The sequence below is a fragment of the Lolium rigidum genome, chromosome 3, assembly GCF_022539505.1.
Source record: "Lolium rigidum isolate FL_2022 chromosome 3, APGP_CSIRO_Lrig_0.1, whole genome shotgun sequence".
NCBI classification, from domain to species: Eukaryota; Viridiplantae; Streptophyta; class Magnoliopsida; order Poales; family Poaceae; genus Lolium; species Lolium rigidum.
The window spans coordinates 123,965,355-124,109,533 of NC_061510.1; the positions used below are offsets into that span (position 1 = coordinate 123,965,355).

The following is a 144,179-nucleotide window of genomic DNA, read 5'->3' on the forward strand; positions in this document are numbered from 1 at the left end:
ATCCAGCCTACCGGTCTTATGCCGTTCATATCCCTTGTAAGCCGTGGGGGCCGAACATGAACCCTCTCGCACTCACCGCCCTTGTCGACCGGTGGAGGCCGGAGACTCACACCTTCCACTTGAGGGCCGGCGAGATGGCCCCTACTCTCCGTGATGTTTCCATGATCCTTGGACTACCTATTCAGGGCGAGCCACCGTGTATGAACACAGCTTCCGATGGGTGGCGCGGACGGATGGAGGACCTTATTGGCGGTGGCTCCTCCGGCGCCAGCAAATCCAAAGCAGAGAGTTCCCGCCGGCGCGTCTTTCTCTTGGATCATGACTAACTTTGCACAATGCCCGGAAGGGGCCAACGAGGACACTCGGAGGACGTACGCCCGCGTGTACTTATGGTACATGATTTCGAGGACTCTCTTTCCTGACAGTGGGGGGAAGCTGGCCCATTGGTGCTGGCTGAAGGCGCTTACTGTGTTGGACAACCGGTGGAGTTGGGGAACAGCGGCACTTGCCTACCTGTACCGGCAGGTGATGACTTGTTCTATGTACTATTTTCCTATAGTAGTGTGCTAGACAAAGTAGTAACCAAATGTCTTATGTACGCAGTTGGACGAAGCTTGTCGCGTATGCTGACTACATCTTGGACGACTCCATCGAGTTCGATGAGGTTGCGCAAAGCCAGCACGACACCTATGCTCGCAGAGGGAGATCGACTTCTATTGCTTCCGAGCTGAACTTCGTGGTAATGGATTCTCTCACTAAATAGTACATCATCTAGATTGCCATGTGCTCGCTTAAATTGTGTATGCTATGTTTGTCACAAGCGGTCGGAGATCCAAAAACAGCTGACGAGTGCGAGATTATATGGGACCAGAGCGGGAGAGAAGAAAAGCCTGTCGGACCATTGCGGCATTTCATTAAGGTATGATCACCAACTTTGAATGTACGCTATTATGTTCTGGTGGCTTTGTAACCATGAGTTCCATGACGCGTAACACCGCACGAAAGATGCGGCGGTTAGCGAACTTGCTAGGTTGCCGCGAAGGCGAAATCCCTACATCCTCCTCTTCTGAAGGACCGCAGGTATGGACTATTTTGTTGCTGTCAAACATGTTCTTACTAATTTCAACTTTTGTAATCTCATGTGTTCATGTTTGTGAAGATTCCTCCTGACGACGACTTGATTCTGAGTCAAAACATACCTCCAAAGCATACCTCCAAGCAAGCCCCACGGTCAGCTTACCAGTTGAAGCCAAGGGGCAATGCTCCAAAACGGTACACTCCGGAAGATTATGTCAACCGAGGAAAGAAGGTTGTCATTGAGGAGGATGAGGGGCCGGTGCGGAGATCATCTTTGTCGAGGATGAGGAACGACGAGCCATTCTCTTCAGAGGAGGAGGAGCAGGAGGAGCAGCAGGAGCAGCAGGAACAAGAGCCACGGCAGCGGACGAAGATGATGGCCGTCCGGAAGCAGCCCGTGAGGACGACACGTCGAGGACGACACTAGGATGTGCTCCGTGTTGTTGTGAACTGTATCTTCATAAGTATCGAATTGTGAACCCTATGTCATTTCGAACAATGTTTGTAATGCTACTTGTTGTTTGAATTTACTTGCTACGATGTAGACTACATCTTCCGAGATTGCTACTTGTTGTGTATGTTCCGAGATTGGTACTTGCTGTGTCCAATGAAAACTGTTGGAGTTTGGTAGGATTTTTCAGGTTTTTAACACAAGTCAATGTGTGGCGCCCTTCACGGTGGCGCCACACTGCACTGTGTGGCGCCCACGGCATCGGCGCCACACATGCCAACTTATATCCAGTATTGGGTCGAAAACATCCAGGGGCTCCAGACGATAAGTCCTTAGCCGTTTTGGCGATGCTCTTTGTGTGGCGCCCGCGGCATCGGCGCCACACATGCTAGTGTGGCGCCCGTGGCATCGGCGCCACACATAGAGCCTCGCAAAAACGGCTAAGTCCCAGACGAATTGTCTCACAGTATGTTTGGGCAATTGTAAGGGCATGTGTGGCGCCGTTGGGAGGGTCGCCACACATGCTGCCACGTCGGATCGGTGGACCAGCTCAGCGTCGAGGGCGCCACGTCGGCTGGGTGTGTGGCGCCGGCAGGAGGGGCGCCACACTGGCATGTGTGGGGCGCCACACAAAAGGATTAGATGGGTGAAATAGTTTCACCGGAGGGTCAGTCTGTGCTTTTCTTTCACTTTTGGGTTATTTTTGTGCAAATCGCCGAAATATAGGTCAAAATATCTAGACAAACACGTGTGCACAGCACAACACAGCTAAAAACTCTATAAACATGGAACAGAAACTTGACTAACCAGCTACGAAACAGAAGGACTTGACACTCAAAACATTTTCCTGTCCGAAGTCTGAACACCCACGCGGCCATGTGTAAACCGAAAGAAATGCGTGTGATGCTACGACTTCTACTACTTCTGGTTACTCAGATAATCGGTAGAACCATCGTATTCCACGCGCATACCTTCATTATTGGCGGCATCTCGAACACGCGTTTCGTTTCAACGCACAGGTTCTAGGTGTGTTTACTCTGCCCGGTGGTCATGGAGTCGCGGCAGTTGGTGTGTGTTGCCTTTTGCGCGTGCATCTCCAAATAAATTATGTTTCCAATCGCTATTCTTGCGTTGCCAATAATTGCATTAAAAAGAAGTGTTAGGCTAATCATGTGTTTCCTGTCGGCTGTAGCGGAGCAAAACAGACAGTCTGATCACGTTTTATAGTTTGACTTTCCGTTTTATAGTAGTTCACTCAATATCTGTTTCTGATTTTGTTTTCGAGGAAAGAAATATATCAATATTATGAAGATACCAATTGCGTCTAGTTTTTGCAACAACGCAATACCTCAATAACATTATAAATGTACACCGCCAAAGAAAAAAGAAGAAGCTAAAAAAAGCCCGCTATAGTGTTTGAGTCTTTGTAGCAACATCACAGACACCACCAAGACAACCTAAAGACTTCTCAAGAAAAAATAGACAACACCTAAAGTCTAAATTCACCAAAAGCGATGTCTTCAAGAAGGAATCACTGCACAAATGTCGCCGTTGCTCGACCGTAGATCTTATGTTTTCACCCTGAAGAAAGTTCCCGCTTTCAAAACAATTCCTTCAACAAAACTGTTGACAGGCACAACCAATTGAGAGACCTTCGATTTTCATCCAAAAATGTAAGACTTTTTGAACTTCACCTATGTTGTCGCCCCCACTTGCATACCGCTCCTTCGAATTCCGCAACACCAAACAAATTCAACATCGCCACAAAGACTCAAACCATCATTACTGATCCTCACATCTCTGCTTCCATCTCACATCTCTGCTTCCATGACATTCTCCATCTCTAACATCACCATGTGACGAGAAGATGTTCCATCATGGAAATAGGCGCTCTGCGCTCGGGGGCTTTCCCCGGCCGACGAGCCACAAGGAGAAGGGTTTTGTCGCTGCACGGTGGGATACTATATGGATTCTTAAAGCTTTATGCGATGAGGCGCTTCAGGTCCTTCAGGAGAGTGGTTTATCGTGCCAGAGCTTGAAACTTGTGTAGTCATTTCAATGTTGTGTTGTCAAATTTATATATTTAGACAAAATTTTCATTATTTTCTACACTACACTAATTTTGCTTAAATAGCCCAAAATCTGTGTAGTCAGCGACTACACAGATAACATGTAGCCACAGCGTCTTTGTTCCAGCAGTCGTTCCGGTGACGACAGGGTAAGATCCGAGGGACTTCTTTGTAAAAAAATGATGTTGGGTTTTTGTGTTGTTTTCCCTGAACACCTGTCTCTTTGGAATGTTTCGCGTGTCTTCCCACTTGTACATGTTTCCTAATTAATATATAAGATGGTGCGGTCACTCTTTAGAAAAAAAGTTTAGCAAAGCTTCGCGCCGCTCCCTCCTGCACCAAGCAGTTAGAAAAAAACATGGATACGAACGACCAAATTTCATCCGATCTAGCAGTCTGCAACCATAAGGCGTCCAAGGGAGTTCGCTAGCGAAGCCTTCTGAAACTCGACATTCAGGCCAGATTAAGGAGGATAGGCATCAAGCAAATCTTTATCTCGGCGCAAGAGAAACCCTAAGACCACCGTCTTTATTAGGCAGATCGCCGGTCGAGGAGGCCGCCACCGGCCACATACCCGTCAACGAGTCCTCCGCAGCCATCCCCCATCACCGAAGAAGACTACAACTGCCAGACGGCAAGAAGAGCTGCCGGGGGAGAGGCACAGATAAGCCGCCAGCCACCACCAAGCATGGGCACGCCACCCAGGACGTCAGATCCACGGCCATCGGGATCTCCCCACGCCGCAACCCCTGCCATGGTGAACAGGCGTGTCACGCCGCAAAACCACCGCTTGGGGCCGCCGTCCTATAGCCACCCTAGATCCCACCACGCCGGCCTCAGACCAGCCCCGCTACCGCCGTAGATCGTTGTCTCGGCGTGATCTTATTTTATTGTTGTTGGGTACTAAACTATATGGAATGCTTTTCTAAGAAAAAAAAGGAGATAATATCACTTGGATGTTTGAATTTGCAAACTACTCAATTGGATGTTTACACCAGCTGGTCGACGGCAAAATATGTAGACGCGACAAATTACTTTTAAAACCACACAAACACACAAGCACGCTACCAAGACCTCATTAGAGTTTGCATTTGACTAAACCGGAGGCAGCACATTGCTATCTTATTGGAATATTGGCAACTTCACCCCGCAAAATAAATAAATATTGGCAATTTGAACTCCCAAAGTCGGTATCCATTTCTTTGTTCTCCTCCAAACCAGCCTAATTCTCAAACCAAACTCAGTAGTGGATTTCATCCTAAGAGCCCCTTTGATTTGTAGGAACTGCATAGAAATAGTGTAAAATTTGTCCAATACATGTTGTTTGATTCATAGGAACATATCCTATAGAACTAATCCTACAGAAATCTTCTATTGTAAATCCTATAGGAAAATAACATGAGGTCATACCTCATGGAAAATTTTCTTTGCTACAATCAAACACACTTCATCTTCTTGACATGACATTTCAATCATATACTTTTCTTACTCCTGTGACTTTCCTATCCTATGAATCAAAGGAGTCCTAAATGTGTGATGTTTCTTGATGAACAAATACTTCAAGAATGAAAATTCATGACAAGGAGTAAAAAGAGAGTTAACAAGATGCTGAATGAATTGAGTATCAGATAAACTAAACCGGCCAGTCAACCATGTACACACAGAATAGTCTCTTCCAGCATGAGGTGAGTACTACTACTAACCCTGCCTTATTACATCAGTTCAAAGAATGAATGGAATCGAATTAAATTAAGTACATAAAGAATGGTGCTACTTCAAAAGAATCAAATGTTAACCCCAAGCAAAATAGTGCAAGCACACCTAAAATTTCGCCTGCGAAGTCACATATGGTAGTCTGCCTATCCTTCCCATCCCCTTGACAACACTACTGAACACTCTGTTAGAGTTACTTCCTAGCAATGGCAAGTTAAGAAGAAGCTGCGAACTTCTGCAATTGTATGATCAGAACGCTGATGTCGTCGGTAGAGCCCCTGGAAACCGCGGTCTCAACAAGCCTCCTGCACGCATCGACGCGAGAAGCCTTGTCGCTGCCGATGCAGTGAGGCCTGGCGATGTCTACGGCTTCCTGGTTATCCACCTTGTCCCACAGGCCGTCGGAGGCGAGCAACAGGAATTCGCACTCCGGGTCGACGAGGAGTGTCCTGCTGTCTGGATCGGCGACCACCCACTGCTTGAGGTGCGCGTCGCCGAGGCCTCTTGACACTGCCAGGGAGCCCTGCACCCTCCATGTTCCTCGGTAGTTCACCACGAATCCACCCTGAAAATCAGTGGCAGAGATAGCATCAGTCACATGCTCAAGTGCAGCGAATTGGAATACACAGACAAGTCACTCGGGCAAAAAATATGCAGCAAATTCAGGCATAGGACAGTGGGTTCTTACCAGGTTCTCGATCCTCTGCCTCTCGTCGTCGCGCGCGGCCCGGTGGTCGGAGGTGAGCGCCTCCGCCTTTCCTGCCCGGCTGAGGACGGCGCGGCAGTCCCCTGCGTTGGACACGGTGAGGCCGCCCTTGTGCAGCAATGCGGTGACGCAGCATGCTCCCCCGCTCTCCTCCCTCTTGAGGAACTCCTCGTCCGTCTTGATGTAACTCGTCTTCACAGCACCCTCGATTTCGGCGCTGTCACCGCCGTCCACCTGCTTCATCTCCTCTGCCATGAACTTGGGCATGTTCTCCGCGGCGAACTCCGCCGCGCTCTTCCCACCGTGGCCGTCGAAGACAGCAAACAGCGCCTGCGGGGTTGGGGAAAAACGAGGAAGTTTAGAAATGACTGAAATGTTTGAATCTACAGACTCCTAGTTATACTATTTCGCAAATATCCTGAAGACAGAGAAGATGAAGCTGTATGGAGCATACCACATCGGGGTCTCCGCCGAGCGCGACCTTGGCCACATGCCGGTCCTCCATCTCCACCCTCCTCCTGCCCCTCCCCCTGCGGCAGTAGGCGGCGAACTCATCCCCCGCCTCCTCCACCTCGTTGCTCGGATCCGACTCGACGGCGGCCACAGCGGCCGCGGCTGCAGCAGCGACCGCCGCGCCGTCCACCGGCACCAGTAGCGGCGCCGGGCGCCGCCTCTTCAGCACGGAGCCGGCGGGGGCGGCAGAGCCGGACTTCTGAGGCGTCGGGGAGGCCTCGTCGCGGATCTGGGCGCGCAGCAGCGAGAACGGGCGGAGCGGCGAGCCGGCGGCGGAGGGCGGCGGCGCGGGCGAGGAGGCGGAGTCGGGCGAGGCGGAGGCGGCCTTGCAGGAGAGCGGGCGGCGCGACGGGGAGAAGACCGGCGAGCTGGGGATGGCGACCGAGCAGGACATGGCGGGGGACGGACGCGGTCGTGGGTGCGGCTCCGCCTCCGTGCTTTTGCTTTGCTTTTTTGCTCGATCTGTGATTAGGTTTGGATTTGGTCTGGGTCTGGGGCAAACGGTCGGTTTGAACGGGGGTTATATACGAGGGAAGGCAAGTACGCGTCGCGGTGGCCGCTCCCGTGAGAACTAGACTAGCGTAGCGTAGCCCGTAGGGGCAATTCTATATTGTGAACTTGACTGGCTGGCTGTTTTTTTAATAATGTTTTGTCTGTTGCAAGGTACTGCTGGCTCAAGCTCATGCACGACCAGCGAATTTCATGGCGCAATTATAGGGCTAGATTTTGTGTTGACCAGAACTTTTATTGGCCCATGCTTTTCTTGATCATACATTTCTTATTTACAAAATGTGCATGTATCTTCTCTGGATACTTAAAGTTATGAAATCACTCGCAAAAAGATACTACTTCTCTCCGTAAAAGTACGTCACAAGTTCGTCTAAATTTAGATATATTTAGACACATTCTTTAATATATAGATAAATTTAAACAAATATTTGATAAAAAAATTTATGAACTCGGGATTATATGGTTTTGTTCAGTGGCAAATCGAAGATAAAAATATAGGGTGGGCTAAAAAACAGTTGTTCGGGGAGGACTCCAACGGGAAATCCAACAAGAAACTGATCAATTGTATTGTATCAAGCCTAGGCCTCTTCTAGGAGTCATACGGAATGGAACTTTTGCTGCCCACGACTTCGTCACGGAGATTGGGCCCTACCCCTCGCTTAGCATTTCCAACCGAATTGAGAACTTTCTTTCTTGGTTGAGAAGACTTAGGGCAGGAAGCCTCATGCTCTGACATGGATAAACCGATCACTTTATCTAAATCATAAGGATGTTGTAAGGAGGGGGAGGGGCACAGTACTGCTAGATGTATAGGGTCATACCTTTGAGGTCCAAAGCAATCAGCAACTATATAATGAGACTTACTCAAGAAAATCACTTCACAATACTTATCATGTTCTTCGAAGTTGTAAGATCCCAACAGCTTAGTGGATTGCTTGCGTGCTTTTCTCAAGTTTCCAAACGTAAAAAGAAAGTTAAACTTGAAAAAGGGCTAGACAATGGTAATAACCAAGAATACAAGACTTAGTTTCGCAAACTTAGGAGAACGGTAATCCAAAGAGACGTGGTGCATCCTGCAATGGATTTTAGAAAATTATATGCACAACTGGATTCAATAAGGCTTAGGTTGGTAAGACATCAATTTTGGCTTCATTGTAAGAGAATGGTGTTTTGGAACATGGGAGAATATACTCCCTTTTATTTTGAAATGCACCTTACGGAGATTTTGATTTTTAAAAAAATTGCACGTACAACTTCACGTGTTAAACGGCCACAAAGTCGTTTCATGAAAACTCGCCTTGTCATGTGGCGTGTGTAAAAAAGACAAAACTCAGTGTTAAAATAAGGTTTTTCACAAGAGAAATTTTCTCCTTTTTCACATAGGCCACAAAAAATATTTTTCTTTAGTGAAAATTGACGAACACACATATATTATGGAGATGTACATGTAGAATTATAAGTGAAAATTTTCGACACTTCAAAATAAAGTTTTTTGGTAGAGGGATCATATGCACCTGGGAGCCTTTTAACAGTTATTTGCTCCCCTCGCCAACGAACTTGAACCCTTTCATCATTAACCATGGTTGAGGCATAAATATAGGCTCCATGTTGAAAATGGAAGGTAGGCTTGAGTTTGACGAAGCGTACCCGATAGATTCACCCCTGATTTTATTTATGAAATACTCTTTTGTATCGAAAATTTAGTACCCAAACCCCTCCACAATAACACTCGCAACTATGCAGTCACCTCCATTTTCGTGTCGATAATTTTTTATCATTCAAGTAGGATCCGTTTCACTGTGTTTGTCGAAGAAACAAAAAAAAAGTCGATGTTGTCATTTCCCGTCACGTCGCATTGAAAAGAAAAATTCCGCCCTTACTATTGGTAGACACGGAAGCATCGAACTCGGAGTTTGAACTCTTTTTTTTTTTTTTTGAGAACACAGTACAACGCGACTCTAGTGTGCTACGAGTCGCATTGTTCTCCTAACCATCCAATACCTTGGTTCTCAGGTGCTAGTGGACTCTTTTAGATGAACTTGTGAAGAGAGATAGGAAAAAAAAAAGATAATGTTTTTGGAAAGGCAGTGTTTACGTTCTTATGTAATCACGGGCCCTTGCTTGAAAACACAGGTGAAGAGAAGAGTGGCAGTTTCACTTTCACAGGATGAGGGTAGGAGCGAACGGGCGCAGGTCAAAGATGCGTTAACCCCGTGTGCGAGTTGTGACACAGAAGTAGCAAAGCTGTGGCGAGCTGCGTACACGTGATACGTGAAAACGTCCCCTTCTTCTCGCAAGGAAGAAGGACGCGGTCTCGCTCGTAGCATCAGTTTGTTTCCCCATTGATTGTCATCTGTTCCTCTGGGCAAAACACGGGACACCGGCGCGAGCCAATGGCGATCCGCCAGGGCGAGACGCGTGGCCACGTGTCGGTCATGGCCTGGCCGGACGCGGTTCGTGCGGCCGTGTGCTGCGCGACGGTGTGGTTGGGTGGCGGTTGGGGAACGTGCCCGGAAGGGGAGTGATGCGGATCGAGAAGGAAGAGGTTGGAGCGCTGACCGAACGGCGCGCGGGTTGGACCGGACCGGACGAGACGAGACGAACGTTGAAGGCAAAAAAACTGAAAAAGTGTGACCCTATCGCATCGTATCCCCACTCGGCTAAGCAACCTTTCCCCGTCTCTCCGGTCGCGATCATCACTAGCGTTTGTTCCTTCATCAATCGAGCAACAAACTGAGCTGCGCCACCGTGTTGTCCCGCTCTCAGGTCGAGCGCGAAAGCACACCTGGTTTCATTAGTCCATCTCCAGCGGCGCGACATAAATGATCGTTTTCGTTCGCCGTGACCGGAAATACGTCTGGCACCCTCTCCAGCGGGACGACGCAAAGTGACCGGGCCGTCCGCGGAGACGCAAACCTGGCCCAAATATGCGCCTCGGATGCGTCTCTGCACACACTGCGCGGACGCCGAAAGTGTCCGCTCGTATCCGGCGGACGTTTCGTCGGGCCCGCCTGGCAGCGACCCTGCGTCGATGCGTCTTCTCAAACGCGTCAGCGACTGGCGCCGCTGCGTCGGCCGGCGATCTGCGCGCCACGTTAATGGCAATGTCTCGGCTGCCGAGCGGCCGCAGCCCACCTCCGCCAACCACGTTAATGGCGTCGCCACGCGTCCCGCAGCCACCGCATGCCTCCGGCCTATATAAAGGGGCCGCGCCTTCTTATTCCTCATCCACTCCTCCATAGAAACCCTAGCCGCCACAAAGCTCCAGCGTTCCGCCGCCTAGGTGTTCCTGCGACGCAGCCCGGCCCCGCGAGGAAGACCATGGCGGGTCCCGGTGGCCGGCGAGGCGGTCGAGGCCGCGGCCTCGGACGGCCCCGGGGACGGGGCAGGAGCCGCTGTGGTGGAGCAGCTACGGCCCCACGCTCGCCGTCGCCTGCGCCCTCTTCGTCTTCCTCCGACGTGGAGGGACGCTGCTTCGAGTTCCTCCTCCGCATCGATGACGACCCGCTCGACATCAAGCGTCTCCTGGACAAGTTCGTCGACGACGTCGAGCCGGCGCATTTGCAGCTACGTGAGGCCAGCTGCAACTTCTGCCGCTGGGCCGTGGAGGTCCTGTTCGACGGGCAGGGCAAGATGTACTTGCACATCGGGTGGGGCAAGTTCGCCCGTGACCTGGCGCTCAAGCCCGGCTGCCAGGTCACCTTCCTCTACGAGGGAGACGGTGAGATGGTCGTCAAGGTCTTTGATGACACGGCCTGCCGCAGGCACTACCACACCGGCGAATCCGAGTCGGACTCCGATAGTTAGAACGTAGAGTGTTCTTTCTTTGCAGCGAATCCGGCTACGGGCCGGACGAGCCGATAGTGGAAGGTTTACGTCCGTTCGCCTCATCGGTAGAACCAACAAGGGCACCGTCAATCCTCCCGCCGGAATTTCCAGGTTGGGTGACTAGGTGTGCCCTCGAATGTTCTTTCTTGGCGACGAACATACGGAAATCAACACAACTTGTTTCTATTTTTAAAATATTTATATTTGTGTCCACCATGGTACAAACTATGTATTAGTTTGTGTAAACCATGTTCCAAACTATGTATTAATTTGTGTAAAATAATCTTTCAATTTGTAATATTTGGAACTATGTTGAAATGAAAAGGAGAAAAAAAATACGTCGGACCGCTGGAGTCAATCCCAGACGAAAACGGATACGCGAACGAAAACATTCAGCGTCCGCTGCGCGACGCAAACGGACGCGCGCGGACACTAAAATGCGTCGCACTTAGTTTAACCTGTATCTTTTTTAATTCTGTTCTTTATCCGACTAGTTTTTTCTTTGCCAAATTGCTCGAAGCTTATGCTATTTTCAACCCCATCGTGGATGTTATGCCTGTCATACCTCTATTCTTTTTTCTATTAGCCTTTGTTTGGCAAGCTGCTGTAAGTTTTCGATGAAATGTTTAGTACTCTATCCTATCTACCAAATTGAATGGTGTTTTCATTCCAAAAAATGAAAAAAAAATGGGTAAAAGGCGAGAACTTTTATATTTTTATATTATGAACCTTCAACTCTAAAATGCAAATTCTTCTACATTGAATGGATAGCTGCATCAATAAATTTTGATCAGCCTTTCTACCCTTCTGCACCTACGTTGAGCAGGTTTAGGTACCTACACAATACCTAACAATATTTTTTATATTGATAAGAGTGCTTATTATAAATGAATTCTTCCAAATTTTTTTCAAGAATTCATTTTTGCATTTTGAACTATAAAAATAAAAAATAAACAAAATTCATCGTAGTGGATCCATGTGGTAAGGAGTCGCGCGGCTGGAGATGCCCATGGAAAGAACCGATGCGGGGTTGTCGTACCCTGGCTGTTTCGCGTTGGCGACAGTTTGACGTTGGTCCCATAATGTCAGAGTCTTGGCCACGATTCCTGTGGACGAGGCGCGCGTGGCCGGAGCGCGCGGGACCATGTAGCCGTTGGAGCTCCCAGTTGCTGTTGCTAGCCTAGGCTAGGCCGCTAGGGGCGGCAGGACAGGACCAACGCGAGGGACGGGAACCGGGGCCCGCCAGCTGGGGGCGTGGGCGTCACCAGTGCCACGTTTCGCCTTGTCTGCTTCTCCTGTTCTGGCCCTGGCCGTGTGGTGCGCGTCGTGAAGCATGCACGCCCGGCTTTGCGTGCGTTTGCTCCGGTCCAACCAACCTGCCGGGTCAGTCCAGGCGTTCAACGCCCAGACAACGGCATGGTGAGAAACGGAGAATCCGCACCAACGTACGGATCCACCGGCTCGCCGGTGCTGTGCTTCCGATTCATCAGCCACAAAAGCTTATTTCCCGTGATTTGTTTTTTGCCCCTTCATTAACGCCTGATACGAAACATTACATCCGGAGCTACAAGCTTACAACCATGCCGCAACTATAAGCCGGAGTATATACAGAAGTAGTATACTAATAAAAGGGATCAACGAAGGGAAACTGAACGAGCAATGGCCTAGAAAAATGCCACCTACATACTTACTCCACCCGGTTCGCACGAACTAGTGTACTTTTTTTAATCTTTTTTCTCTTAATGGAAATCTATTATAAGTAATTTGATTCAATTTATAGAAAAAAAAATCGTAGCATCACTTAGGCCATCTCCAGCATACAGACACAATTCCGACACCATAACTTTTTCCAATCCACCGTCGAGCCATGCTTCCTATTCAGACAGGGTGCTTCTTTCCGGCTATTTGTTTCCCCGGGACTTCTGGCTGTTGATTAACGCTATTTATTTCCCTCCGTCCAGATTTAATGGAGGTGAGTGGATGTCGTTTATGGCTAGCATCGTTCCTACTGCTCATAGTGGGAGTAACATAGCTAGTAACATCACACATTTCAAGGCAGTTTGATGACATGGCATGCCAATAAATGAAGAAAGAGAGTGAGGTGGTAACTAGCTATGTTACCATGACATCACACACCCCAAGACAAAATGAGTCTACAACATAATAAAGGACACAATGCATGACACCACATATAAGTTACTACCCACTATGAAGATAGTAACCTAGACTAGTAACATGACATGTTACTAGTCTAAGTTACTTCCCACTATGACCAGCCTCAAAAACATAGATCAGATCGGGTCGATTAAAAACATCTAGAGGTAGTACATGCCAATGGGCAGGACTTCAAGCCTACAACCATGACCCAAGCACAAGTACATAATACATCCGTTCACAAAGAAGTGGGCATTTAGTTTCAAAGTTTGTACTAAAAATGTGTTCCTCTCTTTCCAAAGAGCACTTTAGAGCTGGTTTCTTTTTTTCCCATCTTTTATCACACGGGAATAAACCTCGATAACATTTAATACATGGTCTCTTCATATTTTAAGCATATCTTGAAATAGATAGATATTGAGTCGCACATTTCCACCTTTTTAGTGCAAAGTAAACCTATCTTGTAAATCCAGGTACATATGTATTTGGTAGTTTAGGATTTGTAATCCATCTCCTACCTTATCTCTAGACGAGGCTTCTTGACTCCCAAAGGAGGTACGTGCATAAGAAAGAAAATGGATCCAGGAAGGAAAACTTAGCGAGCAATGCCCTAGAAAAATGCTACCAAAGTGCAAAAATAAGAGGGATGACTTTGAGCATCACAATAAACTTCACGTACCAATTTCCCCTTCCTCTCTCCTCGCTACAGTACCTTTGAGAGTCTTCTCTTACCCCCGGGCGCTCCTCCGACTCAACTCCGGTGGCGCCACCGTCTGGAGGAGAGAAGGAGGGGTTGCCTAGAGTGTACAGAGTAGCAGTAGGTTGTATGGCGATCTACTGGTAGTGGGCTTCATGCATGCCTGGTAGGTGGAGCGGGTTTCCGGATCTTGGCGGCCGGATCTGGAGCAGTTTAGGGTTCATCTTCTTCCTCTCGTTGCTTCTTTGGTCGGAGCAGCTCAGAGAGGAGACGAACGCATCTTCCTTGAATAAAGCCGCGGTTCGTAGCCATCTTGAAGAGTGGAGTTGTTGTGTTGTGAAATCTCCTCTGGCCGGCCGTGGAGGCGAGGGGAGGAGATGATGCTGCGAGCGGTCGACTGCTTCTTCTTGGTGGTGTCAGGGTGTCGGCGTGTGGGTGGTGTTGTGTGCGCTGGAAGCTGCGTTCCCCGGTGTTCCCAAGCGGCCGACGAATCGTCAGGCCGCTATCCATGGTGAAGGGAGCCACTCCGAGCTCGGGTGCGGAGGTGGCATGAGCTTCTTCTTTCTCCAGGCTGATGTGCCGATGTGGAGGATCTTCATCGGCCTCGGCAAAGGATCCACAGTCGGTGTCGCCCCAAGTGGCATGTTCCCTGGTGGCGGCGCAGGCTCCCGAGCCCTGAGGTATTGTGGCAACTGCGGTGGAGAAGACCAGGGATTTCATTGCGTTTTTAGTTTTATTTCCAGAGTCTTTCTTGTAAAAGTGATAGCCTTATCATGTATTTCCCTATTGCTTACAGACTGCGATGTAAATTTGTTCCCACCGCTTGATCAACGAAGCTTCCAGGGCCTTTTCCCGTTAAAAAAAAAAAAAACTTTGGGCATCGATGCAGCAAGCGGCGCCCGTATAATGTCCGCAAAGCAAGAATCACCGCAAAAGAAGTTAAGAGAAGGACTCGACTAGGAGTCCTAGGACAATGAAAAAAAATGACGGCCACGACGCGCCAAGAATGAGCGGAGCATGCACGTGCAAGGAGCCAACTGACAGACTGCAGAGCTCCAGCCCTACCTGTAATCAACGGTCAAAAGCCCATGGATTTGATTTAGTTTAATAACCGGAGAATCTCTTCTTATGCACACTCTCGGCACAGCACACGATCGAATAGCATTTCACAGGTCACGTTTTTGTTCGCTTCGAAAGATACACGCACTTACACGTAATCGCACACGGAGGAGTGGGTAAAATCCAACGATATCGATCAGTCGTCAGGAATCCAAGATGTTGAACGCATGTCAAGCTCTACTTATTCTTAAAAAAGATCGGACCTTGGACCGACCCCAACCCCCGCTACAATGCGGTTGGACGATTTTCGGAGCGACCCTTCTCGAGCCACCTCGCCGCCGCATGATCTGGCCGATCCCCTGCCTCCGCCAGCCGCTTCGGCGGCGGGAGGTTGGGGAATCGCCGGATCCCGACGTGTATATAGCGCGGTATGTCTCCTTCGTTGATGGCGTGTATTTTTTTTCTAGGGACTGTTCTGTATGATCTATGGTTCTATATCACTTGATCTTTCCCGCAAAAAAAAAGCTCTACTTATTCTTTTCTCTTTCGGGGAAATGCATGTCAATTGTCAAGCTAGGCTACGTATGCCGTTACGCCACGCCACGCCATGTCGCCATGGCAGTGGCTTGACTTTCGTCGTTTGCCTTAGCTTGCTCTGCCTTTTCCACTTGCGCACGCACGAGCTAATCTTCCGGGCCCGATCGCGCTGACTTGGACCAGAGCTAATCCGGGCTCTTCTTGGTCTACCGGTCGGTCAAGCTTTGTCCACTGGATCGTGCATGGCGATAATAACTTGGTAGTGCATCCCGCGAGCCTTTCCTTCTTTTAAGTTGACGGTGCTGACCGCCGACGAGTTGCCTACTTGTCTTAGCGTTCGGGGTCAACGGCCGACTGGCAACAGGCCTGGTGTGAGCTATGAGACTGGCACCTCAACCGATTCAGCCGCTCCTCCTTCGTCTTGGCTCGGGACTGTTTCTTGTGAATCACCGCACCTTTCGTATAGAAACTGTGGCTGGAGTTAACTACGGATTCATCTCTGGGATGCGTCCGTCTCAGTCAAATAAGAATCTCCAAGCACTTTACTTACATGTCTTTTTTTTTTGCGGGTAACACTTTACTTACATGTCAACAAGCTAAGAGCATCTCTAGTGGTTCCTCTAAATGAGGTCCTCTATATCTCCATATAGATGGCCATCTATAAAGATTCCTTTTTAGATGATCTCAGTTTTTCAGTGGTTCCTCTATATCTAGAACATCTAAATTCTCTCTCATATAATTTAGTAATATTTCAAACGGCTATATTTCAAACAACATGTCAAAATTCATTCAACACTCCTCGCTTTGCCTAAAAACCTAATGTCATCCATCTGTGAGTTGTCCATTTGTCTAGCAAAACAACATGTCAAAATTCATTCAACAATTTAGTCTACAACAACAACCTCCAAAGCCAACAATATTTATGCAAACAGCAATTTCTAAAGGAAATAGCACAGACGCTATTAGCAAAACATATTTCAGTACAGGCAATTCAATCATGTGTGTTTATCCAAAAAAATTGGTACAGAAACTAGTACATACTATAGAACTAGCAGACCATATTTTGGTACAGAGAATGGTACAGACCATATTTTGGTACAGACAAAAACCAGAGACACTGGCACCGTCAAAACGCGCGAATGGACGAGGGAGACCGCGTCCGCACCGCCGCCGCCTGCCCAGCGCCGCCGCCCCGCCCAGCGCCGCCGCCCGCCCAACGCCCGCCCCAACCCTCCCTCGATTTCGGCCAGAGCCGAAGCTCGATTTCAACCGACGCGGCCGCCGCCCGCCCAGCGCCGCCGCCTGCCTAGCGCCCGCCCCAACCCTCCCTCGATTTCAACCGCCGCGGCCGCCGCCCGCCCAGCGCCGCCGCCTGCCCAGCGCCCGCCCCAACCCTCCCTCGATTTCGTCCAGAGCCGAAGCTCGATTTCAACCGCCGCGGCCGCCGCCCGCCCGGCGCCGCCGCCGCCCGCCGCCCGCCCCAACCCTCCCTCGATTTCAACCGCCGCGGCCGCCGCCCGCCCGGCCGCCGCCGCCCGCCGGCGCCGCCCCAACCCTCCCTCGATTTCGTCCAGAGCCGAAGCTCGATTTCAACCGCCGCGGCCGCCGCCCGCCCAGCGCCCCAACCCTCCTTTTCTGCTCTCCAGATGCGCGCGGGAAGAAGAGCGCGGGCAGCAACTTTGCTTTCGATGGTCGTGGCTTCGTCCTCTATATTTGGAGGATGGAGCGAGGATATGGCAGCCCTTCTAAATTTAGAGGATGGGATAGAGAGACCACTGGGAACGTTTTTTAGCCTCACGACCCTCTAAATATGTTTGGATGGACCTTTAGAGGAACCACTAGGGATGCTCTAAGAGCGTCTCTCCCAGATAATGTAGATGCATAATAACCGTCGTTTTACATTAGTACATAAGCTTAAAAAAAACCCAGCTCCATCCGTTGATGTAGATGTAAAAACGACCTATAAGGGCATCTCCAACGCGGCGACTCATCCCGCGCCCGCGCGTCCGGATGGGTCCAGTCGGACAAAAAACTGGCCCAGCGCGCGGACCCATCCCTAAAACGGATGGCCGCGGCGTCCAGGACGACCCAAACCTGGCCCAAATCTGGGACGAGTTTGCGTGGCCGCAGACGCTGATGGCTGGCCGCTCGCGTCCGTGCCTTGTCCGCCCCTGGCCCGCGTGTCATAGACAGAAATATTTTTTCTTCATTAAAAAGTACCCATTATATTTTTTTAGTCTACTACTTTTATTCTAATATTCTAATACGTACGGGGCCGGCGGTCTCGCCGACTCGCCGTCGGGGCCGTGGATTGCACTCGACGCGGGCGGCCTGTACGCGTGAGGATTCCACTCCAGCTTATGAGCTGGGTGGCACGACGGAGGCCTTCATCCTCCTCCTTTCCGTCTGAGCGCCTCGGGCACGCTCGCGCTCCGCGTCCTCCAGCGGCACCATCCGCTTCCCGCATAGCTCCAGCTCCTGCAGGCGCGTTCCACTGCGTTGCGCGCCTCCAGGCGGACGCGGCCGGCGGCTTGGGCCTCGTGGTTCTCCTTCCGCCGGCGCATGCGCTCTTGTCGGCCGCGCTCCGCCGACGCAGCAGCCTCCCGGGCGCGCTGCTCGAGCGAGGGCATCTGGATGAGGTGACGGGTTGCTCGCATAGCGAGCAGCTCGTTCTTCTGGCCGAGGAGGTCTCCTAATCGGTGGCGGCCGGCCCGGCAGGTGGCCTCGTGCTCCTTCGTCACGCGCGTGAGGTCGGCGAGACGCTCCTCGATGGCGGCGTTGATGTTCGCCAGCGCGAGGTCCTCCTCGTCGACGGGCTCCTCCTCTGCGGCCTCGTACCAGCCGTCAGCGGTCTCGTGCCAGCCGTCTGCGGCCGCCTCCACCATATCCGAGTCCTCTTTTTCTTCGCCACCGCCTCGGCAGCGACGCGGAGCGCCTCGTCGTCGGCGACGCACCGCGCGTCCGCGCGCTCCTCCTCCTCCGTCCGCGGGAACCTGGCCCGGGCGGCGAGGGAGAGCTTGGCCCACGTGGCCTGCAGGGTGCGCGGCATGGCGATGGAGAGGGCGCCGGAGAAGGTGGAGGGGGAGAGGACGGCGGAGCGGGTGTGATACGGTCTGTGAGACCGCCGCCGTCTTTTATAGCCGGCGGCCTGGCGGGAAACTTGGGCGCGAGCGCGCACCAATGGCCTTTTCGCGCGCGCGAAAACCTTGGTGCGCGCCAGAACTTTCCCGCGCGTTCCACCGCCCACCATTGCTGTCCCGTCGAGGCCTGCCATGGCGCATCGCTGATGTCTACGTGTGTTTCTATTCTTGTAGACAGTGTTGGGCCTCCAAGAGCAGAGGTTTGTAGAACAGCAGCAAGTTTCCCTTAAGTGAATCACCCAAGATTTATCGAACTCAGGGAGGTAGAGGTCAAAGATAGTCCTCTCAAGCAACACTGCAATTAAGATACAAGAAGTCTCTTGTGTCCCCAACACACCTAATACACTTGTCAGGTGTATAGGTCCACTAGTTCGGCGAAGAGATAGTAAAACACAGGTGGTATAGATGGTGGTAATATTGCAGGAAGTAAAGATGCAGTAAAACGATGAAACAAGCGATGTTTGCGGTATTTGGAAACAAGGCCTAGGGATCATACTTTCAATAGTGGACACTCTCAACATTGATCACATAATAAATAAATAACTTCTCCTCACTTGTGCTACATATGCTCTTGTTTGATAACAAACACCATTCATTGTGTAGGGCTACAAGAGCTCCCTAAAGCCGGAGTTAACAAGCGCCACAACATTCGGCATTCATATTTAACTAACCTTAGAGCATAATAGATCTTTGCAATTTAGACCGAGTACTAACATAGCATACACATCAAAGGGGGAATTGATCACATCAATAATATCATAGTAATAATTAACTCCATAATCTACAAGAGATTATGATCATAACCTACGCCAAGTACTACACGATGCACACACTGTCACCATTACATCGTGGAGGAGGAATAGACTACTTTAATAACATCACAAGAGTAGCACATAGACTAATAGCGATACAAAGCTCATCATATGGATCTCAATCATGCAAAGCAATTCATGAGATCATTGTATTGGGGTACATGAGAGAGAGATTAACCACATAGCTACCGGTACAGCCCTTAGCCTCGGGGGAGAACTACTCCCTCCTCATCATGGGAGACAACATCGTTTATGGAGATGACGGTGGTGTCGATGGAGATGCCTTCCGGGGGCAATTCCCCGTCCCGGCGGCGTGCCGGAGCAGAGACTTCTGTCCCCCGAATATTGGCTTCGCGATGGCGGCGGCTCTGGATCTTTTCTCGTGTCGTGGCTTATCTTTTTAGGTTTTTCGAGGCGGAGACTTTATATAGGCGGAAGGGCAGCCTCGGAGGGGGCCTGGTGGGGCCACACCATATGGGGGCGCGCCCAGGGGCCAGGCCGCGCCGCCCTGTGGGGTGGGCCCCCCTGGCTCCCCTCTGGCGCCTCTCTGGCTCTCTGGAAGCTCCCGGGAAAAATAAGATCTTGGGCGTTGATTTCGTCCAATTCCGAGAATATTTCCTTTGTAGGATTTCTGGAACCAAAAACAGCAGAAAACAGGAACAGGCACTTCGGCATCTTGTTAATAGGTTAGTTCCGGAAAATGCATCAAAACGATATAAAGTGTGAACAAAACATGTAGATATTGTCATAAAACTAGCATGGAACATCAGAAATTGTAGATACGTTGGAGACGTATCAAGCATCCCCAAGCTTAGTTCCTACTCGCCCTCGAGTAGGTAAACGATAACAACAATAATTTCTGAAGTGACATGCTACCAACACATTCTTGATCAACATTATTGTAAAGCATATGAGGTGAATGGAGTGATTCAAAGCAATAGATTGCTAACAAAGAGATAATGACTAAACAAATGAATCATATAGCAAAACTTTTCATGAATAGTACTTTCAAGACAAGTATCAAAAAGACTTGCATAAGAGCTAACTCATAAAGCAATAGATTCAAAGTAAAATGCATTGAAGCAACACAAAAGATGATTAGGTTTCAGCGGTTGCTTTCAACTTGTAACATGTATATCTCATGGATATTTGTCAACATAGAGTAGTATAACAAGTGCAATAAGTAAACATGTAAGAATCAATGCACACAGTTAACATAAGTGTTTGCTTCTAAGATAGAAAGAAGTAGGTAAACTGACTCAACATAAAGTAAAAGAATGGCCCTTCGCAGAGGGAAGCATGGATTACTATTTTTATGCTAGAGCTTTTGTTTTAAAAACATAGAAACAATTTTGTCAACGGTAGTAATAATTCATATGTGCTATGCATAATACTTCCTACAAGTTGCAAGCCTCATGCATAGAATACCAATAGTGCTCGCACCTTGTCCTAATTAGCTTGGATTACATGGATTATCATTGCATAACATATGTTTCAACCAAGTGTCACAAAGGGGTGCCTCTATGCCGCCTGTATAAAGGTCCTAGGAGATCAATTGCATTTGATTTCTCGTTTTTAATAGATCTCAACTTAAGACATCCATACCGGGACAACATAGACAACAGATAATGGACTCCTCTTTTAATGCATAAGCATTCAACAACAGATAATATTCTCATAAGAGAGTGAGGTTGTATGTCCAAGCCGAAAACTTCCACCATGATACATGGCTTTGGTTAGCGGCCCAATGTTCTTCTCTAACAATATGCATACTCAAACCATTTGATCATGAAAATCACCCTTACTTCAGACAAGACGAACATGCATAACATCTCACATGATATCCAACAAAGGTAAAAAGTTGATGGCGTCCCTAGAAACATGGTTACTGATGACCCACAAGTATAGGGGGTGTATCGTAGTATCTTCGATAAGTAAGAATGTCGATCCCAACGAGGAGCAGAAGGTGTTGACAGCAGTTTCGATGAAGGATCCACTGTAGATGCTCACAAACAAGTATTCAAGGGGTTTTGATGTAATAGATGAATAAAGTACGAGTAAGTAAAATGCGAGAGAAATAATTGCAGCGAGTGGCCCAATCCTTTTTAGCACAAAGGACAAGCCGGTTTGTTTACTTATAATGACCAAACGTTCTTGAGGACACACGGGGATTTTAGTCTAGTGCTTTCGCTTCATGTGGCTAAATAATCTTCATTGTTTTGATAAGTGTTGTGTGGGTGAACCTATGCTAATGCACCGCCCTTCCTAGGACTAATACATACTTGTGATTATACCCCTTGCAAGCATCCGCAACTACAAGAAAGTAATTAAGATAAATCTAACCACGGACCTTAAACTGCGAGATCCTGCGATCCCTCTTGCATCGATATACTAACGGGGGCTCAGGTTTCTGTCACTCCGGCAACCCCGCAATTAGCAACCGAATACAAGATGCACTCCCCTAGGCCCATAAATGGTGAAGTGTCGTGTAGTCGACGTTCACACGACACCACTAGAAGAATGACACCACAACTTAAATATCATAACATTGAATATTACTCAACCATAATTCACTACTAGCATTTAGACTTCACCCATGTCCTCAAGAACTAAACGAACTACTCACGAGACATCATATGGAATACAATCAGAGGTGATATGATGATGAATAACAATCTGAACATAAACCTTGGTTCAATGGTTTCACTCAATAGCATCTATAACAAGTAGAGAATAGCGCCGGGAGAGTTTCCCCTATCAAACAATCAAGATCCAACCCAAATTGTTACGGCGGTGACGAGGTGCAGCGGTGGTGATGGCGGTGTAGATGGTGGAGATGATGATGATGATGATGGAGATGATGTCCAGCTCGATGACGATGGCGATGGCGTCGATTTCCCCCTCCGGGAGGGAATTTCCCCGGCGGATTCCTGCCCGCCGGAGAGCTCTTTTCTCTCTGGTGTCCTCCGCCCCGCAGAGGCGGCTGTAACTCTTCGTGAGGTTCCCTCTGTGGCTTAGGTTTTCGGGACGAAGGAGTACGCGAAGAAAAGGAGGCGAAAGGGGCTGTGGGGCCCCCAGACCACAAGGTGGCGCGGCCAGGCCATGGGCCGCGCCGCCCTTGGTGCAGGCCCACCTTGAGTCCCCTCTTCTCCCCCTTCGGCTCCCTCCGTCATGCTGGAAAAATAGGAATTTACGTGTAATTTCCTTCCACCGTTGATCTTCCGAAATATTGCGTTCGACGGTGCTTTTTCCAGCGGAATCCGGCTCCGGTGCTTGATCCTCCAATAATGATGAAACATGCAAAATAGATGAAATAACATGAGTATTGTGTCCCAATATGAAATATATCAATGAATAACGACAAATTATGATACAAAATAGTGATGCAAATTGGACGTATCAACTCCCCCAAGCTTAGACCTCGCTTGTCCCCAAGCGAGCTGAGCTCGATAAACAAGACCACATGTTTATGGAGTGAAGAGTCGATAAATAAAATACGGACAAGAAGCATCATATTCATTCACACAAGACATTTTAGTAAACAACTTCCTCATATAACTCATCTTGAAATAAGTAAAGAGAAATCACAAGTAAAGGTGCATGAGAAATCATAGTTGGTGATGGCAAACTTTGTTCTTGGTCAGAGAACTACTAACGGATTGTACTTCTAAGCAAAGCTTTCATATAAGAATTTTATAGCTGGGCTTTCATATTCAAGCATAACAATCTCCTCATAATCATTGATAACTTCAAAGTCATATTCATTCAGATAAAATTGGTACTAAACAAGAAAGTATAAAAGACATGATTAACTGAATCATAGCATAAATGATTGGTTCACAACAACTCAATTGCTTGCTTGAGATAGAGGGAAATAGATTTACTGACTCAACATAAAAGTAAAAGATATGCCCTTCGTAGAGGGAAGCAGGGATTAAATCATGTGCTAGAGCTTTTCAAGTTTTGAAATCATATAAAGAGCATAAAAGTAAGATTTTAAGCGGTGTTTGTTGTTGTCAACGAATGGTAGCGGGCACTCTAACCCCCTTGCCAAACGAACCTTCCAAGAGCGGCTCCCATGAGGGACGGCATCTCTACCGAGCAAGGTAGATCATCCCCTTCTCTTTTGTTTACACATGTATTTTAGTTTTATTATGGATGACACTCCCCCAACCTTGGCTTTCTCAATCCATGGCTAACCAGAATCCTCGGGTGCCTTCCAACATTCACATACCATGGAGGAGTGTCTATTGCAAAATTAAGTTGCTTACTCGATAAATCAGGGCAAAACATGTGAAGAGAATTATTAATGAAAGTTATTAATTGGGGCTGGGAACCCTGTTGCCGGCTCTTATTGCAAAATTATTGGATAAGCGGATGTGCCACTAGTCCATTGGTGAAAGTCCGCCCAACAAGATTGAAAGATAAAACACCACATACTTCCTCATGAGCTATAAAACATTGACACAAATAAGGAGTAGTATAGTTTGAATTATTTAAAGGTAGCACATGAAGTATTTACTTGGAGTGGCGCAAAATACCACATAGTAGGTAGTTATGGTGGACACAAATGGCATGGGTTTGGTCTAAGGTTATGGATGTATGAGAAGCATTCCCTCTCAATACAGGTTTTTGGCTAGCAAGGTTTGATAGCAAGCATAAAGGTTGAAGAAAACAAACAAATATACATGCGATAGAAACAATCATGCATCTTTCTCATAAGCACAAGCAATTTTAACTTCAGAATACTAAACTCATTAGCATAAAGATAATAGAGTAATATATCTACATGTATTTCCCTTTTCTATTTAAACATCAAGATGTTGTTGCTATTGACCAATGCTAAGTTTGCCAAAACCAAATAGATTTACTTAATGCTCCCAAAGTGATATCAATACCAATGTCAAGAGTGATCATATAATAGAGATTGCAAACTAAAATAAAGTGTGCAAAAAGTAAATGATAAGACTTCTCATTAATATTCCATAACGATAACTCACACCAACGGATACATAGATAACCAACTAAGAGAGATACTTCCACATTGCAAACTATTCCATATGATAACTTCCCTACTCATGATATGACACTACTTGATAATAAAAGATAAAGGTAGTGATGATGTGATACCGCGGCACTCCCCAAGCTTGGAACAAACCAAGGGATGCCAATACCGATGATGAATTACTCCTTCGGTGATGATGGTGATGGATTCCTCTCGACAAGCTTCTTAACAAGCTCCTTTAAATCTTCAATCTCATAGGTGAGGTTGCGAATCAGTTCCGAGTTGTGCTCAACGCGGCTCATAATCATGTCAGGTGGTGAATCCCAACTCCTAGAGTTGTTTCCCCATCCTTCAGCTTCAGATTTCATCTCTCCTGCAATGTTAGAACGATCTATATCCCAACCACTTGGCAACACTACCTTGGGGGGTCCTTTCAGTTTGACGATCGTAGATTAGATTTCGGTAAGGGTTGTAATTGCTTGGAGAAGATGTCCTTGGAGCTAAGAAGCGACGTGGAACTGCTCCTCCGGTAGCGATTCGTGCACTCCTCTTGGTGTTGGATGGATTTGATATCACGCCAATGCTTGCGATGGTGGCACGCTGGTGTACTCGCGGAACTTCCTCCACTTCTTCCTCATCCTCACTTGAGTCTTCTTCCTTCGATTCCGGGTCTTGAATATCTTCCTCCAAAGGTCCCTTGTCCTTGTTGTTGGAGACCATGGTGCCTCTAGATCAAAACAAATCGGCGAAAACAGCTCGAAACAAAACACGACGAGAAAACGATATACGGACCTCCAGGGGTCCGGGGGATTATATAGCAAATATTTTTACGACAAAAGGAAGGTTCCAGGCCGAAAACGAGTAGAAAAGGGGCGACGAGGGGCTGTCCCCATAGGTCGGCGCGGCCAGGGTGGGGCCCGCGCCGGCCTATGGTGACGGGCCCTCGCGCGTCTTTTCCGCTCTGATTCGATTCCGTAATTTTTTATATTTTCAAAAAACAGCAAAAATATTGTTCGGAAAGGTAAACACGGACTTTTTATTACCTGTACTGTTACCTATTCAAAGTCGAGTTCTGGCGGACTGTCAATTTGTCCTTTGATGAAAGCCTCCGGTGTTTCCACTTGAATAATATCAACATCAACATTATAAGAATCACCCGAGATATAATGCTTGAGTCTTTGTCCATTCACCACTTGTGTGGCATTGCCTTGGAGAGAGCTAATTTTAATTGCTCCTGAACGATACACCTCCTCAACAACATATGGTCCTTCCCACTTCGAGAGTAATTTCCCTGCAAAGAATCTGAGACGAGATCGATACAATAGGACTTTATCCCCAATATTAAACTCTCTTTTGATAATCCTTCTATCATGCCATTTCTTAACTTTTTATTTAAAGAGTTTAGCATTTTCATAAGCTTCACTTCTCCATTCATCTAGAGAACTTAATTGCAACAACCTCTTATTACCGGCCAGTTTCGGATCTTTATTTAGTTCTCTAACGACCCAATAAGCTTTGTGCTCTAGTTCTAAAGGTAAATGACAAGCTTTTCCATAAACCATTTTATAAGGTGACATTCCCATTGGATTTTTATAAGCAGTTCTATAAGCCCATAGTGCTTCTTTCAATTTGCTAGCCCAATTCTTTCTAGATTTATTAACAGTCTTTCCCAAAATGGATTTAATCTCTCTATTTGATAATTCTACTTGACACTAGTTTGAGGGTGATAAGCAGAAGCAATTCTATGATTAATACCATACTTAGCAAGAGTTTTTCTAAAACCTCCATGAATAAAATGAGAACCTCCATCAGTCATAATATATCTAGGTACTCCAAATCTAGGAAATATAACATCTACAAGCATTTTTATAGAGGTCTCACCATCAGCACTCTTGGTAGGTATAGCTTCTACCCATTTAGTAACATAATCAACAGCGACAAGTATATGAGTGTTACCTTCTGAAGAAGGGAAAGGACCCATGAAGTCGAATCCCCAACAATCGAATGGTTCAATAACAAGAGTATAATTCATAGGCATTTCATTGCGTCTAGAGATATTACCAACTCTTTGACATTCATCACAAGATAAAATAAATTTCCTTGCATCTTTGAAAAGTGTTGGCCAATAAAAACCTGATTGTAGAACCTTTTGCGCGGTTCTATCTCCGGCGTGATGTCCTCCATAAACACTACCATGACATTTACTCAATATCTCCTCGTTGTTCATATTCGGGAACACATCTTCGCATAATACCATCCACTCCTTCTTTATATAAGTGTGGGTCATCCCAAAAATAATGCCTCAAGTCATAAAAGAATTTCCTCCTTTGCTGAGCCGAAAAGGTTGGAGGCAAATACTTGAAACAATAAAGTTAGCATAATCCGCATACCAAGGGCTCTCTCGTGAGCTCACCTTTATTACAGCCAATTGTTCATTTGGAAAACTATCATTAACGAGAACGGGATCATAAGCAATATTTTCCAATCTAGACAAATTATCGAGCAACAGGATTATCGAGCACCTTTCCTATCTATAATATGTAAATCAAATTCTTGCAACGAAGTACCCATCTAATAAGCCTTGGCTTAGCATCTTTCTTTGTCATAAGGTATCTAATTGCGGCATGATCGGTATGAATCGTGACTTTTGAATCAACAATATAGGGTCTAAACTTGTCACAAGCAAAGACTACAGACTAGCAATTCCTTTTCGGTTGTAGCATAATTTCTTTGAGCAACATCAAGAGTTTTACTAGCATAATGAATAACATTTAATTTTTTATCTACCCGTTGTCCAAGAAAAGCGCCTACGACAAAATCACTAGCATCACACATAATTTCAAAAGGCAAATTCTAATCAGGAGGTTCGACTACAGGAGCAGTTGTTAAGGCTTTCTTTAGAGTTTCAAAAGCTTCCTTACAATCATCACCAAAAACAAAAGGTACATCTTTTTGAAGAAGATTGGTAAGAGGCTTTGAAATTTTAGAGAAATCTTTAATAAATCTCCTATAAAACCCAGCATGACCAAGAACACTATGAATACCTTTAACATCCCTCGGATAGGGCATCTTCTCAATTGCTTCAACTTTAGCTCTATCAACTTCAATACCTCTCTCGGAAATTTTATGTCCCAATACAATTCCTTCATTAACCATAAAGTGGCATTTCTCCCAATTAAGAACAAGGTTAGTTTCTTCACATCTCTCGCAAAACTTTATCGAGGTTTCGCAAGCAATTATCAAAAGAATTCCCATAGACAGAAAAATCATCCATGAACACCTCTACAATACTTTCGCAAAAACCATGAAAAATAGCAGACATGCATCTTTGAAAAGTAGCAGGAGCATTACATAATCCAAAAGGCATAGGCCTATAAGCATAAGTTACATAAGGACAAGTAAACGTGGTTTTCTCTTGATCTTTAGCTTTAACAACAATTTGTGAAAACCCGGAATAACCATCAAGAAAGCAAAAATGAGTATTTTTAGATAACCTTTCTAGCATTTGATCAATAAAGGGTAAAGGGTAATGATCTTTCTTAGTAACTTTATTAACTTTTCGAAAATCAATGCACATTCTATACCCTACAACTATTCTTTGAGGAATAAGCTCATCATTATCATTAGGCACAACGAGTCATTCCTCCTTTCTTAGGAACACAATGCACATGACTAACCCATCTACTATCGGCAATAGGATATATAATACCGAGCTTCAAGAAGTTTTAATACCTCGTTCCTTACCACCTCTTTCATCTTCGGAATTAGACGACGCCGATGTTCAACAACGAGGCTTTGCATCATCTTCCATATTGATAGCATGTTGGCAAATAGAAGGAGAAATCCCCTTCAAATCATCAAGAGTATAGCCAATAGCTCCTCGGTGTTTCTTCAATATTTCCAATAACCTTTCTTCCTCAATCTCCGAAAGCTTAGAACTAATAATAACAGGATATATTTTCTTATCATCAATATGAGCATATTTAAGATTATCAGGTAAAGGCTTTAAATCGAAAACAGGATCTTCCTTTGGTGGCGGTGTTGTACCCAAATCTTCCACCGGTAAGTCATGCTTGAGAATAGGTTGGCGAAGAAAAATTTCCTCAAGCTCATCTCTTTCTTTCCTAAAAGCTTCACTTTCACTATTCTCCAAATGTTGCTGCAAAGGATTATTAGGAACAAGAACAATAGATGCACACTTGCTCCATTTTAAAATCATTACTAGGCAAGTCGGCTTTATAAGGAGTTTTGGTAAATTTAGAAAAGTTAAATTCATAAGGTTCACCAGACAAATCTAGTCAAAATTTTCTCTTTCTTACAATCTATAATAGCTCCACAAGTATTTAGAAAAGGTCTACCAAAAATGATAGGACAATGATCACTAGCGACAGAACCAAGTACCAAAAAGTCAGCGAGGATATTTAATCTTACCACATAGAACTTCCACATCTCGAACAATACCAATTGGAGAAATAGTTTCTCTATTAGCCGGATGAATAACCACATCAATATCTTCAAGTTCACAAGAATCAATTTCGTGCATAATCTCCGTGTAAAGCTCATAAGGAATAGCACTAACACTTGCACCAATATCACATAAACCATAATAGCAATGATCACCAATTCTAACGGATAACATAGGAACACTAACTTGTTTGGGTTTATTAGGATGTGAAACAATATTAGAAGCATCTTCACGAGAAAATAATATGACCATCCTCCACATTTTCGGTCACAAGATCTTTAACTATTGCAACAGCAGGTTCAATTTTAATTTGTTCTTCAGGTTCTTTAGGTTTCTTTTCACTTTTATTAACCGCACTAGATATGACAGAGTACTCCTTCATTTTAGCAGGGAAAGGAGTTTTTTCAATATAAGCTTCAGGAATAACATTATCAACAGCTTCAATCACTACACATTTGTTTACAGATGAATCAACTTTATCTTTATACGGTTCATGATACTGATCAAAATTCTTCTTAGGCAATTCATAATGAGAGGCAAAAGCTTTATAAAGATTTGCAACAACTTGGGAATCAAGACCATATGCAGCACTCATATTACGAAATTTATCAGTATCCATAAAAGCTTCAATGCATTTATAATCATAAATTATACCTGATTCTCTATCTTTGTCGTTCTCCCATCCTTCAGTATTTTCTTGGATCCGATCAAGAAGGTCCCTTTTAAACTCTTCTTTGTTGCGTGTAAATGATCCAGAACAAGAAGTATCGAGCAAGGTCTTGTCTTGAAAAGAAAGTCTTGCATAGAAATTATCAATAATAACATTACCAGGAAGCTCATGAATGGGGCATTTGAGCATTAAAGACTTCAATCTCCCCCAAGCTTGGGCAATACTTTCTCCATCATGAGGCCAGAAATTATATATGCGGTTCCGATCTTTGTGAATTTCACTTGGAGGATAGAATTTAGAATAAAATAAAGGCACAATGTCCTCCCAATCAATAGAATCACCATTCTTCAGCAATTTATACCAATGCGCCGCTTTACCAGACAGCGATATAGTGAATAGTTTCTTCCTAACTTCATTCATAGCAATACCTGCACATTTGAATAACCCGCATAATTCATGCAAAAACAATAAATGATCACCAGGATGGACAGTTCCATCCCCTTCATAGCGGTTATCCATAACACGTTCAATAATTTTCATAGGTATTTTATATGGTATCACTTCCTCACCTGGCGCCTCATCCACTACCGTTGCAGTAGTAGTAGATTTCCCAAATAGAAATTGAAGAGAAGATCTCTCCATAATGACTTATAGCAACGAAAGCGGAAATAAAATCAGCACAAACAGTAAAGGTTTTCCTTACCAATTCCACTTACCAATAGCGCTTCACTCCCCGGCAACGGCGCCGTGAAAATAGTCTTGATGACCCACAAGTATAGGGGGTGTATCGTAGTATCTTCGATAAGTAAGAATGTCGATCCCAACGAGGAGCGAGAAGGTGTTGACGAGCGGTTTCGATGAAGGATCCACTCGTAGATGCTCACAGACAAGTATTCAAGGGGTTTTGATGTAATAGATGAATAAAGTACGAGTAAGTAAAATGCGAGAGAAATAATTGCAGCGAGTGGCCCAATCCTTTTTAGCACAAAGGACAAGCCGGTTTTTTTACTTATAATGACCAAACGTTCTTGAGGACACACGGGGATTTTAGTCTAGTGCTTTCGCTTCATGTGGCTAAATAATCTTCATTGTTTTGATAAGTGTTGTGTGGGTGAACCTATGCTAATGCACCGCCCTTCCTAGGACTAATACATACTTGTGATTATACCCCTTGCAAGCATCCGCAACTACAAGAAAGTAATTAAGATAAATCTAACCACGGCCTTAAACTGCGAGATCCTGCGATCCCTCTTGCATCGATATACTAACGGGGGCTCGGGTTTCGTCACTCCGGCAACCCCGCAATTAGCAACCGAATACAAGATGCACTCCCCTAGGCCCATAAATGGTGAAGTGTCGTGTAGTCGACGTTCACACGACACCACTAGAAGAATGACACCACAACTTAAATATCATAACATTGAATATTACTCAACCATAATTCACTACTAGCATTTAGACTTCACCCATGTCCTCAAGAACTAAACGAACTACTCACGAGACATCATATGGAATACAATCAGAGGTGATATGATGATGAATAACAATCTGAACATAAACCTTGGTTCAATGGTTTCACTCAATAGCATCTATAACAAGTAGAGAATAGCGCCGGAGAGTTTCCCCTATCAAACAATCAAGATCCAACCCAAATTGTTACAGCGGTGACGAGGTGCAGCGGTGGTGATGGCGGTGTAGATGGTGGAGATGATGATGATGATGATGGAGATGATGTCCAGCTCGATGACGATGGCGATGGCGTCGATTTCCCCCTCCGGGAGGGGAATTTCCCCGGCGGATTCCTGCCCGCCGGAGAGCTCTTTTCTCTCTGGTGTCCTCCGCCCCGCAGAGGCGGCTGTAACTCTTCGTGAGGTTCCCTCTGTGGCTTAGGTTTTCGGGACGAAGGAGTACGCGAAGAAAAGGAGGCGAAAGGGGCTGTGGGGCCCCCACACCATAGGGTGGCGCGGCCAGGCCATGGGCCGCGCCGGCCTGTGGTCTGGCCCCATCTTGAGTCCCCTCTTCTCCCCCTTCTGGCTCCCTCCGTCATCTGGAAAAATAGGAATTTACGTGTAATTTCCTTCCACTGTTGATCTTCCGAAATATTGCGTTCTGACGATGCTTTTTCCAAGCAGTAATCTCGGCTCCGGTGCTTGATCCTCCAATAATGATGAAACATGCAAAATAGATGAAATAACATGAGTATTGTGTCCCAATATGAAATATATCAATGAATAACAGCAAATTATGATACAAAATAGTGATGCAAATTGGACGTATCAGTTACTGCTCAACAAGCAACTTATAAGAACTAAGACACATAACTACATATTCATCACTACAATAGTTTTTAAGCTATTTGTCCCATGAGCTATATATTGCAAAGATAAAGGAATGAAATTTTAAAGGTAGCACTCAAGTAATTTACTTTGGAATGGCGAGAAAAATACCACATAGTAGGTAGATATGGTGGACACAAATGGCATGGGTTTTGGCTCAAGGTGTTTGGATGCACGAGAAGCATTTCCTCTCAGTACAAGGCTTTGGCTAGAAAGGTTGTTTGAAGCAAACACAAGTATGAACAGGTACAACAAAACTTACACAAGAACATATTGCAAGCATTATAAGACTCTACGCTGTCTTCCTTGTTGTTCAAACACTTTACCAGAAAAATATCTAGACTTAGAGAGACCAATCATGCAAACCAAATTTTAACAAGCTCTACGGTAGTTCTTCACTAATAGATTAAACTACATGATGCAAGAGCTTAAACATGATCTAATGAGTGCTCAAAACAATTTCCAAGTTTCAAGTTATTCCAAACCATATGAAGCATTTTCTGATTCCAACCAAATAGCAATCAACGAAGCAATTTTCAGCCTTCGCCATGAACATTAAAGCATAACTAAGAACACAAGTGTTCAAATGAAATAGCGGAGCGTGTCTCTTTCCCACATGAGCATGAATTTATTCAGAGAATGAAAATAACAAAACGAAAATAAAAGCACACAGACGCTCCAAGTAAAGTACATAAGATGTGATGGAATAAAAATATAGTTTCACTAGAAGTGACCTGATAAGTTGTTGATACGTCTCAAACGTATCTATAATTTCTTATGTTCCATGCTACTTTTATTACAATACTTGAATGTTTTATACATACTTTACAACATTATTATACATTTTTCGGCACTAACCTATTAACAAGATGTCGAAGCGCCAGTTGCTGTTTTCTGCTGTTTTTGGTTTCAGAAATCCTAGTAAGGAAATATTCTCGGAATTGGACGAAATCAACGCCCAGGGGCCTATTTTTACACGAAGCTTCCAGAAGACCGAAAGGGAGACGAAGTGGGGCCACGAGGTGGGGACACACCAGGGCGGCGCGGCCCAAGCCCTGACCGCGCCGGCCTGTTGTGTGGGCCCCTCGTGACGCCCTTTGACCTACCCTTCCGCCTACAAATAGCCTTCGTCGCGAAACCCCCTGTACCGAGAGCCACGATACGGAAAACCTTCCAGAGACGCCGCCGCCGCGAATCCCATCTCGGGGGATTCGGAGATCGCCTCCGGCACCCGCCGGAGAGGGGAATCATCACCGGAGGGGCTCTACATCATCATGCCCGCCTCCGGATTGATGCGTGAGTAGTTCATCCTTGGACTATGGGTCCATAGCAGTAGCTAGATGGTTGTCTTCTCCGCTTGTGCTATCATTGTTATAGATCTTGTGATCTGCCTAACATGATCAAGATCATCTATTTGTAATGCTACATGTTGTGTTTGGCGGGATCCGATGAATATAGAATATTATGTTAAGTTGATTATCAATCTATCATATATGTGTTGTTTATGTTCTTGCATGCTCTCCGTTGCTAGTAGAGGCTCGGCCAAGTTGATACTTGTAACTCCAAGAGGGAGTATTTATGCTCGATAGTGGGTTCATGCCTCCATTTAATCTGGGACAGTGACAGAAAGTTCTAAGGTTGTGGATGTGTTGTTGCTACTAGGGATAAAACATTGACGCTTTATCTAAGGATATTTGTGTTGATTACATTACGCACCATACTTAATGCAATTATCTGTTGTTTACAACTTAATACCGGAAGGGGTTCGGATGATAACCCGAAGGTGGATTATTTAGGCATAGATGCATGCTGGATAGCGGTCTATGTACTTTGTCGTAATGCCCTGATTAAATCACATAGTAATCATCGTTGATATGTATTGAATCTTTATTTGTCAATTGCATGCCTGTAATTTGTTCACCCAGCATGTTAGTTATCTTATTGGAAAGACACCTCTAGTGAACTGTGGACCCCGGTCCATTCTTTTACATCTGAATACATTCTACTGCAATCTCTGTTCTTTACTTTTCTTTGCAAACAAACACCATCTTCCACTCGATACATTTAATCCTTTGTTTTCAGCAAGCCGGTGAGATTGAAAACCTCACTGTTACGTTGGGGCAAAGTACTTTGATTGTGTTGTGCAGGTTCCACGTTGGCGCCGGTTTCACTGGTGTTGTGTCGCACTACATTCCTCCACCAACAACCTTCACGTGCTTCTTGGCTCCTACTGGTTCGATAACCTTGGTTTCTTTCTGAGGGAAAACTTGCTGCTTTGCGCATCACACCTTCCTCTTGGGGTTCCCAACGGACGTGTACATCTACGCGCATCAGTTGTCGATGAAGAAGGGGATGCCTTGGGCATCTGTTACTTGCCAAAACCCACCGGCGGGCAATGGTTAAGCAACACGAAGAGCCGGGAGGCTCCCAAGGCCGCTTAGTGGACCCTGGCACCTCGCGTCGTCCCGCAAGTTTTCCAGCCACGTCCTGGCGGTTGCTAGGGCGTGCCACCTGACCTAGACCCGATCAGGAAGGTGTTAGAGTGCTTTGATTGTTCCTGCATGGTAGACACGTAAACATTAAATACGAGCCCTATCGGCTCTCAGGTTGCTCCCGTGGATCGGCTCAAAGAGCCGATCGCCCCATGGTTCACGTTGGATTTGCAATGACATGGGGATCCTGCTTGGTCAAAACAAAGCTAAACCGATCTACGACAGTTTAGGATTTTCACCGCATAACCGGAACGTCCTACGTGCAGTCGGGCCTAGCAGATACGGAAGATGATGCAAACTACCCCTACAAGAGGCCTAAAAACCAACATAACATTGATTCCCGGAACATCCCTTGTAGGGACGGTAAGCAACACCTAACGCGCTACCGGATCGTCCGACCCCAGCATAAGGCCTAACTATGCGGATATTAAACTAATCCTGCGGAGCAAGGAGCAACTATAACGGATCGGATCTACTAAGTAGCGATCAAGCAAGATGCTGCCCTTACACCCATATAGGTGTAAGGGCAGCTAGGTGTCGAGGGACGGCATTGCCACGCAGATATGCACGAGAAAGCATCAATGCAAGCCCCTAAACACCTAAAGATAAGTAGTGCTGCTCGCCATCAACAACGCTTCAGCACGAAGCAGCACAAGGTAGACGAATAAACGTGTATCGCCTAGATCGCGAGATGCGATCTAGGCAGCATGATGCTTACCCGGAAGAAACCCTCGAAGGAAGGGGTGGCGATGCGCCTGGTTTGTGTTTGTTGTGAACGTGATTGTCCTCCTTTTCCGATAACCCTAGATACATATTTATAGTCCAAGGGACTGTCTAATTGAGGCGTGCACCTAACCGTGCACGGGCCAGACTCTATCTGTTAATTCTAAACACGATACGATCTACTAATATTACAGATACACGGGCAATTTAGCCCAAACTCTTAGCGCAAGGCCGCTTCAAAGATGCTCCACGTGTAATCTTCAAAGCCCATCTTCACTTACGGCCCATCTCCTGATTTGGCCAAAATCTGGTGATAACACATGCCCCCCTGGTTTTGGTAATGATAATTTCAAAACCATCTGCTTTTCCTTCGAGGGGTCATGTCGTGGCAGAGCAGAACCGTCGCAGTATTTTCTCATCATGACGACTTGCCTTCCCAACTTCTCTGCACGATTTGACAGTTTTGGCACCACGTCCTCGAAAACTGCTTAAGCATTAAATCGCTATATCCCCTTTTATTTAGCCACTTCTTGCAGTTCCCTTCTTCATCCTCCTCGAACTAGTACTTCCAAAAGCCCTCCTCTGCCACCATGTTTTCTTCCTCTTCCTCCTCATCGGGCCTTTCTGCGCAGTCCTCCCCCTTCCGCGAGCCGACGCCGGAGTGGAACCCGGAAGAGGCCCATGCGGCCAACATCCGCCGCGCCATCGAGGCCGGGGACGAGCCGAGCCACAACTTTTCCATCTGGTCAGAGGACGACCAGTCCCTGACCAACGGGGAGAGCGTCCTTCGTTGCCTCGCCAATGGGGCAGTGGAGGAGGAGAGCGACGACGACGACTTTCCCTGGGAGGGGATCACCTCCTCCGAGGAGGTGAAGGATGAGGAGGAGGAGGACGACAGCTCCTCCGACGAGCCGCCAGCCAAACGCCATTGCCCCTGGCCCGGGAACCTCAGCGACTTCGACAGCGAGGACGACGATGCTGACGAGGAGGACGAGGACAACGAGGGTCCTGTCAGCGGCCGCTACAGCAGCGATGACGAGCCGGCCGGGAGCAGCACCGACGATGGCGACGACGACGACGACGAGGGCAGCAACGGCCCCTAGATAGGATCTTAGCCTAGGGCCAGCAATAGTAGATGGGCAATGTATCCCCTAGGACATCCTTTTGAGAGCAATCAGCTCTTCATGTAAGAAATCTCGTTCATCAATGAAGAATTTCCCAATTTGATTTTGCCGATTTCCTTTATGATAATTTAGCCGATCGTCCTTCGTACTGAGTCTGCCGATTGTCAACTCGGTCAATTCTCAACGAGCCGATTTCCATGCATCGGTCCCCCATAATCCGCTTTTCCTCTTTTTTACGTCGGAGTGATCGTGAACTTGGTCAATGCTCAACCAGTCAATGTCAACGTATCGATCCCACACGATCTATCCTTCACCTTTTCGACCGACGATCTGGAGCCCTGATGGACAGTGAGGCAGGCCAATGCCTTCAAAAGAGTCTTAAAACTGCCTCTAAAACAACTTGCCGTTGAAACCGAGACCCCTGTAGTACATATATCCCCTGCTCTGTTCCTTTACAGCAACCAGATAGCCCAGAGTCCATTCTCCATCGGTGATGATGGACCTTTCTTCTGCAAGAACTCATCGCCCTTGAGAGGGATTGCGTTGCAAGACCAACCGACGACTCTCCCATCGGCTTCTAAAAAACAGAGCATCCACGAGGCCACCTGCTGCCCCAAGCCTCAGCCGAGGTGAAAACGGTGATGGGGACACGTAATTCAAACAACCAGACCCAAGCTCAATCACATCTGAGAGAGCTATCATGCAGGGCCAACCAGCCGATCGCCTTTCCTCCGTTGACGACGTGCATCGTAGCCGCCAATCCAGCAAGCTGGTTGTGGGCAGGTGTCTTCGATAGAGCTCTGAGCCTGTCGCTGAATCGTCTTGCATTTTGGAACTGATAATTTTGCAGCATCAGCACCATTCCTCAGACAAGTTGTGACGCCGAGCCAGCCGATTCCGACCAGAATCGGCTTCCTACAGCAAAGGATCATTAAGGGCAAACTGCCCCCCGAGCCTCGATCAGGGTGAGGACCACAGTGGGCCAGCCAGATGGGCTTCCATCGGCCTCCAAGTTGTAGGGCAAAATCAGCCGATCCAACCAAATCGGCTCTCCAGAGCGAAAGAAATTTCAGAGCGCGCTGTCTCCCGAGCTTTCTCAGTTCAGTTCTTGCGCCTTGCTGATCAGATCGGCTCATCCTCTTGGGAGGCTAGCACAACTGCTAGTGGGGATGTTTGATGAAGTCCTGACGCCCTTCCCAACTCTGGACGTAACATCCTCTGAAGGTAATATCTACCAAGTCGCCACTTTGACCAAGCCCTCAGGCAAAAATGCCACAGCCGATTGCTTCATCATCGGCCGTCCTCACGGTCCTAGAGGAGGTATGTTCCCTTCGTTGGGCCCATCCTTAGCCTGACTCGTATGTTTATGCTGCTCTTGTTGCTACTCAGGGTTACAATCTTCAATCTTGCAGAAAAGCATCAGCGGCTTTAAACGGGCCAAGGCAGTGTTGGACGCCACAACTGATTCTCCTGCTAGCACTGCTGCACCTGATGGCTCGCCAAGGAGGCTTCTTGAGCCGATGACCATGCATCGGCTTTTTATCCTTGAGTCGATGTCTGCGCATCGGCTGCTCCTAAAGTTTTTAGAAATTTGAAATTTTCTACGGCCGATTTACTCATGTAACGACCCCCACTTTATCAGAGAATACATCCTGAATTGCTTCAAACTCCGTATCCTCGTGTTCCATCCTTCTATGTGCCCCCCGAGCCGATTCTGTCAAGTATTTGATGGTATCGGCTCTTCGGTGCATCTGTTGGATCAACGTTGAACACAGACAAAACGCATGTTGAGGATAATTTTGGCCGATTGCGGGAATCGGCCTCCCTTTTCATTGCAATGCTTCGTAAAGGTTTAGCACTTTTTGATTTCCCACTGTAGCTACGCGGCATGCTGGAGATAAGATCCTTTGCTTTTCATTTTTTTTTGAGGGCCGATCGCAGGGATCGGCCTTGCCACGTACGTCCAATGTCTTGAACCTGCTACTCTGTTAGGCCGGTAGATAAAACCAGCCTTACCCTATTTTTCGAAGCTTCGATGCGCTCACAACCCTCTAAACTGATTCCAGAGAGCGGCTCTTGGTTATCTGCTTCCCACACGCTCATGGCAGCTAACGATATCTCGATTGAGTCATCCGCCCGAACGACTTCCACTTCATCTCCATCCCACTCGTATGATGCATTGGTGCATTGTAGACGGAATGCAACAGTTAGCATGAATCCAATCCCTTCCTAATAGGACGGCGTAATTGCTTTTGCTGTCGACGATGAAGAACGCGGTAGGTATGGTTTTCCGGCCTACAGTAAGCTCTACATTCAAAACATCATTGCTACATGCTTATGCATTTAAGAGGAGTCCATTATCTGTTGTCCATGTTGTCCCGGTATGGATGTCTAAGTTGAGAATAATCAAAAGCGAGAAATCCAAAATGCGAGCTTTCTCCTTAGACCTTTGTACAAGCGGCATGGAGGTACCCCTTTGTGACACTTGGTTGAAACATGGCATGCAAAGATCCGGTAGTCCAAGCTAAGTAGGACGAGGTGCGGGCACTATTAGTATACTATGCATGAGTCTTGCAACTTGTAAGATATAATTTACATAACTCATATGCTTTATTACTACCGTTGACAAAATTGTTTCATGTTTTCAAAATAAAAGCTCTAGCACAAATACAAGCAATCGATGCTTTCCTCTTTGAAGGACCATTCTTTTACTTTTATTGTTGAGTCAGTTTACCTATCTCCTTCCACCTAAGAAGCAAACACTTATGTGAACTCGTGCATTGATTCCTACATACTTGCATATTGCACTTGTTATATTACTTTATGTTGACAATATCCATGAGATATACATGTTATAAGTTGAAAGCAACCGCTGAAACTTAATCTTCCTTTGTGTTGCTTCAACACCTTTACTTTGATTTATTGCTTTATGAGTTAACTCTTATGCAAGACTTATTGATGCTTGTCTTGAAGTACTATTCATGAAAAGTCTTTGCCATATGATTCACTTGTTTACTCATGTCATTACTTTTGTTTTGATCGCTGCATTCATTACATATGTTTACAAATAGTATGATCAAGATTATGATGGCATGTCACTTCAGTAAATTATCTTTGTTATCGTTTTACCTCGCTCGGGACGAGCGTAACTAAGCTTGGGGATGCTGATACGTCTCCAACGTATCGATAATTTCTTATGTTCCATGCTACTTTATTGATGATACCTACATGTTTTATGCACACTTTATGTCATATTTGTGCATTTTCCGGAACTAACCTATTAACAAGATGCCGAAGAGCCAGCTTGTCGTTTTCGCTGTTTTTGGTTTCGTAAATCCTAGTAAGGAAATATTCTCGAAATTGGACGAAATCTTCGCCCGTGGTCCTATTTTTGCACGAAGCTTCCGTAAGACCGAAGAGGGAAGGAAGTGGGGCCACGAGGCGCCGACACCATAGGCCGGCGCGGCCCAGGCCCTGGCCGCGCCAACCTAGGGTGTGGGGCCCTCGTGTGGCCCCCCACGTTGCCCTTCCGCCTACTTAAAGCCTTCGTCGCGAAACCCCCAGTACCGAGAGCCACGATACGGAAAACCTTCCGCAGACGCGCCGCCGCGAATCCCATCTCGGGGATTCTAGAGATCGCCTCCGGCACCCTGCCGGAGAGGGGATTCATCTCCCGGAGGACTCTTCACCGCCATGGTCGCCTCCGGAGTGATGAGTGAGTAGTTCACCCCTGGACTATGGGTCCATAGCAGTAGCTAGATGGTCGTCTTCTCCTTGTTGTGCTTCATTGTTGGATCTTGTGAGCTGCCTAACATGATCAAGATCATCTATATGTAATTCTATATGTTGTGTTTGTCGGGATCCGATGGATAGAGAATACTATGTTATGGTGATTATCAATCTATTGTTTATGTGTTGTTTATGATCTTGCATGCTCTCCGTTATTAGTAGAGGCTCTGGCCAAGTTTGTACTCTTAACTCCAAGAGGGAGTATTTATGCTCGATAGTGGGTTCATGCCTTCATTGACACCTGGGACAAGTGATGTAAAGTTCTAAGGTTGTGATGTGCTTGTTGCCACTAGGGATAAAACATTGATTCTATGTCTAAGGATGTAGTTGTCGATTACATTACGCACCATACTTAATGCAATTGTCCGTTGCTTAGCAACTTAATGCCGAATGGGGTTCGGATGATAACCCGAAGGTGGACTTTTTAGGCATAGATGCAGTTGGATGGCGGTCTATGTACTTTGTCGTAATGCCCAATGAAATCTCACTATATTTATCATATCATGTATATGCATTGTTATGCCTTTCTCTATTTGTCAATTGCCCGACCGTAATTTGTTCACCCAACATGCTTTTATCTTATGGGAGAGACACCTCTAGTGAACTGTGGACCCCGGTCCTATTCTTTACATAGCATACAATCTACTGCAATTGTGTTTTACTGTTTTCTTGCAAACAATCATCTTCCACTCGATACGTTTAATCCTTTGTTACAGCAAGCCGGTGAGATTGACAACCTCACTGTTTCGTTGGGGCAAAGTACTTTGGTTGTGTTGTGCAGGTTCCACGTTGGCGCCGGAATCCCTGGTGTTGCGCCGCATCACATTTCGCGACCATCAACCTTCAACGTGCTTCTTGGCTCCTCCTGGTTCGATTCAACCTTGGTTTCTTTCTGAGGGAAAACTTGCCACTATGCGCATCATACCTTCCTCTTGGGGTTCCCAACGGACGTGTACATCTACGCGCATCACAGGGCACCACCTTGGTTGGTGATACCTATCTTCTTCTCCATCTGACTCCTCAAAGTCTTCTTCTTGAGATGACTCAGCTTGTCTATTATGAGGTGGGAGAGGTCCTAGACGCTCGAACACTGAAACTTCATTTGCCCTTCTCCTTTGATGTTTGCACTCTGGGCAGTTCTCGATTGTTGGCAATCGGCTCATTCCGGAGTCCCAACAATGCTTGAAGAAAGGACAGTTCCAGTGCTTATCCATGTTGTCTTGCTCCCTTGACCTCCCTCTAGCGTGAAGCTCGTACCCGTCGTTGTTTCTGTCGTGCTGACGATACCTCCTGTCCGCTGCATCTGACCGACGATATCTTTCGTCGTCTTCGTCGTAGCGCCTACGTCGGTCGTACTACTGCTCATATTTGTTGAGGAGATGCACTGAGAGTGGGCGTTGATACCGTATGCTTCTCACCTCCTCCTCGGTTAGGTATCGTCTATCATCATCCTGGGGCCGGTCGCGTGGAACGGCCTCCTCTTTGTCCTTCCCACGAGAGTGGCTGCTCTCTGCTTTGCCCGTGCTATGGCGGATCACAAGCCCTGCCATATTGACACCAAAGGAGAACCCTGGCTCCCTTATAGAGTGGCTGAGATCCACCATATTGACGCCAGGAGACGAACGTGTGCCTCCTTCGACCTTGATGCCGTGCGAACGGGTTTTCGCAAAGGAGCCGATGAGTTCGGCTTCACAGATGGCCTTCAGCTCATCGTATTTCTTCTTGTGCTCCGCAGGAAGATCCTTGTATGTGATCTATTCCTCTGCCATCTCGGATGTCGGTGTTGACGTGGATGTTGCAGAAGATGTCCCACCGGGCGTGCCAGAATGTGTTACCTGCCAAAACCCACCGGCGGGCAATGGTTAAGCAACACGAAGAGCCGGGAGGCTCCCAAGGCCGCTTAGTGGACCCCGGCACCTCGCGTCGTCCCGCAAGTCTTCCAGCCCACGTCCCGGCGGTTGCTAGGGCGTGCCACCCGACCTAGACCCGATCGGGAAGGTGTTAGAGTGCTTTGATTGTTCCCGCATGGTAGACACGTAAACATTAAATACGAGCCCTATCGGCTCTCGGTTGCCTCGTGGATCGGCTCAAAGAGCCGATCGCCCCATGGTTCACGTTGGATTTGCAATGACATGGGGATCCTGCTTGGTCAAAACAAAGCTAAACCGATCTACGACAGTTTAGGGTTTTCACCGCATAACCGGAACGTCCTACGTGCAGTCGGGCCTAGCAGATACGGAAGATGATGCAAACTACCCCTACAAGAGGCCTAAAAACCAACATAACGTTGATTCCCGGAACATCCCTTGTAGGGACGGTAAGCAACACCTAACGCGCTACCGGATCGTCCGACCCCAGCATAAGGCCTAACTATGCAGATATTAAACTAATCCCTGCGGAGCAAGGAGCAACTATAACGGATCGGATCTACTAAGTAGCGATCAAGCAAGATGCTGCCCTTACACCCATATAGGTGTAAGGGCAGCTAGGTGTCGAGGGACGGCATTGCCACGCAGATATGCACGAGAAAGCATCAATGCAAGCCCCTAAACACCTAAAGATAAGTAGTGTTGCTCGCCATCAACAACGCTTCAGCACGAGCAGCACAAGGTAGACGAATAAATGTGTACTGCCTAGATCGCGAGATGCGATCTAGGCAGCATGATGCTTACCCGGAAGAAACCCTCGAAGGAAGGGGTGGCGATGCGCCTGGTTTGTGTTTGTTGTGAACGTGATTGTCCTCCTTTTCCGATAACCCTAGATACATATTTATAGTCCAAGGGACTTTCTAATTGAGGCGTGCACCTAACCGTGCACGGGCCAGACTCTATCTGTTAATTCTAAACACGATACGATCTACTAATATTACAGATACACGGGCAATTTAGCCCAAACTCTTAGCGCAAGGCCGCTTCAAAGATGCTCCACGTGTAATCTTCAAAGCCCATCTTCACTTACGGCCCATCTCCTGATTTGGCCAAAATCTGGTGATAACAGTATCCCCAAGCTTAGATGCTTGAGTCTTCTTAAAATATGCAGGGATGAACCACGGGGGCATCCCCAAGCTTAGACTTTTCACTCTTCATGATCACATTATATCATCCTCTTCTCTTGACCCTTGAAAACTTCCTCCACACCAAACTTAAAGCAAACTCATTAGAGGGTTAGTGCATAATAAAAATTCACATGTTCAGAGGTGACATAATCATTCTTAACACTTCTGGACATTGCACAAAGCTTCTGAAAGTTAATGGAACAAAGAAACCCATTAACCATAGCAAAAGAGGCAATGCAAAATAAAAGGCAGAATCTGTCAAAAGAGAACAGTCCGTAAAGACGAATTTTCCAGAGGCACTTAACTTGCTCAAACGGAAAACTTAAAACTAATGAAAGTTGCGTACATATCTGAGGATCACGCACGTAAATTGGAAGATTTTTTTGATTCTTCTACAGAGAGATCTACGCAAATTCGTGACAGACAGCAAATCTGTTTCTGCGCAGTAATCCAAATCTAGCATCAACTTTACTATAGAGACTTTACTTGGCACAAAAACATGATAAGGAGAGGTTGCTACAGTAGTAACAACTTCCAAAACTCAACAAAACAGTAGTAAAATAAACACATGGGTTATCTCCCAAGAAGTGCTTTCTTTATAGCCATTAAGATGGGCTCAGTAATTTTAATGATACTCTCGCAAGAAATAAGAGTTGAAGCAAAAGAGAGCATCAAGAAGCAAATTCAAAACACATTTAAGCCTAACCCACTTCCTATGAAAAGGAATCTTATACACAAATAAATTCATGAAGAACAAAGTGGCAAGCATAGAAAAGCAACACAAGCGCAATTTCAAGATTCTCAACATAAAGAGGGGAAACTTAATATTATTAAGATGCATATAACCATGTTTCCCTCTCTCATAATAACTTTCAGTAGCATCATGAATAAACTCAACAATATAACTATCACATAAAGCATTCTTGTCATGAGCTACATGCATAAAATTATTACTCTCCACATAAGCATAATCAATTTTATTAATTGTAGAGGGAGCAAATTCAATAAGATAGCTATCATTATTATTCTCATCACCATAATCATCATATATAGGAGACATATTGTAATTATAATTAATTTTCTCCTCAATAGTAGGTGGACTGAAAATATCATATTCATCATTGCAAGCATCATATATAGGAGGTAAAGTATCATCAAAGTAAATTTTCTCCTCCATGCTTGGGGGACTAAAAATATCATGCTCCTCAAAACCAGCTTCCCCAAGCTTAAATTCTTCCATAGCATTAGAAATAATGGTGTTCAAAGAGTTCATGCTAGTAACGTTGCTACAACTATTTTGCAAACAAAGTTCCATGGGTTTTTTTTAATTTTCTCTTCAAACACATCATGTCCTAATTCAAGATAAAGTTCATAAAGATCTCTAATTTTTTGTTGTTTTCCATTAAGCCTAACTAGTGAAAATAAAAACAAGAAACGAAAAGATTTAATTGCAGAATCTAAAGGAGATAGCTTCGAGCACTCACACACCGGCAACAGTGCTAGGAAATAGCTTAGTAGTCGGAGGATGTGAATACCTTTTACCTTACCTCCCCGGCAACGGTGCCAGAAAATAGCTTGATGTCTACGTGTGCTTCTATTTTTGTAGACAGTGTTGGGCCTCCAAGAGCAGAGGTTTGTAGAACAGCAGGAAGTTTCCCTTAAGTGAATCACCCAAGGTTTATCGAACTCAGGGAGGTAGAGGTCAAAGATAGTCCTCTCAAGCAACCCTACAATTAAGATACAAGAAGTCTCTTGTGTCCCCAACACACCTAATACACTTGTCAGATGTATAGGTCCACTAGTTCGGCGAAGAGATAGTAAAACACAGGTGGTATAGATGGTGGTAATATTGCAGGAAGTAAAGATGCAGTAAAACAAGAAACAAGCGATGTTTGCAGTATTTGAAAACAAGGCCTAGGGATCATACTTTCACTAGTGGACACTCTCAACATTGATCACATAATAAATAAATAACTTCTCCTCACTTGTGCTACATATGCTCTTGTTTGATAACAAACACCATTCATTGTGTAGGGCTACAAGCGGAGTTAACAAGCGCCACAACATTCGGCATTCATATTTAAGTAACCTTAGAGCATAATAGATCTTTGCAATTTAGACCGATTACTAACATAGCATATACACTGTCACCAATAGCTATGAAAGGGGGAATAGATCACATCAATACTATCATAGTAATAATTAACTCCATAATCTACAAGAGATTATGATCATAACCTACGCCAAGTACTACACGATGCACACACTGTCACCATTACATCATGGAGGAGGAATAGACTACTTTAATAACATCACAAGAGTATCACATAGACTAATAGCGATACAAAGCTCATCATACGGATATCAATCATGCAAAGCAATTCATGAGATCATTGTATTGGGGTACATGAGAGAGAGAGATTAACCACATAGCTACCGGTACAGCCCTTAGCCTTGGGGGAGAACTACTCCCTCCTCATCATGGGAGACAGCAGCGTTGATGGAGATGGCGGTGGTGTCGATGGAGATGCCTTCCGCGGGCAATTCCCCGTCCCGGCGGCGTGCCAGAACAGAGACTTCTGTCCCCCGAATCTTGGCTTCGCGATGGCGGCGGCTCTGGAACTTTTCTCGTGTCGTGGCTTATCTTTTTAGGGTTTTCGAGGCGGAGACTTTATATAGGCGGAAGGGCAGCCTCGGAGGGGGCCTGGTGGGGCCACACTATAGGGAGGCGCGCCCTGGGGCCAGGCCGCGCCGCCCTATGGGGTGGGGCCCCCTGGCTCCCCTCTGGCGCCTCTCTGGCTCTCTGGAAGCTCCCGGGAAAAATAAGATCTTGGGCATTGATTTCGTCCAATTCCGAGAATATTTCCTTTGTAAGATTTCTGGAACCAGAAACAGCAGAAAACAGGAACTGGCACTTCGACATCTTGTTAATAGGTTAGTTCCAGAAAATGCATCAAAACGATATAAAGTGTGAACAAAACATGTAGGTATTGTCATAAAACTAGCATGGAACATCAGAAATTATAGATACGTTGGAGACGTATCAAGCGCCGCGCAAGGAAGACGAACCACGTGGCGTCTTTTTGGGTCGCCGTGTTGGGTGCAGCGTGCGAACCAACCGGACACGCGGACGCGGAGCATTGTCCGCGTGTCCGCTCAGCCACCCAAACGACCTAAAACGAACGGTCCAGCGTGTCCGTTTGGGTTACTCGGTTGGAGATGTCCCAACGATGCAAATTTTGCATCTCCGTAGGATGCAAATATACCACCTGGGGGTAATATATCCACACAACGCAAAAGGGTCGCGCTGAGCGTCCCCCGGGGGATCAAATCCCCGATCCCCCGGGTCGCCAACCGCCCGATACGATAGATAGTAACCGTCAGATCCGGGTCAAAGCTCCCTTGCGGGAAAAAAAATCATAGACTAAATTTGCCCTCCTCCTCCACTTCCACACACAGGAATGCCGGCGATGTCGCGAGCGTCTTGCAGCACCCCCGGTGTTATCGCATCCGACTTGCAACACCGCTACCCGCGCCGGCAGCATCTCCGCTCCAGACTTGGGGAATCATCGCCGCCGCACGTAGCTTCGACGCCAGCCTGCCGGAATCCTTGCAGCACGGCAGCGCCCCGTTTGTAGCAGACGCCGGCGCCGCTTGTAGCAGCCATTGCCGACCTATGTAGCAGTGGAAGACGCCCATGGTAGCAGCCACCGCCGCCTAAAGTAGCAACAGCCGCCGCGACATGTAGCAGAGGCCAACGTCGCATGTAGCAGACGTCGGTGTCGCTTGTAGCAGCCATTGCCGACGCCCATGGTAGCAGCCGAAGGCGCCCATGGTAGCAGCCGACGCCACCTAAAGTACCAGCAGCCACCACCGCCGCGACATGTAGCAGAGGCCGACGCCACATGTAGCAGACGCTGCCGCCCCTTGTAGCAGAAGCCACCAGCGCTCGCAGCAGCGTCTCCCGCCCCTCGCGGCTCCAGCAACGCCGGTTGCGCCCTAGGAACATCTGTGCCAACACCAGCATCAGCAGCGACATCGCCTGACTTCTCCGGCGTCCATGGCGGCTCCAAACTTGCAGCCCCTCATAGGCGTGGCCCGTGTCGCCGTAAGAGAAGACGACGAGCTCAAGCTCGCGGCGTTGGAGCCATGGCGCGCTCGGGCGCGGCGGGACGACAAGGACACAGGAGATAGAGAGCTTGGGGCGACGCGGCGCAAAGCGACTAGCCTAGCAGCGGTGGCGCATCGACACTAGGCTGCACGCGGCGGCGCATCTCCATGGTGTGTGCGTTGTGTGTATAGGAAGTGGTGATGGATAGAAAGGGCCGGCCGGATAAGAAAGAGAAAGAAGCGTCCAGAGATTGACACACGTGTGTGGGCCCCATGGAGACACGCGTTGGTGGGTGGAGGAGGAGGATCAAAACGTTGTTCCTCCGGGGAACGTCAACGTTTTCTTAAAAGAAACGGTCATGCGGGAGCTCCAACTGCTAGTTTGGACTTTTCCTAGCTTTCCCGCGTGTCCTCCTCCATCTCCGTCGCCGACGTCCGACTCCGGCACCAGCCTGAGGTGTGGATCTGTGGAGCTATCACCAGCCTGAAATCATGGGGGCCTAACCGATTTGTAACAAACCCACTACAGCCACGTCCTCCCGTAAGCCAATCCCGTAAAAACAATCACGTAGGTGTAGCATTTCTCCTCCGGCACGTTGTCACTGGGAATCGACCCGCCGCCCGCTAGTCTCTGCGGAAAATAAAATTGTGCAGCCGAGATGTTTTTTTTTTTTGAGCGGTCTGCAGCCGAGATGTGACGCAGACTAGGTCACATATTTGAGAACAGATTTTGGGCCAAGCACCATGTATATGGGCAGTCTCCAAATTGCTCGTGTTCAGTTCCCCACTAAAATAACATAATCTGGCCCAGATTCTTTAGAGGAAATGGGCCAGGCCTCCTATTTAGCACTCGAAGCCTCAAGTAGGCACTTGCCGCCTGAAGCCTCCTACACATCGGTACTGACCCATTAATACAGGTAGATTTTTTTTCCGTTTCTTTATGTAAACTCCGGAATTTGTTTTTATTTTAAAAGTAAAAATATAAAAATATTTTTAGTGAATACTAGCATAAATGATTTCACAGTTTTTAGCCTGAATTATTATTTATCTAGTTTAATTTAGTTCAAATAGTTTGCAAAATTATTCCCATGTAGTGATTAAAATGTTCATGCATTTCAAAATTGTTGTTCATGTCAAATGCTAGATGCTGAGAACGTGTCCCTAGCCCACAGATGGGTGCAAGTGCTGGGGTGCGGCATTACCATGCAATCCGAGGGAAATCACCGTGTGCAGCCAAACATTGAGGCGGGTTACAAAACACAGATGCATCTCTTTTGAGGTTTTCAGTTTGTTCTTTCGCTCAGAGTTGGTGTAATATCATTTTCCAATGAAGCCAAGAGGGACATAGTAGCGTGTCGGTGCATTTGGAGCGTTCACAATGAAAGAAGTTATTAGAATAATGACCGGTCATTTGAGCGGTGAGAGCGATGTCTCAAGTGGGAAGACTCCGTGGTTAAGCATAGGGTTAAAGCCACATCAAATGTAAATTTCAGGGAAAATTTGACCATTGTTTTTATTTTTATTTAGTAAACACTGAAGATACATTTTGATTTTTTACAGCATTGACATATCTTTTGAGATGATGATTGAAGCCAACTACAAGAGGTAAATTAACATGGTCTGATTAATGTTTCTAGTTTTGATTTTTATGTTTTCTTCAATAAAGAACTGAAACTTTCTATCCCCTTTCTTCCTCTTCAAGTTGTTCTCCTTTCCCGATTCTCTTTCACCGGAACCCTAGCTGCGGCAATCACACCGCATGCGACGGGTTACGAAAGCGTGGTTAGAAGAGGCCATAGAGAAACCTCACATCGTGGTAGCTAGCGTGGAAAGGATTTATAGATGACTAGCAAATAGAGACAATGATGCCCTAGGAGCGTTGCTACCCGTCCCAACCTAGGACGTTTGAGTAGTTTGGTGCATGAAAGTCGTTAGAGAATATTTATACAAACACACCACATGTGAAAAATTGATATGTTTTGGGGACATACACACAACACTATGCTGCATCCCATTAATTCTACATATATGAGTTTGTGTGACAGGCAAGAAACACAGATGATATTTATCCACCTGTCCCTATGTGAGGCTCGTGGCTTCTGGTAGTATGCATGTCACTGCTAAGTTGCTTCACCATTTTCGAAACGGTTTCTTCTTCCTTAGCTGAAGAGAAAACAAACATTCCATCAGATCATAGAATGAAAAGATAGATTAGTGGTAATTAAAACTGGCAATTCGAAGAGAGAGGATTACGTCGCTGCTGCGGCCGCACTTCTTCTTGCGGCAGTTGGTAGACCTGAGAGGAAGGCGCGCATAGCACCTGGTTGTATCGGGAACGAATCAATGCCGGAGAACGAATTAACTGAACCGAGACGCAAAGAAAGAAAAATCAAAACACATGTGTAGGCGTATGTACTTCACACGTACTTGCGGCAGATCATCTTCTTCTCGTTGTGGCTCATCGCGAGCTCTCGGAGGCTGGGCTCGATGAACCAGCATTGGCCGCCCCGATGGCCGCCGCGGAGGCCAAGCGCGAGGTGCAGCGTCGACTCCTTGCTGATGCCGTAGTCGGCCAGGGTCCGGCCGTCCTCCTCCTCTAGCTGCTTCCCGGCAAAGACGAGAGACGGTTGATGATTCTGATCGTCCTCGTCCTCGTCGTCAGAAGTGACGCTGATTCCTTCCTTCTCCTGGATCTGGGCCTTGACGCTGTCGATAGTGTCGCTGCTCTCGACCTCGAGAGTGAGAGTCTCCCCGGTGACGGTCTTCACGAAGATCTGCATCGTCGTGGGTCTTGATGGTGGCTGTGGACTTGTGGTAGGATGAGCGCAGGGCCGCGCCGTGGACGTACATATATAGCGATCGATCGGTGGAAACGGAAACGCGCCCGCTACGAAACAATGGAAGGATGGCTGAACCTGAACCGGAAGTCGGGAATACGTGATCGCCACGGATAGTCAGAGGAGGCAGGGGCAGGCAGGAACAAACAATGGAAGGATGGCTGAACCTGAACCGGATGGCGCAGCAGTTGAATCTATGATCGATCCGTGTAGCAGACTAGCAGTATTCAGGAGCTTCCCGTCGTACCTTGTGCTCATCCTTTTGGCCGGTATTCGCCGCCATGGGGCAGTAATTGTGCGGACGCTGGTGCTGTGGCTGGGCAGCACATCGGGGGAGCTGGGTCGCGTTCTGGGCGCCGTTCCTCCTGCAGCATCTCGGCGTCCAGGACACCATCAGCGCCTACTCCCTCGAGGGCAACATCTCAGCTTTGTTGCCCAGGTCGGCCGTCTATTTATTAGAGCAGCTCTAGTCGCGTCCTTGGAACTGCCCCAAACAACGTCGGATCGAGCTTTTGGGGAACGTGTTTCCTTTCTGCCGCGTTTGGGTGTCCCTCCCCAACCGTGCTCCCTAAGCGCCGCTCCCAAATAGAAAATTTAAATATATTACATTAAAGAGATTGTTCCCGCCGAAGTCGTCGCGATCAAAGTAGTCGCGATCGAAGTACTGGACGCGCGATCATATTACAGACCGGTGGTGCAAGCTAATAAGACGTAAATTAGAAGAAGGGGGGCGACGCCGACGGCACATTCTGAGTCGACGTAGGCCCATCGATCACGACGACCTCGTCGTGATCTGCCCGGTGTGCCTGCTCCGTCGGTGACGCCGAGGCAGATGCTGATGCCGCTGACGATGGTGTACTAGTAGACGCGTCTGCTGGTGCCTGCTCTTGCTCCGGGGCCAGGGTTGCTGCCGTTGCCTCGATCGCCGCCATTTTGGCTTCGATGTCGTCGAGGATCATGCCTTTGTAGAAGTTGTGCGCCGCCCGCGTCCGGGGAGACATTCCAGCTGTCGACGCGGTCAGCAGGGACATGTCCTCCTTCTGTTTCTTGAGCTCCATCTTCCCCTCTTGCCTCTAAAGCAGCACCGTCCACCTTTCGTCGTTCTTTTTGTCGCGGAAGAGCAGGGTCGAGGAGACCTCGGCGAGGCACTGCATGATCAACGCCTGCGTCTTCTCGGTCGAGCAGCGTCTGCCAAGGCGGCTTTGGCAGCCTTGTTGCCGACAGGGCACCCTGTCGATGTCACGAGCGGCGCATCCAGATCAATTGCATCTTTCCCCTTCAACAATGAATGACGCGTCAACCGCAATTTCTCGTTTATTTTGAGCTTGCTATAGCAATGCATCAACGTGAAAGACTTATTCCCTTCCGAGTGCTTTCGGTACATCGCCATGGCCTTATCGAACTAATCAAAGGAAGCGCAATCAGATCGTGATTACAAACTAGGCGCTAAATATTATCGTAGAAAGAGGCGTACCACGTCGCTGATGTCGCGCCGATGTCGCCTCTAGTCTCGGCCTCGTTATGGTACCCATGGAACATGTTCACCGACACCTGGATGATGGCCCAACGCGTCGACATTGCCTTTTGGCTCCTCTTCATTGTCACTTTGCGGTAATCACTGTTGACTAGCTTGCGCTCGTCGAACTCCGCCTTGATCTTCGCCCAATACTTCCCGTACTTTTGGTTGGCGCCGATGATGGAGTCATGGCTCACCGTTGACCACGACTCGAAGAGACATTCATCCTCCAGAACCGTCCACTTGGGGCCTCGTGTGCCCGAGGCCTTCCTCTTCCTTTTCTTCCTCACGCCGGCCGCGTCAACCTCCACAAGATCATCTGCATCCTCCGCGCCACCCGCGTCCTCGTCATCCTCTTCGTCGCCGCCCTCTTCGTCCTCGTCCTCGTCCTCGTCGTCCTCCACCCCCTCCTCCTCCTCCCCCTCCAACTCCTCCTGGATAGGGAGAGGGTAGCAGCGACGGGAGGGACATAGTAGCGACGGCGGAAGGGAGAAATGAATCGGCGGGATAGACGGTGAAATCTGTTAGGAGGCTACATAGGTCACAACCCATATAAATATAACAATCACCCACCATATCTCATAGGCACGTTAGATAGTGTCATTTGTACATACATGCATTTCCCTGAAGACTATTAATTTGAAGTTCTATGTAGAAAAGGAGCTACATTTAACTACAACTGAACACTAGGACTTGAATTGTTAGTCGTGTGTTAGCAAGTTACAATCAATGTTGCCATCGATATTAGGTTGTCATAGGCCTTCCCTCATGTGAAGCTTATAAGGCATACTTCTTGGCCTTTCATTAGCTTTGAAAAGATTCATCCAAATCTTACGCATTGTGACCCGCAATATCACTCTTCTAGGTTTGTTCTTTAAAGATCTTTATGTAGGACAACGAGGTATTTGCTCATACCGAGCCGCGTACAACACATTAAAATATAATCAACCTGTCTTACAGTATCTATGTGAGAGTTGCATCTGCAGCGGAGTGGAAGTGTTACATATTTCTCTCTACACAACAATTTCTTTTTGTTTTCCTAGGTCTTACTTCACGGGATCTTTGATCACATAGGTTGGGTTACCCTCTCGGGAACTCACGTGGGTTTCAACCCCATTTCCATCGATGCAATATCTATCATGTTTTTTGACAATACTTCTGTGAAAGGATCTGCTAGATTCTTTGTCGTTTAGATATGATCTGACGCTATAAGTTCAGAGGTTTTAAATTTTGGGGCCCGCTATCTAGAAGGATATGACAATTTGACACACTGTCTAGAAGGATCTGACAATTGCAACTATTTATGTAGAATAATCGAAATACTGGACATGTCAAATACGACTGTAAATAGAAAATAAGTAGAGTGCAAATAGCTAAGGCCCGGTAATTAAAAGGCTGAAATATTGGGCTTAATTCAACCACGTAATAAATTGACAAGGAAAAAAGGCCAGAACTAATGGGCTCGGTCCATGTAGACCATCGAAATGGACTGGCTGATGTTGATTCATGACCACTTGATTTCGGCACAGTTTCGACATTTCGGATTGGCGACGTAGGATGAGATGTGGCATGGCCAGATCACCGGTGATGATATTAGATACAATATCATATTTGAGATAAAAGGTACGGTAGTTGACTATGCCTTGTTTTTGACGATCCATTTTTCATCACAAAATCGCCACAATAGTGACAAAAACAGAGGGTCGTAACTCAACACAATTGTTGTAATATCAGTCTTCTCTTGACATGTTTTGAACTCTTCATGTTATTCTTAGAACCGCTCACTCTAAAATTCACAGCTTAGTTGTCACAGTTCATGAGGACAGTCGGTATTTGATAACCCACAAGTATAGGGGATCGCAACAGTCTTCGAGGGAAGTAAAACCTAAATTTATTGATTCGACACAAGGGGAGACAAAGAATACTTATAAGCCTTAACAACTGAGTTGTCAATTCAGCCGCACCTGGAAAAGCACTAGTAACAGGGGTGATGTGAAAGCAGCAGTAATATGAGAGCAATAGTAACAGTAACACAGCAGCAGTAAACGGTAACACGTGAGGCAATGGCACCAAAAAATAGTTGATACTACTTCTAATGGCATATAGGACCGAGTGAGTATTTGATGATGAAAGATGGACCGGGGTTCCCAGCTATCTACACTAGTGGTAACTCTCCAATAACAAGTGTTGGGTGAACAAATTACAGTTGGGCAATTGATAGGATTGAAATAGCATTAAGACAGAACATCCAGTTTATTAATCATGTAGGCATGTTTTCCATATATAGTCATACGTGCTCGCAATGAGAAACTTGCATAACATCTTTTGTCCTACCAGCCGGTGGCAGCCGGGCCTCAAGGGAATCTACTGGTAATTAAGGTACTCCTTTTAATAGAGCACCGGAGCAAAGCATTAACACTTGGTTAAAACATGTGATCCTCATATCTAAGACATCCCCTCCAGTTATCCCAGTTGCTGTCACTCTGTGGCCTCCAGTTATAGACATGTGCAAACAACTTGTAGATACAATCTAAGCAATAATTATAGAGTTTAAATCTAAGATCATGCCACTCGTGCACTAGTGACAAGCATTAAACACAACAAGATTGCAGCAACAATAACTTCACAAACTTTATAGATAGACTGATCATAATGTAACAATTCATCGGATCCCAACAAACACAACACCGATTACATCAGATGGATCTCAATCATGTAAGGCAACTCATGAGATCATTGTATTGAAGTACATGGGAGAGAGAGTGCCAACTAGCTACTGCTAAAACCCGTAGTCCATGGGGGAACTACTCATAGAGCATGATGGAGGCGGTGGCGTCGATGGAGAAGGCTCCGGGGGTCGATCCCCGTCCCGGCAGGGTGCCGAAACAGGAACTTCTGACCCCCGAAACTAGGTTTCGCGATGGCGGCGGCGCTCCGGGAGTCTTTCTGGAGTATGATCGATCTCTGTAGGGTTTTCGCGACGGAAGGAATATATAGGCGAAAGGGCGGCGCGAGGGGGTGCCCGAGGGGCCCACCCCATATGGCGGCGCGCCCCCCTCTTGGCCACGCCGGCCTATGGTGTGGAGGCCGTGGGCCTCCCCCTGGCTTGCCCTTCTGGCTCCGTGTGTCCCTAGGAAAAACAGGAGGTTTGCCTTTTGTTTCGTCGAATTCCGAGAATATTGCCCAAACAGCTTTTCTGGAACAAAAAATAGCAGAAAACAGGAACTGGCACATCGGCATCTTGTTAATAGGTTAGTCCCGGAAAATGCATAAAAAATGATATAAAGTGTGAACAAAACATGTAGGTATTGTCATAAAACTAGCATGGAACATAAGAAATTATAGATACGTTGGAGACGTATCAAGCAACCCCAAGCTTAGTTCCTACTCGCCCTCGAGTAGGTCAATGATAAAAAGAATAATTTCTGAAGTGACATGCTATCAAGATAATCTTGATCAACACTATTGTAAAGCATATGAGATGAATGAAGTGACCCAAAGCAATGGTCTATAGTTTGCTAACAAAAAGATAATGACTAAACAACTGAATCATATAGCAAAAACTTTTCATGAATAGTACTTTCAAGACAAGCATAAAAAAGTCTTGCATAAGAGTTAACTCATAAAGCAATAGATTCTTAATCCAAGGTTTTGAAGCAACACAAAGGAAGATTTAAGTTTCAGCAATTTCTTTCAACTTCAACATGCATATCTCATGGATAATTGTCAACACAAAGTAATATAATAAGTGCAATAATAAGTAAGCATGTAAGAATCAATGCACACAGTTGACACAAGTGTTTGCTTCTAAGATAGAAAGGAGTAGGTAAACTGACTCAACATAAAGTAAAAGAAAGACCCTTCGCAGAGGGAAGCAGGGATTAAATCATGTGCTAGAGCTTTTAAAGTTTTGAAATCATATAGAGAGCATAAAAATAAAGTTTTGAGAGGTGTTTGTTGTTGTCAACGAATGGTAGTGGGCACTCTAACCCCCTTGTCAAACAGACTTTCAAAGAGCGGCTGCCATGAAGGACGTTATCTCTACCAAGCAAGGTAGATCATCCATCTTCTCTTTTGTTTACACATGTATTTTAGTTTTATTTATAGATGACACTCCTCCCAACCTTTTGCTTTCACAAGCCATGGCTAACCGAATCCTCGGGTGCCTTCCGACATTTCACATACCATGGAGGAGTGTCTATTGCAAAATTAAGTTGCTTACTGATAAATCAGGGCAAAACATGTGAAGAGAATTATTAATGAAAGTTAATTAATTGGGGCTGGGAACCCCGTTGCCAGCTCTTTTTGCAAAATTATTGGATAAGCGGATATATAGGCCACTAGTCCATTGGTGAAAGTCTGCCCAACAAGATTGAAAGATAAAACACCACATACTTACTCATGAGCTATAAAACATTGACACAAATAAGGAGTAATAAAATTTTGAATTGTTTAAAGGTAGCACATGAAGTATTTACTTGGAATGGCAGAAAAATACCACATAGTAGGTAGTTATGGTGGACACAAATGGCATAGGTTTTGGCTCATGGTTTTGGATGCATGAGAAGCATTCCCTCTCAGTACAAGGCTTTGGCTAGCAAGGTTGTTTGAAGCAAACACAAGTATAAACCGGTACAGCAAAACTTACACAAGAACATATTGCAAGCATTATAAGACTCTACACCTGTCTTCCTTGTTGCTCAAACACTTTTACCATAAAATATCTAGACCTTAGAGAGACCAATCATGCAAACCAAATTTCACAAGCTCTACGGTAGTTCTCCACTAATAGGTTTAAACTACATGATGCAAGAGCTTAAACATGATCTACTTGAGAGCTCAAAACAATTGCCAAGTATCAAATTATTCAAGACAATATACCAATTACCACATGAAGCATTTTCTGTTTCCAACCAAATATCAATAACAATAAGTGACGCGGCTTTCAGCTTTCGCTATGAACATGAAAGTAAAACGAAGAACACAAGTGTTCAAATGAAAAAGCGGAGCGTGTCTCTCTCCCACACAAGGATTGCTAGGATCCGAATTTATTCAAACACAAACAAAAAATAAAAGCACATAGACGCTCCAAGTAAAGCACATATGATGTGAAAGAATTAAAATATAGTTTCACTAGAGATGACCTGATAAATTGTTGATGAAGAAGGGGATGCCTTGGACATCCCCAAGCTTAGACGCTTGAGTCTTATTGAAATATGCAGGGATGAACCATGGAGGCATCCCCAAGCTTAGACTTTTCACTCTTCTTGATCATATTATATCATCCTTCTCTCTTGACCCTTGAAAACTTCTGCCACACCAAACTTCTCATAAACTTCATTAGAGGGGTTAGTACTCAAAAAACTTTAATCCACTTTAGTTCTGTAGTGACACATTGCAAGAACTCAATAAAACATTAGCTACAGCTCTCCACGTCTAGAAAGCCTTACTTAAAGTCCACAAGAGACAATGTAAAAAACAGAGACAGAATCTGTCAAAACAGAACAGCCAGTAAATATGAATTTTTTCGAGGCACTTCCGTTGCTCAAATCAGAAAACTCAAAACTAATGAAAGTTGCGTACATATCTGAGGATAACGCATGAATTTTTTAAGAATGTTTCCATTTTTCTGCAGAGATAAAAGCTCAAAACCGTGACAACTAAAAATCTGTTTCTGCGCAGAAATCCTAATCTAGTATCAACTTTCTATTAGAGACTTTACTTGACACAACAATGCAAGAAAATAAAGATACAAAGGTATTGCTACAGAAGTAACAAGCACCTTGACTCAAAACAAAAAGAAAAGCAAAAATAACAGAAAATAAAAACGATGGGTTGTCTCCCATAAGTGCTTTTCTTTAACGCCTTTCAGCTAGGCGCAGAAGATTTTAATGATGCTCACATGAAAAATAGAAAATGAAGCAAAAGGAGCATCAAGAAGCAAATTCAAAACACATTTAAGCCTAACCCACTTCCTATGCATAGGAATCTTGTACACAAATAAATTCATGACGAACAAAGTGATAAGCATAGGAAGATAAAACATGAGTAACTTCAAAATTTTCAACATGTAGAGAGGTGTTTTAGTACCATGAAAATTTGTACAACCATATTTTCCTCTCTCATAATAATTTCCAGTAGCATCATGAACAAACTCAACAATATAACTATCACATACAGCATGCTTTTCATGATCTACAAACACATAATTTTTAGGGATTTCTATTTTCGTGCCCTCGGGTCGTTAGTTGTACTCAGTTTTCCCCAGCCCCTTAGTTTTTCCTCAGTTTTCCCCAAGCCTATGTCTGAAAGCCGCAGAAGGAGCTCAGACGGAAGGAATCCGTTTATTTGGACGTTCTGTGCTGGCGTGTTGCGCCGCGTCGTCTGTGGGGCCGCGTCGTGTGGGGCCGCGTCGCGTGGGGCCGCGTCGCGTGGGGCTGGTAGAAAGGGACCGCGTGGGACAGGACAAGAAGCGTTTGGTTGCACGTGAGCGAGAGCCGGGTTTTGTCTCTCTCGGCCCAAATTGGCATTTTTAAGAGCACCTTTTCCCCTCTTTCTCTCTCTGTCTTTTTCACCAAATTAGTATCAAATCTAGAGAAGCTTCTATTTCTGTCTTTCTTCAATATGGCAGCAAATCTAGTAGCAAATCTCTGGGGTTATTTATGCCTTTTGGCCCTCGTTTTTTGCCCAATATGGCAGCAAATCTAGTAGCAAATCTAGAAGCTAGTATATGATAAATTGACAACTGCATAATCAGAAAACTAAGTATAATACATAGGGAAACTGCATACAGCTGCCAAAAGCAGTCAATAACGTTGTAATATACAAGACGCACGCAATGTATGGACAACAAGAAGATTAGGATGAATGAATTTGTTCTTCATTCCTCCTCATATATTTCGTCGTCGCTCCAATCGTGCATTACCCGAAGGAAATATTCATTGAACTCCCTTTGTCTGCAGTGTGCGGCCAATACATCCTCCAAACGGTATGGCTTGAGTTCATTTCTCATACCGTAGCTTCCTATTCTATCCACACGTACTGCCCACTCATCCCGGGCCTTTGTATCATGAGAGTACTCTCTGATATAACCCAAATCCGTGTAGTAGATGCAGCCAGGTCGAAGTGTCGGGTACACTCTGGTGTCGACGGAGATACACCGGATATAATGCACGAAGAAGGCATTATCGCCAATGTTACGGACCGGATGGAGAGAGCGGCTCGAGTGTCCACACGGTAGACCAATGGTCTGCCCGCCAAAGCCACGCTGACCAACAACACAAGCAACGGATCACCATCCGACTTCACAAGGTAGAACTTCGATGTCCAAGTTCTGGAAATGAAATTAGTGTCTCCATCTTGACAAGTGTCTCGCGCGCTCGCTGCAACTCGTACATTGGTGCACACTATTCTTCCGTTTTCGGAATTGTCCACGACTAGTGCATACAGCTCACCATTGAACGGGGTAATGCAACGCGAGAGAATGGTTCTTGATCGAAAATCTTTTTTCCCAATCTTCATCTATATCCTTAGTTGGAGTGCTCTCATCGACCCAACCAATTTCCGACGGGTAATGTGCGGCAACGAAGACCATAGTCGGGGATTTGATCACAGCGACTGATTTCAGGAAAACAGATGGCATCTCGCGCCTCAAACATAGTGTTCGATTTCTTTGTGAGTGGGTTCAGAAGCCGTATCTTGTGCGGCGGGTTCTTCTGGGCAAGCACGATGACGCCACGGCAAAATCCGATGAAGTAGTATCTGGGCAAGCACGATAACATTCAGCACTAAGATGTTTAAGATTGAAAATAAAGAGGTAGATATGGAGGAAGTTGAACCTTGTTTGAACTTCCGATAGATCTATGGTGACGTAGCGTGATGTGCCGAGTTGGAGGAAGGTGAACTCAGCGACGTGTGGAAGGGCGTGGTCTAGCATGATCCATTCGTCCAGGTGCACGTCGGGCTCAGGCAAACCTGAGCGCCAATTTCTACAGACTTGCCTCATGGCAGAGTAGGTGTCGGCGTACTCCTCGTTCGCCAGCAAGCATTCGCCGATCTTGTGAAGTGGTCCATCAGCCGAGAGAGGGGCCCAGTTCACGGAGGAGCCGCGCTTGGATGCGCCGCCCTCGGAGGCGACGCGCTCGGCGGCGACGCGCTCGGCGGCGACGGGCTCGGCGGCGACTGGCTCGGCGGCGACGGGCTCGGCGGCGACTGGCTCGGCGGCGACGGGCGCGGAGGCGACGGGCGCGGAGGCGACGGGCTCGGAGGCAACGGGCTCGGAGGCGACGGCCGCCGGCGCATTCTTCTTCTCCATCGCCGGCAGGGTAGCGTGCGTACGGCGGTTGGGGTTTTTCGATTTGGAGAAGTTGATGGGACGTGAGAGGGGTGGTTTCGTGCGTGAGCGAGAATGAGACGACTGTGTGCAGAGGGAGGGATGGAGGGGCTTACGCGTCCTAAATGCGACCCGCGTCCTACGCGTCCACTATTTGCACGTCTGCACCGCGACACGCGTCAACAATGGCACGTCTTCCACTTCTGCACCGCAACACACGTCCTCGAGTCTAACCCTGGAAATTTAGATATACTCAGGTATACCCTCGAGTCATATACTAGCATTTTTTGTGTGCTCAGTTTTCTCCTTGAGTGCTAATACTGGCTAGTGCAATATACTCAGTTTTACCCTCAAATGGCTGGTCAACAGAGAGTCAACAAATGAGATTAACTAGTTAAATGAGTTATTTAATGTGCAAAAAAATCCGAAAAAGAGTGGCACTTACTCATGGAGTCTTTACCAAAAATTGCCACTTCTCAAATCATAGATAAATCATAGATAAATCAAGTTTCACCACAAATTGCCACTTCTCAAATCACCTAGTAGCTATGAAGGTGCATGGTTTTCAAAAATAAGCCCTACCCAAAACAGCTTTTCCCAAAACATACTTTGTCTGAATGAGGCCATAATTTTCACACTCGTGTAGATTTGTATTGCAAATAGTTTGAGGTAGGCCAAGATGGGTTTCATTGTACAAAACACGCATTTTCCAATTTTTAAATCTCATATTTCAATCCCTTAGTCCGTTTACTACTCACTTGCCCTTGGTTTCTTGATACTACTCAGCTTTGCCCTCTCCCTTCACACACTCTCACGGACGCCCAACATTGCCCCGATTGGTCTAGCCCATGTCACGCGGATCGTGCCCGACGACCGTTGATCGTATGATCTAACGGGCAGGATAATCCCTATCTCTCTCTCTGGTCGGGGCCACCACCCTCTCTCTCTGTCGTCGGTTAGCTTCCACCCTCTATGTATGCGAAAGGGCGGTTACCCAGTACGCTAAAGTTTGGTTTTCTGCATTATTTTTCACGAGCTAAATTATAAACTCTTTTTAGGCATTACTTTTCACGCAAAAAACGATAAACCATCACCGATTTGTTGTAGCCATTACTTTCCACGCAAAAAACGATAAACCATCACCGATTTGTTGTAGCCATTACTTTCCACGCAAAAAAATGATATACCATCACCGATTTGTTGTAGCCAATACTTTTCACGCAAAAAAATGATAAACCATCACCGATTTGTTGTAGCCATTACTTTTCACGCAAAAAAATGATACACCATCACCCATTTCTTGTAGCCATTACTTTCCACGCAAAAAATGATAAACCATCACCGATTTTGTTGTAGCCATTACTTTTCACGCAAAAAAATGATACACCATCACCCATTTCTTGTACCCATTACTTTTAACGCAAAAAACGATAAACCATCACCGATTTTGTTGTAGCCATTACTTTTCACGCAAAAATATGATACACCATCACCCATTTCTTGTACCCATTACTTTCAACGCAAAAAACGATAAGGGAAACGATAAACCATCACCAATTTTGTTGTAGCCATTACTTTTCACGCAAAAATATGATACACCATCACCCATTTCTTGTACCCATTACTTTCCACGCAAAAAACGATAAACCATCACCGATTTTGTTGTAGCCATTACTTTTCACGCAAAAAATGATAAACTATATCACGAAGTTCCATTTCCGTCAACATAGTCCGCATTAGTTTTTTTGTTGAGATATATACCCCCACAACGGTCGTCTCCTCCTTAATTTATTGTGTATAAACCCCCACAACGGTCATTTCCTCCTTATTTTATTGTGTAAACCCCTACAACGGTCATCTCTCCCTTATAAACACCCACACGGCCATCCCTTGTGTCAATAGGTTCTGCCTCTCTCTTCTTCGTTCACATACATTTTATCCATTGCCATGGCTTCCACGTCTCGGACGCGGACCGGAAGGGGAAGGGGAAGGGGAAGGGAAGGGGAAGTGGATCATCATCATTGCCACCACCACCGTCAACACCGCCATTGATCATAGAGGAGTTCTTCATCGTCGTCTATGAAGACCCTTTGGTCAAGAAGGTACGTACGCGTTCCCACATATATGATGCATGTGATTAATTATGGGCATGTTCTAAAAAACCTTTAATTTCAAGGGTTCCCTAATTTCAAACGATCGGCGCTCGATCTCTTTGCAGGAACTCCCAAAAAAATTTGCGGACTATCTTGACGGCAAGGAGCCAGCTAAGGTGTATCTCGCGAGCAGCTGATCCGCGGTCCTCGTCTCTCGGACCGTGGAGGTCCTATTTGACGGACAAGGCCGGATGTACCTCGACAAGGGCTGGGAGAAATTCGCCATCGCGCACGGTGTGGATTTCGGCTGGTTCGTACACTTCAAATATGAAGGCGATGATGTGCTCACAGGTGAAGGTGTTCGACGGAACAATGTGCAGGAGGTACTACTACTCGACGACGAAGATACCGACGATGAAAGCGACGACGACGTGAAGCCATGCATCCATCCCCTTTAGATAATTAAGGGGATTATGACCAAGAATATATATGTAGCTTCATATGCATCGATTTAGAGATCTAGCTATTTTCTATATATTATGCATGTAAAAAATAATATCGCATTTCCACTATTATTCGAGCACCACATCCTCCAAACGATGCCGATGCCGATGCTGATATCGGCATGGTCAGAACGGCTATGCTCGCCGCCACTGCTAGGTCAACGTCGGGATGCACAATGTTTAGCATAAGAGTCACTTTAGATTAAGCTGCGAAAATAGTCACCGGCCATGGGCTGAGGCGGCCCCTACAGAGCGGATCTATATTATATTCTCTAAATAAAATAGACGAGCACAGCGGAGGCCCCACAGAGCGGCAATATATAATTTTCTATAAATAAATAGACGACCCACTGGTCATTGGCTGCGGCAGCCCCATAGAGCGGCCCCATTTGTCATTGGCAGCACCGCGTATACAATCAGGAAATAAAACGGCCCACGCGTCAGCCGGTAGATGGATCCACCCGTCGAGCACGAGACGGTCGGCGAGGAACCGACCTCACGGTAACGGTAAGGCCTCCGACCTGACGGCAACCCGCGTCTTCGAGGGGTTTCAAACTAGAGGGAGGGGAAAACTGAGGAAAAACTAACGAGCTGGGGAAAACTGAGTACAACTAACGAAGCAGGGGCACGAAAATAGAAATCCCTAATTTTTATCAAGCTCAAAAATAGTGGGATCAAAACTTTCAAACCCACTTTTTAAAAATCTATAACAAGATGATTGATCATTCTCAAGAGATATGAGACTCCTAGATAAAGTCAAGACCTCTCCAATCCCATTTTCATTAGTAGTACAATTAATATTATCAAGTAACATAGGACCATCATCTAGAGCTTTATCATAAACATTTGCTAAGCAAAACTCTTTAGTACCATGCATTTCGACATCATGCACAAACAAAGCATTATCATAGGATTTATCAAAGTAGCATGGATTATCATAGATAACAGTAGCATAAATATTCTCACAAGTTTTACTCATAGGGAATATTTCAAGAGAATCCACAGGAACATAACATTCATCCTCCTTTGGTAAGCATGGAGGACAATCAAATAGTGTAAGAGATAAAGAGTTACTCTCATTAGAAGGTTGGCATGGGTAGCTAATCTATTCTTCCTACTTTTGTTCATCACTCTCCTCCTCTTTTTATCCAATGAGCTTTCAGGTTCATCAATTTCTTCTTTCACAGGTTCCTGCAAATTGTGAGTGCATTCTTGTGCATGAATGAGTCTCTCTTTATAATCAATGATATAAGGATTATTGCTGTAATGTTCTATGCAATAAAGAAGGATAGAAGAGACATAATCTTTAAGGTCCTTACAAACAATACAAGTTTCTTAATTTTTAGCCATGAAGGATTCTATCTCAGAGGCTCCCATAAATAAAACAAATTGTTCTACTTCTTCGAACCCAAGTTGAATATAGTTATTCCAATGATAGTTCATAATTAAAACTTCTTCACTAAAGCCACATTGGAATTTAAGATGTTTAGTATCCTGTTTAGAGCAACAGTTTATATCATGGCGTTTAAGCAAGATTTTAGCAATTGTATTCAATTTTTCTAACACGACACTCATGACTTTACCCTTTCTTGATTCTCTATAATTCATATATAATTCTATAAGCTCCATACAGGTTGTGGGTTCTTCCATAACAACAGTTTTTAATTTTTCGGTTTTTCAAATTTTTATGGATTTTCGGGTATATAAGAAAAATAAAACAAGACAAAAACAAACTAGAAAAAAAGTAAACTAAACAAAATAATATTAGACAGAAATAAACTAAGCACAAATAAACTAGACAAAAGTAAACTTAGCAAAACAAAATAAAATAAAAACAGAGAGAGAGAGGTAGAGTGTACTCCCCAGGTGAACTTATGAGTAGAGCTATGCTCCCCGGCAACGGCGCCGTAAAAATAGTCTTGATAACCCACAAGTATAGGGGATCGCAACAGTCTCCGAGGGAAGTAAAACCCAAATTTATTGATTCGACACAAGGGGAGACAAAGAATACTTATAAGCCTTAACAACTGAGTTGTCAATTTAGCTGCACCTGGAAAAGCACTAGTAACAGGGGTGATGTGAAAGCAGCAGTAATATGAGAGCAATAGTAACAGTAACACATCAGCAGTAGCAGTAGCACAGATGCAATGGCACCATAAAATAGTTGATACTACTTCTAATGGCATATAGGACCGAGTGAGTATTTGATGATGAAAGATGGACCGGGGTTCCCAGCTATCTACACTAGTGGTAACTCTCCAATAACAAGTGTTGGGTGAACAAATTACACTTGGGCAATTGATAGGATTGAAATAGCATTAAGACAGAACATCCAGTTTATTAATCATGTAGCATGTTTTCCATATATAGTCATACGTGCTCGCAATGAGAGACTTGCATAACATCTTTTGTCCTACCAGCCGGTGCCAGCCGGGCCTCAAGGGAATCTACTGGTAATTAAGGTACTCCTTTTAATAGAGCACCAGATCAAAGCATTAACACTTGGTGAAAACATGTGATCCTCATATCTAAGCCATCCCCTCCAGTTATCCCAGTTGCTGTCACTCTGGGGCCTCGGGTTCCGGACATATACATGTGCAAACAACTTGTAGATACAATCTAAGCAATAATTATAGAGCTTAATTCTAAGATCATGTCACTCGTGCACTAGTGAGAAGCATTAAACACAACAAGATTGCAGCAACAATAACTTCACAAACCTTATAGATAGACTGATCATAATGTAAAAATTCATCGGATTCCAACAAACACAACACCGATTACATTAGATGGATCTCAATCATGTAAGGCAGCTCATGAGATCATTGTATTGAAGTACATGGGAGAGAGAGTACCAACTAGCTACTGCTAGAACCCGTAGTCCATGGGGGAACTACTCACGGAGCATGATGGAGGCGGTGGCGTCGATGGAGAAGGCTCCGGGGTCGATCCCCGTCCCGGCAGGGTGCCGAAACAGGAACTTCTGACCCCCGAAACTAGGTTTCGCGATGGCGGCGGCGCTCCGGGAGTCTTTCTGGAGTATGATCGATCTCTGTAGGGTTTTCGCGACGGAAGGAATATATAGGCGAAAGGGCGGCGCGAGGGGGTGCCCGAGGGGCCCACCCCATATGGCGGCGTGCCCCCCTCTTGGCCGCGCCGACCTATGGTGTGGAGGCCGTGGGCCTCCCCTGGCTTGCCCTTCTGGCTCTGTGTGTCCCTCGGAAAAATAGGAGGTTTGGCTTTTGTTTCGTCGAATTCCGAGAATATTGCCCGAACAGCTTTTCTGGAACCAAAAACAGCAGAAAACAGGAACTGGCACTTCGGCATCTTGTTAATAGGTTAGTCCCGGAAAATGCATAAAAAATGATATAAAGTGTGAACAAAACATGTAGGTATTGTCATAAAACTAGCATGGAACATAAGAAATTATAGATACGTTGGAGACGTATCAGTATTGCTTTTTCAACCATAAGCAACCCCGTCAAGAGTTCATGAAGCCACTCCACTTCAACGCTCGCAATATCTAATATTAGGAGTTCTCCTTCCTTTGTTGATATCATAAGATGGTTTCCTTGCAAGACTTTCATGAATAGTGCCACCACCAAGTGAATACATATCCACTTGTACCCTTCATATCATCGGCATCTAAAATCCAATTTGAATCACTATACCTTTTAAGCTAGTAATAAATTTCATAGCTCATGGTTCCCTTTAGATAGCGTGCCACTCTCTCAAGAGCATGCCAATGATCATCTCTCGGATTGACCAAAACCGGTTTAGTTTGCTCACATCAAACGAGTCTCTTATCACAAGATAAATACATGAGCAAACAAATTATTTAAGAGTATCTCAATTAATCTCCATTTGTATTTTCATTATTTCGAAGCAACACATTGGGATCATGAGTCGTGGGAATTTTTTTTCACTCAGCATAGACAAATATTCTCAACACCTTCACAACTTAGTGAGATTGCATAAGTGTAATCACGTTATTCTCATCTCTCAATAGATTCATGTTCAAGGTAACATCATATAAGACCTTTTCATCTCAAAACATTGAGATACTAAGGTTCTTGGAAACATTAAGGTACTACACACATTTGTCAAAATTCATTAGCAACAAAGCCCCCACATATTGTAGTTCTTTCAAACTTCTCATTTCATTGCTTGGGAGCTTCTCTGAGGCCATGGCCATATATACAAAGATTTCTTTAATTTATGGACCTTTCTTTCTTGGCCTTCTAGTACAAAACAATCAGGATAAATCATCAGGCTAATCCATGTAAATTTTCTCGTCCAACACTTCATTTAGGAAAGCCATCTTAGCTTCCATTTGATGAAGCCAAAACCGATGAAAACTCCCCTCCCATAAAGTGCATGCCTACAATTTCCTAATAGATAAAAAACCAAAAAGCATCACCGGCCTAGGTTCTGGATGATGCCAGGCTGCTGCTCCATGTCTTCATCGACATGTTTATTAGGAGGTGTAATTTTCTTAATTCTAGGTCTGTTTACTGAAAGGTGTAATTTTGATCGTATTTTAGATGACTACTTCCTTTGTAATGTGATGAACTTGCTACTTGATCCCTAGACGTACATTTTGTAATTTCGGTTCTAATATGATGAACAACAACTGTGTTGGTCACTTATCTCTATTTCAGTTATAATGTGATCTATCTTGTATATTTATATTGTTTTGCAAACTCTATCTGTATTCAAACTGATGTACATGTATAAATACACAGCCGGATTTTTTTTATAGAAAATATATTATGATACGACTATAGTTCCTTAACAAAACATAAAGACTTTAAATATCATAATAAATATGTTGGATACGACTATAGTAATAATATGTTAGACTGCCAATGGCGTTGAATGGAACTTGAAGTGAAACCTATCGTGTTATTTGTTGCTTCTGGTCACACCTACCGTCCAAAGTGACTAAGTGACAAATGAGTAAAAGCTTACGTTGCAGTTTGACCACGTTCTAATTAATTCGATTATTTGATTTGGGAAGTTTGGTCATGTGGAGTGTCTCAGAACAACAATTCATGACAATGGACATTTTCAGATGGATAGTGTTGGCTTCCGTTAGGTGGTGCGATGAATGATTTCTTGGAGTAAAGAGAGGCGCATGCTGGGTGGGAGCCGGCTTAGCAACACGTGGACGGGCATGTTGGGGGGGGGGGAGTGGTCAGGGGCGGTGTTTACAGAGAAGTGGTGCCTTTGGAACCCTTACTTTAGACATTTAGTATCGATGTAGGCACATCATAAATAGGTTCTCTACTAGGTGATGTGGAAGGACCCTGAAAAGAATTTACATGGCGTTTTTGGCGGCTCTTGTGCTTGCATAAGAAGTTGTCACCTCAGCATCGGATTTGGCTGTCGCGACTGCGGGTGGTGTTGCCACCTCACTTGTGAATCAGAGTGTGACTATGAGCATCACCAAGAAATAGACGAGGTTTCATACATAGGTAGAGAAAGGTGGTGGGACAAGGCACACATATAATAAAAAAAAGTACGACAATGAAATTTGACGTGATTGAATAGACGTGCATTGCATGTGCACCTTTACTAGTAAATAGCAGTGACACACAATACTAGTGGCACAAATTAAATACCAGTGGCCCCACTAGTAGTGCACCTTCTATGTATTTGTACCGCTCACTTGAGTTCGAGAGTAAAATACGGGAGGCGACGCCACGACCCTATCCTTCGTGCGGATGCCATTGTCATCATCGATCCGCACCTCCCCAATCTCCCTCATGTGGCGTTCTACACCCCATCACTATGCGGTTGTGTCTTGCGTGGTGGAGGAGGATCTCTAGGGTAGGGAGGAGGTGATTTTCACATAAATTCCATGGAAGCTTATCTCTCCCTTGCAGGGCTAGGCTGGTTTAGGATCAAACTAAGTCACAACAGCAACTTTAGGGTAACAATGTTGCAATTCTCGAGTCCGGGACTAAATCAGGTCAATCTCACAAGTACAGAGACCTTAGATGTGTTTTACTCCATCCCAACCCGAGTAGTTTGGTGCATGAAACTGGCCAAAAAAAATCTACAAAAGTCCTCAAAATTGAGAAGATGAAGTTGTACTGCCACACAACATTTGAAATATCGTTATGCTTGGGGTACGATACAAACAACCATGTTACACCGTCAATCTACATATATATGTATGCAAATCAAGAAACGCAGGTCATTGGCGCAGATCATCGGGTGCAGAGGAAGCAAGAAACGTAGATCATTGGGTGCAGAGGAAGCAAGAAACGTAGATCATTGGGTGTAGAGGAAAGAAACGCAGATCCACCGTTCCTTGTGAGAGGGCGGTGGCTTCTGCAGGTAGTATGCGTGTCACTGCTGCCCTGGTAACGTTGCTTCACCAACGATGTCGTCCAAACGGTTTCTTCTTCCTCAGCTGAAGAAAAACAAAATACATCAGATCACAGAATGAACAGGTAGATAACTGGTAGTAATAAAAACTGGTAACATGGAGAGAAAAAATTACGTCGCTGCTGCGGCCGCATTTCTTCTTGCGGCACTTGGTGGACCTCGGAGAAAGGCGTGCATAGCACCTAATTTTATCGAGTACGAATCAATGGCGGTGAAAATCAATGAACCGAGATGGAAAAAAAAATAAGCACATCTAGGCGTATATATGCACATACTTGCGGCAGACCAGCTTGTTCTCGTTATAGCTGAGCGCAAGATCTCGGAGGCTGGGCTCCATGCAATACGCGTAGCCGCCCCGGAAGCCGCCGCGGAGGCCGAGCGCGAGGTGCAGCGTCGATCCCTTGCAGATGCCGTAGTCGGCCAGGGTTCGGCCCTCCTCCTCATCTAGCTGCTTCCCGGCGAAGACGAGAGACGGTAGCTGGATCTGGACCTCGTTGTCTTCCTCGTTGTCCTCGTCGTCATCGTCGTCGTCAGAGGTGGCGATGATTCCTTCCTTCTCCTGGATCTGGGCCTTGATGCTGTCGACCGTGTCGCTGCTCTCTACCTCGAGCGTGAGAGTCTCCCCGGTGACCGTCTTCACGAATATCTGCATCGTCGGTTGTCGTGATGGTGGCGGTGGGAAGTGGGATGTGCGCTGCGCCACTCCGCGGACGTACATATATAGCGATCGATCAAACGAAATAGAAACGCGACCGCAACGAAACCTAGTATACTTGGTCGCCACGGTTACGGGAACGCGTGATCGCCAAGGATGTAGTCACAGAATTCCAACGAAATATATTTGGGATCCTCCCGTGTAATTTGCAAACTCTTTTGGAAAACGAGATTCAAATTTGGAAGAGGAAGTTCTTTAGTGCTACATAACATATACAGATACCACATGCGTCGAAGAGGAGACCAGCTATGGAAGGTATTCGTCCCAGACTCCCATCGACGTCGTCGTCCTCGACTTGCTGCCGTCATGAACGCCGACGAACCTGAGGATACCGGCTTGCAGAGTTGGAGGTGCATCCGAGCTGTTCGGCGTCATGAACACCGACGAACTTGAGGTTACCTTTCCCTCCATGGCCACGGCCGGGAGACGGAACTCGCACAAATCCCGCACCCGGTGTTCAAAAATGTCCAGTGGATTCGGTGGTAATGTTACACGGGAACGATAGAGGAGGTGTTTTGCGCAAGGATGGAACAAGCAACGCGGGCATCCTTTGGTAACACTAGAAAATACTTAAATACCCCGTTGCAGCTGAATTCGTTGGAGACATATTGTTGTGCGTTCGAAAAACAAAAAGGCACATAAAGCAATATAATAATTTCAGTCACTACAAGAAAATCGTCACGTAGAGACGTTGTTCATTGCACGCTTTTTATCTTCGTCTCTACATGAACAATGAACGTTATTTAGGGACGTTTCATGGGACGCTGCACAAGTCGTCCCAAGGTATACACGCTTAGGTTTTAGAATCCACCACTAGCACCCACGATGGCATCTGATCCGTTCTCCATCTACCTGTGACTTAGAAAAGAAAAGCGTGCAAAACCTAAGCCGCCGCCACATCTCCCATCAGCGTGTGACGGCGGCCATGCGCTTCTTGCACTCTCCATCTCTCCCTCCGCCCACTCCCTCCTCCCCCTCCGAGTCTCCATCTTCTCTGATTTCCTCATGGCGATTTTGTGTCCCCGGCCGCTCATAGGCGGCGCCTCCGCGATGGCTCGGGCGTTTGTTTTTTCACGGCGATGTGAGGGTTTTCTCGATCAAGCCCGACCCCGTGGGGACCCTGATGTTCCCCGGCAACATCAACCTCTCGCCGGCCAGCGAGCGGTGCCCGCTCATCGCCTTTCTCCGGCAATTGTGCCCCCGTCCAGGATAAGCACATCCTTCACCGGCCTCTACCTGATTTGCCTACAAAGTTTCCCCCTGCCCCAACATGTACCATTCCCAAACTCTTATTTAAAAGTTAGATGTCGTGTGAATGATTACAGGGATATTCCAGAAAACTGTTACATAATTCACACTCAGCTCCGCTTTCACAGTTTTGTACTAGCAGAATCTCTTTGTCAGCTGGAAGCTGAGTGTATCATTTCTTACGTTTTCAGTCGGTATAGCCAACAGATGGTATTCTACGCTTCACACTGATACAGTACATAAGCAATATTTCAGAGAACGTACTAACTTATGCATATCCTTCCATACAAGCATGAATTGATGTAATATTTGATAGAAGTTTCTACACAGAGGGCACCTTGACTGGTTGCAGATTCCTTGTATGGAACAGTTATGTGGTTCTTGCATTGTGCGGTTTTGGCATGACTTGCAACAACAACCACTATTCATACCCAACTAATTCTCCTTACTGTGTCCATTTAGGTTACTCTATCTGATATTTATAGTTGAAATATAATGTTTTGTTGTTTGGATTCGCTTAAACAGGCGCACATGGTAATGGCTCGGACTACTAGCATGGATAGGTAAATTGTTAGTCAACCATTCTCCATCTACAAATTTTTTGATGGAAAATATCTGAAGAACCATTCTCGCTAGCCGACTCTTGGTATATTGCTGAAACATGAAACTTCCTTGACATTTGGATACACTTTTATGCTAAAATTTTCAACTCATGCACATATTAGTATATTACCACTGCGTTTCCTGCAGAATTCTTGGGGAAGGCTCAGCGTAATTGGCTGCCAGAGCAGCAAGTATATTTCCATGTATTAAGTGTGAACTGTAAAATGTTCTTTTGCCCCTCTCTCTCTCTCTCAAAAAAAGTTCTTTTGGCAGGTCAGTTGGCTTCCTCTCTTGCCTTGCTCTAAAGTGTGGTCTGAACTGCAGAATTCGTATTTAAATTCGTGTGATGCACTCTTTCAATAATCTTATATCTCGTTAACTTACATTCTCTGCAGGATGTTGGATGACTGAAAAGGACATGTGCATATGCAATGAACGACACTGAAGATATATAGGATTCATGAAAATAGAAAGTTCATAGGTCTTGAGACAAGATGTATGTAAATATTTAAGATTCCCACTGTTTCTGCAGCTTGTGGATGGTTTAAGCTGTTGTCAACTTAATTTCTCCACGAGCTACTCCTTTTGAATGTTATATATGAAACCGTGCAATTTTGTATTTGAAATTCCTACAACAGGAAGACATGATACATCTTTTTGTTCTTTGTATGTTGTGTACTGTTTCAGTTCGAAAAGCTATAATAATATTTCAAAGAAAAAGGAAATAGGCATCAACACTCCAGCTTCAAGCAGCCGTGTCCCTAACTCTATTTGAGACGCTAGGCATGGTAGAGACGACTTGCAGATCCATATATGAAAGCGTCTCTAGACTTGTAAAGATGCAATATAAACGTCATATTTTTTTGTAAACACGCTCACCAAAGCGTCCTATCATCTTTGAGACGGTGCATAAGGAGACGCTTATGTGACGCTTTACGACAGCGACTCTATGATGCCGTAGAGACGAAATAAAATGTCTTTAGCCCTTATATGGAGCGTCTCTACATGTCTATTTTGTTGTAGTGAGTTCATGATCAGCAGAAGCTTGAGAATTGTCATCAGTAAATTTGTATATGATCTTACCTATGGGTGGAGTAGAGGTGGCGAGGTAGAGGGCGGACGTGGGAACAAATGAGATTGGGACTTGGATAGATATAATCAGGGCCGCACTTTTGAAATCCAACGGACATGGTTAATAGGGTGACGTGGCTGCACCTGCTTTGAGCTTGCAAACATTAATTGCATCTTAGTGGGGATGAACTTTATAGATTATAGATAGGGCAAAAGCTGCTATAATCTACTAGCTCCGGTCCGAATTAATCAACGCGGGGCAGTACACAATTTGCATGCAAGTATGGTGATCTCCGCGTTGATTAATTGAGACCGGAGGGAGTATTAATTAAGGAGAAGCTTACAAGAAAGTAAAGGTAGTTATTACAAGGGACTACTCTCCCGCCATTATTTCACCCAAACACTTCGCACCCGCTAAAACCTACAAACGGACTTCCTTTTTAACTTTATCTAAGATGACTTGCATTGGTGCTTGATTGTTGTGGAACACCCAAGCGGTTGCCCTCTACTTCCTATGAGGTGAGCGATGTGAGGGAAGCGAGAGCCGTGCGGTATGGGGTTGATCCTCCCGGCATTATGGTCCACCAACTCCGGATCCTGAGCCCCGTCCATTGCCTTGAGTGAATATATTGGGGATGCCAGTCCATAATTTGATGAGATTCCAAAGGCGGATGGTGTAGTGGCAATTGGCAAATTGGATAGGATTTATCGATGAGTAGCAAACAGAGACAATGATCCGCTATTGCGCGAGCGGGGATGCTCCTCGTGGTGTTACTGCCCGTCCCAACCTACGACATTTGAGTAGTTTGGTGCATGAAATTCGTTAAAGAATATTTCTACAAAGGTCACCAAAATTGAGTAGCTGCAGTGGTACTACCACACCACATGTGAAAAATCGTTATGCCTTGTATACACTGTTAAATATATATACATATGTATGCAAAGCAAGAAACGTAGATCATTGGTGCAGAGGAAGCAAGAAACGCAGATCCACCATTCCTTGTGAGAGGCCGGTGCAGTGGCGGACGCACAAGAAATCTGTTGGGTGGGCACATCCCCTAATTTTTAATTTTTCCTGCCCATGTGTGATAAAAATTTACCCAAATAACTAAATATTAATGGTTTTCCAAAAAATAAGGGGGGGCCACGGCCCACCCAGCCACCCAGCTGCGTACGCCACTGGGCCGGTGGCTTATGCAGGTAGTATGCGTGTCACTGCTGCCCTGGTAACGTTGCTTCACCAACGATGTCGTGCAAACGGTTTCTTCTTCCTCAGCTGAAGAAACATAAAATACATCATATCATAACGAACAGGTAGATAACTGGTAATCTGAAGAGAGAGAAAATTACGTCGCTGCTGTGGCCGCATTTCTTCTTGCGGCAGTTGGTAGCCCTCGGAGAAAGGCGTGCATAGCACCTAATTTGATCGAGAACGAATCAATGGCGGAGAAAAGTCAGGTAATACGTACATCATTAAACCGAGATGGAAAAAAAAATGCACGTACTTGCGGCAGACCAGCTTGTTCTCGTTGTAGCTGAGCGCAAGATCTCGGAGGCCGGGCTCCATGCAATGCTTGTAGTAGCCCCGATGGCCACCGCGGAGGCCGAGCGCGAGGTGCAGCGTCGACTCCTTGCAGATGCCGCAGTCGGCTAGGGTTCGGCCGTCCTCCTCCTCTAGCTGCTTCCCGCCGAAGACGAGAGACGGTACCTGATGCCGGTCGTCGTTGGAGTTGGAGGCGGTGATGATTCCTCCTTTGACCTGGATCTTGGTCTTGACGCTGCCGACTGTGTCGCTGCTCTCGACGCTGCCGACTGTGTCGCTGCTCTCGACCTCGAGCGTGAGAGTCTCCCCGGTGACGGTCTTCACAAAGATCTGCATCGTCAAAGTCGCGACGGTGGTGGTGGGATAAGTGCTGCTGGGCGTTGCACCGCGGACGTAAACATATAGGGATAGTAGATCAGATCGATCGGAGGAAACGGAAACGCAACCTCTACATGGTAACGCGAATACGTGATCGCCACGGATAGTCACAAAAGAGGAAGGAGCCACCTGAACCTGAACCGGATGGGCGATGGCACACCTGTTGAATCTCTATGAGCGATCCATCTAGCTCACAAGCTTCGCTATGTGCTCGCCACGGATAAAGACTGAGAGAATACGGATAAAGACTGAGAGAAATTTCTTGAGATGCATCGTCGGATTTGTGACAAGTACGTTCACTCTTAGCTTCAAGATGCCATGGAGCAATACAGTTGTTCCCATTTTGTGCGTGCAAAAACACTGAATTCAAATTTGAACTACTGTGTTAAAATATTTGATATGTTATCAAACTATATGTGATAGAATATAAACGTTTGAACAATTGTAGTGCTTCAGGTAGTTTGTGTTAAATATGGCCCATGTTTAGATACGTACAACATTTGGGAGGCTGGCCGACCTGGTGTGTCTTTATTATGACACTCTATGTCATCTGGCAGTCACCGAGTCGTGCAAGGGGAACTCTAGTGCATCCCAGGTTCTGCGACGGCAAAAGCGCTTTAATGCTCATAGCTAGGACCCTTTTTTCTGTGCACTCCAAACAACCCCCTAAAATCTCTTACCTGTTGTTATTTCTCTCATTTTCTCATATCTAGTCTACAAAAACTAGCCACACAAAAAAAAAGACAACCTAGAAACAATGAGCAAATGTTCCTTCTTGGCCACAAATGGTCACATAAAATTCCTCTAATTCTGCTTCTTACCCTAAGGGCATTATTCCAGGAAAACTTGCAAACATAAATGCTAAGCTTAACTGAATTTACATGTAATTTTACAAGGAAGGGGGGGTTTTCTCGGTAGTATGCAGGTACAAACACTCAACACATAATGTAATTCGGTTTCGCCAATGCAACAGATTCTGGAAGGGTAAAAGATGCACAGAGCATCCATTTCCCAGGAGCAACAAGCCGTACTCTGTGCATTTCAATGTTGGCCACATTATCGCACAATGCTAGATTTATCCTCTGCAATTTTAGGCATATGTGTTAATTTGGTTAACAGAGTGAAGCAAATAAGTGATTCCAGCAGAAAGAATAATGTTCTATTACCACATCACATTTACCTCATTAAAGTCATACTCAGGATCCTCGGCTTTGGAGAATCCATACACGTGGATCTTCGGCATGACACAAGGCTGTCCTGGTTGCCGGTTTCTTAAGATCCCTCTGAAGATATCTAGTAAATAAAGGAGACGAAGATCATAAGGATAATTCTATCGTGAGAATGGAAAAAAATAATTTATTTTCAAAAAAAGGCCTGGAAGAAGTATAAAAAGACCGGTTATTTTTTTTTATTAGAGCATTCCAACAGTATGGCATCTTCTATTCTAAAAACCGTATTAGTAGTGCTCGAAAACAGGGATGGCCGTGTCCACAATCGCTGCTCAGAGTGGAATAGCATCTCATGTCTCTTGGGAAAACTAATTCAACCAGTTCATATAACATAGTCAGTTGCTTGATCCAATCCCTCTCTAGAATGGATTGGTGGTAGTACGAATGGGCCCCTTACCTATCTCATCAACATCTGCTCCTTATTTTTACTCTGTAACTAGGTGGAAAGAAGGGAGCCAGCAGAGGCAAAAAAATTATAGTAATAGCAAGACTACAGTGAGGATACAACACGTTACAAATTTAAGTAGAGCACACACGTGTGTGTTCAGTGGTGAATTGTGTTTGTGCCTCCGTAAAATTTAGTGTACCTGCATCCGTGTGCATTGTGTGTGTAGTGGAATATGATCCTTTGAAGTACAAAGCCAAAAGGAAAGTTTCACCTAAGAGTACCATTCGAGAGAAAAATAGTAAATTATTCAGAAAACTATAATCACCTAAAAATTCTGCAGCATCCTTGGGCAAATTCATTACCACTTGTGTGATCGGACGCACGTGTTGGCTTGAGTATATTGCAGTAACAAACCTTCTAGCATCCATGTTAAATACCTGATTTAATAAAAGAACATTAGAACATTCCAGCTAAAATTCATGCACAACGATAAAAAAAAAAGACAAAAATCAAACTATCCACTCATCAGTACAAACCGAACATAAACCCCAGAGAATTGTGGTATTTTATATCCACAGAAAACGCAAGTTTTCAGAATGTTTAGTTATAACTTCTTGATAATTGTAGTACTAGATAAGCAGAAGAAATACTGGTGGTATATAGTATATTCCAAAGTTTGATTGCCAAATTACCTCAATTTTCCTCTCAAGTTTGTTAAGAACAATGTTTCTTTCAAGGTACTCAACTGCAATTGGGTTCAAGTCATTTGCATAGACATATGTGACCTTTTTCGCAGCTGAAATTGCTATCGGACCGACACCAGAGAACACATCACCTGCATCCGGAAGGAAAAATGAATAGTTACTTATTTGGTTAAGTAAAACCTTCTGAATTTAACGAAATGGTCAACCACAAAATATGACATTAGCAATGGTTGATGATTGCTCTACACTGCGGTTCACTAAGAATACACAATACATTAGGCCCAATATGAATGTAGACCATGTTACTATTAGTAGCTTCATCATGTAACACCATGAAATTCTAAAGTGCGAACAAGCACCAGTAATGATCTACAGCTTACCAGAGTAGATCCCACAATTGACGAGTCTACTGATTACTAGTGGCACAAAGTTTGTTAACAGAACATAATCATGATAAAAAGTATGCATTCAGATAGATTATCAGTGTTAAACATGATTTTACAATGATTGATAAATTGCCAGAAAATGGTACATTTTTATCAAATATCTTTTTTTTAGGTGTGAAGGCCAGTGAGTTCACAGTGCTTTTGTAACTACTTTCAACACCAAGAAGCAAAGCAATAGGGTGTATAACCTTTCAGCATAGATGATTATACGAATTGCTCTAAATGATGAATCAGTAGATTCTACAAGGAATATGTTACTAAAAAGCATAATACACAACTGCCCTGATTACAAAAGCAACAAAGTTATCTAGTACTCGCAAGATGTACAGAGAAACTTACAGACAACATCAGAACTTGTAAAGATGCTGTTGACAAGCCTCTGCCTTTCGGTAGCTAATCTAGAATTCCAATAGCTGCACCAGATAATTACTAGATAAGAGAGCAAAGAAACAGTTGAACCATCAAGAAATGTATAAGGAGAAAACATACTTGATACTAGAAATCATACAAACACAATAAGAACCAGGCTATACAGTAGTACACAGTTGTGAGATTGAGAATTGTTCAACATAGAGCATTGTGTTTCCAGTGTCTTGGTCATCACTCTTCAAGCAAACTGGAATTCACGCTTCGTGAACGTGGATACTGCGACCTGGACACCCTTTTCCTCAATAATATGTAACGCAACTTTTTTGACAGCATAATCGAAAAGCAAGTGCTAGTTTTATCTAAAAATACTTCAATTTGCATTATTATTTTCATTCACAACTCGGAAGCTATGATTTTCTTGTAGTCATGCTTAGTGAATGGTAATGCATCCTGAACCAGGAAAAATATGAAGGTGCAGGCTGGTGAAGCACTGAGAGCATTTTTCACTACTGTTGCAATTTACATAACAGTTAAGGAATCTGTTTACTGTCCAGCTGGTCAGCACAGTTTGGCCCAGCAAGATCTGGTCTTTGTTGAAATCAGTTCCATGTGAGAATTTTAGGATAAGAAAGTGCCAGTACGATACCTAGGGAACCACAACCACAGGATGTATCAGCAGAACTCCCCATATCATAATAACATGCAATCATGGATAACCAAATTTCTATTGCAGTTATTTCAAAGCTTTTAACCAAAAGATGTACATGTGCATGTCTCATGATCAAAGCAAACCAGCAACTAAAAATACTCTTAGAGCTGAAATTTCCTGTTTGTTGAAATATTATACTAAAATCATGTATCAGGTTAAACATTTGCATCTTTTGTGGAACTTCACTCATTGTTCCCCCTTTTTAGTGATATTTTGCATCAACTAGCAGTTCTTTTTCGTGAATTGTGTATTTAGTAAATATATTATTGACATTATGACTATTACTCGAACGTTATCTGGAGTCAAGGTGGGCATAAAACCCAAGACCCCAGACCCGTACCTGACACCCGAACCCGTTTGACCCGGGACCCGACAAATCGGGTGTTTTATTGGATTACAGTTCCCAAAACCCGAATTAATTTCAGGAATGTGAAGCCCAGGAACCCGACAGGCCCGATGCACCCGAACAACCACACGATTGCAGCAGCCCACAGAATCGGATCCTACTTTCAGCCCAAAAAAGTCAAACTAAAACACAACGAATGAACTGCCTAACCCTAGCGCCCCCAGTCCCCGCACGTGACTGAAATTGAAGGCTTAGCATCAATTATACATAAAATTATTATTTTTGCATGCTAATACTGAAAATCTCTGGTGACTTAATGATGGCAAAAATCTGAAATGTTGTCAGAAAAAAATAGAAGGCAGGTAAGGATAAGAGCATACACTGTCGCAAGATCAACTTTAAAACGAAGGCCACTCTCAATGACTGTTGTGACAAGGGAATCATGACCAGCTAAAATTTCAAGTTGCATTGTTCTGTAATCATTTTGAATAGCATCAGTCTTATTGACAACAGTTCGGATCTTTGGCTTGTTTTTGTCTAGCACTACCTGCACTCTGAATCATGTTATATTATAATTCAAGAGAATATATTCAAAATAAGGTTGAGAATCCAACATATTATGTGATCAGATATTACCTGAGCTATAAGTTCCTTGTAAGGCAAGTGTTCATCCCTCAAGTTCAAGTGGGCAATATGCCCTACTGTCTCAAAGCCTGCAGGAATGATTATTCCTTCAGGAAGTAATGCCTCTAAAACCTACAGAAGATACGCTGGGAATCAAAATAGATAAAATAATATATAAGGACAGAACGACAAAGAGCACAATGCAGATTCTTCTGTGTGCACCAACGTTGATCAACATATCTGACAGAATAATGATGTACTAACATACTACTGATATTGATGGATGTTTCTGTCACAGTGCGTTAACTTCTAAATAGAAAACAAACATTGCACACTTTTAGTTGTCAATACAATGACACAAAAGGATATATTGATGCCATTTTCTTGGATCATATATCTGAACAAGAAGTGAACACAGATTTTAACAGCACTAGAAACAGACGCAGGTATTACAATATTACAATCTAACCTGGCCAGATTGATTTTTTTGCCAGAATCCTGAATTTGCAAGGGCAGTGTTACCTGGACAGCACAAGCGTTAATACCAACATAAATTAGAGGCCCGACAAATCAGGTTCCAGTAATGAGGGCTCTAGAACACTCATGACATTTCAAGAATTCGGAATCAACCAAGCTAAAAATATATATAATGCTAAATTTTCATCAGCATTGAGCTCAGAATTTTCTTTTACTACGGTTTTCACAAGAAAAAACAGAGTGGATTTTTGGAGTTTTCACGCATTTCAAGAAGGTAAGTAGTTTTTCCAGGTCTAGGTAACACTGCCCATATAAAGTAATTTTGTAAACCAATATTTGTTTGATCCTGGAGCAAGTTTGTGAGTATAAGATTGAGCGTGTAAAAAATGTGAATTGTGTTGAAAAAGAGATCAAACATGCTTCTTAAGCTGGTTTCAGGTTCAAAACACAAAGATCATATTTCCTTTATTTGCATGGTACAAAACTTTGATTGCTATGAGAATTCTCTCGTTCCTTTATCTTGGGTAACCGAGAAAACTATATCTATAACTTAAAATAAGGAACAAAAAATATATAACGAAGGCAAACAAATGTGTAGGTACCTCATTCATTGGCCAGTAATTATAGAACAAAGTTAGCTGACATTGTACAAGCTCATACGCAGATGATCCACCCTGCTTGGTTTCATCGTCTAACACAACCTGGAGAAGTGACCAAAACCAGTAAACAAATTGCCGCTTGGATGAAGTAGAGTGCATAGTGACACACAAAGCGTAGGCTAAAGAACCTACAAAGCAAAAACACCATAATCCGCACTATGCAGCTATTTGGTTAATTTCAGTTTAGAAAATGCCCACATGCGATCTTTCTCAATTGATGTTGAAATCAGAGTTTTCACTATATGCAGTCAACGATTCTGGTTTAGACTGTCTCTCTAGTTCAACAACTGTTATTATGGAAATGGTTAGTACAGTACTGTGTTTCTTATCACCTTGACAGCCTCCGGGAGCTCGTCGACGCTCCTGTTTGCGTAGCTCTCGTCCAGCAGGAGCAGTCTGGTGGGTTCCCCTCTCCACGCACCGCTCCCAAACCCTTCCTCCCCGACCAAGCCCTTCCATTGGTCTTCCTCGTCCTCCTCCCCTGGCACCTTGACAACATACACCGTGTCCTTCTCTCGCCTGGCCTCCTTGTCCCCGCCTCTTCCTTCCCCCTTCTTGTCCCTCTGAGCCCGCGCAGACGGCCGCGACATCTTGGCGAGGTTGGGGAACTGCACGAAGCCGCGGGCGTTGAACTGGCGGGCCAGCCTGTCGCGGCGCGCCACCGCGGTCAGCGGGGAGGCGGCGGGCGCGGAGGGGGGGAGGAGGAGGGCGTGGCCGTCGTCGTTGGGGAGGCGCGCGATGTTGCGGACGCGGGGCCAGTTGAGGAGGTGGCCGCGGAGGCGGCGCTCGAGCGGCGCGCAGGCGGCGGCGGGCACGCGGAGGGCGGCGAGGTCGAAGGTGCGCGCGAAGGAGAGGAGCGGGTCCTCATCCGGGTGGTCTGGAGCGGCCCGCCTGCCGCGGCGGAGCGTGGGGCCGTGGAGAGGCGGTGGCTGAGGAGGTGGGGCTTGCGAGGAGGAGCAGGAGAGGGGTCTGAGGTGGAGGTGGAGGAAGAGGCGGCCGGATGTGGGTAGGCGGAGGCGGAGGCGAGGGAGGAGGCGGCGCGGATGGAAATGCTGGAGCGGCGGCGCCATGGAACGGGACGGTAGGGAGGACGGCGGACCTAGTGTTGTGCAGCCATGGAGGCCGGCGCGCATGCTCGGGGATTAGGCTTCCTTTTCTTTTTTGATGAGAAGATGCTCGTGGATTTTAGGCCGCACTGATTAATCTGATAGCCGCCATTCAGAACTGGGCCGTGGGCTCAATCCATCGTTCCCCAACTTTACTGCAACTTGCGATACGAATCCACTTCGTGTTCTCACAAAAAAAACAAAAGATTAATCCACAAAACCTGATCTTTCCACTTCGCGTGTTCTCAAAACTAAAAAAGAGGATGAATCCACTTAGTATCTTGACACCCTAATCTTTGTTCAAAAAATAGGCAAAACTCTAATCTGGGAAACTAGACGAGGTTAGACTAGTAGTGTTATGTTTGCCAGTTCAGAGAACCATGTTATGTTTGCTGTCCCAAATATTACATCGACCTGCCGTTCCAATGTTTTTCAGTTATATTCCGCACGACAAGTGAACAAATATGCATGTATTCTTCCCATGCATAACTTTTAAATCACCATCAAACAAATGTTCATATTCCATACAAAAAAACATGTTACACTAGCAACCACGGAACAAACACCGAACAAAAATTTCATCTCACGTGCTCGAGATGATCATATTCATACATGACTGCCATCAACCCCTCAGCCTAGTGCTACGGCTGACATTTGCGTTGATGCCCGACAGCTCGCCTCCATATGGACCGGAAGGCTTCTTAATCTTGCGCACTTGACCTCCCCGAGCAGTCACCTTTTTCTCGTGCTTAAGCTGAAAAATAACACACCAAATGAGTTCATTCCGAATACCACGGTACTGCCATCCACTGATCCACCCCCAAGCCATATGCCATAGTATACCATGTTTACTTACCCTGTATTTCTTCCGAGGATTCTTGAGTTTCTTGTTTCTGGAACGAGTCAACCCCCGGTTCTTCTCGATCTGCATCAATTTTGATTTGTTTATTTAGACAGATAATCAAGAAACTGAAAGATAATAATAATAACAATAGGAGGTACGATACACTTCAGTCATGGACAAGAATTTACCTGGTATGAGATCTTCCTCTTGCCATCTCCTTCACTTTCCTCCTCCAGTGCTTCACCGGTAGGAACTCTGCCATAGAGAAATAAAAGTGTCAGTACATTGGTTTAGTTAAAAGGAGCCTCCTACTATATTTATCTCGTTTTGTTGGTGGAACAAACAGTGAGTTCAGTACCTCTGTTTGCTCAAGAGTTTTTCAGTCCTTTGCCTTTTTACATCCTTGTAGAATTCATCTTCAGATTCTGCCGAGTCTCCATCATCATCATTGCCGTCTTCATCACTGGATTGGTCAGGCTTCTCTTTGGCATCATCTCCGTCTTCTGGCAAGTCATCATCATCTTCAACTCCTACTCTTGCAAGAACACGTAGCTCATGCTTTCGCCGTCTTTCACCAATATCATCTCTCTTTGGAACGTCATCATCCCCAGAAACAAACTTGAACATATGCCACATGGCCAGATAAGGAAAAAAGTTAGGAGCAACTTCAATCAGCATAGCAACTAATTGCATAAAAAGGCACATCATGACGGATACCCCAAACCCGTAATCGGTGTCAAATGGTTGATTCAAGCTTGTAGTTGGACAGAATAAATTAATAATCAACAAGTATAAACTCATTAAATATTTCAGAAAGTACCTTCAATAAGACAAGGGTAACTACGTTTACCATTCGTATGAATATCAAAGACAAAATATGCACTTGAAAGCAGATTTATAGATTTTAGTGAAACTAAAAATAACTAACGAAAAAAATATGCACTTGAAAGCAGTGATTTATAGAATGGAATGGAGGGAGTATAAAAATATTCAACAAAAACTGAAACCAGTAACATAACTGCACATATATTTGATACCTTATTTTTGTTTGATTTAGCTCCATCTACCAAGAACGTTCTAGGTCTGGTCACTTGATTATTTTTCTCCACCTCATCATCAAAGTCATCCAATGTTTGCAGATCCCTCCTAATATGAACAATACATCTTGTTAAAATCATAAAAAATGGAAATTCTTATGTGACTGAAAAAAGAGATGGTATAACAAATAGCTCACCTATTATTAGATGCTCTGGTGTTTGACAGCTTCTCCGACTTCAACCCCATCGATTTATACAGTCCTTTTTCTTTTAACCTCGCTTCAAGATTTGCTCTTACTTTCAACATTTCAAGGCTTTGCAAGCCCATGTACTCATCCTGCGATTTTAGATTTATTCAGCTTTATTCCTTTTACACCCTGATTTAACTGAAAAATTAATACAATATAAAAAGAGTATCCTTAGTAGTCAACCTTGCTCTTTCTTTTGGTAATTTTATCGAGCCCATTATTAGAAGGATCGTTCTTTGTCAATTCTGAAGCTCCACCACCCTGAATTTTTGTCATAATCAGTTGGCTAGCTAGATTATTATATGTGACAAATCTAATAAAGTAGAACCAGTAACTCTTTTACTTTATTCAGTGCTGGCAAAATCTTTGCAATGCCCTCCTTTTTGTCAAGAGAAGTTTCGATATCCACTTTGTTCAGGGCGCTGCTATCAGGCACACGATGCTCATCAGTGTCTCCTTTTTGCCTTGTAAAATTTATATTGGCCAGCTTCATCTGTGAAAAAGAGATAATATTTAACTTCTGTCATTCTTGAGAACTTGTCGTAAAGTCAGAAGCAAGAACTGTGATACAAAAACTAAATAATGAAACTGTAGTAACTCTTCTGAACACAAAAGACAAGGTTGTAGAAACCATACCTTTTCTACCATACTCTTGGTCTCTACCAGACGAGCAATTACCGGATGATCTTGCACAGGCAATCCCTCGGCTCTCATAAGGAGGTAGAAGCTAATAGCTTGGCAATGAGCCAGCAGACAGGCTCGCTTTACTTCCAATGGCTGGATTGCACCCTTTTGCTTGCCTTGCCCAGCTGTCACCTGCAAAACAGAGTCTATTATCACAAAGGGCAATCATAACTGAAGCTAAGCCTAAATAATAAATTAATAAAAGAGACTATCAATGAAATGTACTACCCAAAAGAACTATCGTCCAACAGCAATCGCTATGTTATTATCTTAAAAAATGCAGTAAAAAAACAAACACAGAAGAATGTCGGAACTTTCTAGTTTCTACAGCAAACTGGATGCACACACACCAAATGCCCATCCATATTACTATTACAGTAACTTTGTTAGTCAGTGCAAACTGATTGCGTTGCGAGGGAAAGGCACTAGCACTAACCACTAAGATTCAAAAGGGCCACAATCTGACGTCGATGTAGGTGCATTTGGGTTCTCAAAGGCTTTCAATGCACAAATTCACTAAAAAATTCAGTTACGAATTGCATTGATTTGCAGTTTATAATGAAGTTCCTTTTCTAATGCAATGGAGATATTACTGGCCTGGTGCCGAATAAGCATCATGTTTTATCTAGATCAAACGACCAACTAAAGCCACTGCTACCGTAGTCTACTGGTAAAACAACAATTTCATCCTTCCTTTCTTTTTAATAGGTTCTTGCTATTGTTGAATGGTCACAAGATGACCTATTTTACAGACCATATATACCTTTTTGGAGGACAAAGATGCTACCAGAAATTGTCAGAGTCAGCTTTTGGCTTGGGATTCACTCCATTGTCTCAGGTGGCATCAGCATGGAAGAGTTGTGGAACCGAAGCACGAGGGACATGGATGGGAAGCAGAAAAGGTCCTTCAGTGGGGTGCTTCTTCACATGCTCTGGAACATTTGGGATTTAATAGAAGAATTTTCTGAGGAATGCATCTACATGTCCTGCAGGTTCTGAGCTAAGGATGACATTTCCCAACATGGGTTGGCAACAAAAGAATGTAGTTTTTCTAAAGTTTTTAGCCGTTGTAATTTATAAATATTAGTTGGCTGTTTTTTTTATTTTTTATTTTAAGTAAATGGAGGAGTGCCTGCCCTTTTCGTTTACAAAAGGATCTTACGCCCCAGTTGACACCACGCAGATCACATCATGGCAGCCGGCGGTGTGATACCACATGCTAGAGAGCCGAGCTTTCACAATAAAATATTTCCAAATAGTAGCTGCGAAGGATAGAACTACCAAAACATCCAAGTAGCATGCAAATTAAGCAAAAAGGATCTTGAAGTTAAAGCTTCACAGTTCTCTCATATGCATGTAGAATGAACAAAATATACAATTATTCAGTATATTCAAGCAGAACAAGAAACAAGCAAGTCAACTCAATTAAGAAGCATAACAACAAATTACCGCTACATTGGTGACTGGTCCTATCGCCTTCAGCTCTTCATGGGCCTCATTTAAGTCGGACAATAATCCCACCAGTTCAGGAGCAGAACTGCATTAAATTCAACATATACATGTCGATACAACCAGTTCAGTAGCAAAACTGCATAGTCTGCCTTAAATTCAATATATAGATGCCATCATGGATCAACACTAAGATACTAACAACAATCTCATTTGCAATGTGCCAAATTATATATTACCATAGGCACTAGAAATCTGACAGTTTAGGTCTTTGGCAAGGCTACTCAGCAATATTCATTCAATGTAAGACACCACAAAATGGAAATACTGGCAAGTGTCGTCACAAACATCACCAAGTTGGAAAACGGTATCCAATGATTCACCGACATGCAGCCCTTGGTCTGAAGGCCGTTCTTACAATCGATAATATTTTCAAATTTATAATATTTCTTGCAATGGCACAGAACAGATACTATTTGTAAATAACCCTCAACATAAGTAAACTGTTCAATTACCAGAACATTCAAGAAATTGAATGAAAGCATACCTGTATACTGCACTCAATTTTTCATCTCTTGAAAGCACAGCAAAATCTTCTTTCATTTTTTCATAGCTTTCAAAAGTGGATGCATCATCGGTAACCTTGGTTTGAGGACTAGACACCTGCTAGGGGGAAACAGCATATGCAAATATCATTACCTGTTAGCTTTGCATTCAGACATGCACCAATAAATATAGATGCTCTAAAAAGGACTGGAACAATAAACAATCTATTTTATGTATGATGCCTGCTAGTGGGAACAAGCATATGCAAATATCAGTTCAGTTCAAGAATCTAATTTATGTAAGAAACAGTGCACCAGTTCAGTTAAAGATAGTCACTTAAGTGAAACTAATATTGTGCAGACCAACATTGTACCTTTAAGTAGTAATCATACAGCAAAATATATCAGAGAAAAACTTTGGATGATGTCCTCTGCTAAGCAAACAAGAAAATATAACAAAAGGGCACAGTTCAGGCAATCACCTTCGGAGGCTTATCCTCTCCATAACTTCTGTTATCTTCTAATCCAAAATCTTCCATTGAAAGCTTACTATCCTTTTCCTTCTTCAACCTTAGTATCTCTTCATAGTCTTCCTCGTCGCCAGAATGTTCACCAGCATCATAGTATGTTTTCTTTCCTTTACCCCAGATGTTTTCATCTTTCTCTTCTTCCTCGCTTTCATCGATCTTGTCCTCATCCCCAGCAATTTTTTTCGCTTCCCTATGTGCTCTTTCTACTGAAGACACATTTAAGTTACAAATATGCAAACACCTCGTATCAGAATAAACAAGTACAACTAAATAAATGGTGTTGACTTCTCAAACACAATCATTTTAATGGTGAGATAACTGAGCTAAAATATAGATGACTGGATATTTAACTTTACACGGAATAGCAACAATCTGACAGAAATTTGTTTATCTATTTGAAGGATATGGGGTCAAAAGATTCCATTTCCTTGAGCATCAAGGAATGACCACAATCGGGATTTAGGAAACTATACTCAGTTCTCACCAAATTAAGATTGCAACATCATATGTGCCAAGGAACAAACTATTTTTTAGAAAGAAGCATGTTATCCTGATAGGCATTGCAAACTCCAATTGCACAGCGAAAGTCATGGAACAAATGCAGATTCTTTTCTTCACAGAGGAAGAAATGTCAATAACCTGCCATAACCTTAACCCATTGGCATCTAACCTAATGCATACTTGAACATATTATTAACTCAGTGCAAATGTCAAAGGTACCACATACCAAAACTAAGTATACTTATCAGGCCGACTTCTATCAATTCATTGAGTTATATATCATTGACAAAGTGATAAATTCATTCAAGTCATTCACAACAAGTTTAGCTAACTGGATAGTAATCTTCCATTCTTGGACTTACATTGCCTGATATACCCTTTGTCCCATCCAGCATAATCGGCTTTGCCCATGTCACCATCCTCATCTCCTTCATCATCATCTCCTTCACTGTCCCCCGTTTCATTATCAGAAATACCCTAAAGATAATGATCAAGATGATAAAAGATGTCAAACAGGCAGGGGACAAATTGATTACGGGTAGCTAACAGCAGGATACAAAAAACTATGCTCGCTGGATAACAGACTACAACTACAGCTTGCTGGAAATGACCAACAAATATCATGCAGCACGGTCACTAAATGAACTGGAGAAAAGGTGAGGTGTCCCGAGATGACGGTTAACAAGATTGATGAACTGGATGCACTGCAAAATCCGACCAAGACCACCAACGAAAATGGCCACTATCTTTCTTGCATGACTTGTGGACCAGAGAAATCCTCAAGAACAAGACTAGGAAGGAGGAATCACCTCAAGGTCAAAAACGGATTGCTCCAAATCATCGTCCTCGGACTCCCTCGCTGAAACCCATGAAAAAGACAAAACGTCATGAATGTTTTGAGTGAACTGCGGGCAGGAATCGACCAACCAAACCGAAATTCCTAGCACTGACCGTCGTCGACGTCGAGGGGAATGACGTCCCGCTGCTTGTGGACTGCGAAAACCAACACAGGAGTCAGAAACTGGCAATAACAGGCAACAAGCACGCTCTTGTGGGGAAATAGAGGGGGGCAGGTGATGATGTATTACATGCGTCGATCTCGTCGTCGTCGGAGTCGAGCATCGCCGCCGGCTCGGCGGCGCGCTTGGACTTGAGGAAGCCCTGCTTGGGCTGCCGCGTCCTCGGCCTCTTCCCCATGTCTGGCGGATGGGGTGTTGACTGGAGCGCCGGAGAGCTCGGTTGGGGAGGCGGGGATGGCGGAGCGGCGGCGGGGGCGGGTGGTGGTTTGGGGCTTAGGGTTTTACCTAAGGCGAGGGGAGTCGGCGGCGGGAGGAAGATTTGTCAGGTAACTACTCCGTAGATGCATAGGGAGCTCCCTATACAGCGCCCGTTGCGTCCGTTACTGAAGCAACGCCTGCAGCGCTACCCCGGCTGGGCCGGCCTAGGTAACTCTCGCTTAGCTCTCGTGTTTCGTTTCGTTTTTTTTCATGTACGGAGTATCATTCTTTTGATCCAAAGGGCTTCCTTAGGAAAAAAATCACATGTATTGGATTCCTCCATAATTTCTTTGAACATCTTTCAATCCATAGCAACACATGTATATACCTTAATATAACTCGTTAATGGCCTCTTGAGTTCATAGGATTCTAAGCTACGTAACAAAATAGGTCTTCCGCGTCTGCGTCTCCCAGGCGGCGGCGGCGGAAACAAATTTCCTGCTCCAATCTCCGGCATCTGCGTTGGGCCCCTCTCCTTCCGCTTGCCGCTGGCGGTAGGAGGGAGGGGGATCCCGTTTTTTGCATGGTACTTAGGGCTAGGAGTTCTCTGGCATGGCGTGCCGTTGGGGTGGTGGGAGCGGCGCCCGGGCAAATAAATCTGCCTCAACTCTTCTCCCACACCGGCGATGTCCTTCATGGCGGCGTCTCGGAGTTGATGGCACTGTGTGCTTGTCGATCTTTCAGATCGGTGGCTTTAGGGTTCATGGATGGTGTCGGCGAGCGGCGGCGACGACTCCATCGAGATGGTTTTTCCTCCTGCTCTCGTCCCCGTTCTTTGCGGCGTTGTCTCCGGCGCCAAGGTGGAGCAGAGAGGATTCGTCCAGGAGTACGTGCGGACGGTGGTGCACGCACGGTGACAGCTGGAAGATGGTGCACCTTGTGGTGGGTTCGTGGTTGAAGGCGATGGTTCTGGTTCCCTACTCGAGCATCGTGTGCTAAAGTTCGATGGCGTGTCCGAGGGACATGCTTGCCCTGATCCGATTCTTTCAACGGCAATGGTTTGTCCTATGGCAAACTACATTGGAGGTCCGAAAAGCTGATGATCAGCGATGGAGCCGCGTCGAGCTCAGGTGAAGAGGTGATCTGTCCATTTTTCCCTTGGTGGCTGCTACGGTGGTGCCAAAGAAGATGGATAGGCGTTGGTTTGTTACATAGGTTTATCCTATCTTTCCAGATCTGTAAGATCGGTGTATACGTACTTTGTATCTCGTCTTTTATTTATCAATGAGAATCGTATTACCATGCAAAAAAAAAGTTCATAGGATTCTACAAACACAGATATATGAAAGCGTAGGATTGGAATGCGATGCTATCTGAAATACTCACCATCTATAAATGTTGTGTGATAGAGCATATAAAAACCATAGGAATTGTAAATAGAGGTTGATGTGGATGGGAATTTTCCTCCAAAATATAGGTCAAATGATTTCTTAGAAACTTTTCCTAAATCCTGCAAATCGCCATAGATTTTTTTTATCAGGATTAGAATCCTCCAAATATCTTTTAAAATTCCATTGAACCAAAGAGGCCCTAAATGTAGAAAAAAAACCTGATATTTTCCACGGGAGTAGGTAAATGCAGATGCTAGTGAATCATGTCATCTCTTTTGCATATGCGTATCTAGAGGCAATGATTTCTTTTAACGGTAGGCGACTAGAGACAACGATGGATAAGGATGGAGGTGTGATGAGTAAAACTAGAATGGAATAGAGAGCATGTGACACTGGTGTTACTCTCAAATAGAGGAACCCTCCACATCCTCTCAAATAGAGGAACCCTCCCATTGCGTAGTAGTTCTAATGCAATGCCTTAATAAAGCCTGCAGGCTACTGATATGCTCGGCTCCAGTGCAGTGTCATCCTCCTTGCTCCAGTGTAAGCCATCCGCCTCTTTTGACACTGAATTTGTATTCTCTTAATTGAAGAGACTGAGTTTGTTTTCTCTGAACTGAAGAGTATTTTTTTTTTTGAACATGGAACCGAAGAGATTGAATTTGTATTCTGCTTGTATATGGATCCTGCCATGATGGTCTTGTGAGCTATTAATGTTCTTTTTGGTACCATCCAGGACGTACTCGATTGGATTTAGAGCGTAGACTGATTGGATTTAGTTCCATTCATTATTTGCTCCTTACACTTGTACTACAGCTGACACTTTACCAATCCGATGTTTGGATAGTAAAGAGAAAGGGAGATACGCATGATTGCATAGTTAAGAACTTTGTTCCGGGAGAGGAGTATCTTCTGCAGAGAAGTGCAGAGTAGGTGATTCTCTTGAGACACATCTTTACCTGAAGATTATTGTACTTGCACAGTAGCAGCTGTCGAACAACTGCTCGCTCTCGATGGAAACCAAAAGGAAAAGAGAAAGAACATAGGGATCGGCACTAGCGAAGAACAGGTGCACATTGCGGCCTTTATACCTCCCTTAATCTTGAGGGCACCAGTATATGGTGTAATGTAATACACGAAAACTCTATACATCTCACAACCTTTTTGCAGGAGAAGAAAATGAGCTAGTAGTCAACACAGCCCACCTCAGATAATTCTTTATCCTAACCCTCCATTTCTTTTTAACAAAAAAAAATCACAGGTTAACGACACGGCAGAGCTTTACGCAACCAACAGAAAAATGGTGAAAGGAAAAAAAGAGGGAGGTGGCGGGCAGGCATCCTTCGTTTCGTTCGGCTGCCCTTGTCGCTCCTCTGTGGAGTCACCGGAGGGAGCCTCGTTGCAGCTCCGTTCGTTTCACCTAATAATCTTCAGGTTATTAGGATAACCTACGCTTCAGTAGTGGATGCAGTCGTCCAGGGCCTGGACACGATGTGGGCGTAGAGGAACTGGTTCCAGGTGTCGGGGAGTCCCGGCAGGCACCAGTGGATGCAGTCGGCGAACGTCCTGGGGTCGGCCTGCTGCTCCGGCGTGAGCAGCTTCCCCTGCCGGAGCGTGTGCACGGAGGTGTGCGCGTCCTTGCGCAGCTCGGACAGCGCCGTGATGTCCACGAAGTGCACGGGCACGCGCCGGAACGTCCGCATCACGTCCTGGGCGCCGGCGTAGAGGCGCCAGTCCGTGCCCACGTCCAGCGTCGCGCTCCGGTTGCTGATCGGCTGCGTCTCCATCGCGCACTTGATGCCGCCCTGGTTGCCCCACGCCTCCGGCCTGTTTGACATATGAAAATGAGTGTGAGTGTCTGATCGAAATAATAGGTCGCGCGTGTGCATCTCTGAAAGGTTCAAGGGTCCTCTCTCACCACCTACTTCATTAGTAGAGTGTAAAGCAAGTGTGACTTGTTGGTTAACATCTGACAATCCCTCTCGATCTTTACCCCTTTTTTTGCGAATTAAGGCAATGATCAACGCAACACCTAACTGAAAGAGAAAGATCAATGCGCTCTTGGGTCTCGATCTACCTCTCCTTCTCTCGATGAACCAACCCTAAAGGAAACTATTGGTAGCATACACCGCACTTGCACATTTCTGACGGAACTGAAGCATGAAAACTCCTACCCATATGGTGATATGTAGAAAGGAAAATCTGAAGCGAAGACAAGATGGCAAATGTGCAGTGCAAGCAACAAAGAAGAAGACGTGGTAGCAGCAGTACTGGAATGGCTTACGTGATGTGGTTGGGTGACATGCCCATGAAGAAGACGGTGGTCCTGTTGGGGTCAATGTTGCGGTCCACCCACTTTGCCCATGTCTTGAGCACCTGGCTGTACGCCACGGGCCGGTCGACCTCCTCGTACTCGGTAGCCCCTTCCTCGAACGACCCTTTCCTGTCGCCCAAAAACGTATGTACATGTCAGTGCCACATTCACGCCAATTAGATAGTACTTTCTCCGATCCATAATAAGCGTCTGATAAAATAGTACAGTTGGCTAAACTTACAAGACTTTCATGTTGAGCTCATTGAGCCACCAGATGTAGGTGTTGAAGACGAGGTAGTCGACGCCGACCCAGTTCTGGGCGTGCTTGGCGATGGAGTGCCACTGGATGATGCGGTTGGGGACGCTGTGCACCTTGGGGTTGTCGGAGTTGGACTCCACCAGGAAGGGCGCCCAGTAGAACTCCACTGTCGCGTTGTAGTCCTGCGCACCACATGCAACATTTTGATGTTAGTTATGAGCCCAAGATGTACAATGTTCCACTACCGTTACGAAGTAGGAGTACGTACATGGGCGTAGAAGATGTTGCTGGAACCATTGTTGACGAACTTGGTGAGGGTCTTGTGGCCTTTGGGGATCACCGACTGCACCAGGCACACCATCGACTCCCACTGGTTTCGGTTCAGCGAGTCGCCCACGAACATCAGCCGCTTGTTGCGAAGCCGCTCCAGCAGCAGCAGCGCGTCGAACCTGCATTTCGGATCAATAAAACTTCTTTTTAGTTTCTGACACACGTTGTCTTTGGAGGAATGTATTGGGCTTGAGAAGCGAGTCTAAACAACAAACTGATACAGTATCCAAATCAAAGAAGAAAAAAAAACCATACTTCCTCTGGCACTAAATACTTGTCCCAGGTTCAAAATGAACTTGGACTGATTTTAGTCTATATTTTTTAGAAATATGTGAAAAGTATTTATTAGGTCGTGTGGGTGTTCAGTAAAGTGGTGTTTGTCACTTTGTCACGTGGTCCGACGAATACAGAAAGCCATACATACAGAAAACGGTAGCGAAACCCGCATCACTCTCCGCAACTGATGTTCCGGAAACGAACGATGATCTCCGGCCTTTCGGCCTTGAATTTCGGCGTGGAACCCGAACCCTAAACTGGAAACTCTGAAAAACGGCGGGTTCGAAAGAAAGGGGAAACAAAATGAACATACCGCGGGAGGTCGCAGTCGGTGGGCTGCCACCGCCACTTCTGGTACGAGTCGTCGCGGCGGCCGTTGCGCATGCAGGTGACCTGCTCCGTCAGGAACTCGCACTGCGCCTCCTTGTACACCGGCGCGTTCACCTCGTCGTGCACCCAGCCGCCGCGGTACAGGTCGCACGTCTCCGGCACGCTCACCACCGTCCGCAGCGCCGCCGTCGCCGCGGCAGCCTTGGCAGTGGAGGCCCTCTCGGCCACCTCCTCGTCCTCCCGCCGCTTCGCCTCCTCCGCGCCGCCGCCTCCCAGCACTCTGGGCAGCGTCACGTCCCTGTCCTTCTCCTGCCCCTCCTCCTCCTTCGCGGCCGCGTTGGCGTTGGCTTTGGCGAGGGCGGCATTGGCCCTAGCCACCACCACCGTCCCGGTGATGCTGCCGTTGGCCGCCGGCCGAAGGGTCGCCGTGGCGGGCGCGTCGAGGACGCGCACGATGACCTCCTCGCCGCGCCTGGCGAGGGTGGTGACGGCCTGGTGCGCGGCGGCCTCGGCCTCCTGCAGGAGGTGCAGGTCTGGGGACTTGGCCCGGAGCGCGCCGGCGCTGAAGGGGAAGTCGGCGATGGACTTGATGTCCTCGTTGTAGAGGAACGTCGCGAACACGAACAGCGAGAACACCACCGCCGCCATCGACAGCGGCGTGCCGTTCTTCCGCGCCGCCACGCCCGCGCCCAGCGCAGCCTGCTTCATCGCGTACGGCGCCGACCCGAACACCGACTTGCGACGCTGCTGCATGCTGGGCGAACTCCTGCTGCCCGACTCCCGCGCTTTAAAGAAAACTTACCGCGCGCCGCCCCGGCCAGCCGGCCTTTGCTTGCAAGCCAGGGAAAGATCGATCCACCCAGTAAACAAAAAAACTCCTTTGAATCCTTTGCTTTCCTCCGCTAGCTAGCTCCCTATCTAAGTATCTACAAGCTGGCTAGCTCCCACTATATGAAACGGAGTGGAGCTTCTTCTTCTTCTCCCGCGCGCTCTCTCTCACGGTTGCTGTGTCTCCCCGCTTGGCTGTCCTTCTCGCCTGGCCACCTAGTCTCCCTATATACCAGCCTATCCCTTTACCAGTTTGGTGCCCCTTTTGTTGGAGTTTGCCTTTGCTTCCCTTTGCTATGTTTGGTTTGGCTCGCCTGCTTTCATCTTTTATTGTTGCGGCATCTCGCCTCTCCACCAACATGCTCTCTCTACTTGTGCTATTGCTTAGTACGATTTAATTATCATCAATTTCCAGCCATCTTTTGAAATTGAGATAGTAGCCTACAACCTTTATCACAAGTGGGTACTTAATTTCCTCCTGATTATCCTACGTGGTATTTACGACCCGTTTCCTGCTTGCGTGCATGTGTATTCTGGATTAGCAGTATTTAAATGTTGCTTGTTAATTGCTACACCTTTTCTTTTCAAGCTTTTCGATTTTGGTACGAGATGCAGATGGCTGAATGGTCGCAGGTATGTTCTTTTGTGACATGGAGTGGTTAGACCGTGGCTGTCTTTCATGGGGTGGGAGGTAAGATGGTGGCGAGATCGGGAAGCAATCAAGCAATGGCGATCGTAGAGACCAGCAGGCAGCCCCACCCTACCGCGCGGGGGCGGCTTCGTCGCTACTCCTTTTTATTGTATGCACGAGATCATTCTTTGGTGTATTTGGATGCGTCACGTCATATTGTATATATTCTGTACAGATCAATCAAGAAACGTGATGGAATGAACCAGACAACGATACCGTAGCTGAGATTTTCAGGCTTCAGAGTCCATGATAGTATTCAGAGTGTTAGCGCAGTTTGAACCGCAAGCTCTGAGACTGCACAAGTACACATATCACGATTTCAGTACATCCTCTGATTCATATTACTGACCACTAGCATGGATATACTTAGAACTAAAATATGCCTAGATGCATCTATATTAGTGACAACTAATATGGATTGGAGGAAATACAAAAATCGATTGCTTAGTTCTTCAACAACTTGAAATGGGTAAAACAAGTTATAGCCCTCAATCACAGAAATGGTATTACCAGGGGAATGTTGATGTCACGGGAATAGCTTTCCAAACGATAATCAAGATGTGATCTATCTCTGACAGATCAATGCTTCCATATATATCTGTTGTTCTCACTATAGTTAATTTGAATAGACATATCCTAGAGAGTTACCCTAGCTCCCCTAGCCGCCAGCTCCCTCCTCCCTCCTTCCGTCCCTCGTTGCCGCCAGACGGCATTCACTACGGGAGACACGCCGTGGGCCGACGGCCCCGCACTGTCGGCACGGGCTTATCCACCGTCGGCACAGGCTCTGCCGACGGTGACCGTCGGCGTCTCCCCGTCGGCACAGTTCGCGTCGGGGGCGGCACAGACACCGTCGGCACATGATGGCACCGTTGTCACAGAGGTACACCGACGGCTGGACACGGTGGCCGTCGGCCGTACCACCGTCGGCGCAACCCAGCTCGCCGTGACGGCCCAGACGTTAACTGCCTCTCTGTGCCGACGGTGTAACCGTCGGCACCTCTTTTTTTTCCCAGTTTCGGCGGCAAACATCTCCCGTTCGAACTGGAAAAAAACGCGCGAACGGCAGCAGCTGTGCCGACGGTGTCACCGTCGGTGCAGAGCCTGCCATTTGGCACAACCAAGGCCCTGTGCCGACGGTGACACCGTCGGCACAGCTGCTGCCCAGATTTTTTTTTAATTTCCTGATTTTGCTTCATTTGCACAGCAGTTGCATATAAAATAGCAGGAAATATATGAATTGCACACATATAGCTCATATATCACAGATATAGCACAAATATGGCACCAAATCCCAAATTTAGTACAAATATAGCACACAAGCAATACGGTACATATAGTCATCCTACATAGATCATTCTACACATATAGCATGTGTCATGTAGCTAGTACAATGTAGCAACTATGGTGGTGTACTACCACCCGGAGGGTAGTACTGATCTAACTCCTCGGTGGTGAAGCGAGGCCGCGGTATTTCGATGGTGCTCGGGGAGGTAGAACCACGACGAGAGCCATCGGAAGTAGAACCATGCCGAGGTCCGACAGAAGCACCAGGAGAACAACGACCGGGGTGCATCGGTGTACCATCAGGAGCGCTGTTCCCGGATTCTCCCAATCCCTACATGTTGGAGGGAGTTAGCAACTTAGCCATGTAACACCAAGTTAGCAACTTAGCCAAGTTAGCAACTTACCGGGATCAACTGACGCTGACGCTTGTACATGCAATAGAACTCCTCCTTGGACGGGAACACTGGCGTCGGCCCCGGATGAGGTGGCTCTGGGAGTGGTTCCTCTCGCACTCCAGTCATCATGAACCGAGTGAAACTGTGCAAGAAACGGGAGAGATATGTCAGATTCAAACATGGGGACTTATGATGTTTTGCAACCATAGAAATTGAAACTTACCGCCATCTGGTTGCTCGTCCACTGGATGTAGGCATCTTTCACAAGGTCATGCTCCTTAATCTTCTCGAGATACTCCTCGTAAGCTACTACATAGGCCTCCTCGAGCTGAGCTTACAATTTCAGAAATAATGCGTCTCATCAACATAGCCATTCAGGAACAAGAGTCAAAACAGAGGATGAAAATGTGGATGACTTACATCTACCTCTGCCCGAGAATGGCATGTAGTCCGCGAGGAGGTACCGTAGTTGCCGGAGGGGAGGGTAGCCTTGATCTGCGTGAAGTTCCTCTCAGGCTTGAAACCCCCAGCAAGGCAGGCAGGACGGCCATGCGGCTGGCCACACCCCGCCAGCATCATCGCCCCCTCGTCGACCGGCTCGGTCATAGGGTCCTCCACCTCTGGATGGAGCTTGGCGTACTCCTCGCAGTATTTTTCCTTGTTCTCTTTGGCCTTGCCGTAGTACATCTCAGGCGCGGGCCGAGGCTCGTTCGGACCGGGCGTCACCAGCTTCATGTGTGTCCACGCTTCCATCTCACCAAGTTCCCTCCCGAGCTTCTTCCCCTGCATCACAAAACAAATGTTATGCATATCATCGAAAATCAAATAAATGCAGCTTGTTCCATTTTTATATGTACCAGACGGTCCCGATAGCGATCGGTGCTTTGTGTGTTCCCTGATGCCCGCGGTTGACCTTGTTCCGGTCGCTCACGGCCTTGAAATCGGGGTTTTCGCCGACCCAATTCTTGACCAACTCCATGAAGGTGGCCCTCTTATTATTATCAGCCCAATGTGGTACAACCTGCAAAATCAAAACTCATTTGAAGAACAAACAATATAATTGCAAATTAGCCGCAGTACATAGAATCGCATTGACAATTACTTACTGACATGAAGTCCTCTATCTTCATAGGCAGGGCGAGTCCCTGCACAATCTCAGACTTTGTGTACCTTACGCCCTGCTCAGCATAGAAGTGGCCGATGCACGTGATCCTATGGTTGTACCACTGCTGCCGTGTTAACTTCCCACACATGGCACGGAGGATCACGTCCGCCCTCTCCTTATGCTCAGTCGCCACCCTATAATTGCGCTGCAATCAAGCATAACAGAAAGTGAGAGAGGCATGAGTTATCATGGTGGGGTTATCAACTATATATGAACGAAACCCAAAGAGTATGCATTACGTACCCAAAACTTCTTGATGACGGCGTCCGCGGCGGAAGTAAAGCCCGGGTAAGGCGCTATCTCAAAGTCTTCCCAACTGTAGGCTAGCTTGGACTCGCCCCCAAGGACCGGAGTGTAGATCCCCGGCCAGTACTTCCTAATAGCAGCTCCAATCAGGCTCCCTGGCACGCGGATATTCTTCCCCGTATATGTGAAATTGCTGCACAATTATCAAACATTAGAAAATGCTAAGTGTCATAACGAAAATGAAATCACCTTACTACTTACTCTATCTTTCCTGGGACAAGGAGCCACTTGTCATCCTCCGTAGCAGGTTCCTTACTCTCATCGGGAACCTGCGCTTCCCCACGAATCCGCAACTTCTTCGGAGCCATCTCCGTCGAAGCCTCCTCGTCCCTAGACTCCTCCTCTGTCTCCTCCTCCTCCCTAGTCTCCTCCTCCTCCTCCTCCTCCCTAGTGTCCTCCTCCTCGTCCATAGACTGGGAAGCCACTTAGCCAGAAGCAGAGGGAATGTCAGCTAGAAGGAGTTTTGCATCCCCCCCTCGTCCTCCCGCTCGTCCTCCCCCTCGTCCTCCAGCTCGTCCACCCCCTCGTCCACCCCTCGTCCTCCCCGTCCTCCGTCTGCCTCTTCATAACGCCGGGTGGGAACAATGGGTCTTGCACTCCGTCTGGAAGCACCCGGTAGGTACATGTGGAAACAAGGATCATCCCATATGATCCCAAGGTTCTCTCCGGTTCACCTCCGAGGGAGTTCCCCCCTATACATGCAGAATCTGCCTAAGTGTAGGAACCCCCTGTCCGAGAAGCCGGACACACCCGGGGGGGGGGGGGTAGCATTGGATATAGAACCATCTCAAATCACTTTTGTGCATGCCATGTGGACACACACAAGTTTTGGGGCCATTCCCTAGATCCGATGCTCGATTTCTGACGAAACCCTAGTTCTGTTGACCGCGCGGTCTACCCCTTTGACTGCATCCCATCGGGGGTCCCTCGGTGGGCATATGCCTCCATTTGAGCTTGGTTAGGTCATAGGTACATGTGGAAACAAGGATCATCCCATATGATCCCAAGGTTCTATCCGGTTCACCTCCGAGGGAGTTCCCCCCTATACATGCAGAATCTGCCTAAGTGTAGGAACCCCCTGTCCGAGAAGCCGGACACACCGGGGGGGTAGCATTGGATATAGAACCATCTCAAATCACTTTTGTGCATGCCATGTGGACACACACAAGTTTTGGGGCCATTCCCTAGATCCGATGCTCGATTTCTGACGAAACCCTAGTTACGTTGACCGTGCGGTCTACCCCTTTGATCTGCATCCCATCGGGGGTCCCCGGTGGGCATATGCCTCCATTTGAGCTTGGTTAGGTCATAGGTACATGTGGAAACAAGGATCATCCCATATGATCCCAAGGTTCTCTCCGGTTCACCTCGAGGAGTTCCCCGAGGCCTGCATCCCTTTCTGCTACTTCTCTCCCGCCCTTTTTTTCCCGCCCACCCTTTCCTGCTGCTGCTCTCCCGCCCTTTTTTCCCGCCATGATTTCCCGCCAAGTTTTCCCGCCCACCCTTTCCCGTCCATTCTCTCCCGCCAAGTTTTCCCGCCGTTTCAGCCCCTCGTCGGCCTATATGTAGCCATGTCTTCTCCACTAACAGCACCAGCAACATTTCTCCCCTCATCACTTCTCTCATCCAACAGCACCACAAAATCCTCGCGAGCTGAGCTACCGGCGAGATGGCTCCTCGTCGCCGTAGCAACACGGGCTTCATCGGCGTTCGCCTGCGGCCTCGCGGGACATTTCGCGGCTGAAATCACCGCCGGTGGAACGCGTGTGTGGCTCGGCACCTTCTACACGAAGGAGGCTGCGCCGCGCATACGACGTTGCGGCTTGGAGGTTTGGCCGGCCGCGCCACGCAATGAACTTCCCGGAGGTCGGGTCTGCGACGGAAGCTCGAGTCTCTCTGCGAGCCGCTACTTCGCTCACGGGGTGAAGCGCGGCGGTACGAGGTCCGGCCGGCGGCGGATTGATACCACCGAGGCGGACGAGCAGTTCATGGCACAGTGGCTCAGAGACCATCCCGAAGCCGTCGAGGCAGAGCGCGCATTCTGGAAGGAGAAGCAGACGTACAGGAGAGAGAGGAGGGCCGAATATGAAGCAGAGTCCGCCAAAGGAGAGGCGTCGACATGGGGGAGAATGATGAACGGTGGTTGTGGAACTTCTCAAGTACCGCTTCAGAGGACACCCCCAGCGAGGACGAAGATTTCGACTTCTGATTAACATGTGTGTGTGTCGATTCCGTGTGTCTAGCGGGTCATGCGTCGACCTAGTGTTAAGTGCTTTGTTCGTGTGTGGGTGTAGTTCTTTAAATGTTTTGGTCTGTGTGTGGGTCTAGTTCTTTAAGTGTTTTGGTTCCTGTGTGGGTGTAGTTCTTTAGTGTTTTGGTTCCTGTGTGGGTGTAGTTCTTTAAGTGTTTCGGTTCGTGTGTGGGTCTAGTTCTTTAAGCGCTTATGTATGTATGTGAGTCTAGTTATTTAAGTGTTTTGTATCGTGTCTGGGTCTTAAGTTCTTAAATGTATCACTTTTGTGCATGCCATGTGGACACACACAAGTTTTGGGGCCATTCACCCCCTCTGAGGCTCGATTTCTGGCGAAACCCTAGTTATGTTGACCGCGCGGTCTACCCCTTTGACTGCATCCCATCGGGGTTCCCCCGGTGGGCATATGCCTCCATTTGAGTTTGGTTAGGTCATAGGTACATGTGGTAACAAGGATCGTCCCATATGATCTCAAGGTTCTCTCTGTTTCATCTCCGAGGGAGTTCCCCCTATACATCCAGAATCTGCCTAAGTGTAGAACCCCATGTCCGAGAAGCCGGACACACACGGGGGTAGCATTGGATATAAAACCATCTCAAATCACTCTCCGATCCTCGATTTCTGAGAAAACCCTAGACCGAGGTCCCGGCAGGGGATCTATACCGCCCTTATACATATATATAGGTTTCCCGCAAAGGGGTTCGCCAAAATAGCAGTGAGAAAGAAATAAACAAAAAAATGATTGGGATTAACAATTATATGGGTAATAATTATCTCTTTGATGCAAAAAAATGTAAAAATAAAAAATGTGCATAATTGGCTGTGCCGACGGCCGTGGTTGTGCCGTGGGTCACCGTCAGCACAGCATAAGGGGGACCCAGCAGTCAGTCCCTGTGCCGACGGCCGCCGTTGCGCCGTGGGCTACCGTCGGCACAGTGTAGACGGCGTCGTGACAGTTTAACGGTTGGGCCCGCCTGTCAGCGCGTGTGCCGACGGTCGTCGCAGTGCCGACGGTGACCTTCGGCCGCCAACTTCCTGTGCCGACGGTCCTATTTGCGTCGACGGTGACCGTCGGTGTAGCCAGCAGTGTGCCGACGGCCGACGTGCGCCGACGGTCAGCTTCGTCGCCGGTCGACGAGGGCCTCTGTGCCGACGGCCCCGACATTTGGCCGTCGGCACATAGGATGGCCGTCGGCACATGCCGTCTCTCCCGTAGTGATTGCCAGGCAAAGCCTCGGGGCGTCGACGGCGGCGGGGACTCTTCTCCTCCTCGCGTGGATGTGGCAGCGAGGGCCGGCGCGGTCGATGGGGACGTCGGGCTCGGCGCAGGACACGACGGCGTGGTGGCTCGTCCACGGCGTGGAGGCTGTGTAGCTCCGGCGAGGTGGCGGTGCATTGTCTGCTGACTAACGCGGCCGTGGACAGGGGATGGCTGCGGCGGGCCCAGATCTAGGTTTGTGGGCCTAGGTTTGGGCCTCATCTGGGCTGCTTGGGTATGGACGAGCCTGATGAGGGTTACTTGCTAGGGTGTAGGCTCAGCCCCGCGCGTGTACAGGTTGGGACGCCGGTGTCGCAGGGCCGACCCGCTCCCGTGTGCCCTGTACGTGCGGGTGCTGCTCTCGGTAGGGACCGAGTTTGCCCTCTCGGGTATGCTCCTGCTCGTGAGAGTTGGGTTCCTTGGCTGGTAGGGTAATGTTGTGGCGCGGCGGCGCCCTGCCCTATGTATGATTCCCTTCAGCCAGGTTTGAATGTCGTGGGGTTCGGTGTGCCTCGGTTTTGCTCCGGCAGGACTGACGGATTCCGCCGGTTCTTGGCTTCCAAGGACGGTAGCGAACTTGATGGTGTGTGCGAAAGCACCGCAAGGCTTCAGCCAATGCCAACGACGAGGATGTTTTTGGACGCCGTTTACCTCCTTGGAGGCATAGCCATCTCACCCATCCCGTTGCTGGTTGCCTGCTCTTGGGCATTGTGTGCTACACTAATGACTTGCGAGTTCTCCGAGTTATTCCTAGGAACCCCTAACCGTTGTGTGGCCGCTCTCGAGTCTAGGGTGGCTGTCGGAGTTGGTGCCATCGCAAGGGGGACACCGGCATTCTTCACCAGCTGGTGGCGGTCCTGAAAACATAGGCTTTCCTTGAAGGTGGTGGTGAAGCTACTGTGAAAGCATTGCACGGTCCCGTGCTGATAACGACGACGCTGTTGTGAAGCTGCCTCCTTTGAACTCTGGAGGTTCGTCTGCTCACTAGCGCAGTTACGTAGTTTCTCGGTGGTTGGTGGTCTTCTATGAGCCATTCTGGTCTAGTGCATTTCCGTGGAGCAACGTCTCGGTGCTGGATGTGGCCAGTAAAGTCGCCAGTGTTTAGTTGTTCTCTTTTTTATAGGCTTTAGCACTGCACCCAGTGCTTGTATCTCTAGTTGGTATTCCCAGCCTTTTTTCTTCCTGTTGTTGTATTCGGTGTACTCCTGACTGATTGATGGCTTTGTCAATTTAAAGTCGGACCCATCGTGGCCTTGTCTACTAGACCACCTCACCAAAATACGATTTTCTGAATTTCATTATTTGCTTACTCTAAACATGACCCTTTTATTTAGGAGTACAGAAACATGCGGACCCAACACTCCATAAGCCAGGATGCGTGCCCGGGCTACCGGTGGTGCAGCTTATTTTGATGATAATTTGATTAAAACTTAATGAAAATTTGATTGAGCTTATATTGTGCCCGGGTTTGATGAAAATTTTAGGTCCACTGCATGTACTTACGTTAGTTAAAACACTACCCCGGAGAAATCGATGTGAGAAACCGCCGAAATACCTTGGACCCAGCTCCTCTCTCTGGCTTTTTGGAATTCTCCCACGCAATTCCCAATGATCTGTGTTTGGCTTTTGGAGCTAACCTGACCCGGTGAGAACCGAAAACTTCCATTTTCATCGGGAAGATCGTTATGGTCGGTGTTTTTTTATACTTCGACGAAACACGAGAATGTGCCATTTTTGCGTTTCATTTCTGAATGAAACCACAAGTGTCACGAGGTTTATTACAGATCACCATAACAGGCCCAAAACCTGTTACGACACTCGACATAGTTGTGTGGTAGTTAGTAGTTAACACTTAACACACATAGAGTCTGCAAAGTATTTTTAAAGTTTACTCAACTATACTTCGTGTTGGGGGATGACCCCCTGTATGCCAAAGGCATGCAGAACCGGATGGTCTTATCCATCAAGATACCGGTTTAATATTTATACCGGAGCTCAGAGATAACAGTTTGGCTAAGCTAAGCTAAGCCGGTATCCCCAAGAGGGGTATACCGGGACCGGATAGAAAGGATGCCGGAGACCGGAAGGGAGAGCATGTCGGCAAGACCAGTCAAAGATTCTCTTCAGAACTAGAAGACAAGGATGAGCTAAGCAAAGTGGCTTTAAACGAAGGCCTGAGGTAAAGAGGAGGATGACGGCCAAAGAAGCCGGAGGACGTCAGCCTCCCTGTTTAAAGAAGACCCCGGCGTCATCTATGATTAAAGTAGCTTTATAAAGTATCTTTGTAAAGTAGTTTGTCTAGTCAAAGATCCCATTAGGGTTTCTTGTTCTGTAAGCCACCCTCTCCCCTATATAAGGAGAGGGGGTGACATAGGCACCCCAAATGGGCCTGCCATAGATAGTACCCGGGATTTACCGAAGGCCCACTATCCGAAGAATAAGAAGATTTAGGAGCCCAAGATGTGTTAAGGAAAGCTAGAGTTGTAATAGGAAGTATTATTTGTAATCTGGCGGGACGAGTTAGAAACCGTCCCGAACTCTGTAACTTGTACAATACGAAACCCTCGACTCCACCTCCTATATAAGGGGGAGTCGAGGGACAAAGAAAGGATCGAATCTACTGTCAACATAACCCTAGTTTTCATAATCGTCGAGTACTTTTCGCCTAAACCTTCGAGATCTACTTGCCCTCTACTTCTAGCAAAACCCTAGTCTACAATCTGTAGGCATTGACAAGTTAATCCTTTGTCAATTGGCGCCGTCTGTGGGAACTAGAGGCTGCAAGGATCTGATCTCGATGGCACGTTCAAGATCTTCGACTTCATCAACAGCAAGCAACGCGATGGATCGAGGTAACAAGGGAAAAAACTGATCTATTCAATTTTATTCCTCACCCGCCCTCCCGTATGGATGCATGTGCCTATCTGGAGGAGCCCATCGTCATGACGTTCGGAGAATTTCGATTTGGCGTCAACAAGGAAGGATCCTACCGTCTCGAAGTTCCGATCTCGTCGGAATTTTCAGCGGTAGACTCCAACTTTTCGTCGACTGACGAGGAGTTTTCGTCGACATACTTCGTCGACAACAAGGCAAGCGGAAAACTCACCAAGATCTTCAGCAACACATCCTTCGAGTCATCTGCGGACTCCTTTATAAGCAGCGACTACGACAGCGTCGACAGCTTCAACTTCATCGACAAGTCTGCTGCCATCGGAAAGGTCTTCACCACTCTATACGATGGTGTCACCAGTCCCGACAAAAATCAATGCACAAAATATCATCAGATCTATGTGGTAGAAGGGGCGAGGCACATCGGACCCGCCAACATCGGAGGCTTTCGACGAATTGGGAAATCCATACGTCGATCCCGGCGATCTCGAGACATGGTCTAGGCACCAAATATCCTGGATCCACAACTCGCGCAAGAGTACAGCTCCCGCAAGCGCGTGGGATAGGGCCGCGAAAGCCATGGATGGTTCGGAACCTATGACCACCACTCCTACTGCACAAGAACTTCAAGCATATCAATATAGACTTGCTCGAGTAAGCGAGAGAGTTGGAAAAACAGACGGCATCCCTGAATAGGAGAAAAGAAGCGACTTACGCGTCAAGCAGACGCCGAGCGGATTTAAGTCGACAATCTAGAACTTCGTGAGATAGTCACAGAGAAGCTCGGATGAGAGCAATGTCTCGACTGCAAAACATACCCGAAGCAGAAAGAGGAAACATAATCCAAAATCTCGACATGTCTTTTATGTCGATCGATGAAAGAGGAAATATCATCCCAAAAACGCCAGAGGCAGGTTACATGGCAACACAAGCTTATATCTTGGCATCCAGACCACCTGTTGGAGACCCGAGAGAACCATTGTTCAATATGGCAATGGCTGGAGTAGGGGTTATGGGAACAGCGTTTGCAACAACGCCTCCCGAGGAAAATCCCAGACAAAATAGTCCACGACACACCGCGGCGAGTTCAAGACCCACCAAGAGCAAGTGGAGCAAGAGACACAACGGTCCAAGTAAGGGTGGACGGAGCGCGACAAGAAAGGAGAGACCGTCGGCACTCGCCAGAGCTTGCCGACGAAGATATGTGTGGGCTCCCGTGCTTTACGAGAAGAGTGCGAAAAACTCGAGTCCCAAAAGGGTTCAAGTTACCCGAGAATTTCAAGAAGTTCGACGGCCTGCAAGATCCCGAGGATTGGCTCGTGGATTATCTCGAGATGGTCAAACTAGTAGGAGGAACCAGATCCACGGCTATGCAAAGTATCCAGGTTTACCTGAGTGGTGCCGCAAGATCTTGGATAAAGAAACTCCCCTTAAATTCCATCGACAGTTGGGAGACCTTTGAGGACACCTTCGTGAAAAATTTCCGATCCACGTGCAAGAAACCTGCATCGTTGGAAGAGCTGAGGGCATGCCGACAAAAACACGACGAGTCGATGAGGAAGTATATACAGCGGTGGAACATCATAAAAAACTCGGCAGAAGATATATCTGACGAGAGGGCAATAGATGCGTTCGTGGCAGGAGTTCGCCGATCAGATTTCATCGAAGACTTAGGGAGGACAAAACCTAAGACCATAGCAGCACTCATGGAGATAGCCAACAAATGGGCAGATGGAGAAGATGCAATATATAATAAGCGACACAGGTCGCCAGAAGAGGATCGTGGTCGAAGTTATCAAAATAGAAGGCGATTTTCTCGCCAGTTCTACAACAACGACGCTCCCGGCCACATATCAGCTGGTTTTCGAGGAAACCCTGGTGGAAATAGTCGAGATGATTATCAAAGGAGCAATGAGCAACAAGGCGACAATAGAAGTGATTTTCGCGGCAACAGACAAAATAGTGGACCAAGAATTCAGAGACCTTACGTGTCTCCCGAAGAGATGATGAATGGTCCGTGTCAAATGCACTTTTACCTCGACAACAATGGAAAGAGACAGTCAGGACATCTCCGGAAAGAGCTGCCGCAATTTTCAGGCAATGCTGCGAGCCGCAGGAATCGCAAATGCCCAAGCAAATAACAGAGATCCTCGGGAGCCAAGAAGCGAGATTCACCTTCCACCTCCTCCCGCAATAACCGAAGAAAATCGACATCAGCTCAGAATAGCGGCAGCACCACAACCACCCCCATACGTTGATCCCAATTCCAATGGCGCAGTTCTGATGATTCAGAAAGCCGAGCCGTCCAACGAGGCGCGAGAAGGTCATATCTCGACAAGTGTTTATGGCAGAAAAGATGCCTCCACCAACGGTCGAGTACTTAAATTGGTCGGGGCAAGACATCGGCTTCACAATCGCGGACCATCCACGACAAGTCCCTCGACCAGGACAATCGGCGCTCATCTTACCCGCTGTAATCGCTGGTTTCGACGTGTCGAGAGTTTTCATAGATGGCGGCAGCAGCTTAAACCTCATGTACGCAGATACATTGAGAAAGATGAACATATCCCTAGCAAATCTGAAGCCAACCGACACACGCTTCCACGGAATTACACCAGAGAAGCCAAGTTACCCATTGGGCAAGATCAACCTCGACGTTCAGTTTGGAACCCGGGAAAACTACAGGATAGAAAATTTAGAGTTTGAAGTGGTGGATTTCCCGTCGCAATATCACGCTTTGTTAGGACGACCAGCGTACGCCAGGTTCATGGCGGTGCCGCATTATACATATACTGTTGTGGAGGTTGCACGGGCCTAAGGGACCTATCACAATCAAAGGAAGCTTTGCCATCGGCCGATAAATGCGACAAGGATTTTCATCGGTCATCAGAAACTTTCGGGATGCAAGCGAGAATATGCGGCACCTAGGTTCACTGATTATGATGTGCTGCCAGGTAGGAAGATCTAAGGAGCCAACTTTCAACACAAACAAGGATTCAAAGAGGTACGGATCCACCCGACGGATCCAAAGAAAACGACGTCCATTGCCGCAAACATGGATGTCGCATAGGAAAGCGCGCTCGTCGAGTTCCTCCGTGAGCCGCTGGAAAATCTTCGCATGGTGTCCGGCCGACATGCCGGGAGTACCCGGGGAACTTGCCGAGCACCACCTTAATTTGGATCCTCTCGCACGACCGGTAAAGCAACCTTTGCGGCGTTTTTCGAGCCTAGCCGCAAAGCTATGTTATCGGAAATAGATCGACTCAAAGATGCGGGTTCATCGGAGAAATATCTACGAAGCCACATGGGTAGCTAACCCGGTGATGGTGCCGAAGAAACACACAATAGTCCTTCGCATGTGTGTCGACTTTACGTGTCTAAATAAACATTGTCCCAAGGATCACTTTCCCCTCCCAAGGATCGATCAAATCATCGCCTCCACGGCGGGATGCGAACGTCTTTCCTTCCTGGACGCATATTCTGGTTATAACCAGATCAGATTAAAAGAAGAAGATGAAGCCAAGACAGCGTTCATCACACCTTATGGCGTGTTTTGCTACAAAACAATGCCCTTTGGTACGAAAACGCGAGAGCAACATATCGGCGGATGATGCGAAATGCCTAGCAACACAGATTGGGAAAAATGTACAAGTCTACATCGACGATGTCGTAATAACATCAAAGAAAGGGTCAACGTTGATCGAAGATACTGAAGGAAACCTTCGACAACCTCGACAAGTTACGCCTCCAAGTCGAACCCGACAAAGTGCTCTTTTGGAGTACCCGCGGAGAACTTCTCGGGTTTTTAGTATCGGCAAGGGGGATTGAAGCTAATCCCGAAAAAATACGAGGCCATCGTTACGATGAGAAAGCCAACAAAGTTGAAAGAAATACAACGGCTAACGGGGCGAGTCGCAGACTTTAAGCGGATTCGTCGCCGAGGCTAGGAGAAAAGGCGGCTGCCGTTTTATGCGTTGATCAAGCAAGGGGAAAAATTTCAATGGAACGAGGAAGCGAGACGAGCTTTCGAGAATCTCAAGCGAGCAATTTCGACACCGCCGATATTGGTGGCGCCAAAAGAGAAAGAACCTCTCCTCTTGTACATTGCGGCTACACCTCGGGTGGTCGATGCGGCCCTAGTGGTCGAAAGGGAAGAAGAAGGCAAGCTTCATGGAGTTCAAAGGCCGGTATATTTCATCGGCGAAGTCTCGTCGCCGTCAAAACAGCGGTACCCGCAATATCAAAAGCTAGCATACGGAGTATTCACGACGACAAGAAAATTGCGGCACTATTTTTCGGCTCACCCGATAATAGTGGTCAATGAAGCTCCCTTATCAAATATACTTGAACAATCCGGAAGCTACGGGTCGTGTCTCCCTTTGGGGAATAGAACTTTCCCCTCGGGACATCACGTATGAAAAAGAAAAGCAATAAAGTCACGAGGTCTTACAGATTTCATTGCGAGTGGATGGAGCTACAAAACACGGGACCCCAGATTTATCGAGGACTTGGACCATGAACTTCGACGGGTCCAAGAGATTGGAAGGTCTTTGGAGCGAGGCGTGATATTAGTTTCACACGAGGCGACAAGTTGAAGTATGTTCTGCGGATGACGTTCCCAAACGCATCTAACAATGAAGCAGAATATGAAGCTCTCATACACGGGATGAAGATGGCGAAAGCTTGCGGTGCAACCCGGCCGAAAATTTTCGGCGACTCACGGTTGGTAGCACGAGCAAGTAATGAACCAATGCGACGCAGTCAACGAAAGTATGATAGCATACAAGGAGGTGTACAATGAGCTGGAGAAGCTATTCGATGGTTGTGAGGTAAACCACATCAGCAGGATGAGTAACGATGAAGCCGACGTTCTCGCAAACATCGGGTCACAATGCCTCGCGATTCCCCCAGGTGTATTCTGGGAAGAGATTAGCGAGAGATCAACAAAGCCAACAAAAACAAAAAAGGAGAAAAAAGAGAAAACTTCGACTATCACCAAGGACATAGCAGAAGAAGAAGAAGAGCAAGAGCTAGTCATGATGGTGCAAATTCCATGGATGCAGGCGTACATATCATATATCCTAAGGAAAACCTTACCCGACGATCCAGTCGAAGCAAGGCGAGTAATCAGGAGATCAAAAGCTTTTACGGTGGTAAAAGGGGAGCTGTACAAACGCAGTATTTCGGGTGTGTTACAACGATGTGTTACACCCGAAGAAGGAAGGATCATCTTAAAGGACGTGCATGAAGGAATATGTGGGCATCACGCAAGTAGCCGAGCTATCGCGGCAAAGGTTTTCAGAGCGAGGATTCTATTGGCTCACAGCAATCGAAGATGCAAAGGAAATAGTGCGCACTTGCGACGCGTGTCAAAGATTTGCGGCAAGACCTCACTCTCCTGCCGCAGAACTTATGCCAATCCCACTATCTTGGCCCTTTGCTCAATGGGGTCTCGATATGGTAGGTAAATTGCACAAAGCTTCGCCAGGAGGATATGAGTATTTACTGGTGGCTGTCGACAAATTTACCAAGTGGATAGAAGCGAAGCCAATAAATTCACCAGATGCAGCATCCGCAATAAAGTTTGTGAAGAGCATCGTTTTTCGCTTCGGAGTACCTCACAGCATCGTCACAGACAACGGCAGCAATTTTACGTCCAAAGAGTTCAAAGCGTATTGCGCAGAAGTGGGCATAAAACTAAGTTTTGCATCTGTCGCACATCCACAGACCAACGGTCAAGTCGAAAAGGCCAATGGCATCATCTGCAACGGCATCAAGAAGCGCCTGCTAGGACCTTTGGAAAAAGCTAGGCATACTTGGCCAGAGGAGCTACCAAGTGTTCCGTGGAGTATTCGAACAACACCAAATACGGCGACGCAGGAAACACCGTTCTTTACGGTCCACGGAGCCGAAGCAGTCTTGCCGATAGAAATAGAGCACGATTCTCCACGAGTCGCAGAGTATGACGAAGAAACTTCGAGAAAAGCTTTGGAAGATGATGTTGACGCACTCGATGAAGCTCGAGACGAAGTCCTGTCGCGAGTCGCCAAATATCAGCAGGACTTGAAAAATTATCACAGTCGACGTTTGCGGCCAAGGTCTTTTCAAGTTGGCGACTTAGTTCTGCGGCTCAACCAAAAATGTCATGAAAAACTCGAATCACCATGGCTTGGACCCTACATCGTCACAGAAGTAATCGAAGGAGGAGCATACAGAATCAAAGACAAGAAGACAGGGATTGACGAGCCAAATCCCTGGAACGTGGCACAGCTCAGGCGTTTCTACGCCTAGATGTCGAAAATATAGTCTCCCTTTGTAAAGCTACAATGTCTCGAAACGCCCGCGAGTTTTCGAGACGCACTCTTTTCCTTTTTCGGGGCACCGAGTGGGGCCGGAGAAGGTTTTTAATGAGGCGGACTCGCGGTGCTGCAATATAATAAAGATAGTGGAATTATATATCTTCTTCTCGACAAGACTAGGGGTTTTTCCCCTACGTGATACAACATATATAAACATAGTGTCGACAAACGCAAAAGAAGCATTTTGCCTTGGTAAAAATACCTCGCCAAAGAAAAAAGAAAGACAAAATAGTGATCAACAAAAACAATCGAGGGCTCACACCCACGAAAATAGTATACAGCATATATTATCTTGCCTTGGTTTAAAAACCTCGCATCATACAAATACAGTGAGTAGCCACCGAAAATACTCGGGGGCTAGACAAAACATAGAAATATAATGTTTACTTCACAACATAGTTGGATTCATGATTTACAAGGAAGAATTATCTACCAAAAGGAAAAAATCAATCTTGATTCAATATATCATCAAGGGTAACTCTGTTCTCCTCAGGAGCAGCACCAAGGAAATCAGCATAATGACCATCTGCAAAAAAGTCGGCATCCATCCGAAGAAGGTCTTCAATCATTTCTTCGGCTATAGGCGAAACCTTCGTGTTGATACGATCAATACCAACTCTTCGGCGACGTGCCTTTTCATGAACCTTTTCAACAATTTGGTTTAGATCAAGCTTCGAGTGACAGATCTGAACCATGATAAGGGCAAATCTGGCACCAGCCACTAGTTGAGCTCTGATAAAGTTATGGACCCTATGAGCATCTTTAAATTTCTCCATTAACTCGGGAAGAGTTTTCGGTTGAATATTCCGAGGAAACATAGAGTTATAGACCATAGACAGGGTCTTGGTACAGAAGTCAAGATATTCACGTACTTGGCAAGCACGATCTTGAAACCTGACAATCTGCTGAGTTCGTTCGGGAGTGGCCCAAAACAAGCAGCCGTGGTTTAGAGAAAGGTTGACAAGAAGATTTGTTCTATCGTTTACTCTCAGATCTTCGGCCGCAGCATCAATAACGGAGCCTATTAGATAAAAAGGCAATAGACCTTGAAGACAATTCAGCAAAATAAAGAAAAAGCATTGGAAAGTTCGACACATACCTAGCATATCTGAGCTAGCTTCTAACATCAGCTCGAGCATACTATTTTCACGGTCACTGGCTCCTTTTGCTTCCAATACAGCAGCCTCCTTGGCAGCTATAGCTTCTTCGGCTCCTTGACGAGCAGATTGTTCTTGTTCAGATGACTTACGAGCCTTCTCCATCAGCACAAGTGATTGCTTCTTCACGAACTGAAGTTGGTGTCGAAGTTCGTCTAATTCTTGCGGCAAGGAATCCTCGGCAGACAAAGCATCAGCAGAAGTTCTCCTTGGGGGAGAAGGCAAAATATTGGAAGAACCAGGAGCTGGCGTATAATTGTCAAAAATTAACTGGAAAAAGAAATATTTCGACATCAATCACTGAGCAAAGATAGATTTCCATTCATCTCCATAATATATACATGTCTATTACAAAAGAAGGACCTTCTAGAGGGATACTGAAATAGTTCTCGCCAATAACATTACGGCGACAAAGCCAAAAGAAAGAGGAATGCTAAAAAAGAAAAAGCGAGAGGCATTTAACTAGACCTCCGGCTTTGATGAGCTAGGAGTCGAAGATGGCACGATCCCGATATAAGCCAGGATTTTCCTCGTGTTGGGCTTAGCTGCCTTGATCAAAGACCTCCACCTTGATTGTTCTATCTGATCAGTGTCGCCAACTTTCGACCAGTCGATAGACTGCTGGCTGTGAGCAACCAAGGCGACAGTATTCTCCACGGCAACCTTCATATTCTCATGACGCACCCTTAGCCCAAGATCTTCTGATGGATTGAAGCACTTGGCGAGGTCAAGGAAAGTTGCGGGTTCCTCTTTCTTGGGGAAGAAATAAGGGAAAAGCCGCGACAACCCCGCTTTAGCTTGATCAATGCCTTCGCGTGCTTCTGATCCATGAACTTCGAGGAGTGAAAGGGCATCAAGAAGAGAATCATTGGCGGGCTCATCAAGTTGAAATTCTTGAGCTGTTCTAGCTGTCAAGAAAGAAAAAATTGAGCAACAAACGAGTGCAGAGAAGAAAATACAAGAGAATAATGAGTGGTACTTACCTACGAAGCGGCGACTCTGCGTCGTTAAACGCTTACGGATCGCCTCCTCGCGAGCAGACTGGGCGGCTATGTGATCGCTCAGGGAAGTTTCAGCGGTGTGAAGCCTCTTTCTAAGGTCTTCGACACCAGCAGCATCAGCCTTGGCTTTATTAGCCTCCGCTCGAGCACCAACAGCATCTGACTCAGCCTCTTTGCGAGCCTTTTCACTTTGCTCTAATTGCTGAGCAAGTGTGTTGGCCCGTTCATTGGCTTCCGCCAGTTTTTCTACAATGGAAGATAAATATAGTTACAAATCTCGACAACAAAGAAGGAGCAAAAGAACAGAGGCAAAAAGAAGGAGCAGAGCATTACCTTCAGCTTTATTTGCAGATTCACGGTACCCAACGAATTGGGCACCGATGCGAAGAAGATCCTTGATCACAGGCTGTTAACCAAAAAGAGAAGACAAAGAGAAAATGGGGGTATGAGAAAAATATGGTGATGCACAGAAGCAAACAGAGAAAACATAGACACTGACAAAAAAGTAAAGAACTTACATCTTCCATGAGAAGGTTCGAAGAGCTACTCAATTGGAGAGTAGGCTCCGAGACAATCTCCGTCCTTGCCCTTTTCGGTGAAGGGGCTCGGGGGCTCGAAGGAGGAGTAGAAGCGCCGATGTTTTGTTGAGGAGGGGAGGATTCCTCTCCTTCAACTCGTGGCTCTGAAATAACTAGGGTATGTGACATACTCGTTCGAGCAGCCACATCCAAAGCTGGCGTTTCCTCGTCATCATCACTATTGCAAAAGGGTGGCAGTTTAAAAAGCAAAGCAAGCAAAAATTCTTCGAATAGAAAAATAAAAAAGGGAACTTACGAACTGATGATACTCGCAAGATATGGGTCATAAGCTGCCTTTTGCGGTAAAGGAGCAGCTTCTTCGGGTTTAGAAGTCCCGGAATCTTCGACATCACCCCTCTTCCTTTTGTTCTTTGGAGAATCAGCAGGGAGGAGGAGTTTGGGCCGATGTAGTGTCTTCGAAGCAGCATCTTTTTCAGCGGATTCCGCAGATTTTCGAGAATCTGCGGGTTCATCCACAAAGAGGAGGCCTCTTGGTTATCATTAGAGATAACGGTCCTTTCTTCGACTTCCCCACCTTCAGGAAGAGGAGGAAGTGAAACAAGATTTGGATGATTCTGTCCAAAAAGAGGGAAGGATATCAGAACGAAGCAAACAATGCAAAAAAGCAAAGCAATAAGAAATTATGCGACAATGTTTACCTTAGGAAGTGCGTGGGCGGCGCTGAATGGTTTCACGCGACAAGAAGAAGGGATGGAATCTTTTTTGCTGAGGGAGGTGATTTTTCGGACAAGCTTCTCCAGGTCCTTGACTTCTAAATCCACCGACAGCCGATCCACGTCTTCGTTGCCAGTATATTTCCAGAGAGGGAATTTGCGAGCTTGGAGAGGCTGAACTCTACTCTTAAGGAAATACACTATAATCTGGATACCTGACAATTCTTTGCCGCGAGTATTCTGCAACTCATGGATGCGAGTCATCAGGGCTTCAGTCGAAGTTCTTTCTTCCTCGGTAGCCTCTCGCATCCCGAGGAACGGCGACGAAGAATTTTTCGGCACCATCGAACGGAGGGATGTTGTCCTCTCGCACATCCATGGTTTTCTTCCCGAATGTATAGCCACCTCTTGCGCCAACCTTGAACGGAGTCGGGGAGCTTGACGTCGAAGTAATCAGCGAGTGGAACGAATAGAAATAACAACGCCGCCTATATTATAGGCGACATTGGGAGAGCCATTGCGGCGACAGAAGAAAATGCGCTTCCAAAGCGCCCAATTGGGTGAGACGCCAAGGAAGGCTTCACAAAGCGTGATGAAGATAGAAATGTGGAGGATTGAGTTTGGCGTGAGGTGGTGAAGCTGGAGACCGTAGACATAGAGTAATCCACGGAGGAAAGGATGGATGGGGGTGGATAAACCACGGATGAGATGGTCGACAAAACTTACCCGGTACCCCATTGGAGGGGCTGGGTAGCTTTCTTCGCTGGGGAAGCAAACCGCTTTGGGTTTCGTGGTGATTCCCAGTTTCTTCAGGAGGTTCAGGTCTTGGTTTGTGATCTTGGACCTCTCCCACTCCGCAGTTCCTAGATCCGCGGCGGCCATGGAAGAATCAGGAGTGCTGTGACGGGTTAAGCGACGCGGTGGCATCAACAATGGCAATGGCGAGCAGCTGCGAAGAGAAGAGCTTTGGCAGCAGTGGAGCGCAAGGGGAGATTTTGCAGAGGAAAGCAGAGAACGGCGCGAGCGGAAGTGCTCGAGGAAGAAGAAGGAGATCTTATATAGAGGTGCGGTGAACCGACGGAACCGTTGGATGAAGAAAGAATGCAGGAGATGATTACCACGTGGCAACGAGGGCAAATTAGTATTTCAACATTAACGAGGTTACAGAACGTGCGCCAGGAAAAGCGGAGGACGTGTGTCCCCCACTTGCACGACGTGTCAACGTGGTGTGAACAATGGACCCACAAGGCAGAAAATAAATCCCGATTATTGACAGAGATGAAGAGAATTTGACAAAGGAAAATATGTCGATAAGAAAAATAAAAAGAGAATGGCGACAGGGTTAAATATTCGAATACTCTTGGAGCCTTTGATCAAACACAAGTTTTTGCCCAAATGCTCGGGGGCTACTTTGGAAAAATAGAAAATTTCGAGTATGACAATATAGAAATGGCGAGAGCCTATGACCAAATCCAAGAATTTGTTCATAGCCTCGGGGCTACTCCCATCGGGAGCGCTGGTCGCGCACCCGATAAATATAAAAATATCGAGAAGGATCATAAATATAGCGGCAAAGGATGCTAATCTGTGGAGCCTACACCCAAGCACAAGTTCTTGGCTGTAGCCTCGGGGGCTACTCCCATCGGGAACGCTGTTCGCGTGCCCGATGAATTTGATCAGAAATAAAGAAAAAGAAGTGAGTATATTTCGAGTTACACAAATAACTCTACATATACTCCCATCGGGAAGACAAAATAAAGTCATAAATATGACTCAATAAAATGTGCTATTCCAAAGGCGAAAAGCACTCGACAATATATTCTCAGAACGCCAAAGTTGCGATCAATTTCTGAATGCCGCAAATTTGCGAAGGTAAGACCCCAGATCCGTTCTGTTGGGCGTGGCATCGCCAAAGACTGCGCTCTGCTACTTTTATCCGTATCAACAGATACGAAGAAAAATCCTAACGGACGCGTTAGGTACCCGATAAATTTGACTGGGACTCGACAGAATGGTAAGACCTTAAGCGGCACTCGTCGAAGTTTACACCAGTATCCCGAGATCATGTCCGGGGACGTGATCTTGAAGTAGGTTTTTGCGGATTGCCACTAGAGCAGTTAACTAGTACCTGATCCGTCAGATGAACTAGCCCCAACTACCATTATCCCTGTACAACATAGAATTTTATGTGGAGTATAAATAACAGCTCTCGAACAAAAATAAACGGGAGAGATTTTCCCTGACTCTACGATTCAAGCAAAATCTCGGGGGCTACTGACATAGGCACCCCAAATGGGCCTGCCATAGATAGTACCCGGGATTTACTGAAGGCCCACTATCCGAAGAATAAGAAGATTCGGGAGCCCAAGATGTATTAAGGAAAGCTAGAGTTGTAATAGGAAGTATTATTTGTAATCTGGCGGGACGAGTTAGAAACCGTCCCGAACTCTGTAACTTGTACAATACGAAACCCTCGACTCCACCTCCTATATAAGGGGGAGTCGAGGGACAAAGAAAGGATCGAATCTACTGTCAACATAACCCTAGTTTTCATAATCGTCGAGTACTTTTCGCCTAAACCTTCGAGATCTACTTGCCCTCTACTTCTAGCAAAACCCTAGTCTACAATCTGTAGGCATTGACAAGTTAATCCTTTGTCAGGGGGCAGCCTCTTTCATAGGCGCGTGACAATAGAGAGAGAACCTTGTAAGCTCAAACATGTATCATGTGGAGATCAATGAAGATAGTGATCTAGAGCGAGTTCTTCCTTGTGTCTTTCTTCTTCAACCTCTGGCCTTGGCCAAGTTCTTGAGGAAACCATCCGGAAGTTCATCCCATCTAGTCGCAAACCCTCCCCCGAATCCTCTAGCGTCCATTCGGCCCCAAGATAAGCCATCCTATGGCATCTGTTTGTTCACCACGACGACAGTTGGCGCCCACCGTGGGGCATGAAGTGGCGCTTGCTGGAGTTCATATTCGGGCGGGCATCCTCGACATCAACGGCGAGCGCACGGTGTCCGCGCTCGTGCAACGCATCTACAACATGGACTTCATCAACGACAACGCAGGCTGCTTCGCCAACGGCGGCAAGTTCCCGCGAACGGCCGCACCATCGAGTTCGGCAGACATCCGCGTCTATTTCGGCACCGTTCCCGTGCGCCGGCGCCTCTCGCCGGTGCTGGTGGCGCCGGATCCGCCAAGGTGGCTATGTGCTGGCCGCGCCGCCGGCAGCGTGGAGGTCATGATGGCTGGTGCGGTCAACACCGGCAAAGGAGCAGTGGAGGAAGGAGCTGAACGTGCGGCATCGACCCGCCCGGCAAAACCGCCGCTGGAGCGTGACGCCGGCATCGCGGGAGCATCTTCAGCACCTCCGGCAACACCTCTTCAAGCGGCGATGCACACGCTGGCCACGCCCATCGCGCAGAACATCGACCCGGCAAAGGCTCGGGGAGGAGCCGGAGGCCACGCGCAAGGCCCTGCTTACCGGAGGCGCCGACATCATCCGGGCGCAGCGCGAGCTGAACCTAACCCTACGTGAGTATAACGCAGCCCATGGCTTTGCTTCAGTTAGTGCTCATGCTGCTAGGATACCGGAAAACCGGCTTAAGGCTCGCAATCTAGATCAGGATTTGCGCAAAGAAGTTCTTGCCGGCAAAAGTGCATCTGTATCTGTAAGCATTGTAGAAAAGCCTAAGTACAGTAGCCCGGATAAAACTATAAAAGCCGCTAAAGCTGCAGTAGAGCTATGTGAGTCGCTTTCCGGAGATGAGTTGGCAAAACAGCAAGAGCGTGTTAAAGAGCTGCTGAAAACTATTGAGCAGCAGAATGCTGAGCAGCTGGCTAAGCTGAACGAGGCTGTAGCCTCAAAATCCGTGCGTTCAACAAAGAATGCCGGAAGCAAGTCCCAAGGGCAGGCTTCGTCCCCCCATCCGGACAAAAGAAGGGAAAGAGAAAAGAACGCATGGCAGATGACTGTGTATGATCCGGTCCTTGTCGGAAAGCAAAAAGCCAGGCAACAAGATGCCGGTAGAAAAAGCCAAGGGGCAGATCGGGGCTACGCCAAGGGAGGCTATGCCGGAAACAATCATGCCGGTAGATATGAAACCGGGCAAAATTATAGAGCTGCAAGGGCAGCATATGTTGATGAAGAAATGCCACCACCAGGGTACCGGCAGGCAAGAGCCGCGGAACCGGAAGGATATGACGAATCAGATTCCGAGATGGAACGAACCAGGGCTCGCCGGAACCCTTTGGGGGAACGGCTGGGGGAAAGACACTTACCAGGCCAGGATGCGAGGCACAGGCTGGACAGAGTGTATCTCTCTGAGATGATCGAATCTGAGGGCCCTCCTGGCCCAAAGTGCTTTGGCCCACGAATCATGAGAGAAGAGCCACCGGTGCGCAATTTCCAGTTGCCCCGGGACACAAGAACGTATGATGGCACAACCAAGCCGGAAGACTGGCTGGCAGATTATGTCACTGCCGTTTATGTAGCAGGTGGTGGAGTAAACCGGCGTTGGGCGGTAAGAATCATACCGTCCTACCTGGTAGGTCCTGCGAGGATTTGGCTTAACAATTTGCCGGCAGGAAGCATTAATGGATGGTTGGATTTTGAGGAAGCCTTTGTGAACAATTTCAGCAGCACTTACAAGAGGCCAAACCGGCCCCAACAGCTTGCTCTGTGCCAGCAGCGTGCCGGTGAGACGGACAGGGATTATCTCACCCGGTGGAACTCAATGAGGAACACGTGTGAAGGAGTGATTGAGGCACACGCGATTGCTTGGTTCAGTCAGGGATGCCGGAGAGGATCACCTTTGTGGCAAAAGCTGTAGAGAAGCATGCCAATAACCTTGGCGGAAATGATACGTGTGGCGGAAAATTATGCGTTGGGAGACCCAATGCAACCGGCAGTACAAGCTGAGCCGGAGCAGTCAAACCCATCTCAGCAGCAATACCGGGACAATCGGAACAACAAAAGAAGGGAAGATTTCCCGGATCGAAGGTATGCGCCGCAGCAAGTTGCTGCTGTGCAAGAAAATTGTGATGCCAGCGGCAGCCAGAGACAAAAAACCGGATCGCAGCCATGGGCGGGTCCTAAAAAGCAGTGGGTAGAAAAGAAACCCTGGGGCCAGAAAAAGAATTGGCAAGAGCCTGTGAAATACACCATGGAAGCCGCCATGGACCAACCTTGCCGGTGGCACACGCCGAACCCGGATCACCCGTCAAACCATCTGACGAAGGATTGTTCTTGGACCAAGTACTTAATGCAAAAGGGCGCAGTCAAAGATGCGCAAGGACAAGGGTGCGCCACAATGTTGCCGCCGTCGCAAGATATGATGCGCCAACAACAACTACCACCACCACCACCGCTTACTGGAGCAAATGCTTTGCCGGTACAACCTCAGCCAAACAGGCAACAATACCAGCAGGTTAACCGGGTGGAGGACAAGGGTGCGCCACAATGTTGCCGCCGTCGCAAGATATGATGCGCCAACAACAACTACCACCACCACCACCGCTTACTGGAGCAAATGCTTTGCCGGTACAACCTCAGCCAAACAGGCAACAATACCAGCAGGTTAACCGGGTGGAGGAGAATCGTGACCAACCACCTCCACCGGCACCTTTGGGCCGGAATGTTTACGAAGACCCACACCTGTGCATGGTGGTCTTTGTCACCGAGCCAACCGACAGGCAGAGCGTGCATCGCCGTTCCATGGAAGTGAACGCGGTGATGCCGGCAGTACCCAAGTACATGCTATGGTCTGATCAGGAGATCAGCTGGTCGTTCAAGGATCACCCCAAAATCATGCCGAATCCGGGCAGATACGCTCTTGTTGTGGACCCAATCATGAAGGGGCCGGAAACTCGGGTAAAGTTCAGCAAGGTGTTGATAGACAATGGCAGCAGCATAAACATCATGTACAAGCATACCATGCGTACACTGGGCGTAACGGAGAACATGCTGCAGCCAACTCACACAACTTTCCATGGGATCGTTCCCGGTTTGTCTTGCGCCCCGATAGGAAAAGTTCGGGTGGATGTGTCGTTTGGAGGACGTGACAACTGTCGTGTTGAGAACATTGAGTTTGAGGTGGTGGACTTAGATAGTCCTTACCATGCGTTGCTGGGAAGGCCGGCACTGGCTGCTTTCATGGCATCAACCCATACGGCTTACCTCAAGATGAAGATGCCGGCACCTCGTGGACCCTTGACCGTGGTGGGAAACTACAAAGTTTCGATGGAAACCGCTTCCGCCGGATCAAACCTGGCAGAATCACTGGTGATAGCGGAGGAAAAGAAAAGAATGCAAACTGCTGTTGCGCTGGCTCAGTCCTCAAAGCTGAGCTTAGCGGCAATGAGTGGAAACTTGGCCTCACCAGCATTCAAGCCGACAAACGAGACGAAGGACATTGTGCTGGATCCGGCTTACCCAGAGCGCACCGTTCGTATCGGTGCCGGTCTCAGTCAAGCATAGGAAAGCGCGCTCGTCAGCTTCCTCCGTGAGAATCGGAAGATCTTTGCTTGGTCTACTGATGACTTGGTAGGAGTTCCGAGGGAGCTGGCTGAGCACTCTTTAAACGTCCGGAAGGATGCTAAGCCGGTGCGTCAACCTTTGCGCCGGTTCGCAGAAGACAGGAGGAAAATCATTGGAGAAGAAGTAACAAAGCTGTTGGTTGCCGGTTTCATCGTGGAGGTCACGCACACAGAGTGGCTGGCTAATCCGGTGATGGTTGAGAAGAAAAAAGATGAGAACCTGGAGGCACAAGCACCAAAGGTGTGGCGCATGTGCATCGACTACACCAACCTCAACAAAGCTTGCCCAAGAGATCCTTTCCCTTTGCCACGAATCGATCAAGTGATTAATTCTACTGCTGGGTGTGAGTTGTTGTCGTTCCTGGATGCATATTCCGGCTTCCACCAAATCCCTCTGAAAAAAGAAGATCAAATAAAAACTGCGTTCATTACCCCGCACGGGGCTTATTGCTATGTTACCATGCCGTTCGGTTTGCGCAACGCTGGTGCAACGTACCAGCGCTGTATGCAAAAATGCTTGTTTGATCAAATCGGAAAGAATGTGCAAGTCTATGTGGACGATATCGTGATAAAGACTAAGGTAAAAGACACCTTAATTGATGACATCCGTCAAACATTTGACAACCTAAGGCGGTTCCGGATGAAACTCAATCCGGCAAAATGCACCTTCGGTGTCCCCGCCGGCAAGCTGCTTGGTTTCCTTGTGTCAAGCCGGGGCATTGAGGTCAATCCGGTAAAAATCCGGGCAATAGAAAGAATGACTATCCCGCGAGAACTGAAAGATGTGCAAAAATTTACCGGAAGCTTGGCATCGCTAAGCCGGTTCATAAGCAGGCTGGGAGAAAAGGCCTTGCCACTCTATGCTTTGATGAAGAAATCGGATACTTTCGTCTGGACCACACAGGCAGACGTGGCGTTTAAAGAATTGAAGAACATGCTCGTAACGGCCCCGATCTTGGCCTCACCCTTGGAAAGAGAACCTATGCTGCTTTATATAGCGGCAACAAACTGGGTGGTTAGCGTTGTGGTTGTGGTGGAAAGAGAAGAGGAAGGAAAAACCGTCCAGAGGCCGGTATACTACATGAGCGAGGTGCTCTCCTCCTGTTACCCTCCGAAACCCCCCGACGGGTTTCGGTTAAGCAACACGAAGAGCCGGGAAGCTCCCAGGGCCGCTTAGTGGATCCCTGGCACCTCGCGTCGTCCCGCAAATCTTCTGGCCGCGTCCGGCGGTTGCTAGGGCGTGCCACCTGACCTAGACCTGGTCGGGAAGGTGTTAGTGCTTCGATGGTTCCTGCATGGTAGACACGTGCACGTTAAATACGAGCCCTTATCGGCTCTCGGGTTTCCACGTGGATCGGCTCAAAGAGCGATCGCCCTATGGTCATTGATGGATTTGCAACGGCATGGGGGTCCTGCTTGATCGAGAACAAAGCTAAAACGATCCACGACAGGTCTAGGGTTTTCACCGCATAATCGGAACGTCCTACGTGCGATCGGGCCTAGCGAGCTACGATAGATGATGCAAACTACCCCTACGAGAGGCCTAAAAACCAACATAACGTTGATCCCGGAACATCCCTCGCGGGGACGGTAAACAACGCCTAACGCACCACCGGATCCTCCGACCCCGGCATAAGGCCTAACTATGCGGATATTAAACTAACCCTTGCGGATGCAAGGAGCGACTATAACGGATCGGATCTACTAAGCATGATCAAGCAGGAGGCTGCCCTTACGTCTGGATAGACGTAAGGGCAGCTAGATATGCAAGAGTTGCACTACTGTAGCATATTACGCGAAGAACAATGCTAACCCTAACATATCTATGATAACTACGTTGCTCGCCATCAAAAAGGCTTCAGTACGAGCAACGCATGAACAACATGAAGCTTATGCTGCCTAGATCGCAAGATGCGATCTAGGCGACATGATCTTACCGGTAGAAACCCTCGTAGGAAAGGGGAGGCGATGCGCGAGATTGGTTTGTGTTGGTTGAACGATGGTTGTCCTCCTTTCTCGATAACCCTAGATACATATTTATAGTCCAAGGGACTTTCTAATTGAGGCGTGCACCTAACCGTGCACGGGCCAGACTCTATCTCTTAATTCTAAATACAATGCGATCTAATATATTACAGATACACGGGCAATTTAGCCCAAACTCTTCGCGCAAGGCCGCTTCAAAGGTGCTCCACGTGTAATCTTCAAAGCCCATCTTCACTTACGGCCCATCTCCTGATTTGGTCAAAATCGGGTGATAACACATGCCCCCCTGGTTTTGGTAATGATAATATCAAAACCATCTGTCTCCTTCGAAGGGCCATGTCGTGGCAGAGCAGAACCGTCGTAGTATTCTTCATGATGACGTTTGCCTTCTCAACTTCTCTGCACGATTTGACAGTTCTGGCACCACGTCCTCGGAAACTGCTTAGGCATTAACTCGCTATACCCCCTTTTTATTTGGCCACTTCTTGTAGCTCCCGTCTTCATCCCCTTTCGCACTAGTACTTCCAAAAACCCTCCTCTGCCGCCATGTCTTCTTCTTCCTCCTCATCGGGTCTCTCTACCCAGTCCTCCCCCTTCCGCGAGCCGACACCGGAGTGGGACCCGCAGGAGGCCCACGCGGCCAACATCCGCCGCGCCATTGCCGACGGGGATGAGTCGAGTCACGACTTCTCCGTTTGGTTCGAGGATGACAAGTCCTCGACTGACGGGGAGAGCGACCTCCGCTTCCTTGCAGATGGGGAACTGGAGGAGGAGAGCGACGACGACCGCTTCTCCTGGGATGATTTCACCTCTTCCGAAGAGGTGAAGGAAGAAGAGGAGGAGGACAGCACCTCCTCCGACGAGCCGCCGGCCAAGCGCCATTACCCCTGGCCCGGGAATCTTAGCGACTTCGACAGCGATGATGACGACGCTGACGAGGAGGACGAGGACAATGAGGGTCCTGCCGGCGGCCGCCACAGCAGCGATGATGAGCCGGCCGGGAGCAGCGCCGACGATGGTGATGAAGACGACAACGAGGGCAGTAGCGGCCCCTAAATAGGGTAGAGCTAGGAGTAGTAGACGGGGCAATGTATCCCCTAGCAATTTCTTTTGAGAACCACTAGATCTTTGTGTAAGAAATCTGGCTATCAATGAAGAATCCCCTTTAGCTTGATTTGGCCGATTTCCTTTGCATTGATTTAGCTGATTCTGACTCTGCCGATGGTTAGTTCGACCACCGCTTAACGACCCGATGGCAACGCATCGGTCTCTTATGATAAATCTCGAGATAGCTAAGTTCAGATCCTCAAGTCCCAGTCACACAAGACCAAATCGTAACCGTGCAAACCCTTAGATCTTGGAAATCCAAACCCCCTGATCTCTTAGCTTTTAATCGGCAACCCTAGAATCGATGCCTTCAGGCGAACTCCAGGACCATTGCTGAAAATTTGGATCGCCTACAACCTTCCTTGCGATGCTTTGTTTACTTGCAGCAACAAACTGGCCCAAAGCCTATCAATTATGATGGCCCCTTCTTCAAACTCTTCTCATCAGCTCCGGCAGTCCTTCTCTGCAATAATCTACCCCCTCTCAACATGGTTACGATGCAGAGACAGCCGATTTCAATACCATCGGCTCTTCAGAGCGAAGAATCTTCAGGGTCAGCTGCCCCCCGAGCCTCAGCCAAGGCGAGAACAGAATTGAGCCAGCCAAACGGGCCATCGTCGGTTTCCCAACTGTAGTGCAGCGTCAGCCGATTCTGACCAAATCGGCTTTCAAGAGCAGAGAACCTCTAATGTGAACTGCCCCCCAAGCCACTCCAGCTCTTCATCAAAACTGGGCAGGAAAGTCTACGTCCAAGGAGACAATGCACTAGGACAGCTCTGGAAGGATCAGCAGCTCCCTTGAACTAAAAAAGCTTCGAACGCAGTGGTCCTTGAACTCTTTCTAGCTCCATTCTTGCATCCTGCTGCTCAGATCGGCTCATCACCTCGGGCGGACTAATGTAGTTTGATGAAGTTGTCACCTTGGTCAAGCCCCAGGGGAAAACGCCACAGCCAATTGGATGGTCCTTGGCCGTTCTCATGATTTCAACCTGATCTGCATGCTTACGCAGGCACTGCTGATCTTAAAGACTTGCTAACGGAGCCGCCGACAATTCCATATGAAGGGTTCCTTCAGTAGAGCCTTGCTGCTTGATGACTGCTCCATTAGGCTTCTGCTCGTAACAGCCGTATCCCTTGAGTCGATGGCCGTGCATCGGCTTTTAATTCTCAAGTCGATGTCTACGCATCGGCTGTGCTCAAAAACCGTGGAAATTTTGGAGTTTTCCATTTTTTTTACGGCCAATTTGTTTACGAATCGGCCCCCATACTTGAGCTGCTCTGCTGGGCATTTGGCATGCATTCTCAGCTTTATATCCTCGTGTCTCATCCATCTATGTGCCCCCCGAGCCGATTCTGTCAAGTAATTGATGGTATCGGCTCTTCAGGCATCTGTTGGATCAGTGCTGAACCAGACAAAGGTATGTTGAGGATAGTTTTCGGCCGATTGCGGGAATCGGCCTCCTTTTCCGTCGCAATGCTTTGGCGATGGTTTGCAACTCCTTGGATTTCCACCGTAGCTGCGTGGCATGTTGGAGATAAGATCCTCTGCTTTATTTTTTGAGGGCCGATCGCAGGGATCGGCCTTGACACGTATGTCCAATGTCTTGGACTCGCTACTCCGTTAGGCCGGTGGATAGAACCAGCCTTACCCTATTTTTCGAGGCTTCGATGCGCTCACAACCCTCTAAACTGATTCCAGAGAGCGGCTCTTGGTCATCTGCTTCCCACACGCTCATGGCAGCTAATGATATCTCGATTGAGTCATTCGCCTGAACGACTTCCACTTCATCTCCATCCCACTGTATGATGCATTGGTGCATTGTAGACGGGATGCAACAGTTAGCATGAATCCAGTCCCTTCCCAATAGGACGGCGTAATTGCTTTTGCTGTCAACGATGAAGAATGCGGTGGGTATGGTCTTCCAGCCTACAGTAAGCTCTACATTCAGAACACCTTTCGCTTCCGACGCCTGGCCGTTGAAGTCGCTTAATGTGATATTGGTCTTGATCAGATCGTCGCTGGAATGCCCCAAACGACGTAGCATGGAATACGGCATTATGTTGACTGCCGCTCCGGTATCAACCAACATCTTGCTGACAGGCTGCCCGTCGATGTAACCCTTCAAGTATAGGGCTTTCAGATGCCTGTAGCTTCTATCTCGTGGCTTTTCAAAAATAACTGGTCGTGGACCGCAGTCGAATTGAGCCACTGAAACTTCCTCGTCGCTTGGAGCGCGAAACTCGACGGGAGTATGAATACCATGTTTGTATCAGCCGATGTCTCCGCATCGGCATCAGCCGATGCTCGTGCATCGGCTTTCGCCTGTTTGGGGCGCCATACTTTCTTTGGCGGGCGCGCCTTCGTCTCCACTGTTTGCTGGATTTTCGCGGCCAGATCGGGCCGCGCTCTTCTCAACGTGTACAGGTACTGTGCCTCGGCTTCTTCCAGGTTTCGCAGCCGCTGCACTCTACGCTTTTGAGAATGGCTGAGTCCATCAGGGCACCACCTTGGTCGGTGATACCTATCTTCTTCTTCACCTGACCCCTCAAAGTCTTCTTCTTGAGAGGACTCAGCTCGTCTGTTCTGAGGTGGGAGAGGTCCTAGACGCTCGAACACTGAAACTTCGTTCGTCCTTCTCCTTTGCTGTGTGCATTCTGGGCAGTTCTCGATTGTTGGCAATCGGCTCATTCCTGAGTCCCAGCAATGTTTGAAGAAGGGACAGTTCCAGTGCTTGTCCACGTTGTCTTGCTCCTTTGACCTCCCTCTGGCGCGACGTTCGTACCCGTCGTTGTTCCTGTCGTTCTGACGATACCTCCTGTTTTCAGCATCAGACCGACGATATCTTTCATCGTCGTCGTCGTAGCGCCGACGTCGGTCGTACTGCTGCTCATATTTGTTGAGGAGATGCACGGATAATGGGCGATGATACCATATGCTTCTCACCTCCTCCTCGGTTAGGTACCGTCTATCGTCGTCTTGGGGCCGGTCGCGTGGAACAGCCTCCTCTTTATCTTTGCCACGGGAGTGGCTGCTCTCTGCTTTGTACGCGCCATGGCGAATCACAAACCCTGCCATATTGACATCGAAAGAGAACCCTGGTTCTCTTATGGAGTGGCTGAGATCTACCGAGTTGATGCCATGCGACAGACACGTGTTTCCTCTGAGCTTGATGTTGCGAGAACGGGTTGTCTCAGAGGAGCCGATGAGCTCGGCTTCGCAGATGGCCTTCAGCTCACCGTATTTCTTCTTGGGCTCCGCAGGGAAATCCTTGTGGATGATCCGCTCCTCTGCCATCTCGGATGTCGATGTTTGACGTGAATGTTGCAGAAGAGGTCCCACCGGGCGTGCCAGAATGTGTTACCCTCCGAAACCCCCCGACGGGTTTCGGTTAAGCAACACGAAGAGCCGGGAAGCTCCCAGGGCCGCTTAGTGGATCCCTGGCACCTCGCGTCGTCCCGCAAATCTTCTGGCCGCGTCCTGGCGGTTGCTAGGGCGTGCCACCTGACCTAGACCTGGTCAGGAAGGTGTTAGTGCTTCGATGGTTCCTGCATGGTAGACACGTGCACGTTAAATACGAGCCCTTATCGGCTCTCAGGTTTCCCTGTGGATCGGCTCAAAGAGCCGATCGCCCCCATGGTCATTGATGGATTTGCAACGGCATGGGGGTCCTGCTTGATCAGAACAAAGCTAAAACGATCCACGACAGTCTAGGGTTTTCACCGCATAATCGGAACGTCCTACGTGCGATCGGGCCTAGCAGCTACGATAGATGATGCAAACTACCCCTACGAGAGGCCTAAAAACCAACATAACGTTGATCCCCGGAACATCCCTCGCAGGGACGGTAAACAACGCCTAACGCACCACCGGATCCTCCGACCCCAGCATAAGGCCTAACTATGCAGATATTAAACTAACCCTTGCAGATGCAAGGAGCGACTATAACGGATCGGATCTACTAAGCATGATCAAGCAGGAGGCTGCCCTTACGTCTGGATAGACGTAAGGGCAGCTAGATATGCAAGATTTGCACTACGGTAGCATATTACGCGAAGAACAATGCTAACCCTAACATATCTATGATAACTACGTTGCTCGCCATCAAAAAGGCTTCAGTACGAGCAACGCATGAACAACATGAAGCTTATGCTGCCTAGATCGCAAGATGCGATCTAGGCAGCATGATGCTTACCGGTAGAAACCCTCGTAGGAAAGGGGAGGCGATGCGCCGAGATTGGTTTGTGTTGGTTGAACGATGGTTGTCCTCCTTTCTCGATAACCCTAGATACATATTTATAGTCCAAGGGACTTTCTAATTGAGGCGTGCACCTAACCGTGCACGGGCCAGACTCTATCTCTTAATTCTAAATACAATGTGATCTAATATATTACAGATACACGGGAAATTTAGCCCAAACTCTTCGCGCAAGGCCGCTTCAAAGGTGCTCCACGTGTAATCTTCAAAGCCCATCTTCACTTACGGCCCATCTCCTGATTTGGTCAAAATCGGGTGATAACACCTCCTCAAAGCAGAACTACCCACACTTCCAAAAAATGACTTATGGCGTGTTCATGGCCGCCACAAAGCTCAAGCACTACTTTGAGGAACACCCCATGAAGGTGGTGAGTGAGGCACCCATCTCCGATATCATGGGTAACAAGGACGCCAGTGGCCGGATTGCAAAATGGGCAATTCAGCTATCACCGTACGTACCGGTGTATGAAAGAAGAGATGCCATAAAATCGCAAGCTTTAGCTGATTTCTTGGTCGATTGGGCGGAGGCGCAATACAAACCGCCAGAGCACAGGATAGAATACTGGAAGATGCACTTCGACGGATCCAAACTCAAGGAGGGTCTGGGTGTCGGTGTGGTACTCACCTCACCTAAAGGAGATCACCTCCGGTATGTTCTACAAGTGCACTTCAGGGCATCAAACAATGTCGCTGAGTACGAGGCTCTGATACATGGACTTAAAGTTGCAAAAGAAATCGGAGCACTCCGGATCATTTGCTACGGCGATTCAGATCTGGTGGTGCAGCAGTGTTCCGGAGACTGGGATGCAAAAGATGCCAACATGGCCTCATACCGGTTTCATGTGCAGAAGATTGCCGGCTTCTTCGAGGGGTGTGAGTTTCACCATGTGCCGCGGGCTGAAAATGAAGCCGCAGATACTTTATCCAAGCTAGGCTCATCGAGGCAGGAAATTCCCCCCGGAATAGCCTTGGCACACTTAAGAGCTCCATCAATCAAACCAAGTCCGGAATCGGAATCAATTTTTGTACCGGAGTCGCATGTGGTGCCAATGGAGATTGACGAAGGAAACACGGGGACTGCTCCAGCAAACCCGGGGACTACACCGGTAAGCTCGGGGACTGCGACACCCATACCGGAGGAGGCAATGCTTGTGGACAGCATGGACATAGACATGCCGGTGTTTGTGGTTAGAGAAGCGCCATCTTGGGTTAAACCTATTAAGGAATTCCTGATCAACGGTACCTTGCCGGTTGACGAAAATGAATCCAGAAGGATACAGAGGAGGTCCAAAGCTTACACCATCATCAACGGTGAGGCATACAAAAGAAGTGTTACCGGTGTCCTCCAAAGATGTGTGGAGCCGGAAGAGGGAAGAGAAATGCTTGAGGAAATTCACCGAGGAGAATGCGGGCACCACGCCTCGTCAAGGGCATTGGTGGCAAAGGTGTTCCGGCATGGATTCTATTGGCCAACGGCTTTGGAGAATGCAGAGGATATGGTAAGAAAATGCAATGGGTGCCAGAGGTACGCCAAGCAAAACCATACCCCAGCATCCGGTTTAAAAACCATACCGCTAACTTGGCCATTCGCTGTCTGGTGCTTGGACATGGTGGGACCATTTAAAACCGCAAGGGGAAACATGACCCACATCTTGGTAATGGTGGATAAATTCACAAAGTGGCTGGAAGTGAAGCCTATCGCAAAATGTGATGGCCACACAGCGGTAAAGTTCCTAAAAGATGTAATTTTGCGGTATGGATACCCGCACAGTATCATCACTGACAATGGATCAAACTTTGCTCAAGGAGAGTTCAAACGATTTTGTGAAGACAAGAACATCCGGTTGGATTTGTGCTCAGTGGCGAACCCACAAGGCAACGGCCAAGTCGAAAGAACAAATGCTTTAGTGCTTTCCGGTATCAAACCAAGACTCATTGGTGCAATGGAAAAATCGCCGGGATGTTGGATCGATGAGCTACCATCAGTGCTGTGGAGTCTAAGAACAACTCCGAATCGGTCTACCGGATACACGCCATTCTTCATGGTTTATGGGGCAGAAGCGGTCATACCAACCGACATTCTCCATGATTCCCCGAGGGTGCAGCTCTATACCGAAGAAGAGGTAAAGGAGGCCCGAGAAAATGATGTGGACTTGCTAGAAGAAGCAAGAGAGCTAGCTTTGGCAAGAACAGCCATTTATCAGCAAAACCTCAGACGCTATCACAGCCGGAAGGTTAATCCAAGAGTGTTCCGAGAAGGGGACCTGGTGCTACGCCTACTGCAGCGCACTGAAGGCCGGCACAAGCTTTCCCCTCCGTGGGAAAGACCTTTCATTGTGAGCAAGGCTCTCCACAATGAAGCCTATTACCTGATTGATGCACAGGAGTGGAAGAAAGGAAAGGCGGACAAGTCAGGAGAGGAGACCAAACGCCCATGGAATGTAGCTTTGTTGCGTCCTTTCTACTCTTGAAGTGGTGCTGTAAGAGTTCCTTTTTGTACCTTAATTGCTATGAATAAAAAGAAGTTGGAACCTTGAATGAATCTCGGGGACTACCCTTACTAAGTTGCATGAAACATGTTTATTTTTTCTGTTGCCGGTTGCCTATTGAATGTTTTTTCTTTCCGGTTTAGTAGTGTGCTAGACCATACCGGAGTCTTCGACTCTGCTGTTGTCCATAACTTGGCTTCATGGCAAGCAAGATAAACCGGTAGGGGATAAGCACATGAACTGCGGAAAGAGAGAGCGAGGAAAGAACAATCCGGAAAAGTTTAACTAACCCCGGTTATACCGGTTTTTTGCAAAAATTTCGAGTTATTTCTAAGTTCAAGGAAATGCTTGCTTGGTAAAAGAACTTTGTGCTCATACGCCAAAAATGCCCAGAGAAGGTAGGCAGAGCCAAGGCAAAAGAGCCAAGTATGCATCAATTGGATGCGGAAACAATTTCGGAATCATCGCAGTGCAAGAAAAAGCAAATCGACAAGCAAATATGCTAAGGCAACATAAGTTAATTAACTACCGGTATAAACCTACCGGCATAAAATGTTGCACCACAGACCAAAAGGGCAAGTTTTATATTACATCATAAACCCCGGCATACCGGGGTAGAATTTAACGAGTTTTGTTGCAAAGTAACCAGGAACAGGTAATATCTTTTCACAACGCCAAGTTAGGCAGCAGGGGCTTCAAGGGGAGCAGCGCCGGCATCAGGAGCTTCCGGTGGCACCTCCTCGCCTTCATCTTCCTCCTCCTCCTCGCTCAGATAATCTTTGACATCTTCAGGAGGGGGATGAAGGTGCGCATTTCAGCGTACTCCGCGATGTGGTACGCGCGGTCCTGCCGCTTAGCGGTAAGAACCGGGTCCACGTCAGTGGGAGCACCTTCACGCACGCCGACGAGAGCGTCCAGATCCAGCTCCGGGTACCAGGAGCAGGCAACGCGAAGCGCTGAGTCTGCTCCGGCACGGGCAGCAGAGCACTGCCACTCCCGGATCCTTCGGCAGGCACCTTTTAGCCGGTCGCTGATGAGGGAGAAGGTCTCGGGCACCGCTTCCCCAGGCCAGAGGGTCTTGAAGAGCTGGGAGGCTACCTCAGGGATATCGGAAAGGTTCCGATCCACTGAGCGCATATGGGAGATCCGCGCGCTCAGAGCAACCAAGTGATCATAGGGATCCCAAGGTGCACCCAAGTTGTTGCCGGCCTGCTGCGCCCGGTGCTCCGCAACCTTCTTTATGGCATGAGCCTGGGAGTCCGGAAAGAGACCTACAAGACAAACGAAAGCTAAGTATATGATACCGGAATGAATAAGCTTATAAGCAGAAACCGGAAAAGAGAAAGGGAGAAACATACGAAGGGCAAGCGCATCAGTCCGCGTGACCAGAAGGTCGTACTCCTTCTGTTCCGCTTTCAACCGTGCGACCTCGCCCTCGGCTGCTTTCTGGGCCTTCTTGGCCTCCTCCGCGGCAGCTTTGTGCGCTTTGGCGGCTTTGCCCTCAGCCGTTTTCAGCGCCTTGGTGGCCTCTTCCAGCTCTGCCTGCAACACCACATTGGCGTTGCCGGCATCCTCCAGCGTCTCGTTCAGCCTGGCCTCCGCAGCAGCTTCAGCGGCCTTCACCTCCTCAGCGTGCCGGACTCCGGCCTGGATAGCCTGGTCCTTGAGCTCCCTGGAGATCTCCTTTTGGGCCTCCAAGGCCTTCTGGTGATCCCGGATGAGCTGTTTCTTTTCAGCTAAAAGCCGAAAAAGAAGATGTTAGCAAAAACACAAAGACAGGAGAGTCACAAAGAAGCAAGTTAACCGGAAAGATAGAAGTTGTACCTTGAAGTGTGGCAACCTGGGCCTTGAGGGCCTCGATGGTGGCTTCCGGGACAGCTGATAGGTGAAAAAACTTGTAAGTAAAAAAGAAAAGAAAACCTTTCGATAAGAAGATGCCGGAGGCACAACAGTTTACCTTGGCACTTGCTGTGCGCCTCAGCAAGGCTCCGGTGCTCCCACAGAAGCTCCTCAAAGAGAGCCTTCCGGGCGTCGGCCGTGCTCTATTTAAGGAAATGATGTTAGCAAAGAACAAAGGATTTTAACCCGAAACTCGGGGACTGGTTATGCCGGTTTCGCGCGTTTCTAGTAAGTTTTGCGCTAAGAGCAAGCTCTCAACCCAAAACTCGGGGACTGGGAGTTTGCGGCGTCTTTAAAAGGAAGTTTTGCGCTAAGAGCAAGCTCTCAGCCCAAAACTCGGGGACTGGGAGTTTGCGGTTTGTTGTGAGAAAGATTCCGGTTTCGGAAAATCTTTAAAAGAAAGTTTTGCGCTAAGAGTTGCACTCTAAACCCAAAACTCGGGGACTGGGAGAATAGACAAGATATGGAAAGAAGAAAAACCGGCATCAAGAAAGTTTACAGAGAGGTTGATAGAACTTACCACCACGTTAGCGGTGGCGTCGTACCACGCGCTGTCGAACTCCTTCACGGCACGCTTGAGGCGCGTGAAGTGTTCTTCAGTGGACCGAGGGCCGGCAGGATCCGGCGCTGGGAGGCGGTCCTTCCCCAAGCCGCGGGTAGCTGCGGAGATGTCCGCATCGTTCCATCGCTGGGCATAAGGGAGGAGAGGCCCCAAGTCTTGGCCCCCGCGCTTCAGCTCAACGATCCGGCCCAAGAGGCCGGAAGGTTTATCCTGGACCACAACGGCGGCAGGCCCGACGTGCAGCACAAGAGGCTGCGAGCTGCTGGAGGCGTTGCCATCTGTGGCCTTTCCGCGGGACGCCCCCGGCTTGAGGAAGTCCGTGATCTTGAGGTTCGCGAGCGGCGGCTTGGGCGCTGTCGCGGAAGGTTCTTGGGTCGGTGGAGGCGTTGGCGTGGCCCCGGTTGCCTCAAGAGCAGTGGTTTCCGGCGGCAGCGTCGGCGTAGAAGTTGCCGGCGCGGAAGCTTCCGGCGCGGTCTTGGAGGAAGTCCTTTTCTTCTTCTTCTTCTCAAGGACGGGAGGAACTGAAGGTTCCGCCCGCCCGGCAGGTTCTTTTCCGGCGCCCATGTTGCTGGTGCCGGTGTCTTGGGTCTCTGGAGGGGAGGCAAGGTCCTCCTCCGCGCGGAGATCTGGCGGTGTAGGGGCCGCGCACCCCAAACTTGTTGTGCCCCCGCAGGGGAGGCAGAGGTGTTGCCGGCACCAGACGGTGCCGGGCTGGAATGAGGAGGAGGAGTTGAGGTCCTGGCCGAGCCGGCAGAGCCCTCAGGCCTGGAGCCAAGCTTAAGTGCGGGGCTGTAAAGGAGAAAAGGAAAAGGTTGGAAAAAGCAACCGGAAAGGAACTTGGCGAAAAGAGAAAAGAAACAAGCAGAGAAGTGGAGCCTTACCCGGTAGCGGTCGGCATCTGTTTGCCCTTATGGCGCCTCATAGCGACGACCTTACCCGCGACAGCTTCGGTCCGGAAGCGCTTGGTAGGAGGAGGTTGGCTTGAGCCGGCATCGGAGGCCGGGGTCTTGTTCTTCTTGCCCTGGGCCATGAGTTTGTCTACAAACTCTTGACCCGCCTCGGCCTGCAGAGGGGCGGCATGCTCATGGACCTGTGGTTTGATGCGGGCTGAGGGAACATCTACAGAAAAACAATAGCAAAGGAATATGAGAGGTATAAAAGAAGAACTACCTCAAGGATGGTCAAGTCATCAGACGAACCGGCAGGTTCCGGCGGAGACTTGCCGAGGCGCGCGGCAGGAGTCCGGCCCATCTTCAGATCACGCCAGAAGATGACGGGGTCGGGGTCAAACTTGTCGAGACCGCGCTTCCGGCAACGGCCTCGCTTGTCAGATTCGATGCCGGGGAAACGGTCCTTGGCCTGAAAGAACAAAAGAGAAAAAAGAGGTCAATCGCAATGCAAAAGTTACCGGCAAAGCCGACCCGAGTTGCGTAATTTCTTACTTCTTGGGTCGGAGGGTTAGTAGAGCTAAGAGGCCGGAGGCCCCATTCCCAGTCTTCCGGCATGGAGGTCTGGCAGATCTGCCTGGCCTTAAGGACGACGTCCTTCTTGCTGAGAGGAAGCCCGGTGATCTTGGTAGGATCGCCGGGGTCGTACATCTCGCACATCTTGTGGGCGCGGCGCTTAAGAGGAAGCACCCGGTGCGAGATGAAGGTGCGGATGATGTCGTCAGAGCAGATGTTGGTGTCCTTCATCCGCTGTTTCATGAAGCGTATGATCCGGTTTGTCTCGTTGTGAGACTCCTTCGGATTCTAGCTCCAGTTAGTCTTGGTGGGCGGCGCCGGATCAAAAGGAGGCATATCGATGAGATCTGCGGCGCCGTTGTTCCTAACGTAAAAGAAGGTCCATTGCCACAACCGGCATGACTCGAGACCGGAGAACTTGAAGAAGGGGCTCGCTTGCCGGGAGCCAATGATGCAAGACCCGCATTGTACGGGGGGTTTGGGTTTAGGAATGTCTAAGCCCTGAACGGAATTAATCCAAAGGGCGAAGAATCGAGAAAATGTCTCGAGAGTGGGACGAATGCCGATGTATGCCTCCATGAAGGTGACATAACAGGAGAGGTAGAAGATGGCGTTGCCGGGAAGATGGTGAGGTTGGAGTTTGTAAAAGTTAAGAAAACTCCAGAAAAAGGGAGAAGCTGGGAGGCCGAAGCCGCGCTCAAAATGAGCAAGGAAGACGACGTATTCGCCGGGGTTAGGCACCGGTTCGATCTCATCGCCGGGAATCCGGCAGGATACTCCTTCCGGAATCCTCCGGGACCAGTATAGCCAGTCAATCTCATATTTACTAACGCTGGAGCCCATCCAGGCTCCGCGAGTGATCTCGGAGGAATCAGCGCCGGAAGCTTGGCTAGAGCTACCGGCATCTTGCTCTTGGCCGCTATCGGATTCCATCTGGGCCAGATCTGCGCTGACCTCGTCAGATGCGGGATCTTCCGGGTTACTCGAGTCGGAAGTGGAAAGGTATTGTTCGGAAGACATTCGGATTTGAGAACTCCCGGTATCTACTCGGAAAAACAAGTTCCCCAAGAACTACCCCCGCGAGAAGATCTACGAAAGAGAGAAAAAACAAAGAAAAAGAAAGAGTAAATACGCTTCAAACTCAAGATCTGAACAGCAAGCAAAAGAGGAGTAAACACGGATAAGGCCTAACCTGGGGCGGCGGAGTCGCAGAGGAAGGAGTTCGCCGGTGAACAGGCGAGCTTGCTGTAGGCGTAGAGGTCCGTCGACGGTGGGGCGGAGAGGAGCTTGAAGGAGCTCCAATGTCGCGGCCGAGAGAAAGGCGCCGCGGAAGTTTTTCCCGCGGTGAGTCCGGCGGCGTCCGGCGGCGCGCTGGTGAAGGTTTGCTGGGCGGCGGGACTCGAGCAAGCGAAAGGAGTGGCGGAGGCGTACGAGCAAGGAGCAGTACTGCGCGAGGAACTGGGGAATGCGAAGAAGAGGAAGGAGAAGGGGCGGTTTGACCTTATAAAGAAAAAGAGGTGGGCTGAAAAACCGCCGAATCGTAGCGGTTCAGCCCGTGGGCCGCGACGGTTCGCCCCGCGTATCGCCACGTGGCGCGATGATACACGCGCGGAAGAGAAGAGCCACAGGGAGGCACACACGGATCCGGAGAAGTAGTTGGGATCCGCTGTGAAGCAGTTAATGCGCGCGCGGAAGCCGAACGGAAGTGACTACTGACACTGGCGCGTCAGTCACAGTGCGCATGTCACTGACAGGCGCGGGACCCGATATATTCTCGACTTCGCCGAGGAAGTGTTAAATGAACAAGATGCCGGAAGATAAGCAGCCGGAGAATGCCTTGCAAAGAAAGAGGGCATAAGTCCGGGCAAAGATGCCGGAGCCAATCAGAGCGCTGGATAAATTAAACCGGTATACAAGAACATGGGAACCTGTCATAGTCTGTTGGATAGAATCCTCCAGACTATACCAGCTTCGGGGACTAATGTTGGGGGGATGACCCCCGATATGCCAAAGGCATGCAGAACCGGATGGTCTTATCCATCAAGATACCGGTTTAATATTTATACCGGAGCTCAGAGATAACAGTTTGGCTAAGCTAAGCTAAGCCGGTATCCCCAAGAGGGGTATACCGGGACCGGATAGAAAGGATGCCGGAGACCGGAAGGGAGAGCATGTCGGCAAGACCAGTCAAAGATTCTCTTCAGAACTAGAAGACAAGGATGAGCTAAGCAAAGTGGCTATAAACGAAGGCGTGAGATAAAGAGGAGGATGACGGCCAAAGAAGCCGGAGGACGTCAACCTCCCTGTTTAAAGAAGACCCCGGCGTCATCTATGATTAAAGTAGCTTTATAAAGTATCTTTGTAAAGTAGTTTGTCTAGTCAAAGATCCCATTAGGGTTTCTTGTTCTGTAAGCCACCCTCTCCCCTATATAAGGAGAGGGGGCAGCCTCTTTCATAGGCGCGTGACAATAGAGAGAGAACCTTGTAAGCTCAAACCTGTATCACGTGGAGATCAATGAAGATAGTGATCTAGAGCGAGTTCTTCCTTGTGTCTTTCTTCTTCAACCTCTGGCCTTGGCCAAGTTCTTGAGGAAACCATCCGGAAGTTCATCCCATCTAGTCGCAAACCCTCCCCCGAATCCTCTAGCGTCCATTCGGCCCCAAGATAAGCCATCCTATGGCATCTGTTTGTTCACCACGATGACACTTCGTGGTGTTTGGCACTGAAAAATATTGCAGTTTTATAAACTGAAGTATGCTCAAAACTGCTGCTGAAGTGGTGCAGCTCTCTATTTTCTAAATGATGAAAACTGAAGTATTGGTTAATTTGCCAGACACTGAAATGCTGCAGTATTGATATACATTGGTGTTGGCAAGACGGGGGTTCTAAACAGAGCCTGAATATGATATCTATCTAATGCAACATATGGAATATATTACAAAGGTGGAGTTTAATCATCGAAGGTACAGAGCAGAAAACTAATCATCAAGAACCCTATATGTCTAACCTAAACAGCTTGTTGGTATTATTGCTCAGAGCTCAACAATAATGGTATGAGCCAAAACCCATAGCGAGCTTCCTCTGATTCTTACCCTTTTGAGAGAAGCGGAGCTAGCTTTTCTGAACTCAACGAACTGGTAATGGTCTGTCATAATGTTAAGTTCAAAAACCGCTACAGCTGGTTTCCCGTGTTTCTCAGGTTAGTCATAGTGGGAAGTAACATTAGAGCATCTTCAGTCGCGTCCCCCAAACCGTCCCCAAAGGGATTTGGGGCGCGCCGGATAAAAAATGCGTTCCAGCCGCATCCCCCAAAGCCCATTTTTGTCCGGCGCGCCCCGATACGATGTCCGGCACCCCGAGCCCGTCCCCGTCCCACAGGGGACGCTCCGGGCACGCCGGACACAACGAAAAGCGAGGCGAACCGACGCGGGTCTGACCCGTCAGCGGCTCGGAAGGCTAAAACCCCGTCGCCTACCTTTGGTCAAGCGACGTTAATGGCGTCCCTGTTTTCCCAGGCGACGCAGGGACACGTCTCGTCGTGGAAGGCCGCGTGGCCGTCCGCGCCGGCGTTATTGCGTGTAACCACCTGCTGCCGCCGCTGTTTTAAGACGCCCTGCAGTTCTCGCCACTGTTTTAAACCTTCTCGTCGCCGCCGCCTCCCCCCTCCCAGATCTTCTCCTCCGCCGCTCCAAAAATGTCGAGCTCTTCCTCCCGCAAGATCGCCGCGGCGAACGGCTTCGGCCGCGGCAGCCTCACCGTGGCGGAGGCGTGGGCGCTGTACCACGCCCGGTATCCAGTCCCGCCGGACATGCGGCTGCCAAGCAGCGGCGGCTGGAAGATGGCCGTGAACGGCATTGGCGTCCCGCCGCCGCCGAAGCCGGGCTGGGACCAATGGAGGGACGTCATCAAGGCCCGGCGGGCTCAACTCACCGCCGAGGAGCGATTGGATCCAACGTGGGCGGTCGACGACAACGACGCCTGGTGGACGACGTACTTCAAGGCGAAGTACGACATCGAGATGTACAGCACCGACAACCTCGTCGGCGGCCCCAACAGCTGGAACAAGGACGGCCGCGCCTTGTTCTGGGGCGTTTCGGGGCGCACCCTCGAGAACGTCATCCGCGGCATCCGCAACGGCGCTCCAAGGTTGGAGATGCCGTCGTCACCGCCGCCGTCTCCTCAATGGCAGCCGAGGAGGACGACGTACTCATCCTCCTCGCACTCTTCTTCCTCAGGACCGGCGCGATCGATGCCGTCCTCGTCGTACCGGTCGGCGCCCTACACTGTCCCCAAACGGGAGGTCAAGGAGGAGCCGGCGACACCCGTCAACACGAGGCGTGGCGGCAGCGGCAGCCGACGTCAGCAAGGGAGGCGCGGCGGCGCCCTCCTCATCCCGAAGTCGGAAGCGAAGGAGGAGCCGGAGGAAACGTCGCAGGCGGCGCTGCTGGCGGAGTACGAGCGGCAGCAGCGGCTCATCGCCAGCAGCGACGACCCCGAGGACTGCCCAGGGCTGCGGGCGGCGTTCTTGGCGTCCATGAACGACAAGGACGCCAGGAGGGGCGACCTCGACGCAGCGATCGCCATGTCCATCCGCGACTCCGGCAAGCCGCCGGTGGACCTGACCGACGACGGCGAGGCAGGACCAAGCGGCTTGGTGAAGGACGAGCCCGTCGACGAGCCCGTCGAGGAGCGCGTCAAGCGGAGGTCGTCACCGATGCCATGTACAACTTCCGAGCAGTACTACGACGCTCCGGCCGCCGCAAGTGGTTCTAGATTAGGTTTAGTTTAAATTTAGTCAAATTTCGTTCGAATCTATGTAAGTTTGGACGAATCTTAATCGAATCTCGTTAAGTTTAAAATTTCCGAAATTTTGTTTGGGGGACGCGACTGGGGAGCGACGTCCCCAAACGCGGCACGAACGAAACACGTCCCCCAAACGCTCAATCCGGCGCGGTTTGGGGGACGGTTTGGGGGACGCGACTGGAGATGCTCTTAGGTAGTAACATGCACATGTTACTACTCTATGTTACTAGCTTCATAGTGGGTAGTATCATAGTTGTAGTAACATAGAGTGCCACATTTATTACATTGTAGAGTCATTTTTTTTTGAAATATGTGATGTTATGGTAACATAGCTAGTTACCACCATCATCTCTTTTTTCAATTAATAACATGCCACATCATCAAAATGCTTAGTTGGCATTGCATGTTGTTAATACTACTACCTATGTTACTCCCCACTATGAGTAGTCTCAGAGTATCAGTCCATGCATAGCTTGAGCGCCCAACGTGAGTTAGGAACCCAAGGTGTTTTGGGTTCGCCTATGAAACGCAGGTAAGTTAACATCTTAGCTCTTAGGCTGGTCATAATGGGAGAAATTCAATTCGGCTCCCGGGTGCGTATGCTCCCTCTACCAACAAAACATATTTCAAAGTGTGGAAAAATTTTGACAAAAAATTCTACATGTACATCTCCATAATATATGTGTATGCGTCAAGTTTCACGAAAAAATAATATTTTTTGTGGCCTATGTAAAAAAGAGAAAACTTATCATATGAAAAGCATTGTTTTCAGCACTGAATTTTGTCTTTTTTACACACGTCACATGATAAGTTCATTTTTTATGAAACCACTTTATGAGCGTGTAGCACGTGAAGATGTACGTGCGAATTTTTTGTTTCAATTTTTTGAAATTTAAAATATGTGCAAGATGCATTTCAAAATATAGGGAGCATATGCTCCCATGTTCCAAAACACCACTCCCTAATGGGAGAAATTCAATTCGGCTCCTGGGTGCGTATGCTCCCTCTACCAACTAATGATGGGTAGTATCATATAGTAGTATCATGTATATGATACTTTTGTATGATACTAGATCCATAATGCATAGTATCATAGACTAGTATCATAGTTTTGCTATATTAATTGATTTGTAGAATCCCAATATAAATTTATGTACAAGATTTATTTGATACAAACTTTTCTCGTGATGTGCGCTATGATACAGTATCTACCTATGATACTCTAATCTCCTCTCTCATCCATAATTACGTGCCACATCAGTATTTTTGGTGGGGCTAGGATGCATGATACTAGCTATGATACTAGCACTATGGCTAGCCTTACGCCTGCATGAAGCTTCAGAAAAAAGGGGATTGGCAGTTTTATTTGGTGCCCATGATGCATTCATGTCATTTACTTCCATCACACCTATTTCTGATAAGCTGTCCATCCAGTCCAAATCGATGAACAGTCTCTAAAAGTGAATTTGGTGAAGTCTCTTTTGGAGTCGTAGAATAGAAACCTAGGAGGTCTCTATGAACTTCTAATAATGCCTTTTGTTGGTTTAACTACAAATGGAGCAAGTACTGGACGTCCGGATACCTACAGTTCTGGTACTATTATCTTTGTTGGGAAATGGATGTGATACTGAGATACGAATAATTCACTAGTGTTTGTGCAAAACTGCACTTGTATACATGCAGAGTTGCATTTTGATTAGTTGGATTTCATTGCTTATTTGACCCAATGTTAATTACTTTTTCTTTTGACAAATAGCATATATTAATATCGCGAAGATACGAATTACATCTAGCCTCTGCAACAACGCATTGCCCTAGCAATATTATGGATGCACACAACCCAAAAAGGAAGAAGAATTGCAATAAAAGAAAGGTCCCGCTACGATGATCTATTTCTTTTAACAGCCGTACTAACGCCACCAAGACTGCACCAGAAGTTCAGCTTCTCCAAAAACGATGCCTCCAAGAAAAAAACAGTGCACAAGCCTGTCATCGTCTGATCATAGATCTTAGGTTTTCACCTTGGTGAAAGTTCTCCTCGCAAAACAATGTTTTCAACAAGACTATTGCTAGGCACAACCAATTAAGACAAGATCTTCGATTTTCACCCTGAAAGGTAAGACTTTGAACTTCTCTTGTGCTATCGCCCACTCTTACGATACCGATGCTCCAAGTCACGAATCACCAAGCTAATTCCTCATCGCCACAAAGACTCGAATCACCATTGCTAGTCCTCAAATCTCGGCTTCCATGACATTCTTCACCAGCTAACTTCACCGTGGAATGAGAAAGCATGCTCCATGATGGTAATAACCAGCAGAGCTTCGCGGCGTTCCCTCTGAAACCAAGCGGTTAGAGAAAACATGGTTGCGCACGACCGAATCCCACCCGATCCAGCAATATCTAGGCATGAATCGCCTAGTGGAGTTCGCCGGCGGAGCCTTCCGAAACACAACACTCCAGCCAGGTTGTGGGGACAAGCATCCAAAAAATCATCATCTTGGCGCGAGTTGAAATCCTAGGGCTGCCAACTTTATTCAAGCCGAGCTAGTAGCCCCCACGCCACATGCCGGCACCCTGTTGGATCTGTCGTTCCGAACCTCATTGGTCAGGCCAGTCGAGGAAGAAGATGACAGAACAGGGGCGATCTTCCGCTAGATCCGGCTGAACTGCGCAACGAGGAGGAACCCCCGCTGCTGGTCAATGCGCCGTCATGAAAGACCTCCGCCACCACTCGCGTTCCACATGCGCCGCCCTATTGGTGGCCCGCCTTGCGCGTAGGAGAACGCCGGAGCTCGCCTGTTGTGGGTATAATTTACGGGTATACCGACGACATGGTCTAGATCCGGCAAGCCCGGGTGGCCCACAGATGGTGGTGGTGGCATATGGCCCACCAGGCGGCCCAGTTGCTGTTGATAGAAGATGGATGAAGTCCAGCTCAGGAACAGGAGCCGGATCCCAGGAACAGGAGCCGGATCCCAATAGGCGGATCCATCGAGGCCCATGAAGTATCCGGATCCATGACGGCAAGATTAGATCTAGGTGGATCCTTGACGTGCACGACAATGTATATTCCATAGTTACGCATCTTGTATTCCGGCTAGGACTCTCCGTGTAAACCCTAGATCCGGGCGCTTTTATAGGCCGGATCCTGGGAGCCCTAGAGGCACAACCACAACGCATTGTAACAACGCGAAAGCGCCCGGATAATTCTAGACAAGCAGTAGTAGGCCCTGTCCTCGAGCAGGTGTTCCGAAGCTGGGTAAATCGCGTACCACCATCCCGAGCACTCTCCGCCCTATGGCCCCTACTTCTTCCCCCATCCGTGAGGATCCCTCTTCCGGGGTACCGTTGAGGAGGCAACGACAGTTGGCGCCCACCATGGGGCCAGCGGCGTCTGGAGGCCGGAACCGGGAGGGTTCCTCCATGGGAAGCTTCAACGACTCCATCGCAGTGGGCGTGTTCTATATGCCGGCAACTTTCCGATCGTCCCTCAGGACGAGTGCTGGATTCTGGCTAAGACCGACCCCGTCAAGCTCTCCATCGTCCCAATCGGCGGGATACACATCTTCATCGGCGAGACCGTCGACTCCGACGGAAATTCACTAGTAAGTAACACATACGCGACCGCCGCTGAGCAGGACGCAGTCGCGAAGATCCGATCTGAGTCGCAGGAACTTTCTAAGGAAGATTCCGCCTTAGATCTGAAAAATTCAAAGCCCACCCAATCCGCCCCTGAGCAGGAAATTACGGTGGAAGACCAATGCAGATCCGCCTGGGTCTCCCAGGTGTTAGAGAAACAAAGGTGTCACTTAGTGCACTTCCTCGCACATACCATAGGAACAACCCCTCCTCAGGATGGAGCCGGACCTATGCAAGTTTAGGATGCCGGAGACAACAACGCTCCGGGCCAGCAAGAGGGTGCCGGAGACAACGAAGACTCAATACTTGAAAATCTGAGCCCATTATCTAGCGACGCATCTTCCATGGACTCGGGAGAGTACAACCGTATGATGAAGGAGATGGAGGACAAGCAGAAAGCTGAAGCAGAATCCGCCCCACCCAAGTAGGTCCTCGCAACCGTGACTGGGTTGGATGAAGGAACTGACTCAGAGAAAACTCCGCCCAACGCTACAATTCCGGGGCCGTCAGATCCGGGTGCACCGCATCGGGTCCGTACCCGTACTACGCCGGAGCCCCGACAAGGACGTGGCCTTGACTTTGGTGAAGGGATGCCAATGGACGAGCTCACCAGGATCGTAGGAAAGGATGGAGAGAACATCACACACAAGGAGATCCTCAACAATCCATTAACGGCAGAAGAAGACGCAGGTCGAAGCTTTCAAAGGAAAAAGGAAAGAACTGGTGGCTGAAGCTCAAAGGATGGTCAAGGTCGCAGCATCAGTCCTTCAGGACAAGATGGAGACCGACGAGATGATGTAAGTTGTCGTGGAACAAGAACGCAAGACCGAGGAATACCTGAACAAAGCCATGGAGCTACGGGATCGATGGAGGAGGACAATCGTTAAAGCTAAAGAGGATGCAAAAAAAGCTCCATCAGGAAGCTATTCGCCCTCGGAATATAAATTTTGACAGCCCCACCGATCATCGGCCGCTTGCGACTCCAAAGGATAACATGAAGATGGCCGCGGAGCTCCTGGCCAAAAACGACGAAGAAATCGACATCAGCCACCTTCGCACACTCGTTGCTACAGCAATGCAACAACAAAGTAAGGCGGCTACTTTGCGCAGGTTGGACTCCAACCTGGAGGTATGCGTATCCACCGTGGAGAAGAATGCCTCTGGGAGGGAGCACCGTGATGAACAATCGTGCACCGGATCTACCGAACGTGGAAGGAAGACCAAAGAACATCCAAATCCAATCCCCATACCTTCAGACACCCCTCCAGCAGGGAAGAACAAGGGAAAGGATCCGATGTATGTTGGCAAGGACAA

General features: G+C 47.3%; 5 protein-coding genes across 5 annotated transcripts; all 5 read right to left on the reverse strand.

Annotated features, from left to right (window-relative positions):
• Positions 1 to 5,194: 5,194 nt before the first annotated feature.
• LOC124698162 (probable protein phosphatase 2C 32) lies at positions 5,195 to 7,006 on the reverse strand. Its single transcript, XM_047230676.1, has 3 exons — positions 6,471 to 7,006; positions 5,999 to 6,346; positions 5,195 to 5,875 (listed from the first exon to the last, which is right to left on the reverse strand). Exons 1-3 carry the CDS (start codon positions 6,921 to 6,923, stop codon positions 5,525 to 5,527), a joined length of 1,152 nt encoding a protein of 383 aa, XP_047086632.1. The 5' UTR covers positions 6,924 to 7,006; the 3' UTR covers positions 5,195 to 5,524.
• A 42,159-nt stretch (positions 7,007 to 49,165) lies between these two features.
• On the reverse strand, positions 49,166 to 74,228 carry LOC124695471 (polyubiquitin 11-like). The gene is made up of 7 exons (XM_047228312.1): positions 73,942 to 74,228; positions 69,254 to 69,365; positions 69,057 to 69,196; positions 49,705 to 49,825; positions 49,463 to 49,671; positions 49,289 to 49,355; positions 49,166 to 49,198 (listed from the first exon to the last, which is right to left on the reverse strand). Exons 1-7 carry the CDS (start codon positions 74,226 to 74,228, stop codon positions 49,166 to 49,168), a joined length of 969 nt encoding a protein of 322 aa, XP_047084268.1.
• An 800-nt stretch (positions 74,229 to 75,028) lies between these two features.
• LOC124695472 (tRNA (guanine(37)-N1)-methyltransferase 1) lies at positions 75,029 to 81,354 on the reverse strand. The gene is made up of 9 exons (XM_047228313.1): positions 80,554 to 81,354; positions 80,165 to 80,263; positions 79,098 to 79,217; positions 78,842 to 79,008; positions 77,377 to 77,450; positions 76,580 to 76,722; positions 76,213 to 76,324; positions 75,451 to 75,563; positions 75,029 to 75,352 (listed from the first exon to the last, which is right to left on the reverse strand). Exons 1-9 carry the CDS (start codon positions 81,352 to 81,354, stop codon positions 75,206 to 75,208), a joined length of 1,776 nt encoding a protein of 591 aa, XP_047084269.1. The 3' UTR covers positions 75,029 to 75,205.
• Positions 81,355 to 81,781: 427 nt separating this feature from the next.
• On the reverse strand, positions 81,782 to 88,393 carry LOC124702262 (something about silencing protein 10-like). The gene is made up of 16 exons (XM_047234387.1): positions 88,254 to 88,393; positions 88,117 to 88,158; positions 87,975 to 88,024; positions 87,528 to 87,642; positions 86,617 to 86,870; positions 86,137 to 86,252; positions 85,590 to 85,677; positions 84,093 to 84,272; positions 83,800 to 83,949; positions 83,640 to 83,717; positions 83,406 to 83,545; positions 83,209 to 83,317; positions 82,530 to 82,789; positions 82,360 to 82,426; positions 82,184 to 82,252; positions 81,782 to 82,081 (listed from the first exon to the last, which is right to left on the reverse strand). Exons 1-16 carry the CDS (start codon positions 88,360 to 88,362, stop codon positions 81,950 to 81,952), a joined length of 1,959 nt encoding a protein of 652 aa, XP_047090343.1. The 5' UTR covers positions 88,363 to 88,393; the 3' UTR covers positions 81,782 to 81,949.
• Positions 88,394 to 91,221: 2,828 nt separating this feature from the next.
• LOC124695474 (protein trichome birefringence-like 28) lies at positions 91,222 to 94,035 on the reverse strand. The gene is made up of 5 exons (XM_047228314.1): positions 93,266 to 94,035; positions 92,615 to 92,795; positions 92,329 to 92,528; positions 92,058 to 92,216; positions 91,222 to 91,600 (listed from the first exon to the last, which is right to left on the reverse strand). Exons 1-5 carry the CDS (start codon positions 94,033 to 94,035, stop codon positions 91,222 to 91,224), a joined length of 1,689 nt encoding a protein of 562 aa, XP_047084270.1.
• Between the last annotated feature and the right edge of the window lie 50,144 nt (positions 94,036 to 144,179).

Bases quoted from the DNA above. Each gene is read 5' to 3' on its own strand.
- LOC124702262 (XM_047234387.1), bottom strand. From the start codon at position 88,362: ATGGGGAAGAGGCCGAGGACGCGGCAGCCCAAGCAGGGCTTCCTCAAG. The intron at 88,025-88,116 runs GTCAGTGCTAGG...CATGGGTTTCAG, and splicing joins TCCCCTCGACGTCGACGACG to CGAGGGAGTCCGAGGACGAT. The intron at 82,790-83,208 runs GTATCAAATATA...CATATGTTCAAG, and splicing joins CTAAATCAAACAAAAATAAG to TTTGTTTCTGGGGATGATGA.
- LOC124695471 (XM_047228312.1), bottom strand. From the start codon at position 74,228: ATGCAGATCTTTGTGAAGACCGTCACCGGGGAGACTCTCACGCTCGAG. The intron at 69,197-69,253 runs GCCACCTCTGAC...AACGAGGTCCAG, and splicing joins AGGAGAAGGAAGGAATCATC to ATCCAGCTACCGTCTCTCGT. The intron at 49,356-49,462 runs GTACGTGTGAAG...CGATACAACCAG, and splicing joins AAGAAGATGATCTGCCGCAA to GTGCTATGCGCGCCTTCCTC.
- LOC124695472 (XM_047228313.1), bottom strand. From the start codon at position 81,354: ATGCGCGCCGGCCTCCATGGCTGCACAACACTAGGTCCGCCGTCCTCC. The intron at 79,009-79,097 runs GTAATATCTGAT...TTCAGAGTGCAG, and splicing joins ACAAGGAACTTATAGCTCAG to GTAGTGCTAGACAAAAACAA. The intron at 76,325-76,579 runs GTAATTTGGCAA...TTATTAAATCAG, and splicing joins AACTTGAGAGGAAAATTGAG to GTATTTAACATGGATGCTAG.
- LOC124695474 (XM_047228314.1), bottom strand. From the start codon at position 94,035: ATGCAGCAGCGTCGCAAGTCGGTGTTCGGGTCGGCGCCGTACGCGATG. The intron at 92,796-93,265 runs GTATGTTCATTT...TCCGAAATGCAG, and splicing joins ACCGACTGCGACCTCCCGCG to GTTCGACGCGCTGCTGCTGC. The intron at 92,217-92,328 runs GTAAGTTTAGCC...TTTGGGCGACAG, and splicing joins GAGCTCAACATGAAAGTCTT to GAAAGGGTCGTTCGAGGAAG.
- LOC124698162 (XM_047230676.1), bottom strand. From the start codon at position 6,923: ATGTCCTGCTCGGTCGCCATCCCCAGCTCGCCGGTCTTCTCCCCGTCG. The intron at 6,347-6,470 runs GTATGCTCCATA...CCAACCCCGCAG, and splicing joins TCGGCGGAGACCCCGATGTG to GCGCTGTTTGCTGTCTTCGA. The intron at 5,876-5,998 runs GTAAGAACCCAC...ACTGATTTTCAG, and splicing joins GGCAGAGGATCGAGAACCTG to GGTGGATTCGTGGTGAACTA.